This window comes from Balaenoptera physalus (assembly GCF_965194825.1).
Source record: "Balaenoptera physalus genome assembly, chromosome: 6".
Lineage (NCBI taxonomy): Eukaryota > Metazoa > Chordata > Mammalia > Artiodactyla > Balaenopteridae > Balaenoptera > Balaenoptera physalus.
The window spans coordinates 136,251,875-136,392,645 of NC_138885.1; the positions used below are offsets into that span (position 1 = coordinate 136,251,875).

The 140,771-nt window shown below is 48.9% G+C and overlaps 2 protein-coding genes and 2 long non-coding RNA genes across 13 annotated transcripts; 3 read left to right on the top strand and 1 right to left on the bottom strand.

Moving 5' to 3' along the window:
- Window positions 1-2,311: 2,311 nt before the first annotated feature.
- On the top strand, window positions 2,312-67,891 carry TRAF3IP1 (TRAF3 interacting protein 1). 7 transcript variants are annotated; one of them, XM_082466216.1, is made up of 18 exons: window positions 2,313-2,566; window positions 5,986-6,054; window positions 6,480-6,641; window positions 8,434-8,577; window positions 8,685-9,086; window positions 11,490-11,561; window positions 12,624-12,699; window positions 15,657-15,758; window positions 17,270-17,365; window positions 21,981-22,082; window positions 24,616-24,636; window positions 25,608-25,692; window positions 26,133-26,216; window positions 28,914-29,037; window positions 29,255-29,288; window positions 32,094-32,170; window positions 65,008-65,231; window positions 65,707-67,891. In XM_082466216.1, exons 1-18 carry the CDS (start codon window positions 2,444-2,446, stop codon window positions 65,870-65,872), a joined length of 2,163 nt encoding a protein of 720 aa, XP_082322342.1. In that variant the 5' UTR covers window positions 2,313-2,443; the 3' UTR covers window positions 65,873-67,891. The 7 variants fall into 7 exon arrangements, 6 of the variants coding, with proteins under 6 accessions (XP_082322340.1, XP_082322341.1, XP_082322342.1 ...); XR_014265060.1 differs by lacking the exons at window positions 21,981-22,082; window positions 24,616-24,636 and having other exon boundaries at window positions 17,270-17,386; window positions 65,707-66,397; window positions 67,223-67,891; XM_082466211.1 differs by lacking the exons at window positions 21,981-22,082; window positions 24,616-24,636 and having other exon boundaries at window positions 17,270-17,386.
- A 16,844-nt stretch (window positions 67,892-84,735) lies between these two features.
- Window positions 84,736-100,060, top strand: ASB1 (ankyrin repeat and SOCS box containing 1). Of its 3 annotated transcripts, none has more exons than XM_082465660.1 (5): window positions 84,736-84,862; window positions 88,707-88,848; window positions 90,931-91,233; window positions 98,262-98,647; window positions 99,838-100,060. In XM_082465660.1, the coding sequence occupies exons 1-5, from the start codon at window positions 84,823-84,825 to the stop codon at window positions 100,041-100,043; spliced, it is 1,077 nt and encodes a 358-aa protein (XP_082321786.1). In that variant the 5' UTR covers window positions 84,736-84,822; the 3' UTR covers window positions 100,044-100,060. The 3 variants fall into 3 exon arrangements, with proteins under 3 accessions (XP_082321786.1, XP_082321787.1, XP_082321785.1); XM_082465659.1 differs by lacking the exon at window positions 84,736-84,862 and adding an exon at window positions 84,951-86,580 and having other exon boundaries at window positions 88,702-88,848; XM_082465661.1 differs by lacking the exon at window positions 90,931-91,233.
- Window positions 100,061-106,179: 6,119 nt separating this feature from the next.
- LOC309662675 lies at window positions 106,180-108,006 on the bottom strand. Its single transcript, XR_014264883.1, has 2 exons — window positions 107,899-108,006; window positions 106,180-106,435 (listed from the first exon to the last, which is right to left on the bottom strand). It is a non-coding gene; the product is annotated as an uncharacterized lncRNA (long non-coding RNA).
- LOC309662674 lies at window positions 106,493-118,761 on the top strand. Of its 2 annotated transcripts, none has more exons than XR_014264881.1 (3): window positions 106,493-109,892; window positions 111,152-111,423; window positions 112,777-118,761. It is a non-coding gene; the product is annotated as an uncharacterized lncRNA (long non-coding RNA). The 2 variants fall into 2 exon arrangements; XR_014264882.1 differs by having other exon boundaries at window positions 111,562-118,760.
- The last annotated feature ends 22,010 nt before the right edge of the window (window positions 118,762-140,771 follow it).

Sequence of the window (140,771 nt, forward strand, 5' to 3'; positions counted from 1 at the left end):
AATAACCGAGGGCCACCCGGGAGGGAATCTCTCTGAGAGCACGATTCTCCGGGGGCCTTTCTTCCTCATGGACCGTGGAATAGCTCTACACAGGGAGTGTTATCAAATGCCTTCCCTCACAGCTTGTCACCCTCTTAGGCCTCTCTCAACCGCTCAGTAAAGTCTCTTACAGCCAGCCCACCTGCATGGTGAAGTGTGGAAAGAAATGAGGTTGACACTGCTGGAGGGAGATGAGCTCTGGCTGTTCACCTGGCCTCTGGCTAGATAACCAGTGCTCACATGGTCCTGGATGCAGCTAGCAGCAGAGAGGGCTATGGTCCTAGGAGCAGTGAACAACAGTGGATGTTGTGGAAGTTGCTTACTAGAAGGTATGTAGTTCCACAGAAATCCCCAGCACCTAAACAATACTCAGCACCCAGCAGTGATTCAATAAATGCCTGAATGATACTCTGTAGGCTATCTTCACCAAATATATATGAATGCCCATGAAAATGAAAAGTGTACATATACATGAAAAGTGCTTGAAATCAGTAATTACCAGAGAAACGCAAATTAAAACTATAATAAGATACTACTACATACCTATTAGAATGACTAAAATTAAAAAGACTGACACATCAGGTGTTGCCAGGGGATATGGAGCAACTGGGAATCCCATATGTTGCTAGTGGGAATGAAAACTGATGCAGCCACTTTAAAAACAGTATGGTTGTATCTTGTAAAGTTAAGCATATTCTTACCATATAATCCAGCAATCCTATTTCTAGGTATTTATCCAAGAGAAATGAAAACTTATGTTCATACAAAGACTTGTATGTGAATCGTCTTAGTAGTGTTATTCATAAATAATAAGAAACTAAAAGCAACTCAAATATCCATCAACTGTTGAACAGATAACCAAATTGTACTACGGAATACTACTCAGCTGCAAAAAGGAATGACATATGGATGAATCTCAAAACATTATAAAGGAAAGAATTAAACACAAAGGACTATGTACTGTATGATTCCATTTATATGGAACTCTAGGAAAGGCATGGTTATAATGACAGTTGCAGTTGCCTGGGGCTGGGGTGGGGGAGGAGATGGACTGCAAATTAGCAGGAGAAAATGTTTTAGGGTACAGGAACTGTTCTGTATCTTGATTGTGGTGATGGTAGCATAATTGTGTAAAATTACCAAAACGCATCAGGCTGTATGCTTAAAATGGGTGAATTTTATTGAATGTCAATAATAATCAAGGACATTCCTGGTGGTCCAGTGGTAAAGAATCCACCTTCCAATGCAGGGGACATGGGTGCAATCCCTGGTCGGGGAACTAAGATCCCACATGCCGCGGGTCAACTAAGCCTGAGCGCCACTACCGAGCTCTCGCACCTCAATTAGAGAGCCCGCGTGCCACAAACTACAGAGCCCCTGCGCTCTGGAGCCCAGGCCACAACTAGAGAGGAGAAAACCCGCACACACGCCACAACTAGAGAGAAGCCCACGTGCCGCAAGGAGCGCCGCAACGATAGATGCCACGTACCGCCAACGAAGATTCCGCGTGCTGCAACGAAGACCTGAAGTAGCCAAATAAATAAATATTTTAAAAAATCAAATATAAATTTTAAGTTAAAAACCTCCACATCCAGATACATCTTGAGCAAAGAACACATAAAGAATGTAGCACACTGAAAATGGTAAAAATGAATGTAAATAAAAATTATAAAGGTATCCAATAGAAGAACTAAAAACAGACTACAAAGCTTCAAAATTGATAGAAGGATCTGCAGTGAGCCTGTGCGTGGCGGCTGGAAGACAGATGGGACAGAACCACAGACACCTGGTAGAACAACAAGGGAGCGGCTTCATCCTGGTTACAAAGCCCTGAAGCATCGTTTGGTCCTCATCTCCCTGGGAGTTAGGGAGGCTGGCACATATTATCCTTGCTTTATAGGAACAGAAACAGAGCCTCAGAGAAAAGGAGTTACTCTTCCAAGAAGCCATATTAAGTAACAACAGGATAAGGTATGTGTCTTTCGGGAAAACTAAGTCCAGTCCCCCTGAAATGAATCTTGGAAGCTGTGTTGCCGCTATCCAGTCCTCGGGCGGTCTCCTCTAACGCGGGGCGAACAGCTTTTTCCCGAGGCTGCTGAGCGGTGGAGGGGGTCGGCGCTGTCACCGGGCAGGGACGCTGAGGCAGCCCCACCGCAGACGCCGCCCGCGTGCGCGCGCAGCCGGACAGGGGTCGGGGCGCCGCCGCGGGTCCGTTGCTAAGGCCGCGCCGCCCTGGCGACCGAGGGCCGCGGCCCCGCGCACGCGCCTTGGCGGACTCCGGTGCACTGTGGGATGGAAACTCGAGCGGCGCGGCCAGGCCGGACCTGGCGGCGGCGGCGGGGCCGGCGGCGGCCGGGGAGCGGGGCTTAGGCTCGGCGGCCGGCGAGACGCGGGCGGCGCCGCCATGAACGCGGCGGTGGTGAAGCGGACACAGGAGGCTCTGGGGAAGGTGATTCGGAGGCCGCCGCTGACGGAGAAGCTGCTGAACAAGCCCCCGTTCCGCTACCTGCACGACATCATCACGGAGGTGAGCCCCGGGCCGGGGCGGGGGTCGGGGTGCCGGCCGGGGTTCATTGGGGTCGGGGCCGGGGTCCCGGTGCGCTGTCTGGCTGCGGGCCAGGAGTCAGGGCCCTTGTGGGGGTCGGGGGTCACTGCCGGGTTGGGGGTCGGGACCAGGGCTGGCGTCAGGGTCGGACCTCGCGTCGCTGAGCGCGGCCCCTGCCCGAGGAGCCGGGCTTTGGCCGGATTCCGCGGTGCCTCTGCTCTCACCCCTGCGCTCCCCTTCGCGCCATCCCCCTGGGCCCCCTCTTCCGGGGAGACTCCCGGCCCCTTGGGGAGCATTCTTATTTCTTCCCATCCTACCCATGTATCTCTTAGAGCACATCTTCCACTCTATCTGGCAAAGCTGTTTCTGTGATTTTTTTTGCTGCGGTGTCTAGCATGTGGAGAGTGCTTACAAATCCCGGGAGAACGGAATCATTCTTTTTTTTTTTTTTTATAAACCCCCTCTCCCCAAGTTTCCCTCCACCTGCTCCACTGTGGTCACCACATACTGGATGCTTAATCGGTACCTGTGGGTGAATTGATTGAAGGTGGTTTTAGGGGACCTGAAAAGAAGAAGCTATAAAAGAGCAGGTCAGGGACTTCCCTGGTGGCGCAGTGGTTAAGAATCCGCCTGCCAATGCAGGGGACACGGGTTCGAGCCCTGGTCCGGGAAGATCCCACATGCCGCGGAGCAACTAATCCCGTGGCCACAGCTACTGAAGCCCACGCACCTAGAGCCCGTGCTCTGCAACAAGAGAAGCCACCGCAATGAGAAGCCCGCGCACCACAACAAAGAGTAGCCCCCGCACGCAGCAACAAAGACCCAACGAAGCCATAAATAAATAAATAAATAAATTAAAAAAAAAAAAAAAAAAAAAAAGAGCAGGTCAGTATTTGCTGATAAACGGTAGAGCATGTCTTGAGATTGGTTGTCTGTAAACTTTTCCCCACTGGCTGGTGAATTCCTGAGTGACGCGGACAGTAGCTTGTTTGTTGGCATATCCTGGGTACGGTACACAGGTGCACAACAAACATTAATTGTTGAATGGAATCGGTCAAGGCTCGTGTAACTCAGGGTGGCAGCGCCCATTTCCATGGTGCACCTGAGTGCAGTGTTGACCTTGGGAACTCGGGCATGCTCTTGGGGAGTTAGGAGTCAGCTCGAACTTGCAGGTGTCCCGGGGCTCAGGCTCCCACTCTTGCCGCATGTTTGTTCTTAAACTTCACTTCTCACTCTTTCCAGCAGGTGCGGCATCTTACACAAACTTTGCTTTGCTTGTTTTTGCTATCTTACCTTAGCTTACAATGTGTGCCTCTCTCTGTTAAAAACCCTAATCGTGCTTACAGCTCTCTTGAAACCCACCCACATCCCAAGGGCTGCCTTGACTGGCCTCCCCCTCCTCCTAAGCTAGTGCAGCACTTAGACCTGCCCTGGACAGTGTTTGGGGAAGGGACATGGCTGCGTGGAGAGCCTGGTGGGAGCCGGGCCTTGAGCTGCATCACCCCCGCCCTGTGAAGTAGGCAGGTAGCGTCCTCTAACCCAGGAGGGGTCAAGTCACTTAGCCAGGAGGTGAGTGGCCAACTACAGCGGTTGCCGCCCAGCCTCACACTTTCATTTTCTGCGTGATTCCCATCTCCTCACTGAAACAGAGCCAGGAAGGAGGCTGGGGGCCACACCTCGTCCTGTGGGTCTTGGTGTGGCCCTGGGCTCATGGTGGCTGCTGTCCCCACCTCCTGGAAGGTCGGAAGGAGGAGGAAGTTTCGGGCAGGAATCGACTTGGTTGGCCAGGTAGCCAGGGTGTGGGGAAGGAGTTCCATGTTCCTAGTCGGGATCCACTGGTCTGCTTTTCTTCCTCAGGTTTTTCCTAATCTAAGGTCAAAATTAATTTTTCTACCTGTGTAAAGATAAATACGCTAATTGTCACGTACTCAATAAAGATGTTAGGACAATTGACATCTGGAAAGCATTTTCAGATAATATGTGCAGATCCTCGTACGAAAATTCTTCACTGCCCCTGAGTACTGTATTCAAATCTCTGTGTTAGTATTTTAGCTACTGCTAAACCAACTCTGCCTCTTTCATAAATTGAAGCACTGATCCTGCGAAATTCATGTCTCTTGTTGGTTAAAATGATTGCTCACAAGTTTAACTGTCAGCACACTGGAAAAACCTCAAAAGGTTTTTCCTTTTGAGGATGCAAAAGTTCCAGGAATATTAAATGCAGGATACTCTTAATATTCCACCTGTCTTGTCAGGAAAGAAAATAGCACAGCTGTTCAGTAGTTTGAGGAATGAAAGCTAGCTTAATTAATAGCTAGCTAGTTGTAGCTTGGTTTCAGAGAAGGAGCCTAATATTAGTGGGGGACTGTCTTTTTTTTTTTTTTTAAGGTAATAAATACTCTTTATATCTGACCCAGGACACACACATGTAGGCAATATTCATCCTTACTACATACAGTGCAGTCTGATATTTTCTTATCTGTTTTATTTAAAAAATGCTTATCGCTACCCATTACATTGACTTTATAGTGACCTGCCGCATTTTGAAAACCTCTGGTCTGAGAGAAGCCAGGGCCCTGGTGTGTCTGGAGGTGGGGAGGAACGGAAAGCATCACCACCCCCAAAGCCTGACTGAGGGGTAACTGGGAGGTCCAGGTTGACTGAGGAGAGGAAGAGGTGGGGGGAGAGCAAAAGTGATGTGGCACAGAGCAGCCCTCTGTCCCAGGAAGTGAGTGACACGGTGGTGAGGAGAAACCCAGCTGGGAAGTTCCTCTTCTTCCCAAAATCCATGCTCTCCACTGCCCTGAGCCGTCCTCGCAAGAGGCCGTTTCCTGTTTGTGGACCTCTCGGGGCCTCCTCGTGGTAGTGAGGCTAAGTCCGTACTCCTGATGGCTTCGAAGGTCATCCGGTCAGGCCCCTGCTGACTCCCTGGCCTCAGGCTCCTCTTGTCAAACTTCTTCTGGCCCCTTGAACAGGACCTAGTGGGACCTTGTGGGACTGTTTCTTTTGCCTGGCACGTGCTTGCTCAATACCCACTCCCCCAGTTCTTCTCCTGTAAGCTTCTGGTCTTAGTTTAGATATGATTTGCTCTGGGAAGTGTTCCCTGACCCCCCGGGGCCTCCTGCACTTGGACTGGAGTGATCCTGTCCCCCCTTATAGCCCCGCGGGTCCATCGTGTTTACCTGTCGTCACAGCCAGGCTGAGTTCTGTGAGGACCAGGCTGGCTTCTGCCCGGGACGAGGCCTTGCACGTGGCAGATGCTCAGTGCGCGTTGTGTCAGTGGGTGAGTGACATCCTGGGCGTAGACAGATCCAGGCGGCCCTTAGTGTGGGCAGTGGGCGAAGCCAGGGCATGGGCCGTCCCGTGGGGCGCTGACCACGGCCTCGCTTTATCTTTTGCAGGTGATCAGGACGACTGGCTTCATGAAGGGCCTCTACACAGACGCCGAGATGAAGTCCGATAACGTTAAGGTAGGTTTGAGGCGCCGTCCCTGCTCGCCTTCGCGAACAGGGTTTTTGTGAGCGGCGCGCTGTGCTGGCCCCTCGCTCACGGCCGACCTGTGGCTGGCATGCGAGGCCGGTGGCTCTGGGAGTTGCCACGTGCCCTGCCTCGCTTCGTGGTCTTTGCGGCAGCCGCCTAGCACACTAACGTTATCCTGGAGAAATGGAATGAGTGTTCCAGAGGTTAATGCTAGCCCACCACCTAAAACTAAAAGCTTTACCGAGGATTTTATTTTGGTGGTTGTTGTTATAAAGAGTCGGAATTTCTAAATTTGACACATATCTAAAAATAGCTTTTTATCTAAACGGGAACTGTGCCTGTTGGACATACTGAAGATAATGCAAGCTCTTTTTGAAGTATTTTAATATTTGTGTTTTAAATGGAAATCTTTCAGGATAAAGACACCAAAATTAGCTTCCTTCAGAAGGCCATAGACGTGGTGGTCATGGTCTCCGGAGAGCCACTGTTGGCAAAACCGGCTCGGATCGTGGCCGGGCACGAGCCTGAAAGGACCAACGAGCTGCTCCAGAGAATCGGAAAGTGCTGTCTCAACAAGGTAGCGCCGCCCCCGAGCTGGAAGCTGCCGGCACGGGAGGGATGACCAGACGGGGAGGGCAGGCCACCCAATGGAGCCGGAGGCGTTTAAGGAGGGGGTTTTAACCCTGTGCTTGCAATCTGATCCCACCTCTCCTGGAGCCTCAGAGTTGCAGAAGTAGTTTAAAGCTGTATGGTGAAACAGATAAGGCAGTGCTACGCACAGGGTCTACGAGCTGTCAGTATCACATAGGGACTCCGCAGGTACTTTGCTCGTGGGCACGTGGCTGGAGGCTGCGTGCCCAGCCTACTGAGCCCTGCATTCTTTCTCCTTTTGGGCCTCCTTTCAGGGCAGGTGACTGTTTCCAACCGGGTGGCCGGAGCAGCTGCTTTTCTTCGTCTTTGGGGCTTGTGGGACGTCCCTGTTTCTGCCTGCCTTTCCAGCCTCTTGGGTCTGCTTCCCTCCCTCTTTCCCTCCATCCCTCCATCCCTCCCTCTCCCTGGTGGGTGTTTGCAGAGCCGTGCTGCCTTCAAAGAGACTCCGTTTCACTGGTGCAGGGACTGGATTTCCTGGGATCCTCGCCATGGGCTAGAATCTTGCCTTCTCTGGCCTCAGAGTCCAGCCGGGGCCGTGGGAGCAGGTCATCCCCAGGGCCTGCCTTCTTTGTGGGATCTGAGTAGCCCCCAGGGGAGCAGAGTTGGACCTCTATCAAGGGCGTGGCTAATAGAGCCCTTCATGGACCTGATGGGCTGGGGGCTAACCTTCCATGTTACCAAGATGGGAAAGGTGGGTTTCAGCTCACACAGCAGCAGTGGGAGATGGGGAGTGGGATCAGACTGGCCCCCGGGGCCTCAGGATAGCCTCGCCCTGGTGTGCTGGGTCCGAGGCATGGAGATGCAGAGGCTGATCTTCCAGTGCGCTGGCTTCTGTCCCCCGCCCCCACCCCCAGATCCTTCTCGTTGATCATCTTTCCAGAAAGCAAATCTGACTAGTCTTCCTGCTGAATCCCTTGCCCCCAGCTCTGTGCACCGCTCACGAAGCCCCTCTCCTCTGCTCCTTTTCTCTCGTCTCTCGCCTTGTGCCTGCACCCCTGAGGTCTCCTGCCCTGGTCTCACTCCCTCGCTTGTGCTGCTGGTTTCTCTGTGCGGAGCTGCTTCCTGGGAGCCGTGTGGGATTGGCTGCTCTTGCTGGAACCCCCGTCGTGTTCCCCCAGCGCACTGACTTTTGCTTGTTGTACTTGGCCGCCTCGCTGGTGTGCAGCGCGTCCTCGGCCCGGGGTCTAGTGCCTGGCGTGTAGCAGTCACTCAGCGCAGGCTTGCGGAAAGCGGGAGTGTGTGGGCCAAAGGGATTCCTGACCCGAGGTGTTCAGAGGCTCTGGGGGGCGGTCAGGGATGCTGCAGAAGGGATTTTGGCATTTGATGGGGCTCCAGGTAGATCATTCCTTAGGCCCTTTCGGTGCTGGGCCTCTGTGGCCCCGTGAGAAGTGAAGGGTGTCGTAGCGTCGTGTGGTCAGCTTTGGTGTCCTTGAACAGCACACACGTCCACGCTTGGCAGCTCGGGTAGAAGGGACCCAGGGTTCATTTAGCTTGAGCGGACTGTGCTGTTAGCGCAGCGGTGCTGGAGGGGACGGTGAGAGGAGATGCTGTACGTTGTCTGTGGTAACGTTCATTTCCTTTTAATATTTTATCCTCTGAAATCCATTAGGAGACAGAGGTTCCGTTTAATGAGCAATCTTTGACTGTTGACATTCATGTTTATTAAATGTACTAATTTCATCGCAACCTTGCATTTTATTTCCTCACGTGGGGACAAGCTCTCCAGCGACGATGCGGTGAAGAGAGTGTTAGCCGGAGAGAAGGCGGAAACAAAAGGAAGGTCCTCACTGACGTCGAAACCTCAAGAATTGGATAATAAGAACGTGAGGGAGGAAGCGTCCAGGGTCCCTAAAGATAAAGCGGTGAGTGCAAGTCATGTGCGTCTGAAAATGAAGTGATGAGGCTTCTTGTGGTTCAGGTAGACAGTTATAAGTGATATTGTTATCCAGCTTTTTTTTTTTTTTCCTAGGATAGAAGAAACTCTGAAGTAAACGAGAGAAATACAAGTGGAGGTCGAAAACAGAAAGAGGAATTAAAGGAAGAAAACAAACCAAGAGAAAAGGAAAGGGACAGGGAAAAGCCCAAGGAGAATGACCGAGACAGACACAAAGATCCCGAGAGAGACAAGTACCACGAAGGGGAGAGAGAGCGGGCCAAGAACAGGGCCCGGCCGGAGAGGGACAGGGCCAAGGACGCAGAGCGGGAGAGGGAGCCGAAGAACGAGGGTGGAAAGGAGAAGGAGAAGCGGAAGGAGAGGGAGAGAGAGCGCGAGCGAGACAGGGGCCGGGACCGGCAGAGGGCGCGGAACGGGCAGCACGGCGGGGACCCGGACAGGGAGAAGAGCCACGAGCGTGACAGGCCGGAGAAGAAGGCAAGTCCTGTTGGAAAACCTCTGCCTTTAGCTTGGAAAGGGTTCGTGGTGTTCTCCAAAATGCCTTTGGTCTTGGTTGTAGTGTGATTAGGAAACTGGATTTCTTTGTCACCAATGGAAAATTCTGACAGTTGTGGATTCCTAGGAGAACCTTCAAGTGACACTGGGTTTTGCTTCTCCTGTCTGCTGTGTGTGTGTCTTTGGGCGTTCTCCTGGAGACTGGGGCTCAGTGGGTCCCGGGGCTTTGTGAGCAGCGTATCCAGGCAGCCTCAGTGTGTGTGGTCCCCCGGGGTGTGGGCAGGGCTGCGTTTATTAAGGATTAGGGCTACTTTCTAAGTCTCTGAAGCATTAGCAGATGAGTAAAATGAGACCTCAGTTTACTGAATTTTGTTTAATTAAATTTTCAGGTAAATTTAGGATTTTCCAGAAAATTCTTTTGGTTTCAGACACTGTTTTTTAGATGTGCAGGTTATTTCGGACTCGCTGTAGATAGGGTAAGTCTCCTGGCAGGGCTGGCGTTGCAGATGCTGGTTCTTGTGGGGACATCATATAACTGTAAAGTGTCCTGGGCAGGTCCTGGAAATCCTGTGGTCTCCAGCTGCTAGAAAGGAGGAAGCTGAGGTCTGGAAAAGTACAAGGTCTGCTGGGTGAGGCGGCCAGGCGGTGAGGGGCCAGCTTGCTCTTCCCTGCCGAGCCGGCCTCTGGTTTTGTGGCCTTGCATCCCTGGCACCAGGAGGTGAGCGGGCCCCGTGGGACAGACTGTGCGCCAGGCCTGGAAGCTGGTCTGCTCAGTGGTTCTGTTGGCTGTCAGTGTGCTACCTGGGACCCTGGGGTCTCCCAGGGACACCCAGGAGTCAAGTAACCCACCACGGCGTATGTGTCATAAAAGCCTGGTTTCCCATAGGGGTTTTAGAAATAACAAAGACCTTCCCCGTCTTTTGCTTCTTTTTAGAGTCTAAGAAAAGTCTTTTTCACTGAGCCGGTTTTAGTGTGGTGCTCGAACATTCTAGCGCACTTTACTGTGCACGAGGCAGCCCCTGCCTGGGGCACCTTCTCAGCCCTCCAGGCCTTCAGACCCAGTGTCCCACCCGTGATGTTCACTGAGGTTGCTGGCGATGTGACTGGTTTTTTAAGTAGAGAGACAGTTCCAAAGAGAACTTTTATAGGTGGATATATGGGACGTATTGGAGCCACGAGCGAGTGACGGTTTTGTTTAACAGTGTGTGAGACCAGGGTGAACCGACTGCGTTCCTGCTCCCAGCTGGCCCTCGTTGGCCGAAGGCAGGTGTTCAAAGACTTGTCGTGGTGATTTTGCTGGACTGGCCCTTCTGTGTCCGTCTGGGGCTCCTTTGTGGAACAGGGCTCTGGGGGCAGGCTGCTCTCTCCCCCAGGAGTGGTGGGACCCCCAGAGAGCCGAGCCTCGAGGCTTCCGGGAGGGCAGCTCCGGGGAAGAGGAGACTCGGCTCTCACTGGGGCCCTGCCGGGCAGTCTGCAGCCTCCGGTCGAATCCCATGACTTAGAAGAGACGATGGTGAGACATTCTCAGCCTGTGGAACAGCAGGTGTGAAGGCACTCTGAGAAGTCACGGGTGTGTCCCCGTGTGGCGGTGGAGGATGAGTGAGGTCAGAGTGGCCACGTGTGGGTGCTGCCCTCCTCCCGTGTCTGCAGGGAACTGAGCACTCTGGGCTGGGGGACCCCGGGCACAGAGCCCGGCCCGCACAAGAAACTACTTCGGATACGGTCTGCTACCTTCATAATTAAGTTATGAGGACAGTTAATTGTTGGAGTATTCAACAGGCATCCATTGCTTTTCACGGAGGAAAATCTCAGTGATTGTGTCTCTTCTACTCCTTATGTCGAGATATGTGTTTCTGAGAGTTGATTTAAGTGTGAGATTTTTTAAGGTGTTGATTTAACATGCTTACAGTTTTCACGTCATTTTTGTTTTGAGAGTGCTTTCCTGATGTAGCGTCTGAAGACTTTGCTCAAAAAGAACCGCTCCATTGGGAAGTGAGAGTGGTTCCTTCACAGAAGATAGGAGTGGGGCGACTCCCTCGTTTCCAGATTCCCTGTGTGTCCCTGGAACACCTCCAAGGAGTCTGGCCTGGTGTAGGGACCGCGTGGGCCTGGGAGACACTGCCCCCTACAGTCCCCTGCGAGGCCCCGCCTCTGATGCCCTTGGCCTCCTGGTCGGCCCCCGGTGGGCAGAGATCTTGGATGGGCCTTTGGAGATCCAGGCCACACGGCGACCGCAGGGGGTCGGGGCTGGGATGTGACGTGGTGCTCCCATGTGAAGGGTTATCTTGTTGTTGGTCAGTGTTAGAGGAAACATCTCGGCGCGTTTTTAGATGTTACAGACTTGAATAATTCTAGAGTTTGAAAAAAAAAATTTTTTTTTTATAGTCCTCAAGCTCAGGAGAGATGTCTAAAAAGTCGTCAGGTGGATCTTTCAAAGACTCCAAAGCTGAAACAGAGGTAAACTTGAAAACATAATTTTGAGAGACGTAAACCCGTAGCTGTGTTGAAATAGTAGGTGCTGTGTGGTCCTCCCCCCGTCCACGGAGGCACGGGGCGGGGCGTGGCGGAGGCTCACACACAATAGGGCCATATTTATTTTGTTGTAAAAGTACCGATTTAAATGGTTTACTGCCTGTAAAGTAGGTGGGGTGTGTTTATCGTCTGCTTCTCTGCGGTGGACTCTTGGGTCTCCTCGTACCTTTATGCGACAAGTATGATGTACGGTGTACGGAGGGGTAGGGCAGTCATTTGGGAGAGGATGGAGGTGGCACTTCGGAGGAGTCTGGGAGAGGATTAAGTCACGAGGCAGACAGGGACCGGAGGGCCAGCTGGAGGGACCCGTCCAAGCTCTGCCTGGCCCGGTGGGACCCCGCAGTGCATTTCCTGTGGGTGAGGTACAGGCCAGGCCGGACTGTCTTGGGGAGGTTAGACTCACCCCAACTTCATCGTCCAGTTTGCATTTCAGAAAGTGTATCCGGGCAGCCACAGGCAAGATGGACAGGTGTGGAGTGGAGGCTGGGAGGCTAGTTAAGAGGCCCTCGTGGCAGGTTGAGGGAGGGGTCGGGCCAGGGAACTGAGCCAGCGGTGGGAGGGACGGGATGTGCTGTTTTCTCTGATTTGCACTCTGTTTAAACACATCGTGTACGTTTTCACTCTCAGAGTCGTTCACAAATGCATTGAAGTAATTAAGCATGTAGCGATAGAAGTCGAGTCCTCGTAAACTCATCTGACGAGACAGTGATTCTCAAGGTGTGGTCAGTGGACGGCTGACCTTTTTAGGCCTGTACCAAAAAGTGGAATTCTGCATTTAGAGTGAAAGAGCTTTCAGCTTCCTTCTAATTCACACTCTTAGGTCTTAAGTGCTTAGCTGCACTGACTTGGAGTCAGTTCCCCTTTGAACGCGTACGGGTATTGTTGTGTTTCCTATTTGTTCTTCCTTGAGCTTGAATAATAAATCTGCTCATGATGTTGCTCTGTGATGCATCAATTAATTTTTTTTTTCATTCTCTTTTCTTTAAGACTGAGATTTCCACTAGAGCATCCAGGTCAGTGACGACAAAGACATCAAAACGGCGATCCAAAAATTCAGTGGAAGGTACTGCAAAATTTATCATACAATGTAGCTGAAAATACTAGATTCTTTTTTTTTTTAATTTATTTTATTTTTGGCTGTGTTGGGTCTTTGTTGCTGCGCGTGGGCTTTTCTCTAGTTGCGACGAGCGGGGGCTGCTCTTCGTTGTGGTGCACAGGCTTCTTATTGCAGTGGCTTCTCTTGTTGTGGAGCATGGGCTCTAGGTGCACGGGCTTCAGTAGTTGTGGCACGCAGGCTCAGTTGCTCCGCGGCATGTGGGATCCTCCCGGACCAGGGCTCGGGCTCGAACCCGTGTCCCCTGCATTGGCAGGCGGATTCTTAACCACTGTGCCACCAGGGAAACCCAATACTAGATTCTTTGCTTTAATCACAACATCTAGTAGGAAAAAGCGTCTGTGACTAGAAAGCAGATTTGCCTTTGGAAGGAATGAACAAAGACTGTGTGAAAACGATGAAGATACATGGCTTTCACAGCCACACGCCTGTGCATGCCCTTGCACACGTGTGTGAGCTCACGACACCAGGGGCAGAGTACACCTGCGTGATCTGTGTTCCAATCTAAAAGGTGTGACTGAATGTTAATTTTCCAGAAATGTTTATCAGTCATGCGTGTCTCACTGACTCTTCTGAATGGGTAAAGCTGGTTTAGTCCTGATGCAAGATGGACATCAGGCGCGTCCTGCCCTTAGACAGGTGATGTTTATGCATTTAAAGCATAGCAGAAGATGTCACTGGCAGTCGTGCTAAAAGCTGAAGCTGAAGCAAATGGGCCTGGCCTGGGTTTGCCCGAGGATGTGCCTCCTTATGACAGACCAATAAGTAGGGAAAGAATGTCAGTCCAATGCAGGGAAGTACAGTTGGAGGCCGGCAGTGTCGGAGGCTTTCAGTGGAAGCATGAAGTTACTTTGAATGAGCAGTAGTTGGTCCTGAAAAGTCATCCTTTTCCTAAATTGTAAAACTTAAAGAAGTATGGCAAGAATGTAGTAGTTGGAATTTTTCACTGAGAAATTGAACTTAGGTGGTAAGTTCCACTCTTTGACATTGATAAATGCTTTAGTGAACTTTTTTGTGCCAGAAACTTTCTCTCCCTTTTGGGCGATCTCTGTGGGATAGGTTCCCAGGGTATAATTACTGGCACAGAGGGCCATTATGGACATTTAAAGTTTTTAGCTACAGTGGACACTGTCTGTACCCTCTACCCCACACCTTCTCCGGGGATTTGTTTGAAAGGCTTGCTGATTTTGATAGATGGAAAACACTCAGGGTCTGAGTGTTCTTAATTTGCATTAGCTCCCTGTACGTTAAGGACATCCGCCAATTTTTTTTTTTAAGTATTTATTGTTTTATTTTTTTTATTGGGGTATAGTTGTTTTACAATGTTGTGTTGGTTTCTACTGTACAGGGGAGTGGAGTTCCCTGTGCTAACAGCAGGTTCTTATTAGTTATCTATTTTATACATATTAGTGTATGTATGTCAATCTCAATCTCCCAATTCATCCCACCACCACCCCCTGCTGATTTTTAAATAAGTATTTGTTTCTTATATTTTTTTTCCACTTTTTTTATTCTAATTATGTTTGGTTTCTGACTTGCCTAGGTGTTTAATTTTTGTGCACTGGAAGCTAGTAGTCTTTTTTTTTGTAGTTTGTCCAGAGATTTGAGAGATGAAGGTTTGTGTTTTGTCATACGTTTTAATAATTAATCTTTTTGGTTATCTCTTCATTTTAATTCATGGTGTAAAATGAGGCTCTGAATTTATTTTTTCATAATAACTCATCAGGTGTTCCAGGGTCACTTACTAAATAATTGTTCCCTTCCCTCCTGCTCTGTGATCTCCCCACATGCCTTTTGGAGTCTGGAGTCTGGTGTTTCTGTTTTTGTTTTTTCTCTACTATTTTCTGTTTCACTACTAGTTCCCTATCATTTTTCTTTTCAAAGAAGTTTTAAGCCCTTTTATTTGCTATTCTTCCAGATGTATTTTATAATCAGTTCATGAGTCAAAGAATCCCACCTCCCACAAAACAAATGGATCAGGATGTAATTGGACTTGGGTGAAACTCAGGCTTTCGTTATGCTGGGAAGATTGGATACCTCTACTTTCAAGTTAGACAGGGGTCTCCTCCTCTGTCGAGACGTGTGTTGGGTGCTTGGGTGTGTCTGTCAGTCAGGGATTGCTCGAGTGTTTGTTTTGTTTTCAGTTTTTTTGGAAATGGTATCTTTCTTCCCCTCATTAATTTTTAGTGATCATCGTTGGAATATAGAAGCTTTATTGATTTTTGTAAATGTATCTTAAATCTAGCTTGTATTGGATCTTAACCCATAATTGTTCCATTGATGTTTTGATTTTCTAAGCTGATGGTCGTATCATCTGCTTTTCTTTTTTAATAACTCAGGATGTTTGCATCTGAGTTAACCGGTAAGATTGAACTGTAGGGTTCCGTTTATTTGATCTTTAAGAGATTTGGTTATCAGAGAGTTGCCAGCTTTATGACATTAAGGTTTCCTGAGCTGTCGACAAGTTGGTGAACTCTTTCTTCCCTGCCTGCTAGTCGGGCACTGACCTCACCCCGGGTCCTTGCCCAGCAAAGCTGGCACTGCGCCCTATCCTGCTGCCTCGCTTTAGCGGGTAGCATTAGGGAAAGGGTCCAGCACCCAGGAGGTGTGCGAGACAGAGGCCCTCTGTGCTCCCGCCGAGGAGAGAAGCCTTGCCTTTACTAGAGAGGGAGGGCATCACGTTTGTTAGACATACTTAGAATCTTAAGGCCATACTAGAATCCCTATAGGATCCAAAAAACATTCTGCATAAGAATATGATAATTTTTGCTTATTCTTAACTAGTGGAGACTGGCAGAGCAAATCACTTTGAGTTAGTGGGTGCATTTTAATTTCATTTGTTCGATAAATATGCAGCATCACAAATTAAGTTTAATACGTATTTTCATTGTGCAATTTCCTGTTAGGAAGAAGGGATTCTAGAACCAGTGAAAATAGTCTCTCCCCTGAGAAAGAACGTAACTCTTCCAGCAGTAAAGCTGAGAAGGAACACACCGGGAAACAGCTCGGTAAGACTGAGTGAACCCCGGGAGGCTGCGAGGGAGGGTTTGCGACTCGAAACCTTTAGCCGCCTGATGCCTTGCTTCCGTCTGGTCATTAAACAGACGGAGCCCTGTGGGTGGTGCAGAGGAGATGCGCCCTGTTTGCCGCGGGCCCGGGCGCCAGAGCACTGTTCTCGGCCCCGCATGCAGCAGGGGCAGGGGGCCTGTGGGCCCCCTTGTCTGAGCCGCAGGGCTGCCCCCGCCGTGCGCGGATTCCCGTCCGTGACTCCGTCACTGGCCGAAATCGTCCATGTGAGCCTTCCTTTCTTAATTCTGCAGATATCTGTGGAGTACCTGCCCTCGTGGAGAGTACGATCTAGAAGGAGAAGACAGATAATAAAGAGAACTCAGGATGTATACATTCGTGTTCGTTAGCCATGAGTCTTTTGAAGGGAGATGAAGCCGAGAGAGGTGGAGGGGGGGCGTAGGCAGGGAGGGCCCCTGAGGAGGGGGTGTCTGGACGGAGTCCACTAGGGTCACAGAGCACATGACCTGTGGGTGTCCAGGAATGGCCAGAGGCCCCGAGCTGGGGACAGGCCTGCCTGTTTGAGTGACTGGAAGCCGGGTGGTGAGGCTGGAGCAGAGAGAGGGCAAGTGCCAGGAGAAGGGGCTCGTGAGCGGGCAGGCTGGGGGCATGGTAGAGTAGGTGGGAGCGAGGTCCCGGGGGGCCCAGCAGGACAGAGACACGCTCTGGCTTAGGTTTGAGAAGCGCCCCCGTTAAAACTGCAGGGGCGGGAATGAAGGCTGGAGAGCAGGTAGGTGGTGCTGTGGCGTCCAGGTGAGAGGCCGTGACGGCTGGGACCCAAGGTCACTGCTGCGGAGATTGGGGGGGCGGGGTGGGGTAGGCTGCCCTCACGGAAGGGACGACAGCGCGCCGATGGACTGCACGGCGCCTGTTAGAGAGGAATCCCAGGTGGGGTCAGTCGGGGGGTGTCCGGCACCTTCGCGATGTCATTTACTGAAGTGGGGAAGGCTTTGGGAGAAGCTGGTTGGCAGATCGGTTCTAGAGGCCTTAAGTTCAAGATGCCTGTGCTGAAACAAGCAGGTGGAGGTGTTGGGACAGCGGGCGGGTGTGTGGGCCTGGGGTTCAGGGGGAGAGCTGGAGAAGCTGACGTTGAAATGAAAAACGTGGGGGTTCCCAGATTAGCGTGCGGGCCTTCATGCAGTATGGACTCCGGGGAGCGTGGAGCCCAGGATTCGAGGGTCGGAGAGGAGGACACGGCTCTGGCAGAGGAGACAGAGGCCAGCAAGTTGGGGGGGTTGGAGAGCCGGCGCCCTGAAAGCCAGGGGGTTCCGGGAGAGGGAGGGGCTTATCCAGCACTTCTGAGACGGGTCCCCTGGAGGCTGAGGGTTGACCCTTGAGTTGATGGGACAGTTAGTTGGTGACCTTGGCATAAAGCCTTGTAAATCCCGACCAAAGCAACCCAACGCAAAAACCTTTGCAATAGTTTAATCTGTTGTTAACTGTTTTATGTCAGGAAGAAAGGAGGATGATATTTCAGCTAAAATTTTAGACCCCATAGTGTCTGGATTAAATAATGAACCAGATCAGGAAACTACAACTTCAGAAATAGGTAAGAAAAATATATTCTTTAGTTTAAATTCCTCGCCACTTTGGTATGAAATATTTACATCTCACTGTGGTTATCGTTATTCTTTATTTTTCTAACCACTTTAATGTTCATCAGATTTTTTTTTCCCACAGTGTACCGAAGAACAGAAATGACTTGATAGTCTGTTTGCTTTAATTTGCTAAGTTTTATGATAAAGAAGATTAACTCAGCTTTACGTTAACCTTTACATGCTTTATTATGTGTAACATCTTTGCATCTAAGTCAAAATGCTTTCTTTATCTTACTCCTGGAATTTTGAAAAATGTTGTGGATAGTTAGAGAAATTATCTTTCAATTCTCCGGCATGCTCTGCTGTGTTGTGTTGAGAAAATGCTCCACAAGAAATATTTTAAAGTGCTTGCTCGGCGCGGCCGGGGAAAGTGTCCCCGTGGCTCCCCTTTTACACTCGAGGCTGGCGTGTGTGCACCTCCTCACCCTGCTGATGCCGTGTGATTAGACGCATGGATCTGGAATTTCGGTGGGGTGATCCAAGACCGTAACTGTATGTAGTCTTCTGTGATGTTTAACTACATTCTTCAGAAATATGGCAATTCTTGAGTGACATTTGAGGGGAAAAATAGTGTAAATCTTGCCCCCAGGGAAAGATAAAAATTTGTCTAGGCTGAACTTGCCTCGGATCTATCTGGTGTTTTAACATTCTGTAACTGTAGCTAGGATAACAATAAGCCCATCTTTCTGTACTCGCGTTCTCCCTTTACTAGTTTTTGCTTTTCTAAGACGGTTGTGTCTGCAAGCCGTCTGCTCCGTCGCGGGCTCAGCAGTGATGGTCTGTGGTTATTCTGTTCCAAGCAGGTCAGCTCTGTGTGGCTTATCTGGGTCTTGAGCAGTGTGGGAGGACCGAATGACCTAAATTGGGACAGAATGAGTTCTTACGGATGAAAATGCTTTTCTCAGGGGCCACGCACGTTGCAATTCAGCTGCGTCTTGTGATGGTTTATTTCATTTCCGCGGGAGCTTTTCTCAGCCACAGGCGGGTCCTGTGGGGGGCAACACGGGGCAGTCCTGGCACTGCAGGAGAGGGGCGTGGGCGGCGCGAAGCTTGAGGGAGGGCTTGCCCTGCGCAGGCCCTGGGTGGCCCTGGTGGGCACACCTCGCATCCAAACCCAAACCTGCGTACCTGCTGGCCTGGAACGAGCCGCACAGGTGTGCTGTCTGAGCCAGTGCCTCCTCGTGGGTACACGGGTGTGAGAAGACCTGCCTTGAGGGTAAACGAGGTGATGTTCGTGAAGTGGCCGGCTTGTCACCGACGTGTCGTACACCATTGCTTTAGTACCGATCACGTTATGTATAAAGTTTACCGAGAGCCCCGAGTCAGGGTGAGTCAGCGGTGTTCTGAGATGGTATGATGGATTTAAAATAAATTGGGGTAGTTCTTTAGACATATGTTAGACTTTAGGGATCTTTACAGATCTTTATCTGCATGTGTGAAAACAATAAAAGCTCAGTGTTTAAGAAGCACAGAACATCGCAGCAGGCGATTCTCAGTTGCGTGCTTTGCGGAGATTAGAAGGAAGCCTGGTGCCACCTGGTGGCCGCCAGCAGAGTCCTGTGCGCTCCCTGTCCCTGGGTGGTCCCCGTGAGCCTCCCTCCCCGCAGACCCTTCCTCCCTGCACACACCCCGGGTCCCTGTCGTCACAGACGTCGTCCTGCACTGGCAGTCATTTTACTTCCGGAATTCAGGGTTTGCCAGCAGTTGTTAGGGCTCTTTAAGTTCCCAGACTGATTGTGGCTTCCAGATCCAGGCCACTGGGTCTGTCCTCCCGGTCCCCTTCCTCTCCTGGCCAGCGCTTCAAACCAGCGCCTGGCCGTGTCGTGCTGACCGCTCCAGGGCCTGGCCAGCCTGCGTTATTACCATTGGGGTGCCCAGGAGAATGGGTGGGCTTGGTGGTTCTCGTTTGCCTTTGCAGGTGGATTGAAGAATCCAACAAGGAATTTATCCATTTCTTTTCAAAACATGAACGTCTCCTTCCCCTGCTCACATTGTCACGCAGGCTGTCTGAGGAGACTCGCTCCTTCTACAGCTGTTTGATCGTCTTATGTTTTCCCGGAACCTTACACCATCCATGTCTTCAGTTTGCTTGGGTTCGCGCATTTCATTTTGTTTTATTGTTTAGACGTTTTCATTATGAAAAATACAGAAAATACATGGAAAGAATAGAATGATTCGCACCCATGTACCTCTCACGTAGATTCAGTAGTCCTAACATTCTGACATACTTGCTTCATCTGTAGTGACATAGTTTTATGAATATTTCAGAGTATTTAAAAAATATTTTAATACTTTATCTCTAAATAATTCCATTTAAATACTTCAGCATGCACCTCAAAAAAAAAAATGTTCCTACATAGTCGTAAAATTATTGTTGCACCCAACAGACTTGTCATTCCCCAAGAGCTTCTAAAACCCACTCTGCATTCTTATTGTCTCAACGATGTTATTTTTTTGAAAATCAGGATCTAGAACACACTGTATGTTTTTTATTATTCTTTTGGTCTCTTTAACCTCTTTGAATCTGGAATAGCCTCCCTTCCCCCACCTTTCGTTCCAGAACATTGACTTTCTGGAGAGGTGAGGTTGCTTGTCCTGTACGGCGTTCCCTCCTCTGTGTTTGTCTGATTGCTTCCTTGTGGTGTCATTTAACTTATGGCACACACACCCCCCCGCCCCCCCGTATTTCTGTTAGATCTAAAGGCCTGATCAGATTTGGGTTGAAGAGATTGCTTCACCCTCACCCCTACGTAGGTGATGCTGTGCCCTTTACCTTATGTCCTGTCAGGGTGCACTTAATGTCTCTGCATCCCATGATATGATGCTAAGGCCGGTCACTGGGCCAGGCAGATCCGCCCATTTTAAACCCTGGTTATTTGCATTTACCCTCAGATGTAGTCAGCACCTCTGTGCAGCTGAACTTTGCACAGAGGCCTGGCAGAACGGCAAGCTGCTTGTGCAGTGCTGTGGGCTCTGCGCTGCTTGGTGAGTTTCAGGGAGAGTGGCTGGTGCGGACACCGTGGCCCCAGCCGGTGCCCCCAGCTTTGCGCAGGTGATCTTATTGGGGTGAGAACCCCCTCAAGGTGTGGCGCTCCGCCTGCGTCCTTACCTGCGGGGCTCAGTAATTGCCGCTAACTCAGACAGCAGACTGTGCTAATGCACTGATTTTTCTTTTTTTTTTTTTTTTTTTTGCCAATTCATAGTAATTTTAATTTCTTATGGGTGCGTTATTTTTTTAAAAGCTGTTGCTTGGCAAGCTGGTTAACCTGCCCTCTGATTAAGAATCGATTGTAGTATTATTAGTGAATGATAGTCTGTTTCTGTGTTCTTTCTGTTTGTGTGAATTTGGGGTCTAGTAAACCTTACTTAAGAATACCACTAGAAACGTTAAAACAACCATCATAGGCCTCTCAAAAAAGTAAAGAAAGAAAGAGCTTTGAGGAGATAAAATTGTGCAGAGTGTCGTTGGTCTCCTCAAGCTATGGACAGAAATAATGCATTTGTAATTTACTTGCTGTGCTGGTGGGTTTTGTACAATATAGAAAATATTTGATACTTTCAAATAACATATGACAACTTAAAGTTATTGGGGTGTTTTCTTCTAAAATTGATAATCTACAGCTGCCTAGCTTATACTTATTTTTAGATTTGTTTGTTTTAGAACTTAATGGTATTTCTTGTTGGTCCTATGAGATATCATAAATAATTAAGTATAGACTTGAATCAGACTGTTTAAGTCAGCATCGTTTTTGCAGATCAAAAAAAAAATTTCCTCAGAAAATTATATGTTGTCTATTTTATGTAGTTCCACTACATAAAATCAAGCAGTTCTTTGATAGTTAGTGACAGTTTAATTCTGACATAAACTATTTCTTTGAGTACTTTTAAGAAATTATAAGATCGTGTTTCAGGAAAGGGAACATTTTCCTAATTTTATTTTTGTCTCCTGATCCATTTTAGAGGGTGTGTGGGAGGGTCCTTTAGTAACGGGTCAGGTTTCCTCCCTGGGTCCTGCCACAATTCAAAATCTGTTCCCCCAGCACCGCTCCTTTTGTTTTTACTAGGAAAAATGTTTTATTTCTCAGGTATTTGGTGTTTTTTTCTATTTTTATAAACATTCGCACATCAGTCAGTAATCAGGAGGCAAGTATTTGGGAGCTTTTGACACGTCTAGGGCTGTGCACGAGGCCAGAAATATTTTTCCTTTTCCTCCTGCTTTCCTGAAGTTGCAACCTATTTGCAGCTTGTGACTCCCAGGCCTGGCTGTTGTGGGGAGATGAGGGGAGACTGGGAGTGTCGGGTGGTCCTGGAAATGGGGGGCCAGGTGCTTTGGCTGTGGGAGTCTAGGCCTCTGCCTGGGCCACGTGGGCGGGGTCTGCTCACGTCTGGGTGCCCCTTCCCGCTCTCCTGATCCCAGAGCCAGGCCTGGGAGGAGTGTTATAGGTGCGTTTTCTAGAAGCTGCCCTGGATCATCCTTGGGAAGCTTGCGGTGGGGAAGCATAGATAAGTAAGGTGCCGCTGATGACCAGTTCCCTCTTAATAACCCACTAAACTGTCTTACATCAGGAACAAAGGAAGCTAATACTCACTCAGCTAGTGTTTCTGATGCGAATTCATCTAGTCTGCAGCGAGAAAGTGCTGAGCCAGAACCAGCAGTAAAGCAGAAAGGTGAGAAGGGGGCCCCTTGTCAACCACTCCTGTCCCGTGAGGGAGACCCAGCACCCCAGATGTGGCGCTGCTTGTGTGGACGCCTCTCATCCCAAGGCCATGGCTGCAACCACAGGTTCCCTGGGTCTTTGACGCCCCCAGAGAGTCCAGTCCCTTGTTCTCCACACCACCAGGACAGAACGTGGCAAATGGCTCACTTTTGCCTTTTTACAGAAACTAGAAAGCATGTTCTAGTCACTGCCTGATGGCAGCAGACTCTCCTGTGTCCCCAGTGTTCCTTCTGAGATACTGTGGCAGAGCCCGGGGTGTCGGGACGACAGGGACAAGCCTCAGTTGCTGCTGGGGGTCCCAGAGGCCGAGCTGCGTCCCCCAGGTTTCAGGTCCAAAGAGGACTTTCAGCTCAGAGCGCTGTCATGACCGTGACTTTTCTGTCTGTGATGTTCTCTGAGTGTCTTAAGTCCTACCTCAGTGGGGTTCTGCTTTTGGCATAATTTTTCTCAGCAGTAAAAAAAAGTCGTGGTAAAGTCCACGTTCAGCATTTGCTTTTTAAGGCCCTGGAGCTCCTTCGAGCATGGAGGGGTGCACGTGCCCCCTGGCACGTGAGTTGTGCCCCAGTGCTGGGCCTGGTGCAGGGTGTTGGGACCGGGGCAGCAGGGGCATGGCCAGGTGAGGGCAGACGTTTGTCAGTTTGTCCAGTAGAAAATGTTGGTTGAAGGCCTACTGTGTGCTAGGCCCTAAGGCAGTGAGTGCATGAGTGGGCAGAAGCCAGTAGGTGCCCTAAGGGGTGCTGGGGGTGGTCTGGGGGGAGGGACTCTGCACCCTCTGGGGGAGGGTCAGGGAGAGCCTTTGGGCAGGGGCAGGGGTGAGAGCTGGGGCCAGTGGCCACGTCAGGGAGCTTCGCAGCAGGAAGCCGATGGCGTTTTTACGATGAGTGACTGAGCCCTACTCAGATGGCCTCCACGTGGGCAGCGCAGCGCGTGGTCCAGAGGCGAGAGCAGCCTGGGCTGTGGCGTGGCGGGGAGGGGGAGCGGCCGAGTCTCAAGGCGCGCAGACACCTGAGGGCAGGCTCCCCAAGCTCAGGGGGGGCGCGGCCGGCTGTGAGGGTGCGCTCATCTGGGACGAGGGATGAGGGGGACAGAGCGCCTGCACGGGCCGCCTCGGCCCCGGAATCTGGGCAGCAGGTGGAGCCGCAGAGGACCTGGGCATCCGCGAGGACGGGGCGCCCAGGGCCCGGGCCGATCTGTGGGCGGGGCTGCTGTGTGCCCTCACCACCTGGGCATCAGCTCGTGACTCAGCCACCTTTCCGGGACCCACAGCCTGTCCCCAGCGACGCTGAGGGCATGGGCTTTGAAGAGAGTCTGGGGGTGTGGCATCGGGGCCCCGGTGGCCCAGCGGCTCTCAGGCTGGTCTCTCTCCCGCGCACCAGGCGACAGGGCAGCGAGGAGGGCGGCTGCGGCCGCTGCACGTCCTGCCGGGCAGCCCCCGTCACCCCGTCTTCCAGAGGCTCCGTCTGGAGCCACGCTCCCCAGGCCTGTCCTTGCCTTGTCCCTCTGTGGGGCGGGACCTCCGGGAGGCTCTGTGTCCCACGCAGATGGGGTCCTGGAGGGCTTCCGGGTCCCCCCGATGCCCTAAGCAGGGGCCCCCTCCGCCCCTAGAGCCGCCCTCTTTGGGGCAGCGTTTCTGTGGCTCTGATCACAGCGTCCACAGGCCACCTCGAGGTACCCCCGCCGGCGCACAGCTCCGGGGTCTGAGGGGCGCTTGTCTGTCGCGTCTGTGTGTCCCGAGGGTAAGCTGGGCCCATCCCGGGGGGGCGTCTGTCCAGGCCCTACCTGAATCCAGGGAGTTTTGGGTCTTCTGCACATGTGTTTATGCATTTTAAGAGTGTAACACAGAGACCTTCCTGGGTCCACCCACCCCTGCAGTGCTTCACTCGTTGACTGTGGCCGCGTCGGTCACGTTTGTCCCCATAAAGCGGCACTTGAAGAGAAAGGGTCCTGGGGGAAGAGTGCCAAGGCAGGCCCGTGTGGGGCAGAGACACTTTCTTCTTATTTAGGAGCCGATGGAGAAACACTCGCTGCTGAGTTATGTAAGACGGGCTCTTGTTTGCTTCCATCCAGAGCCTTGAAAATGCCCCAAGGTGTGTTCGCCAGTTCACCCCTGGCTCGTCCCACACACATGGAGTCAGTCAATCCGTCCGTGGCTTCGAGGCTCTGTCACCTTCTCCCTCTTCTGTTTCTTTCATTCCTCTCTTTGATGGATACGCTTTCTTCTCATCGCTGCTTCCTGTTTTCATGTATAACATGTCCTGATTCATAGTTTTGTTTGTTCTTTGTCTTTCTCTCTTTGAAAATAAAACAGTGGCAGTAGGAAACTAGAAAAAAGGCTATGAGGAAATGACCATTTTTTTCCCCAGTAGACATCCAAAATTATTAATTATGTATTTTTCGCTAATCCTGTTCTGCTCATTTAATATACTGAGGTTTCCTAACACAGAAGTTGATTTTCTGATGCACCTTTTTTTTTTTTTTTTTAGGTGATTTCCCTAGTGATGCAGGTAAGGAATAGCCTTAAGTAAATCTGTTTGGTATCAGTTGTGTACGTGTGTATAGTTATTAACATGTGCTCTCAGATTTATGTTTTACAAATTGTATTAGTGAAAGTAACTTAAGGAAACATAACTACACCAAGTTAAGATTTAATTTTCATATTTTATGAAAATATGTTTCAAAAGAATACATTTCAGAATTTCTTCCTGAGTGTAAACTGTATTTCCAATAATCAAATTCTGATTTTACTCTCTTCTAATGTATAAAGTCCTTTTACTTTAAATAGTAAGAGTAAATGTAATTGTCTTAATATTCTAGTTTGGGCTTATTATTTACTGCTTAAATATTTATCAAAATGAACAAAACTCTATTCAGATTATAAAAATAATATGGTACAGAGCCAAAGTAAAAAACCTTAAAAATGCAGAAAAATATGAAGAAGAAAATGAAAAGCACTGGCAGTACCCCTGCTCATAACTTGAATGAATGTCCTTCTAGAACCCCACCTATGTTTATGTTAATTATCAGATATGTTACCCTACTCTGTTGATTATACGTACATTAACATGATGAATGTTTTATACGAGGGTCTCACAAACCGCAGTTTCCTGAAGTTTCCTAGTGTCTTGTCACTGTTGTAAATGCTGACGGGTGAGCGTCTTGACACGAGGTTACACGTGTCCGCTTCTTTCCTTAGCTTGTATTTCCTTTAAGTTAAATTGCTGACTTGATTAACCTACCTTTTGAATTCTATTTCTTGAGAAGTTAAACCAGTTTGTATTCCCAGGGTTTGAGTGTGCCCGTTTCCCCAAATCTCCCCCCAAATTTAGATATCAAGTGCCTGTTTTAACTTCATCAAAATGATAGATGAAAAAAAGCTCATTTATATTTGCAGTTGTTTGATTGCTGTCTCTTCACATATTTACCAGTTGTTTGCTTCTTTCTTTGTGAACTGCTGGTTGGCTTGCTGTCCGTCCAGAAGGAGACGTTGGACCTTCTGGCCAGGAGAAGTGTGAGGTGCCGGAGAATTCCGAGCTGCCAGGCGAGCTCCCAGCCGCCGTCAGGTTCGTGTGCTCTGGTTCCCGCCTGGGCAGCTGCCCTGCTCCTCTCCGTACCTTCCACAGCTCATTTAATGCTTGAGCTTAATTGTGAGGAAGTGTGTGTACAGAGAAAGCAAAAACTGTTTAATTTTCTTGTACCTGAGGTGTAACTAACTCACATAGAATGTTTTAGAGATTTAGGGAAATTCGTACTTGAGACTAAATTATGTCATGGTTTGATTCCTGATAGTTATGTTACTACCTTTTGTACCTTAAAATTAACGAGAATGTAAGATTAAAAGATGGATACTTTTAGACTTGTCAGGTTAATGGAACGTTCTTACTGTTCTGCAGACTATGTCCTAACTGGCATATTGATGGTGGCCTGGAAATTAGCATTAACATTAATGTGGGTTTTCATCTGTCCACTTTGAAACGTGCAAGTGTTTTGTATCCCTTTTTAGGAGGATACCTCGGCCCGGGAGCGCAAGGCCCGCACCTCCCCGGGTCAGGCGGCAGGAGAGTGTGGAGGTGCTGACGACAGACAGGTGAGGCCCTGGCATCCGTGTTGGCACCGAGGGGCAGGGCTTCTCTGGCGCTGGTGGGATAGGGATGGGTGAGGATCGTGCGTGTGCTGAGAGGCGGGGGCGGAGCAGGCAGCAGACGGTGCAGGGAGCACTTGCTGTTGAGTAAAAGAGAACCCGGGGTAGACCGTGACCTCAAACCTCGTGCCTGCCACACACTTCAGATAGAAGTGAGGGAAAACACAGGTGTTCATGCTCATACGGTTATGTCTTTACAGTTACGGGGAAAGTGGATTGCCCCCATCTCTAGATAGAGGATTTTCTAAGCATAAAAACAATTAGGGGAAAAATAGGATAAAAAAATTTAAAGGCTTAATTGCACAAAAATTAAAAAACCAAAGGTGGTCAGAAAGTCATGAGCAGTATAAAGACAAGCCTCAGTCAGGGCTTTTATAAATTTTACAAATCTACCTGTGGATCCAGTACAGAAAATCAAAACAAAAAACTAGGAAGATGAAAACAGGCTGGTCGGAGTGGGCTTCAGATGGAACGGGAGGCAGGGCCTGGAGGCGGCGTAGCCGTGTTTTACGTGTGGTTGCCGGGGAAGCGGAGGGATGCGCAACGTCAGGGGAAGTTAGGGGTCTCTGTTTTTAAGATGAGACGGCTCACACATTTTTCTGGTGCGGGGGATGGTCCAGTGGGGAGGCTGGAGATGCCAGCGTTGCGGGGTGGGGAGAGGGGATTGTAGGAACAGAGCCCCTGGGTGGGCCAGGACGTGTGGAGGGAATGGCCTCAGAGAAGGCCGGGAGCTGGCGGGTGGGTGAGTACCCTGGAGGTGAGACCCTGGCTCTTCGTCTTTCTTCTGAGCCAACAGCGAGTCTGGGGGAGGAGGAGCAGGGCTCAGAGGAGAGAGGACGCGGTGGACAGCGTCCTCCACGAGAGGGGCTGGTGAACGGACGAGGGCAGAGGTCCTCATCCGGGGGCCGCCCCAGCCCGGGGCCACGTCTGGGGATGTTTTGTAGCATCGTGACTGGGGAGGAGGTGGAGGTGAGGCCCTTGGCATCTCGTTGGGGCTTGGAGCTGAGGATGCTGCTGAACATCTGTGGAGGGCAGGCAGCCCCAGCCCAGAGGTCTGTGGGGTGCCTCCCGGGCACGTGGGGTGAAGTGATGGGTCAGCATCGCGTGGACGTTGTTCTCCAGCCGGAGTTGGGAAGATGGGTGGGGGTGGTCACAGTGTGGGTGCTTGGATTTGCGGTTAAGCATTTGCTGTCGGTGGCAGTGACAAGGCATCACCCTGGGAGTGTGGCTAAGAGACGGATGTGGGAGAATCCGGGGACCCTAGAGCCCAGGGACTGGGAAGGATCATTTCTCAGCCCTTGAAATCCTCAAGAGTGAAGCCAGGAGCCTGGAGTGCAGGGGTGAGGCCTGGGGTTGGCAGATGGCAGCACTCATAATGGGGTTCAGGGCGAGACTCTGATTCTCGGGGAATCTCTGACAATGCGAGATTCAGAGTTGGGAGATTTTAGGGAGAAAGATCTGGAAGCCTCCATAAGCACAAGGAAAACCTTGACCCTCCCTGGGACCTGGCGGTCGGAGGCCAGAAGGAGGAAGGCCTCGCAGGGCAGGCACGTGGCGGCAGCATTCCGGGATGAGGGTGAGGATGGAGAGAGTTTGCTGAGGGGAAGGATGTCGGGGAGGGTTTCAGGAGTTGGAAGTGGTGGGATGTAGGCCGACGGGGTGTGCAGAGGGCGTGGAAGACCAAGGACGAGACAAGGTCAGTCCTGGTGGGGCAGGACGGGCAGCTGGGAGTGTCTGAGGACCCTGGGGATGGAGCCGAAGGTGTTAGTGGGAAGCGGGTGTTGTGTTGAGAGCTCACACCCAAGTGCAGGGACTCCTTCCGGACCTTCCATCCCACTGAAGGGTGTGTGTGCACGTGTGTGTACGTGTGCTGGAGAGATAGTGGCAGGGGGTGAAGTGTGTTTGTTGAAGCGTGACTGTGTCAGGTTGGTAGGGAAGAAATGAGGGCAGGAGGGGCTGGTGGGGAGCCATGGAGTGTTTGGGTCTGGGGGCTGTGGTCCAAGTGCAGGCGCAGCAGAAGTCGGTGCCTAAGCAGCAGGCAGCTGGTGGTGGTCTGCAGCGGGGTGACAGTAGGAGGGGCAGTTCCAGCGGTGGCCACTGGAGGCAGGAGAGAGCCCTTGGATGGAGGCGGTTACCAGGGAGACCGGGTCAGGAGCCCTTGGACATCGGACTGGTCCAGAATGATGGCAGGCCCTTGGGGAGAGGAGGTGTGTAAGTGAAGGTGCTGGGCGGGGCGTAGGTCAGGGACAGCGCCCAGCAGCCAAATGAGGGGCCTCGAGGAGGCTGCTGTGTTCCCGCGAGAGGCCAAGGAGCGGGGGTCTGGGGCGGCGCTTGCCAGCAGGGCCACCAGTGCCACCCCTGCCCTGAGGTTTGCGACTTGGGAGACTGGGCCTCTCCTGGAGAGGGGCTGCAGGCCCAGGGCTGGTGCGGCAGCGAGCCCGGCTGGGAAGAGGGCATGGCGTGGGGGCGGGGCAGCACGGGGGGGCGGGGCCTGGCGGCTTTCCCCAGACTTCACGTTTGCAGACTGCGTCTCAGCTCTGGCCTCCTCTCAGGGAACCTCAGACACAGTTCCAGACGCTGGGATTGATGAGGACGTGTGACCTGGGGAATGTTTCTGATTTAATCTAATTTCTTTTCATTTAGGACAGGAAGTGGTAAAACCATCTCAAATGTGATCGTGGAGTCACAGAATTCTGACAATGAGGACGACGATCAGTTTGTGGTGGAGGCCGCCCCGCAGCTCTCTGAGGTGTCAGAGCTTGAAATGGTTGGTCAGCCGCAGCGGATGTGTTATAATCACACTCAGACAGCACTGGAATTAATTCTCCCACTTTGAGATTTGTGTAGACAGAATTTTCCTCCAGCGTTTCAGTTAGTTCTCTGCCATCTTTAATTTTGTCACCTCTGCTGAGATGCATGCAAGCATGAGTTTGAGATTCCAACAAATCTGAATCTCCTTTTCTTCTCCTTCCATTCCTGCTCAGGTACAAGCGGTGGAATTAGAAGATGAGAAGCACGGTGAGTCGTGGGGTTGTGTGTGCACACGTGTGTCTGCTCCGTGTGTTTTGAAAGGATCTGGTGAAATGAGCTTTGCCTGCCTGGGTTTGGTCAGGGGTCTGAGTAGCAGTAGATAGGATGCCGTGGGCACGGATGCCTCCTCCGTGTGTGGTTTATTCTGGGAGGCGATGGAAGCTGCTGGGGGGGCGTGGCCAGGACCCCGGAGGGCAGCTGTAGGCAGTTGTGGGGATGACATCACTTCTTTTCTGCACAGTTAGACTGTGGGATTGGATGACCCCTGAAGTCCTTCCCAGGTTGACAGTTCTGTCATATTGTTTTCTTCCCAAGCACAATGTCTTCTTTGATTTCAAACGTTTATAGAAGCAGAGAGAATAGTCTCGTGAACCCCTGACTGTCGTGCAGCTTTTGCGGTGAGCGGTGATCTGGTCTTATCTCAGTCTCCACCGACTGCTTTCAAGTCCTGGAGAGCATCGTTTCTGCCATAAACATGTTCTTTTTAAAAAAGCATAACCATAACTCCATTATTATATATAAAAAAAGCAGTCATTCCTTAATATCATCAAATGCCTATTTTTTTTTCCAGTTGTTTTGTGTGTTTTTTTTCCAGTTTGTGTGAGTCAGAATCCTAATAAGGTCCCTGTGTTTGCATCTGGTGGATCTAACTCTGAATCCTCTCTTAGCCTGTAGGTCCCCTCCCACCCCATCCCCCTTGTAATTTATTTGTTGAAGAGGCTGGTCGGTTGTCCAGCAGAGTTCCTCACAGTTGGGTGCTGCTTGTCACACCCCAGTGTTGTGGGTTTCTTCCATGTTCTTCAGTTCCTGTAAATTAGTTCTAGAGACTTGGTCAGATTCACGTTTTTCGGGCAAGAACACTTGACAGGTGGTGTTGGTTCTTCATCACACCTGCCCGTCTCTGTGCTTGGAGGTCGGTCTCAGTCCGTTGTTTCATGAGGGTTGCAGGGATGGTGACCATTCTCGTACCGCCCCCTTCCCCCTCCAGCATGTTTTAGTTGGCAATCTCCACACTGTGAGGCTTTCCCTCTGCAGGAATTTGCCGCTCCGAGGCCCAGCTTCATGCTTCCCCTCTATTGATCAGTTTTCTTGATAGTGCATTTGTCTTCTGGCACCTTCAGGGGTGACTAATGAGGGCTTTGGTGGTGGTGGTGTTTTTTTTTTTTTTTAATTTTTATTGGAGTAGCTGATTTACAAAAATATGGAACGAATTTGCATGTCATCCTTGCACAAGTGTCATGCTAATCTTCTCTGTATCGTTCCAATTTTAGTATATGTGCTGCCGAAGCAAGCGCTTGATGTCTGTATGATGTCATGGTTTTTAACACACTTGACGTGTTCCATTTCAGTCCATCTCAGTTTTCTCCTTGATGTTCTGTTGTCCAGTGTTTGACCGTGGGGGCCTTTTGACGCGTCCCAGTGGACTTTGTAGCTTCCTTGTTTATGGTAGGACAGATGTTTCAGGCTCGTTTTGTGTATTTCCCACCCAGTGTCTCTAAGGAGCCTGGCTGCAACTTGCTTCTGGGTTGGTCATTGTTTCTGGGGGTTTTCTAATTTTTTTTGTAGGAAAGTATATCCTGAGTTTGTACTGGTATTTCCAACTTAGATTTATGACTGCAGGGTTCTTCCTAAGTTCTTTGATTTTTGCAGGTACATTCCTGTTTCGCGCCCCAATCCTGGCTCCCAGTAGCAGTAGCTGTTTGTTTCTTTACCCTACATTGTACACTCACAGCAATTTAGAGCAACGCCACTGGTGGTTAACAACAACGTGATTACTGGAAACACCTTAGGATCGTTTTTGGCAGATCTGCTTGCCTTTTTATTCTTAGCGTATATCCCATTAGGGATGTACAACCAATTCTTCTCTGTTCGGTTAGGCTTGCCAACATGGTACTGTTATGTTTATTTATTTTATTTATTTATAAAAAATTAAGAAACAAAAGCAAAAAAACCAAAATGAAAAAGTCACCATCACTTCTGTCCTCAAGGAGCAATTAGAAGGGACTCTTTCATGATATTTGCTTCATGGTCCCTCAGAACTGGAAAAAAGGAGGCATTTGCTCCTGTGGGTTTTCTCCGATGTACCTGCAGGGTCTTAGGGCTCTGGTTGCAAGGCATGATGGGAGAAGGTGGACGTGGTGATAAGTGTGTTTGGCCTGCGTAGCTGTAACGGGGGGTGGGGCGGGAACAGGGTCAAGGGGAAGGAGGCAGGTCTGATTTCAGGGTTTCGGATGAACCTCTTCTTCCTCGGGTCTCAGTCCTGCAGAGCACGGACTGTGGTACTGCTCCAGCTTCTGATTCAGTGGAGACACGATTTCAGATATGAGCTGACAGTTCATGATGCTTCAGGGTTTTGATACTGTTACGTTTATAGTTTCATTTTGCTTTCAACTTTTAGACTTTGAAATTTTTGATTTAATTTTGTTTTATTTATATAAAATATTCCCTTATGTAAAATATTCACATGGTTCCAAGGTCAAATGTACCAAACAAGATATATTCAAATGGTTTTTCATATGATATTTACCCCACGAGTAATCCTTTTTAAAAAGAAAAAAAAAAGCTGATGACTTGTCCCAATATAAAAAAAGTATTCGTACTTAGTCTACAATAGGCTGAGAGAATTGCTTTGATCTTTTATCATATAATGATTATCTGAAGCTGTTTCAGTATAGAAAGAGAAAGAATAAGAACTTAGTATTCCTCCTCACCCCCAGCCCCCCACCCCTTTAGAACAGGATAGCTTCTTAGGGCAGAGAATCACTTTAACATAAAACCACTGGTTTTCAACAGGAGGACTTGTCAAAAAAATTTTGGAGACTAAGAAAGATTATGAGAAGTTGCAGCAGTCACCCAGACCTGGAGAGAAGGTAACAAAATGATTTTTGTAAACAGTGGCATTTTAGCAGTCTGTTTCACACATTTACATTTAAAAATTAGAAGCATCTTTCAAATGTTGTGATTATCAGTAATGTCTGTTTACATGTTTACAAGCCTCTTCCCATCCCCCCCACCCTCCAGTTGGGAGGATAGAAGATTTGGGGCTTTTGGGGTGCGACGTTGCTTCCCTGGACCCACATCCAGTCCCGTCCCGGGTGGGGCAGTGGCCTTGCTTGGGAGCTCAGGAGTCAGGGTCCAAGGCCTGTTCTGCTCTGACCCCATGTTGACCCCTTCCTGCCTGGTGCATCCCTTCTCCCTGCGCAGAGCGGACAGGCTGTCCGCATGGCCCTGGCTGATGACGAAGGAAGAGTCGGGGCAAGTTTTCAGGGCTGGCTTTTAAATACACGTGCTATTTGTATCTGGCCTCCAGCCGTCTCCCTTACAGGCGTGTGATGTGGCTTTGTTGGAACCCACGGCCTCGTACCAGCCACTGCCCTTGGGCACGTGACCTGGGGTGAATACCTGCAGGCCGGGTAGTGTGCCTCAAATGCCACGGTGAGGTTTCCGTTATCGCGCCTTAAAAAAATAAGAATCAGTCTTCATTTTGGGGTTTTTTAACAGAAGTTTCTTGGTTAGTTAGCTTTATCAGCAGCCAACAGTTCCAGTAAGTTCTGCATACACACTCCCACAGACACCTTTCTTTCCTTCCAGTTGAATGAACGGTTATTTGTTTTAGATAATTTTGCTTAAAATGTCCTGGTTTGACATGCAGATACGGCCTGCAGGATTCATAGCTACTGAGGAGAGCCGCACGGTAGAGCCCACCGTTAGAGGGAGCCCTTTACAGCAGTAACGGGAGAGTAGCGTAGCCCGAGTTCTGCCGGCAACACCACCGCCAGCTCTTCTGAAAGGAGAAAAACTCTTTCTGCCGTTTATGGTCTATTGCTGTGGAATTTTAATATGTCATAGTCCTTTTCATAGGCCTGAGGACTTGTCCCGGTGTCCCTGGCAGTGTTTCTACAACCCTCTCGGAAACCTCCAGTGTGGGCCTCGGGCTGTTACTGTAGGTAACCTTTGAAGCTTCAGTTGGTTTAAATTTTATAGCTATGTTTTTCTGCAAAGCACACTAGGCCTGTGTTTCAGTTTCCTCTGAAGAGTAAATTTCAGATTAGTAGATCTTCTGACTTCAGAAGATAAAAGGGAAAAAATTCCCTTGTTTGGTGAACATTTGCTGCTTTAAAGAAGTACAGTTAATGAGTGTTCTAAAGTCAGGGGCGATGTGTATTACAGTTGAGTGGGAAAAGTCAGCAAGTTTCTCTGCTTTTTTTTCTTTGGTATGTTATAGACATCAGATTTAAATTTAACTTGTGGGTCTTCTAAAAACATTTTAATTAGATTTTCAAAAATAAGTTAAAATGTATAGGAAAAGTTGAAGTGCTTTCTGTCCTTGCTCTAATCCTGTTCTCACGGGGGCAGCCACTAAGATGCATTTGGTGTGCTCCTTACTTTTATGTGTATCTGCATTGCTTTATGAGCTTGTAACTTTATCCTGTTGTTGATTTGTTGTGCAAGTTGCTTTCTTCAGACAGCGTGATGTTTCTGAGACCCTGCCTGTTTTGATACCGGTAGATCCAGTTTATTCATTTTAATTGATGAATGGTATTCCAGTGTTTGTCAGTAATTAATTCCTTTACTGATGGACGTTTAGGATTCTTCAGCCTTTCGCTGTTGTGAACAGTGCTTCCACGGGCTCCTTTGCGTGTGTCCTGGCACACAAGAGCCAGTGTCTCTCTCCAGCAGTGGTCAGGACGCGTCTTCTGTAAAAGGCCAGGGAGTAAATATTTAAGGCTTCAGAGCTGTGCAGCGTCCGTTGCGACGTCTCATCTCTGCTGACGAGCTTGCAGGCGGCTATAGCATAGATACCAGTAAACAGATGTGTGGCTGCGTTCCAGTGAGACTGTATTCACAACAGCAGAACCAGGCCTGGGCCTGTGATTTGCGACCCCCCTACTTTAGAGGCCGTGCCAGGCCTGGAATTGCTCTGCCAGAGCGCGGGCAGAGCTGCAGTTTCACCAGGTACTGTCAAAGGCTGGACCGATTTGTTCTCCGAATGGAATGAAAGTCTCTGCTGCCACACATCCGTGCAGCCACAGCCAAGATAACGAACATGCCCACTGCCCTCAGAAGTGGCCCTTGGGCATCCCTCCCACCCACTTCTCTCCATGTCCCCCCCGCCCCCCAATCCCCAGCAGCCGCGCATCTGCCTTCTGTCACTTTAGTTTGTGTTCCTAGAACTGTGTATGAATGGACTCATTTGGTATATACTTTTTATTGGGTCTGGCTCCTTTTATCCATCCTGATTATTTTGAGATATCTCCACGTTGCATCCTGTATCAACAGTTCACTTTTTCTTTTACCGCTGAGTAGTAAGTAGTCGGCGGTATGGGTGTACCGCCGTGCGCTTACCCATGTATCAGCCAAGGAACATCTGGGTTGTTTCCAGTTTGGGACTGTTGCAGACAAAGCTGCTGTGAACAAGTCTTTGTGTGAACAAATACTTTCATGCCATTGGGTAAGTACTTAGGAGTGGGACTGCTGGGTCACGTGGTAAATGTATGTTCACCTTCTTAAAACACTGCCAGACTGTCTTCCAGGGTGGTTGCACCACTTTCCGTTCCAACCAGCAGTTGAGTTCCAGTTCCTCCACATCCTCATCAACACTTGGTATGGCCAGTCTTTTTAATTTCTTGTGGTTTTGATTTGCATTTTCTTAGTTGCTAATGATGTTGAACGTCTTTTCTGTGCTTATTTTTCCATTCTAATATCTTCTTTGGTAAAGTGTCCAAATTTTTTTGCCCCTTTTAAAATTAGGCTGGTTGTTTTCTTCCTGTTGAGTTCTGAGAATTCTTCTTATATTCTGGATACGAGACCCTTATCAGACATGATATGCAAATATTTTCATCCAGTCTGTGGCTTGTCTTTTCCTTCTCTTAACAGCGTCTTTCAAAGAGCAACAGTTTAAAATTTTAAAGCAGTCAGATGTAGCGGTTTGCTCTTTTTGTTGGTTGTGCTTTTGGTGTTGTGTCTAAGAAGTCTTGCCTAACCCTCAGTCATAGAGGTTTCTTCATATATTTTCTAGAGGTTTCATAGTTTTAGGTTTTATATTTTGAGTTAATTTTTGTGTAGAATGTGAGGTATATTGAAGTTTATTTATTTATTTTTGCGTATGGTATCCAAATGTTCCAGCATCATTTGTTAAGTTGTCACCCTTAACGAATTTTTTGGCCAATCTGAAGGGTGTACGATTGTATCTTCTTGTTTCTTTAATTTAGTATTAATAGCAACACACATTTGTTGCCTCCCTCTGTGCGAGGGGCTTTTTGTTGATTGCTCTGGCCTCATATCAACTGTCTGGTGTCGGTTCAGCCACAGTCCTGTATGCAGAACTCCTGATGCCAGAAGTATTTGGATTCAGAAGCGTGATGTGGTACATACACTGTATATCCTCTAATCCCTGCTGAGGTCAGAGGTAATCAAATGCATGAACAGTTCCACAACAGCCTGGATTAAGAGTACCACTAAGGGGGTGGGCAGAATGGTAAATATAACCTCACATGAGTTTTTGTGCCAAGTTTATGAAAAAATCTTTCCATTTTCAGCGCTTGTGGGTTTTGGAATTGACACTGTGGTTTCTTCTCATGTGTTGCCTGTTCACATCTTTGCCCGTTTTCTTTAGTGGTGTTTGTCCTTTTGTTATTGGTGTGTGTGTGTGTGTGTGTGTGTGTAAAATGGTTGCATATGTCATATATCCTATAATAATAAATATCATATATGGTATATGTTATGGTTGCATATATTACATGTGTTATGGAATAATCCCTTGTGTCTCATGCTGTAAACATCTTCCCAATCTGTTACTTGTCTAACTTAATGTCTTTTTATATACAGAACTTTTCTATTTTGATATAAAATTTAATCAGCCTTTTTCTTTGTAAGTTGTTTTGCTCTTGCCTTAAAAAAAAAAAACTGTCCTATCCTGGTAATAGAGATGATCTCAGTAGTTTTCTTAAAATAGTTTGTTTTCTTTTTTACATCTAGGTCTCTAATCTGGAGTTTTTGTTTATGTCGCGGGTAGGGATCTGCTTGTTTTCTCCTTGTAAGTGGTGCCGCCCTCTAGTGAACCCAAACCCCTCGTGTGTGGGTGTATTTCTGGGCTCTGGTGTGTTCCTCCTGTTTTAAGTCCTATGTTTTTATGTCTGGGAAAGACGTTCTAATTGTTCCCCTCCACTCCTCCCGCACCCCAGGTTGTCTTGGCTATTATTCTTAAATCTTTCTGGCTTTGTATGAATTTTAGAATCAGTTTGTGTGGTTCCGTTAGAAATCCTATTGTGATTTTGACTGGAATTGTGTTCATCCTTCTTGGTTTTGCTTTGGCTGCTCACCCTTGCTCCATTGCCTTGCCTCCCTGTATAGCAGAACTCCTCGGTGGAATTGGATGTACTCACCAGCTACAGTTCACCCCTTCCCATCCTCTTGTGGATGACTTTTCTGAGTTGCTCTTGTCAAGGTCACCTGCCTTCCTGGTTGGTAAAGCCGCCTCGTGTAATTCTCAGGCCTCATCTTACTGGAATTAGCAGCAGCACCTGATTCAGTGGGGCGCTGCTCCTTGATGTGCCTTCTCCCTCTGGCTCCCAGGACAGCAGCATGCCTCTCTGGTGCTCCTGTTCTGTGCCAGTCACCCCTGCTCCGTGCCGGTCACCCCTGCTTGGTGCCGGTCACCCCTGCTCCATGTTGGTCACCCCTGCTTGGTGCCGGTCACCCCTGCTCCATGTTGGTCACCCCTGCTCCGTGCCCGTCACCCCTGCTCCGTGCCCGTCACCCCTGCTCCGTGCCCGTCACCCCTGCTCCATGCCGGTCACCCCTGCTCCATGTTGGTCACCCCTGCTCCGTGCTGGTCACCCCTGCTCCGTGCCGGTCACCTCTGCTCCGTGCCAGTCACCCCTGCTCTGTGCCGGTCACCTCTCCTCTGTCTCCATTGCTGGTTCCTCCTCCTCTCTCACTTTTCTTAGTATTGGCATCTCTGTGTTGCTAGCTTTTCTGTTCTCTCAAACTGGTCCTTTCTGTTTGTTTTACCAAGTCACTTTCCTAAGTGAGTCTATTCCATTTCCTATTTCGTTTTGAGTTTATTATGGTAGTTAATAATTGAATCAGTTAGGATTAGGCTTACCTGTGGGTGGAGGAAAGATCTGAAGCAATAGTGGCTTAAGTGAGGTGGAAGGTCATGAGTCAGTCTGGAGGTGGTGGTGATCCAGACCCTTCTGCCTCCTCCCCCCATGCGTGACTTCCATTCCTCAGGGCACCTCGTGGGCCACAGTGGCTGTCGGCTCTAGCCTTCACGACTGCGTTCCAGCCAGCAAGAAGGAAAAGGGAAGTAGGAGAAGGGCCCACCTCTTCTCTTTTAGGCTATTTAATGGAAGTGATGCACACTGCTTCTACTTACATTATATTGGCCAGATCTTTGTCACGAAGGGGTCGATGAAGTGACACCTTTATTCCAGGCATCCGTTTGCTTAGCTAGCAATCAGAGGTTCCATTAATACAGACTAGAACTTGCCAAATTTTCTCATTGCCTGGCATGGTCAGAAAATGATGATTTTGCAAGGCACTTGGGTAAGTGGCGGAGGCTTCCTGCCTGGCTAGGGGCCGAGGGTTCTGGAACCAGCACGGCTACCACATGTGGGCTGCACACAGGGCAGGAAGCTTTGCTATAAGAAGGGAGATCAGGCACGGGGGTCAACCAGCAGTCCCTTCCACGGTGCTTCTCTAGGAAGTTGCTTATTTCATGCACATTTTACAGAGTCACGGCAAAAAGATGTTTCAAGATACTTTTATGATTTAAAAAATATATCTATAGTTATAGTTTTCCTTATCTTCCAAAATTTTTGCATCTTTTTTCCTTTGATAAGACTTTGAAAAAGCTATTGAAGGAGACACCCTCTAGCAAAGAATCAACTTTTGGTTTTGTAGATATTCACTTTTATTTTCATTTCATTGATATCTACTCTTTATTCTTCCTCTTAATTTCTTTGGGTGTTTAGTTTTTCTAGCCTCTTGAGTAAAAGACACAACTCATTTATTTTTAGTCTTTATCATTTTAAACAAATATATTTAAGACTGGACATCTCCCTTTAAGCATGCTTTATATCCTTAAGTTTAAAATTTTTTGAATACTAAAAACACATTGAATTTTAATATGAAGTAGTTGGTTGTTATTTCTTCTTTAACATGTGGGCTATTTAGGAGTCTGGTCTTTAGTTTTTAAACATAAAGGTTTTTAAAAAGTTTTGTTTTGTTTTTTTAACAGTATCTAACATAGTTGCATGTTCAAAGAATATGGTCTGTCTGATGTTGATTATTTGGAATTGAGACTTTCTTTGTGGCCTCGTTTGTGGTCAGTTTTTATAAATGTTTCAGAGCGCTTGCAGAGTATGTTTACTTTCTCTTTGGTGTCCACACTTCAGTGCACACTGTTGATTTCACGGAGAGGCGATTGGACGACTGTGTGCAGACCGTATCTGTCGATGATCATTATTGATTTATATGTATTAATCATAATATTAATTGCTGATCTTCTCTCTCTTATTCAAAAATTCCAATAGTAGGTGTTTTTTCTCTGCTCTCACATAACTTGTAGTGTGCCCTTAGTTTCGGTACTTTTTATTTTTTTGGAAGGAGCATTTTTTTCAGTGCTAAGGAAATACATATTTGTAATCTGGGCATCTCTCCAGCCTGTCTTTGAAGTTGTGTTGGAAGAAAAGCCGTTTCTTATTGTGCTAATGGACTTGAGGAATACATTATAGAATAAATATGTGAGTCAGATTGCTTTGAGCATTTTCTTCATCATCCTGACTTACTTGCTCTCTTTTCAAGAGGAAATATAAACTTCGTTAATAGTAAGATATTAGCCCATGCCAAGTATTTTTTTCCTTCAGATTTATGAAGTTTTTGAAAAACAACCAGAAAAGCAGTTTTATTACAGTGTTCCTTATGCTTTAAAAATGCTTGCTTTTTAAGCTTTATAAATGAAGATGCTTTGGAGAATAACCAGCAGTGTCAAAGATGGTTCACTCAGTTTAAAGTTCCATTTAAAGATTTCTCACTCCTAATTTTTCAGTCTCCTTTTATATAGTCTTCTCTCGGGTGTTTTTTCATTTTATATCTGTTCTGTGAATGTTAAAGTTCAGATGCTTTTTCTTTTCATTTAAATTCTTTATTTTGAAATAGACTCAGAGAGTCTATTTCTCTTCGTAGATTTCTTTCTCTTCGTTTATTTAAAGTTTTGGTGATTTTATTACTCTCTTCATCTTCTCGGTCACATAAACCATGTATTGTACTGGGACTGCTAGAGGTCATACATCTCTTCAGATGAGAACCTGAGCATGTGTTGAATTGGACCTGCATGTATGTATTTCACTGCCCCTCTGAAGGAGAGCTGTCATAAGCACCTAAGGTAGCACCCACACGTCTTAGAGGTTATGGATGACTGTCTTAAAGAAGCACTTATTTGGGCATATGAGAACCTCTTGTATCTCGAAATGCCTCTTGATGGATAAACTGATCTTATCACAAACATGTTATATTTTAATTGTAATAAGTAGAATATAGCTAATAGTAATTACCTAAATTCTTATATGAAAGTCAGGGGTTTCGGTCGTATTCTCTTTTACTTTGGTGATCTGAATAGATCATCAAGTTATTTCTTATTTTGGTAGCTAGATGGTGCAATTTCATTACAAATTCCTTAACTCTGTTAGAAAAATGCTATTCCAAATCCCTGCTTAACTGAAATTCTGCGCCTGATAAATACATTCTTAGTTTGGAAGTTCATGGTCCTAGTATTATTGGATGTTCTTTTGCTAAGAATATTGTTCCTCTTTAAATTGCTATGAAAGAAATAAAGGGGGACGTATGCTACGATATTTCTTCACTGGTGAGACTTTAATAGCTAAACTGGGGAACCACTGAAATTGATTGTAATCATGAAGAGTTATAGGGTTTTGTTTTTCTTTCTCTCTTTATTTGGAAATAAGGTGATAGTTTTATGTTCCCAAGTAGTGCAGTGTTTTCCAATACACAGGCTGGGGATTTGGAGTTTTAGATATAAAATTAAAATAGAATTATCAACAGTATCACTTCAAAATACTTACAGATAATATACCATGGATATATTATAGACCACAAAAGTGGTTTAGGAACCATCAAAACATTATATGTATCTGAACTTTGTGACGATAATTATGAGGACATAGGCCTTCTCTGTATATCCTGTGATGTGGTTTGTTACGTGGATCAGGAAACTTTACCTGAAAAAATATATATGTGACTTAACAACTTGGATTATAAGAATTAGCTATAGTCTTATAAACATTTCCACATTGAATGGTCATCATCTTCTCTTTAACATGTTTACTCAGTGAATGATAATGTGACAAATAAATAGTTTACTTTAACTCAAAATGTCAACTTAAAATTCATATCATATTATATCTATACTTTCCTAGATTTTAGTTCTGTCGCGATAACTAATTTTGGCCTCAATTCCAAAGTTCTGTGCTTTGCATAAAAAATATCTTTAGTTTGATTGATTTTGACCGCCTAAGTCTGTAGATGGACATTCAGTTACTAAGTAGTATGGAGCCTGGGGCTTAACTCTACTCACTGTGACACGTTAATGAACGCAGGAGGGGACTGTGCTATGGAAGCCACAGGGTGGACGTCAGTTGGTTAGGGTTAGGATTCAGAGTGAGTTTAGACAAATTGACTGTAGAAAAGTGCAGGGGGTAGTCTGGGGAGCAGAAAGTAGACAAATAAGAGAGATTTCGTCACACGTCACAGAAGCTCCAGCTGCCCCACTCTGGCTCCGTCGACAGGAAGAGACTGTAGGTGCGCTGCCCTGACTGAAGGGTAATTCTCGCTAGTTTTTGGAGGTAGGAAGACTAGAAAATATCCATGAGATGTCATGAAACTGTTCTTTAAGAAAAAAAAAAAAAGAACATTAGAAATCAAGGCTTACAAGGAGTGGCGTAAAAATGATCTAGCTGAGCCACTGCCGGCTCAGCCTGCCTTGGCTGGCCTGCTGGTGCAGGTCTGGCCTGGTCCCCTGAAGCCCGGCACAGAGCAGCCTTGCAGGGCGGGTCCCCAGGTGTCTCTGCTGGTCCAGGTGGACTGCAGGTCCGTGGGTGACGGAGGTGGGAGAGCCACATTCCCCATGCGGCATCTCCTGTAATCTCATCACCTTGCTCAGAGCCCTGCCCGGTACCACTGACGATTTACAGTGGGCCCTCTGCAGCCATGGGGTCTGAATCCACAGATTCAACCAACCTCAGACAGAAGATATTTCGAGAAAAAAAAATTCCAGAAAGTTCCAAAAAGCAAAGCTTAAATTTGCAGTGCTGGCAACTGTTTACATGGCATTTACATTAAATTTACAGCTATTTACATAGCATTTATACTGTATTAGGTGTTATAAATAATCTAGAGGTGATTTAAAGTATACGGGAGAATGTGCCTTGGTTATATGCGAATGCTTTGCCATTTTACATAAGGGACTTAAGCATCTGAAGATTTTGGTGTCTGGGGTCGGGGGTGGTCCTGAACCAATCCCCGGATACTGGGGGAGGACTGCATTGCCGAGGAAGTTGGGGTCCGGGCGTCTACGTACCTTGCCGAGGTCTCACGCCCAAGGCCCGGGGCCCAGCTCTTATTCCACTCCTGGGCAGAGGGTCTTAACGCACTAGGGCCCGTGGGCTGCTTGGGGACACATCTCAGATTCACCAGAAACCGCCCCCCTCCCCCCCACCCCCAGTTTGCAGGGGCAGAACCTGTGCTGTGTGGGTTGGGTGGAGCTGCTCGTTCCTAGAACTGGTTTAATCCTGAAATCCCATATTTCTTTGTCTTCACTTTAAACAAAGACATTTATTTCCTGGTAACTATTCTTAGTTATTTTTGTCCATCCTAAAACATACCCATTTGTGCTTACTGTTTTAAGTGAGAAACATGTTTATTTTATTTTGCTAGTTCCCATCTCTTTATTGTTCCTGTGTGTTTACTTATGACTTGAAAAGCAGCTTCCAGTGAAGCACTGTTGCTGGAGGGACCAGACCTGGATGAATAAATTAGGTTTCCTTGAGTTTTTAATGTAATCTGGGCCAAACGGCCATGGCACAGAGACTGAGATGGAGGAGCCAAGGGCACGGCTCTGTCACTCTCACGGGGTCCAGGTCACAGGGGTATTGTAGAGTCAAGGAAAACTGAAATGCTTGGCATTAAAATACTTTGATTTCCTACTTATAGCAGTGATGCATGTATAATTTTTCATATTGGAACATTATCAAGGTTTTCTGATCAAATCTCTAAAACATTCCTTCTGGCTGAAGACCTCTCCCCACCTGGCGGAACCCTTTAATGACTAATAAAGCCTTTCCATAATCCTTGTTGTCACAGAGGCCAGGACTGATGGCCACTTAGTGAAGGGCTTGTTTTATGTCAGGGTTTTGCTCTACAAAAGCTATAAATTTTAGAGAATATTCTTAAATCCCTTAAAGAAAAAAAGTTCTTAAAGTAGAAATGTGTATTTTTTAGACATTGCTATTTACAAATTATTTACAAATAAATACACTGTATCCTAATACTCTTACATGTGTACTCCATATTATAAACAAGATGTGTTATAAAAGCTTTATTTGTTAGGTTTTGAAACTCAGGAGTAATTTCCGCATATTAATATTTTTGAGACTGATTAGGTTTCCAGGTAGCTTTTAAAAGCTTTATCATACTACAAATAGAGTCACTTGCAGTGAAAAATGATAGACAATTATGTTGTAACAGTAACAACTAAACAAGGCAAAGAAAATACTTTTAAACAATTTTAAAAGCTACTTTTGAAGAAAAGCAGATTTAGAAGCAGGTCAAGCATTGAAAGCTGTGAGGACCACTTCTGAGCACTTTCAGATACTTCAGAGATGACGGATCGGGATGTTTGATGTGAAAAAGGAGCGTGTGTCGTGGTCCTCCTTCCGGGGCCCCTCCCGCTCTGCTCCTCTGGTTAGTCCTGGCTCCACATTCAGCCCTCGAGTGCGTGAAGCCGGCTTAGGTTCTAGGGAAGGAAGGCCTTCTCCGAAGCCCATCCTGGGGTGGCAGCAGTAATCATCGTGTCCCAGAGTTGGTGAGCTTGTGTTATGGGCCAGACCCTGAGCCCCGTGCCTGGATATGTTGCCACAGTTATTTCTCATAGTAATCTTACACTTGGAGAGAAGTTGCACGTACAGTACAAAGAAGTTTCCCCTCTGAGCTCTCTGAGAACGAATCCCTGGTATCACTCCCGGGTACTTTCCTGAATAAGTTCTCTGGACAAGGGCGTTCCCACCGCTGCAGCAGGGCCGCCGTCCCCAGGGCATGAGCACTGCTACGCTGCTGCCCTCGTTCCCGTCCTGGGTGGGAGTAGCCCAGCAGCGAGGCCCTGCTCTTCTCACTGGGCCCTGTCACGGGGCATGTGGTTCAGTCTGTCCCGTTACTGTTAGTGCTGCCTCGGTCTCTGGTGTCCGCCAGGCTTCTCCACTGTCAGGTTACTTTTTGTAATAAATAATACTTTGTGGGGAAGTGCTTTGAAACCACGTAAGTATCCTGTTCTTCACTAACTTTCAGTTTAATTATTTATATCACTATGGGCTCACGGTTTCCAATTTAGTTTTATCGTTATTTTAACGCTCAAATGGCCTCTGATTTGGCCAGTGGGGGCTCCTTCAGACTGGCTTCTGTGTCCTTTCATTCTGCCCCTGTCATTCTTTGAGTTCTTCCTTACTTTCTGGTTCACCAAGATGTTCTAGGCCTTGCCTGTACTTTCCCCGCCTCAGCCCTGGCATGAGCCGTTTCTCCTGGTTCCTTGCAGTGGAGAAGGGTCTTTAGAAACCGAGATCTGCTCACTAGGTGTGCTCACTGCTCTTGAAGTGTTTCTGCTCTCAGGCCCTCTCGCTGGTCAGAGCTAAAGAGAAAAAGTGTGTGAGTGTGTGTGTGTGTGTGTGTGTTCCAGTTTTCTGTTGCTGTATTTGTACTTCTCTTTTCCAACAGTGTGAAACCTGGCTCTCATTATCCTTTGCAGATGAACTTGTACATGAATCCCCCTTGCATGTAACCGGTCCCCGTTGCTGCTGTCACCCCTGGCCTGTGTGGCTGCGCTCTTCACCCACCTTGGGTTCCAGCAGCCCTCGCCGGAACACCAGTGTGACCGCTGCGCTGTGGACGAGCTCCCCGTCACTCCTGGGCTGGCCAGTCTCCCCGCGTGGGTGTCCTCTCTGCAGCCTGCGCTGACTGCTGCTCTCTTCCTCCCTTTCCCCTCCCCACCCTGGGCCCCCGAGGCTTCCCACCCCGTGCAGATGCTTTCCTTGCTCTGCCCACCTCATGGCTTCAGGGCGGAATGGTTCAGTGGGGAAAGGGGCCGGGAAAGGCCACTTCCTGACGTTCCCTCGGAAGGGGATCTCGTAAGGTGAGGACCCGTGCATCTCATTTCCCCCTCCCGTGGCTCGCATAGTGTTGGACATAAGTAAGTGATCGTTACCTGTTGACTAGGTGAATTTCAGAGCTACTGAACAAAAGTTAGAAGAGAAAGAGGGACATGGACGAGAAGGAATGCTAACGTGTGAGGAAGCCCTTGGCAGAGATGAAATAAACAGGAGGGGCAGCAGCCTCGGGAGCCCCACACTAACCACTGGGTGGTGCTTCCAGCCCCTCCAGCAGAGCTCTCCTGGTGCAAAGCCCCGGACGGCCTGACCGCAGGCCGCCGGGTGGTGGGGAGCAGACACAGCCCCCTTGCTCTGCGGTTTTCTGCCACAACTTGGAAGTTTGTGGTTTGAACAGTAATTCAGATTTCCAAGTAAAGTGTGATAGGCATGACGCTTAAGTGGTTTTCTGACCTAGATTAGTGTGATGTTAAACATAAGAGTATGCTTTTTAAGAGGTGCTTTGGTACTTTCACAAAAGCAAGAAGCTTAACCTGCGGTGGGCCTGCACTTAAAAGGGCTTTTATGTTCTGGGTGAAAAGAGAACTCACAATACTGGCAGTATTGTTGGGATTGAGGGGTTTTTTTGTTTGTTTGTTTGTTTTTAACTATTCTATAGGTATACTATAGGGCAAGAAACGATAGGTTCTTTTCAAAGGAACCAAAGTCAGATTTGCTTTTACACTTCTCAGCAGCCCTAAATGCCCAAAGAAAATGGAATAATAATAGTGGTTATAGCATTTGGCAAGAAACAGATTGACCCAAGATTCTTATTATTTAGTCAGGTTGGCGTCTCATATGCAGAAATAATGAAAGGCATACCCAGATAATGCAAGGGCTCAAAAAATATTGCTCTTGGATTCTTCTTGGAAAAAATGATTGCCTAAAATACAGTCTGTCTAGATAACTAAGAGATCAAAAAAAGCAGCCCAAGCCCACCCCTCTGGAAAGGGGAAGGTAGGCCTGGCCAGTGCAGGAGCCACTGGTCAGATGCATTTGGGCACCGGGAAGTGGCTGGTCTGAGCTGAAAAGTGTGCTGTAAGCTTAGCAGACGCAGCGGGTTTAGAAGACGTAGAAGGAAAGAAGACAGAAACCATCTCGTTAGTAATTTTTATATTGACTGCATGTTGAAACAAGATTTTGGACAACGTTAATTAAATTGAAGTTAATTTCACCTATTTCTTTTCCCTTTTTTCACGAAACTAGAAGAAAATGTTAAGTTACATATGTGGCTCACACGTTTGTAGTGGGCATCACTGGTGTGAACAAAATGAATTAAAATTGAGCATTAAAACCAGTTAAGCAAAGAGAATTTGAATGGGCTACAGAATTAAATGTGAAATCCTTAAGACGGCTTTCAAAACATCAGTTTTATAGAAAAATAACACGGTAGCAGGTAGTGGGGTAGAGAGTCAAGGGAGGTCAAGTCGCGTGAACGGCGTCATTTATTCACAGCTTTTCCTTGTCCTTCTTCAGTGTCTCTTGATTACTCACTTCTTAATTTTAATCTAGTCAAATTTCTCAGTCTTATCCCTTATCATTAGTGCTTTCTGTGTCTTCGTTAAGAAATCCTTGTCTCTTCTAAGGCCAGAAAGGTATTTATTCTCTTTAAAAAACTAATGCTTTGTTATGACATTTAAGTCCTTGATCCATGTGGAGATGATTTTCCTGTATTCCTTGAGGTAGAGCTACAATTTTTCCCCCCAGTTTTTCCTCCTTTCCACACTGATCTGTGATGCTGTCTCTGCTGTATATGAAGGCTCTTCCTGGATTCTCTACACGAGAGGCTAGCAAACTTTTCCTGTAAAGGGCCAGGTAGTAAATATTTTTGTCTATGAGAGCCATGCGGCCCGTGCCCAGTACTCAATGTGGCCATTGTAGTGAAAGCAGCCGTAGACAACACGCACATGAACATATCCATAAATAAACTTTTATTTGTGGACACTGAAACGTGAATTTTATAGGACTTAAGTGTGTGTCACAGAGTATTATTCTTTAAATATTTTTTCAAGTGTTTAAGAAAGTGAAGGGTCACCATTCTCAGCTCATGGGCTGCATGAAAAGCAGGCGGTGGGCCAGCCTGTGGGCTGTGGGCTGCACTGTCTCGCTGGCCCTGCCCTGCCCACCGTGCTTCAGTCCCTGTAGCTTTATAATAAAGCTACACATCTGGGAGTTTGGCTATTACTGGCCCTTTCCACCGCCATGTAAACGTTACGACCACCTTCTTGAGTTCAGTGGGCGTGTTCATGCACAAGATTCTGCATTTATTTAGCTTTCTATTTAGCAGGTCCCAGCTGCTCTGGTCTTTCCGTAAATGCTGAGGATCTTCTCTGTAGAGGTTGTGCACATCTCTTGTTAGATTCTGTCTGGGTACTCCAGAGTCCGTTCAGTTATTGTAAGTGCTGTATGTTTAAAAACTGTTTTCTGTTTGTTGCTGGTAGGTAGGAGTGCTGTTGATTCATAACCAGCTTCCTCGATAAACTGATTATCTTCAAAATGCATCTATTGATGCTTTTGTGGTCTATGCTGTAATAGCCACTGGATACTAAGGTAGATGATATTGAGATGCAGACGGGGGGCTCCAGGAGGCTAAGGGACTGGTCAGCACGCAGCGGGGACTCCCACCCAGGCCTTCTGACCCCAGCCCATGCGCCACCTCGAGTCAAGGCGGCTTCACCTCCTCCTTTCCGGTCCTCACGGTTTTCTTTTTAGCGTCTAATTGCTCTGGCTGGGGTAGTAATGAAATAGTAATAGTGAGAGCGAGCAGTCTTGTTTCCTTCCTGATTTTTAATGGACATGCTTCTAGAAGTTACCCCTTCCTGATATTGTTGTAGCAAAAACAAGTTGAGAAAGTACGATTTTTCCCAGTATGGGGCTTTTATCTTGAAAGGGTGTTGATTTTATTAAATGTTCTTTCAGCATTGATTGAGATGATTCTATTGTCTTTTTTTAATTTGATAAATATCATTTATAGCTTTTCTCATTTCTTACATTCCTGGTATAAAACCAGCATTGCTATGATATGCTATCTTTTTTATCCACTGCTAGATTCTAGTTGCTGATTAGTATTTTTCCACTTATATTCGTGGGTGAAATGGGCCCCTGATTTTCTTCCTCATGTCGTCTTTGTCTTGTTTTTGTCCCCAGGTTAAGAATGAATTGGGGAGTGTCCTTTTCTTCTCTCTGGAAGAGACTGTAGATGATGGAATGGTATATTTCCTGACAATTTGGTGGGACTCACCTGTGAAACCATCTGAGTGTGGTGTTTCTTTTGTGGGAAAAATTTAAACTACTGCTTTTATTTTTGTATTAATTATGGGCATATTCAGGCTTCTATTTCTTCCTGAGTCAGTTCTGGTTATTAATTTCTTTTAAACTATCAAGCTTATTGCAAAAAAGCATTTTTTAAAAAATTTATTTATTTTATTATTTTATTTATTTATTTTTCGGCTGCATTGGGTCTTCATTGCTGTGCGCGGGCTTTTCTCTGGTTGCGGCAAGCGGGGGCTACTCTTTGTTGTGGTGCGCGGGCTTCTCATTGCGGTGGCTTCTCTTGTTGCGGAGCACAGGCTCTAGGCATGCAGGCTTCAGTAGTTGTGGCACACGGGCTCAGTAGTTGTGGCTCGTGGGCTCTAGAGCACAGGCTCAGTAGTTGTGGTGCACGGTCCCAGCTGCTCTGCGGCATGTGGGATCTTCCCGGACCAGGGCTCAAACGTGTGCCCTGGCATTGGCAGGCAGACTCCCAACCACTGCGCCACCAGGGAAGCCCACAAAAAAGCTTTTGATAGAACTCTTAAACATCTGCTCTATTTGTAGTTTAGGTTTTTTTTTTTTTAATTAATAATATTACTTATGTGTGCTTTTTCCTTTTTTTTTAAATCAGTTTTTACAGAAATTTGTCTGTCACTCTCTTAAAACCACCAAATTGTGGCTTTGTTGATCTTCACTTTGTATCTTTGATTTTACTTTTTGCTGATATTTCAAGTTTTCTTTATTTCCTTCCTTCTACTCTTTGAGTTTATTCTGTTTTGTTTTGTTTTTTAATTTCTTAAGTTGGACACTTGTTACTAGTTTTTATTTAGCCTTTTAAAAAAACCTTAATATAAACTTGTTTTATGATTATAAGTTATTTTGTTTTAGAAGTCAGTATTCGGGACTTTCCTGGTGGTCCAGTGGTTAAGACTTCGCGATTCCACTGCAAGGGGCACGGGTTCATCCCTGCTCAGGGAACTAAGATCCCGCACAGCACACAGCACAGCCAAAGAAAAAAAAAAGTCAGTGTTCATTCACTCACCAGCCATTTATTGATCACCTGCCATATCCTGGGCACTGTTCTAGGCATCTAATCAGAAATGGATGTTAAATGCTGTCAAATATCTTTTTGGCAACTGTTGAGATGATCATATATTAATAGAATTCCTAATGTTGAGCAGCAGTTCTTACATTCCTAAAATAACCTTTGCTTGGTCATAGACTATTATTTGTCCACTGCAGACCTATATTCAATTTACTTCTATTTTACAATAGAAGTTTGTATCTTTATTCAAGTGAAATTAACCTGGAGTGTTTGTTCGAATGTGTCTGTGTATTGTCATCAGGTGTTATGATCAAGATTATGTTGGTTTTATAAAATTCGTCTTTTTCCTGTGCCCTAGACGGTTTAAGTCAGTGGAGTGATCTGGTTCACAGAGGTTTGATGGAGCCTTGAGGCTGGGTGCCCTTCCTTCCTCTCGGACAGAGGTTGGTCCCCTCGGGGGCTCCTCTCCCCAGGGCTGCTGTCAGAAGCAGGAGCTCACGTCTTATCTGACGACAGCCTGAGAACCAGTAGCTCGGAGCTCACAGGGTTCCCTGGTCCCCAGCTGCTGACGGTCACAGGTTCCCATGCTCTTGCCTGCGGGGCACGTAGGCCCGGGTAGGGGTCCTTCTCCTACACATGGGTCAGCTTGCCCTCCCCCCCACCCCCGGGAAGCCCTGGGAGGGACACTGGGTGCAGCTGCCCTGTGGGGGCTCGGCGGGATCCCGGAGCTGAGGTTTGTCCCCTCTGCGCTCCCTCGGTCTGTCTGTCTGTCTGTAGGAGGCGGGGCGGGGCTGTTGTCAGGGTGTAATTAGCAGCTTGCTTTCCTGCGGGCAAGCCGCCTCCTCCCCTGGGTTGTGCTGCGGGCCACGGTTATCTGCAGGTGGCTTCCGGCCTCTCGGGCCAGGTGGCCAGTGTCAGGACCTGTCACAGAAACGCCCGCTCAAGTCCCCGCTCACATGTCGCCTCTTCAGAGAGGCCCTCCCTGCCTGCCGGCGACACCAGTCCTCCCTCCAGCCCCTCACCCACGAGTGTCCGACCCGACTCTTATCTTCATGGCATCGGTGGCTAACTGGAATTGTAGGATGTGTTTTTGGACTGACTTGAGTGCTGGAGGAGCGAAGAATAATGAGTCCCGGCTTCAGAAGCCCTAATGGTGCCTAATGGTGCCGTCTGTGTCTGCAGGGCACCTGCAGCGCTCTTGCCGCTCTCCTCAGCGCCCTCCGGGGCTCTGGGACCCGAGCGTCCTTTATTTGAGTTTCCTTTGCTCCTCCTAGCCCCATGCTCATCATTAATTCTGTGACATTTATTTTCTGCTGAAGACCTCTGATATCCGGTTACTTCCAGTTACAGGTTTGAGTGTTGGTTTCTTCTCCATTTCACATGCCAACCGTGAAATTCAGTGGGGTCTTAGCCCAGTAACTGCCTTTGGGGGTTAATGGTTAATTTGGGTGTGATTATTTTATCTGGTATTTTTAGAGCCATTAAATATGGTAAGAATTTAGAAGTCTAAATATGAAAAAATAAAACTGGAGCCAGAATGATAAGGACAGATTGGAGCAATAGGTTCAATAGAAAATGATAAATATTTTAGAAAGACATTTAAAGTAGCAAATTCAATTAGTTAATAAAGGGATGGAAAGGAAAAGCAAAATAATTTAATAATCCTAATGGGCATTTCCAGAGATGATAGTGAAAAGAGAAAAATGCTTCCAAAGTATATTTTTAAACTTAGATTCATTTGCTGCCACTGCCTACGTCATGGGAGGTGATTATGAAGTATAAAGCAAGTGAACTTTAGACCCTGTATCCTTTGAAATTTCCTTAAGGTACATCTGCTCAAACAGTCTGTGCGTTAGCCCTGTCCAAAGGGTCTTGTTAAATATTGGTGCTGGGTCTGCCCCAGACCCATAGGTCAGTCTTTGGGCAGGATCCTGGTGTGGGTATGTTTAAAAACTTCCCCAGCTGATTCTGATGCACAGCCAGGAATGAGACGGTGCCTTCAAGCTTCTGCTCCAGGTGGTCGTTGATCCCTGGAGGGATGAGGTAGGAATTGCTTAACCTGCACTTCTGGTTCCTGTGCACAAGGGCTGATCCCATTAAACCCTTAGAAGACCTGGGGTCAATGCTCGGGGAGGAAAGAGCCCGTCCACTCCCTCCATCCCTGGGTGGTAGCAGTGTCCTTCTTGGACCTGGCTCATTTGGGTGGGGGGGCTATGGAGCTATGGACTTGAGGCAGGTCTAAAAGCATCGTCCTAACCAGTAGGGAGCGTGCACTACCTCCTGCCTGGTGGTCTGTGTGCTCCAGTTATAGCTTCTTCCTCTTGCTGACATGCAGGGAGTGGGGCCTGTTCCTCGCTGGTGCGTCTGCCCAGGTTGCTGTGTCAGGAGCAGGCACTGTTTCTTGTTGGCCCCGGCTTGCATGAGCCTAGCCACTCCAAGCTTACTCACTTACCCCGTGGCTCTCCCCCCTTCCCCAAGGTGAGATCATCCTAACAATATTTTACGAGAAATGCCTGCACACACCTTTTTAATCTTTGAGCTCCTGAGAGATCTAAATAACAAATACAGACTTGTAAAGAGATGAGAGGAATGTGAGATGTAATGAAAATGACATAAAAGGATGTTAATAACTTTGATGTCCCTGAAGACTTATTAGTTGATGCTTAAATGTGAATGCTGTAGCCATGGAGATGCCATGGAGATGCCTTGGATGGAAAGCAAGGGCCCTTCCTGGGAATGTCTTCTCAGATTTAAGTTCCTCTGAGTGCTTGATACCAGTTTTCTCCATGTGTTGAGCCTGGCGCTTCTGGTCTGGTCGTCTGAGGGTACCCCCAGAGTCATCCGTCCTCTTTACAAAATGGCCACTGGTTTTCTTGCCTTGATGACAGGACTCAGTAGGAGGCTTGATACTTTTTCAGAATTCTGTTTCCATGGAACTTCCAGGTCAGATGGGGCAGCTTGAGCCCAAGAGTTTATCTTCCTCTCTCCTATTAGTATTTGCTTAATATACCTAGGTGTGCCGATGTTGGCTGCATATATATTTATAGTGCATATGCATATATATATGCATATATATTTATGGTTGTTATAATCTCTTGATGAATTGACCCCTTTATCATTATATATAATGACCTTTTTTGTCTCTTCTTACAGTTCTTGGCTTAAACTCTATTTTGTCTGATACAAGTATAGATACCCCTGCTGTCTTTTGGTTTCTATTTTTGTGGAATATCTTTTTCCATCCCTTCACTTTTAGCCTATGTGTATCTTTAAAGATGAAGTGAGTCTCTTGCAGGCAGCAGGTACTTGAGTCTTGTTTTTTTTTTATCCTTCCAGCCACTCTATGCCTACTTTCTCCCAGTTTTATTGAAATATAATTGACATATAGCACTGTGTACTTTTAAGGTATACGGCATAATGATTTGACTTAAATATATCGTGAAATGATTGCCATAACAAGTTAGCTAACATCCGTCATCTCTTATAGATACAAAAAAGAAGAAATTTTTTCCTTGTGATGAGAACTCTTAGGATCTATTCTCCTAACAACTTTCATATATTACTGTACAGCAGTGTTAGCTATAACCATCGTGTTGTACATCACATTCCCAGTACTTATTTGTCTTATAACTGGAAGTTCGTACCTTTTGACCACCTTCCTCCAATTCCTTCTCCCCTTACCCCCATCATACTGTATTTGTCTTTCTCCGCCTGATGTATTTCCCTTAGCATAATGCCCCAGGGTCTACCTGTGTTGTTGCAAATGGTAGGATTTCTTCCCTTTGTGTGGCTGAATAATATTCCACTGTGTATAACTATCTATCCATCCATCCCACAACTTCTTTATCCATTCATCTGTTGATGGACACTTAGGTTGTTTCCATGTCTTTGCTACTGTGAATAGAGCTACAATAAACATGGGGCTGCAGATGGCTCTTTGACATGGTGCTTTCATTTCTTTCAGATATGTTCCCAGAAGTGGAATTGCTGGGTCCGCTCTATGCTTTTTGCTTGGAGAATTTAATCCATTTACATGTAGGGTAATTACAATAAGTAAGGACTTACTAATGCCATCCTGTTGTTTTCTGATTCCCATGTTCCTTTCTTCTTCTCTTTCTGCCTGCCTTTGTGAATTCATGATTTTCCATAGTGGTATGCCTTGATTCTCTTCTCTTTATCTTTTCTGTATCTACTGTAGGTTTTTGCTTTGCTTTTTTTTTGTTTTTTTTTGCTTTGTTTTTTTCTGAGGCTTACATAAAACATAGATATAACAGTCAATTTTACACTGATAACAGCTTAACTTCAATTGCATACAAAAACTCTACCCTTTTACTCCCCCTTATGTTTTTGATATTGTGATCTACCTCTTTTTATATTGTGTATTTATTAACAAATTATTGTAGCTTTAGTTATTTTTAATACTTTTTTCCTCGAACCTTTATACTAGAGTTAAGTGGTTAATACCTCCATCACATTACAGTACTAGAGTTTTGTTGTTGTTGTTGTTTCGTTTGGCTTTAGCAGAAACGCTAGACGTGGATAAGGCTTTGTGACATTTCTTCTCTGTCTGTGACACTTTAGAAGGCACGATTTACATGGGATTGTCTACAGTTAACAAATATGCTATTTTTGAGACTTTATGGCTTCTTATTTAACGGCCATAAATCTAAGAGTAACTATATGTCATGACATAAGAACTATGAGGTCCCATCTTGAGATTGCTTCCTTCAAAATCAGCATTTTGTTTCAGATGAAATGTTTTAAATTTGGTTAATACTACATTTCAAGAAAAATAATTGCGTTTATACATGCACCTATTTATTTATCTATTTATTTATTTTTAAAGCGAAAGCAGGTTTATTCAGGGAGATACACACTCCATAGGCAGAGTGTGGGCCATCTTGGAAGGCAAGAGGCCAGTATCAGAGTATTTTGAATTTGACAGTATACTTAACTTCACCAGCGTGTTGTATATTTTCATGTTACTAATTAGTGTCCTTTTGTTTCAGCCTGAAGAGCTCCTTTCAGCATTTCTTATAAGGCAGATCTAGTGGTGATGAACTCCCTCAGCTTTTGTTTATCTGAGAAAGTCTTATCTCTCCTTCATTTCTGAAGGACAGCTTTGCTGGATAGAGTATTCTTGGTTGGCAGTTTTTTCCTTCATCTCTTTGAATATTTTATCCCACTCTTTCCTGGCCTGTAAGGTTTCTGCTGACAGATCTGCAGATTGCTTTATGGGGATAGCTGGAAGTTACAAGCTGCTTTTCTCTTGCTGCTTTAAGAGTCTCTTCTTGTCTTTGATTTTTGACAGTTTTATTATCGTCTGTCTTGGAGAAGATCTCCTTAGGTGAAGTTTGTTTGATGAACTGTGAGCTTTGTGAACTTGGATGTCCAAATCTTCTTCCGGATTTGGGAAGTCCTCAGCCATTATTTCTTTAAGTAAACTTTCTGCCCCTTTCTCCCACTTTTCTTCTGGGACTCCAGTAATTTGTAGATTGCTTCTCTTGATGGTGCCCATTGATCATGTAGGCTTTCTTCACTCTTTTTAATTCTTTCTTTTCCCCCCAGACAGGATAATTTTGAAGGTCTTGTCTTCTACTTCACAGATTCTTCTTCTGCTTGAACCATTCTGTTGTTGATGCTCTCATCACATTTTTCATTTCATTGGTTGTGTTATTCAGCTCCAGAATTTCTGTTTCTATCTCTTTGTTAAACTTCTCATTTTTTTTCCTATATTATTTTCCTGATTTGTTGAACTGTCTGTGTTTCCTTGCAGCTCATCAAACTTCCTTAAAATAGCTATTTTGGGTTCTTTATCAGGTAAATTGGAGCTCTCCATGTCTTTGGTATTGGTTACTGGAAGAGTATTGGTGGTGTCATGTTTTCTTGATTTCTCATGTTCCTTGAGTCTTTTTTTTTAAATTTGTTTATCTTATTTATTTATTTTTGGCTGTGTTGGGTCTTTGTTGCTGCACGCAGGCTTTCTCTAGTTGCGGTGAGCGGGGGCTACTCTTTGTTGCGGTGTGCGGGCTTCTCATTGCGGTGGCTTCTCTTGTTGTGGAGCACGGGCTCTAGGCGTGTGGGCTTCAGTAGTTGTGGCATGTGGGCTCAGTAGTTGTGGCTCGCGGGCTCTAGAGCGCAGACTTGGTAGCTGTGGCGCATGGGCTTAGTTGCTCTGCAGCATGTGGGATCTTTCCAGACCAGAGCTCGAACCCACGTCCCCTGCATTGGCAGGTGGATTCTCAACCACTGCGCCACCAGGGAAGCCCCTTGTTCCTTGAGTCTTATGTTGCTGTCTTCACGTTTGAAGTAGCAGCCATCTCCTCCAATCTTTACTAACTGACTTTGGGTGATAAATATTTCCACCAGCCCTGCTAGGGATTCTGAGGCTTTCTCATCTCCTATGCATACGCTCGCTCCATGTTTCTTGCTGTTTCTTGCTCCCTCCTTCAGCAGAATTCCTCAGCTTCTATGCCTTCTCTCCGCCCTGCAGCTCCCGGCTGGGTGATGACAGCCTCCCTCTCTTTTCCCAGGAGTGGAGCTCAAGCTGAAGGTTGTGGTCTCTCCCTCCACAGACTCAGGCTGGCTCTCTGTACGTGCTCAGTAGCCTTCCATCAGCGCTTGCTCTCACCATGCGGGGATCACACACAGGAGTGGCCGCAGGGTGGGAGTGCGTGTGGGTGAGGCACGCTGAGCGCTGGGGGGCACCCATGGGCCAGCTGGGGGTCTGTAAGTGAGGCGTCCCCAGCGGCTCGTAGGCGGACTTGTTGGTGGAGTCTGCAGTGGGGGTAGTAGGATCTGCATCAGTTTAGCTACCTGCCACTCTCCCAGCCACTCCGAGCCCCCCAGGCGTGCAGCTCACGACTCTGGATGGGGCGAGAGAGAAAGGAGCCTCTTTGGCAGCTTCCCGCACAGCTGGGGAAGCGGAGTGCCCACTGCGGCGCTCTCACTGTCCCCCTCGGGAGAAATCACAGGCCGTGGTGGTCTCTCTTGGCCCTAAGCTGTTCCACCTCGGGGAGGAGTGACACCACGGGTGAAGTCAGGCTGTTTCTCTTTCCGTCTCCAGTGCATCCACACTTGGACTGTTTTGCCCTGGTGGTGTGCTGGACCTCTCCGCGGAAACCCGGGTTTGCGCAGAGGCTCCCGTCGTGGGTGATCGCCTAAGACGGCCTTCTCCAAGCGCTCCCTGCCTGCAGAGTCAGCACATCCGCTGCCCTGTGGTGGAGTCCCCAAAGCTTGGTGGCCCCTACTCTGCCGCAGCCGGGAGATGGTCCCCACGTGGAGAGCGGAGCGAGAGCGGGGCGAGAGCGGGCTGGCGGCCCGAGTGTCCCCCTGTCCGGCTCTGAGCCGTCCACTGCCTTCGTCCGTCTCCTGAGCATGGGTGCCCCTGACATTGTGTTCTGTTTTATAGTTGTCCCCTAGTTCGGTTTCAGTTTTGTTATTTGGGCAGAATCTACTTGGTGTAGATTAAAAGAATTGCAGAATCGTAAAAATCTCCAGCTAGAATGAATTTTAGAGATTTAAACAAAGATAAAGAAATACAAAAATAAAGGTTCATGGTTACGAATTCCTAAACTTATTTTTTTCTAAAGCTTTTATTTTATTATATGATTAATAGTGAAATAGAATACACTCTAGGAATGGAAACTCTATTCCCTAGTGGATAAATATATTTTTGTCCATTTTCTTTAATAGTCAGTGTTTCTTCTTCTTTTGGGCTGCCACATCCCGGAAAGAGTCAGTTGTTTCAGTTAAAAAAAAATTCAAGTCAGCTGTTGTAGCATCCTTTAAACTTAGCTTACTTACCTTATATTTAACCAAGAAATTATTCTTGAACCAAATAAAATCACTAGTGTGTTGTGTCTCAGGTAAAATCACTAGTGAGTGGGTTGTCTCTCAAGAATAAATGGCACATATAAAATTCAACGTCCATTATTGCTACAAGCTTGCAGTGAACGAAGGGCAGGAAGGTACCTCTGGCCACAGGAGGAGGAGTACCTGCATCGAGCAGTCTGCATCCTACACAACAGGGAGGGGCTGCAGGTGTTTCCATGGAATTCAGGAACAAGGATGGCTGAGATATTCTGGAGGGTCTAACTGGTGCAAAAAGAAATGAGGTTGAATTCTGGAAAGGAGACAGGGTCACCATCATTTGAAGATGACAACAGTCTGCCAAGTCAATCAACCCCCTAAAAGTTAAAACTATTTAAAAAATTTATAAGGTGGCCAGTGACAAAATAAATACACAGAGGTCAGTATTTTTCCTATATGTCAGCAATAACCAGTTGGAAACGATGTATATCAAGTCCCCCATCCAGAACTGGAAACAAAAATGTAAGTTTCCAAGGCATGTGTGCATTTAATAAGAATTTATAGTAACTGTATTGAGAAGCCACAGAATTTTACCAAGAAATATAAAAGGTCTGGAAAAAGTCGAGAGAGACGTTGTGGTTCTGGATGGGAACTCAGTATTATAGAGATATCACTTCTCTCAAGTTAACTTGTAAGTTTAATGCAATTCCAGTAAATATTCAATGGATGTTTTGGAATTTGGCAGGGAATATTCTAAAGTTTTTCTGAAAGCATAAATATATGAGAATAGCCTTTCATAAAAATGTTTGAAAGGACCAGGTTTAGGCCAGTAATGTCATATTCTTAACTTACTTTCATTACTTTAAGTAGAGAAGGGATCATTTTAGCTGGGGATCTGAGTTTACATTTCCCTGTTGCCTGCTTTGTTAGTGTCAGTATGGTCAATCCTCCATGTGACAAGATGATTTTTAAATTCTTTCCATTTTCAGGTCAGTCCGAAAGGCCAGGCTGAAGGTACGTCTGCTCTGTTCTGTGCACTAACCTTTGACTTCAGCCGCAGTGACCCCACGCCAAGCCTCCGTACTCTTATCTTACACACCAGCCTTCCGAGAGGGTTCCTTGTTCCTTTCCAAGGACATTAATGTTTGTAGAAGTAGCTAACATTTAATGATCTTTTGATTTTTCTCTGCACCAGGTTCTAGGTGGTTCCTTATATGCATTTCTTCTCCTGTAGAAGCTTACCCATCGGATATTCTCAGTCGTAGACAATATAATAATTATAACGACAGCTGACATTGATAGAGCCCTTACTATCCCTAAGGAATTGCATACATCACTTCGTTTAATCCTCACAGTAATTTATGAGATAGGTGTCATCCCCATTTTCTAGGTTAGGAAACTGAGGCACAAGAGTTATCTTGCCCAAGACTATGTAGACAGTCGCACAGGTAGGACATCAGTGAACCTCACACTATATAGCTTCTCATACATACGTTCTAAAAGCTTCCTGCTCGTGTTTATTTCTTATCTGTAGTGGCTGCAGTGAGCAGGTTTTACCAGCTGGGAGGTTTTTTTTAGCAGCATGTCCCTGACTTGGACCGGCGGTTTTCTCTCTGCTGCCAGTGTTCAGTAGTTATACCCGCAGCTGTCAGATTGTAGAAATGCCATCGGAGTCGATGTTCTTGTATATGCACAGAAGTAGAATACTGGCTTGTGAAAAATATTTGACGTAAATTGGTACAACCACTTTGGAAAACTGTGTGACATACGTACCCGTTGACCCAGCAATGCCACTTCTTGTTGCATGCCGTGGAGAATCCTGTGCCTGTGTGTGTTAGGACAAATGTATAAGATTGTTCCGAGTTGCCTTGTTTGTCATGGCCCCAGACCAAGAATCACCCAAGTGTCCACCAGCAGTGGAGTGGTTGGATAAATCATGGTGTATTCATATGATGACATAGCCATTCAGCAATGCAGATGAACAGAACGCATGTGCTCGTAATTACATGGTTGATTCTCAAGTACAGCGTTGAGCAACAGAGGCCAACACATGCAGATACACGTGTGATTCCATTTGTCCCGTGCACATAGGACAGGCACACGGGTCAGCAAACAGCAGAGCCCGTCATGCAGACCCGGGACTCGAACACCAGGGACGGCAGACTGACAGTGACCTTGGGCTTTGGGGACCCTGGCAGGGTTTGCTTTCCTCACCCAGATGATGACTGCAGGTGTCACTTTATCATTTTGTTAAACCGTTCATTTTTATGTCTTAGGTGCTTTTCTGTGTGTGTGTAAAGGTTAAGGTGTTTGATTCCAGACAGTTTTACTGTGCATTCAAGATACTAGTTTGACCCACACTAGAAATGAATGTGTGGTTTACAGAGAAGTTTGGTGATGGAGTATTTCTGGGTGAACAGGACGCTTGGAATCATTATTCTGTGGGTCTCTGCTTTTCTCATGTAACTTGGATGCAGGCATTCCTCGGTTTATAAAGAAAATGAACTTTTGACAGGTTGTATATAAATCGCTTCCTGAAGTCATGGGAGAGTATGTTATTTAAAGCAAATACTCACACTCTTTGATTTTTTACCCCCCTCCGCAATTAATCAGGCCTTTGTTTATCGGGTTGGCTTCACGTAGGGTAGAGCTCTGCTCAGGAGTGTCCGTGACCCCTCAGATCAGCGGCGGAGTGGAGGGCAGTGTCGTACCCCAGATCCCGCTTCTGAGAGACTTCTAGCAGAATCTAAGGGTCAGGCTTTCAAGCATTATTTTAACAATAGTACTTTTTTGCCCTGAAGCATTGCAGTTGAAATTTAAAGAAACAAATCTCGGAGGTCAGCAGTTTTTATGTGTATGACTTATAATAATAAATCATTATAAATTTAAAAATCACTGTAAACACAAATGCCCACAGTTCTGGGGACAAGTATGTGTGTGGTAAATGCAAATAATATTAAGTCCCAGGAGTAACTGTTCACCTGAAAACTCTTGGAAAGTCGCTTTCTCTGAAGCGCGCGCACGAAGTGGCCGGCCAGACGCTGCCAGCTGAGCAAATAGTCTGCAGCCTGCAGCAGGAGGAGGCCCAGCCAGGCGGGAGGGCGGGTGTGCGTGCCCGTGACACACAGCTGCCACCCCTCTGTGTCACCTGTAGCAGCTGATCCCGGGGCAAGCCACACGCAGGAGCTGCAGGCTGTGCCGTGTCGCTCAGAGCGGATCTCCGAGCTCAGCACTGCAGTCTTTCAGTAAAGATTTTTAAGGGCTAATTTCATGGTTTGGGTTATTTATAGAGTGGCGATGGGGAAGGGGATGTGTCAGGAAGGAAGGCAAATGATTTTTCGGTGAAAGAACTTGTCTGCCTGAAGCTGGACGTACAGCTTGTTGGTTGGTGCTGACAGTATGCCAGCGTATTTGTCGGCCTTCCGCCGTGCCTCGAGCTGTGGCGCCTGCACTGAAGCGGGATCTCGCCAGCTGCGCCTGCAGGCCTCGCAGTTTCGTCCTTCATGGTGGAGAAATTTACGAGAATGGTTACCGTTCATCGAGGGCTTACTTTGTGCGAGGCACTGAGCTGCTTATTTTATATTATCCCATTTAATCCGACCTGCAGGGTAAATATTATTACTTCCATTTTATGGTGAGGAAACCGAGGTACAGAGAGGTCACGGCAAGCTCCCGAGGCCGTAAAGTTGGGAGGCGGTGAGGCGGGCTGGGACGGGCTCAGGCCCCGCAGAGCACACGCTCCCGACCGCTCGCGCCTCGCCCACGGGCCCTCCGGTGTTCTAGGTGGTTTTAGGTACTATTTTGGGTCATGATACAGTTTTGTTATTTTTTGCTCTTCCGTTTTCAAAAATTAAGCATATTTCATGTGACTAATTCCTGTGTGGTGAGTATGGTGGTGGATTCTCAAATTCTACCGTACATATTAAAAGTCTGTAAAACAAGGGTTTGTAATGGTTGTGTTTGTCTGGAAAGTTGCTGATACAGCAGTAGAAGCTATGCGTAAATCAGAGGCTGTCGTCAGTGGAGGGTGCTTGTACAGCACATGATCAGTGCTTGACTTATCCACCCTACCTGCCACTTTAATTAAGTGAAAGTTAGAAAAATGCCAGAATTTTGATATTTTGCAGCAATAATAAAAGCCTCTCCCGACTATCATAAACCAAGCCCAAATGTATCTTGTTTAAAATCCTTAGGCTCTTAAAAGTAAAATCATGACTTTTAAGATTAGTGTTCCAAATCCTGCTTGGTTCTGTGCCACAGAAACATGAAGGACTTTGACAGATGACCCCTTACTGTCTTCATCCACGTTGGGACTTTTGCCGATTTTGCAAGACGTCGTGCCTGTTAGTCTCCATCCTAAGTTCTGTGCCCTCAACAGTTTGGTGTTAGAGACAACGTGATGCCAGATACATAGGAATTACTTAATAATCATTATGAGTGGGTTTAAATAGAATTTTAAATGTCTCAACTAAGTCAGTAAGTAGTCAATATAATAAAGACAACACAGTTTTTCCTGGGAAGTCGTTTGTCATTGTATTGATTCATTTTAGTCATTTAGCATTTTAATTTAAAAGCATTTTTATAGCTACTACCTTTTTTCTTTAATTAAACTTATTTTGAGATAACTGTAGATTCAGATGCAGTTGTAAGAAATAATAGAGAGATCCCAGGGACGCCTTACTCAGTTTTTCCCACTGATAACATCTTACAAAACCGAGTGCCGTATGACACCCAGGATGCTGACCTTGATACAGTCAAGATACAACATCTCCATCATCACAAGGGTCCCTCTTGTTGCCCTTGTATAACCACAGTCCACCCTCTACCTTCCACCCCACCCCGTCCTGAACCCCTGGCAACCACTAATCTGTTCTCCATTTTTATAGTTTTATCATTTTAAGGATGTCATATAAATGGAATCATGCAGCATGTAAGTTTTTTTCTTTTTTAATTTTTAAATTTTTATTTATTTATTTTTGGCTGTGTTGGGTCTTCATTGCTGCGCGCAGGCTTTCTCTAGTTGTGGCGAGCAGGGGCTACTCTTCGTTGTGGTGCACGGGCTTCTCATTGCAGTGGCTTCTCTTGTTGCGGAGCACGGTCTCTAGGCGCGCGGGCTTCAGTAGTTGCGGCACACAGGCTCAGTAATTGTGGCTCACGGGCTCTAGAGCACAGGCTCAGTAGTTATGACGCATGGGCTTAGTTGCTCTGCGGCATGTGGGATCTTCCCGGACCAGGGCTCGAACCCGTGTCCCCTGCATTGGCAGGCGGATTCTTAACCACTGCGCCACCAGGGAAGCCTGCAGCATGTAAGTGTTGAGACTGGCTTTTTTCACTCAGCATAACTCTCTCAAGGTCCGTCCAGGTTGTTGTGTGAATCAACAGTTCATTCCTTTTTATTGCCGAGTAGTATTCTATGATACAGATGTAGCACAGTTTATTTAACTACTCACTCCTTGAAGGGCATCTGGGTTGTGTCCAATTTTTGGCTCCTTTGAATACAGCTTCTGTAAACATACCTGTACAGGTTTTTGTGTGAACATGTCTTCTCTTCTCTGGGATCAGTGCCCAGGAGTACAATTGCTGGGTTGTATGGCAGTTGCATGTTTAGCTTTTAAAGAAACTGCCAAATGGTTTTCCAGAGCAGCTGTACCATTTTACGTTCCCACCAGCCGTGAATGAGGGATCCAGTTTCTCTGCAGCCTACCCAGCATTTCGTGTGGTCGCTGTTTTTTGTTTTAAACATTCTGATAGGTGTGGAGTGTTATCTCATTGTGGTTCTAATTTCCATTTCCTTAATCGGTAATGATTTTGAACATCTTTTCACGTGCTCGGTGGCCTTCTGTATATCATCTTTGGTGAAATGTCTGTTCTTTTGTCCATTTTCTAATTTGATTGCTTTTTTTGCTGTTGACTTTTGAGAGTTTTTACATTCTAGGTACTAGTCCTTCACCAGGTCTGTGGTTTGAACATATGTCCTCTCACTCTCTAGGCTGTCTTGCATGCTCTCAACAGGGTCTCTTGCCCAGCGACAGTTTTTAATTCTGATGAAGTCCAGCTTATCAGTTTTTCCTTTAATTGATCATGCTTTCGGTGTCAGGTCAGAACTCTTTGCCTGGCCCTAAATCCCAAGGATTTTCTTCTAGCTTTTTTTCTAGAAGTTTTATAGTTTTCTGTTTTATATTTAAGTCTGTGATCCATTTTGAGTTAATTTTTATACAAGATGTGAGACTTAGATCAAGGTTCATTTTTCCCTGTGGATGTCCAGTTGCTCCAGTGCCTTATGTTGACAGGCTGCGTTTCCTCCACTGGATTGCTTTTGCACCTTCATCAGAAGTCAGTTGGGCATATTTGTGAGGATCTGTTTCTGGGTTCTTGTTCTGTTCCATTGATCTGTGTGTCCGTCCTGCCAGTACCACCCTGTCTTGATTACTGTAGCTATCTGGGAAGTCCTGAAATTGGGTAGCCTGATTCTTCCCTCTTATTTCTTCTTTTTCAAAATGTTTTAGCTATGCCAGTTCCTTTGCCTTTCTATATAAGTTTTAGGATAATCCTGTCCATGTCTACAGAGAATTTGGGATTTTGGTAGGAACTGTATTAAACCTATATATCAATTTGGGGAGAATTGACATCTTTACTATGTTGAATCTAGCAATTGATGAACAGGGTATGGCTCTCTCTTTTTAGATCTCCTTTGATTTATTTCATCCACATTGTGTAGTTTTCAGTATACAAGTTCTATACATATTTGGTGAGATTTACACCTAGTAGTATTTCTTTTTTTTGAGCAATTATAAATGGCATTGTATTTTTAATTTTGGTATCCGTGTGTTCATTGCCAGTAAATAGAAACACGGTTGATTTTTGTATGTTTATCTTGTATCCCGCAACCTTGCAGAATCACTTATTAGTTCTATGAGCTTGGCCTTTTATTTGTAGTCCTGCGTACTTAACACTTTCTATGTGCCAGGAATTATGTTAAGGCTTTCCATGTGTTTGCCAAAGGCCAGGATGTGGTGGGGCTAGGATCTTGACTCATAAATTACTTGTTCACTTCATCTGTTCATTTGGCAGATATTTAAGGAGCACTTATATGGACCAGACACAGGGTTCCTGCCCTCCTGGGGCCTACGGTCTGAAACCGGAATTAGAAGTGACACAAGCGGTTATCTAACTTAATAAAAGAAGTTTAAAAATAAAACAAGACGTTGATTAATTATAACTTAATGCATCTGACTCATAGTGTCAGTGGGTAAAGCAGGGACATTTAGTCAGCCTGTGTGGAGTGGGAGCACCAGGGGGGACTTGCTAAACAGTGTTCATTTCCCCAGGAAAGGTTTCCCGAGCCAAACCGCTTGTTGATTCTTAACACCAGTTTTTGAAATTCAGAGATGTCGGTGGTAAAACCTCATATGAAGGGAATTAAACATTGCTTGTCAAAGAGCCCAAGAACTCCTGGCCAAAACTGAATGAAGCTCCCTGGTCACCTCCATCGTCACCCCTTCGCCTGCTGCTGCATGAGCCCCTCCCCCGCCCACCCTGCACCCTCGATGCCCACCGGGGCCCCAGGCCCCATAACCTCCGCACCAGCCAGCGCAGGCCAGCCCTCCTCGACCTCACCTGCTGCCCCTGCGCTGCCGTTGGCCGCGCCCTCCATCCGCACACCGTACCTCCCTCTCTCCACCAAGCGGTCCTGCTCTCCTCGGCTGGTGGCTGCCCTCCTCTGGCCTGGCAGGCTGGGTTGCAGAGTCGTTTGAGCTGAGAAGGTGGTGCATCAAGGAGTGAGATGCAGGGCCAGGTCGCCTTCCTGCCAGACGGTTTGGGAAGATCATCAGTGGCCCTGCCTGAGCTTTTGTAACACTAACGGCAGTAAGTTTCTGGTCAGTTGGGAAATGAAAATCTTGCCCTACAGAAATGTGCCCCTCGGACAGCCTTCCAGGGACAGGCCCTTACGGGGCGCTGCTGACGTGCTCACACAGGGCTTGGCACCCCGGGGCCACTGCTGGCCTAGCCTCACGGTCACAGGCGTGAAGCAGTGCCCCACAGCCCGGTGGGTCCCGAACCGGCGCTGTCCCCACGCCCATGCCCCTTCCGCCCTTAGCAGGCCCTGTCCTGCCTTAGGAGTAAGGATGTTGCTCTCTCTTCACTCTCCTCCCACTGACCGTAGGAGAAGCTGCTTGTCTTTGAGTCGGCGTGGAAGAAGGAGAAGGACATAGTCTCCAAGGAGATAGAGAAGCTCCGTGGGTCCATCCAGAGCCTGTGCAGGAGCGCGCTGCCCCTGGGCAAGATCATGGACTACCTCCAGGAGGACGTGGACGCCATGCAGAAGGAGCTGCAGCTGTGGCGCAGCGAGAGCCGCCAGCACGCCGAGGCCCTGCAGGCAGAGCGGAGGTGGGGGCCGGGGAGGGGCGGGCCGGCGAGCGGGCCGGGGCGCACGTGTGCCCGCAGCCCAGGGGGAGCGCTCCCGAGAGCCCACGGCCTCTCGACCCTCGCTTTCTTACCTCCTCCCCCGAAGGAAACACGTTGCTTTTTCTTTTTCGTTCATAGCCTAACGTGCATTTCTTTGTAGCAATTAGAAAAGATCTGCAGTCAGTGTTCAAAAACGAGATTTAGACATTAAAACAGACAGCAAACTTTGCAGTTTGGGTACCATATTTTTCATGTATCTTATCGAAATCCCCAAAGCTTTGTGACTGTAATTTGAAAGTATTTTGATTTTTCACTCTAAAAGAGTACGTTTATATTTTTACCCTTTTTCTTTGGATGCAATGACTAATTCACTTTTGTTGTCATCCATTGTTTTAATTAAGAAGCAAATGTAAAATGAGAAAGATATTTATAAGCCACTGGCTTTGTTTTCCGTCAGCATCACAGACTGTGCCGTGGAGCCCTTGAAGGCGGAGCTGGCGGAGCTGGAGCAGCTGGTCAGAGACCAGCAGGACAAGATCTGTGCTGTGAAGGCCAGTATTCTAAAGAATGAAGAGAAAATTCAGAAAATGGTACATAGTATCAATTTGAGTTCCAGAAGGTGAAAGCTCAAACGTTTCAGAGACTGAAGGTGGTCCTCAGTTTGCACGTAAAAAGGAGGCTAGAACATCGTTACTCCTTAAGTTTCAGTTTGAAGACAATGAACAGTTTACAATGTTATCCAACTAATTTTCAGAGCTTTACAGCTGAGGCATATTCAGTGTATGAAAGACCATGTTTTCCTACCTTCCTCCGGCTAGAATACTTGCTAGTTATAAATAGCTCTTGCAAATGCCTGTGTGAAAAGTTTCTTTACAAGCCTGTTCTTTGTATTTCCGCCGTAGGCTGTTCAGTTCTGTGCCAGATTCTCCAGCAGGTAAGTGGTGCTGGCACAGCCAGGGATGCAGGAGTCCGTGATTTCAGACGCTTGAGTCTAGTGACAGGACTTCTGTGAGTCAAGCACTGAGTGAAGGATGGCTGTACTTTTTGATAGGAGCTTCATAAATCCAATGAAGCCTGAAAATGAATGAATTATATTTTTAGCTCATTTCCACTTGAAAAGGGTTAATTTCGGCCCATATCTTTATAAGGTACGCATGAACTTTAATTTTTAACCTCTTTGTAATTGCATACACTTTATGTAATTTTCTTACTGGTCCCTTTTATCTTTTGCTTATATTTCCAGCCCTTAAAGTTCATACATTTAAAAAGATTTGAGTATGGCCTTCATGGACATCGTCTGGACATGAGATTGTCACAGGCTGTATCCTCACTTTCTTCAACACTTTGCCCCTGGGTTTTTGCCACGTGCACAGTTGTGTCACTTGCCTCGTTCTCTCCAGAAGAGGGGCTTGCTCTCCAAGGCATCGGCATCATGCCTTTTCCTTCGCACAGGTGTAAGCACCTGTGCACCTGAGAGACAAGTAGCTTAGGGAAAACTGCAAAAGGAAGACTTAAAAGGATACATGGATTTGCAAAATTTTTTAATGTTAGCCTTTTTTTGGAAATTGTTTTTTTAAAGCAAAAGTTTTTTTTTTTTTAAAACATGGTTTATATTTTGTTTTTCACTACATATAATATTGTAAATACTAAAGTCTTCAATTTGTGTATAAAGGATTTCACTGTTTGGAGACATACTTACGGGTCTTAAGGTCTGGGTCCTGATACTTTTATTTCTAGACACTGTATTTATTATGTAACCCAAGGAGGGCCATCTTAAGTGTTAGAATTTGCCTGAGAAAGTTTTGTTTCTTTAAAAGACTAGCACAAATGGCACCGTTCAGTTTTTCTTAGTGTAATTTCCAAAATAAATCTGTTACAAAGGTAGTTCTATGATTTTCGAAGCTGAGTAAGTTCAAGGTCAGATTATTAAGATCTGCCGTCGTGAAACATTGGTCTTCTTCTCCTTCCTGTAGTTTACCATAAAATTCTGTTTGGCGAGGTTCCACTAAACGCAGCATTGGCGGAGGGGAGGCGTGTCAGTCCCCAGTCCTCCACACGCTCCTAGGCTCTTTTCCACTGACTTGAGTGGCAGCCACCATCCTAAAGGGACCCTGTTTTGCTTCAAGTTAAGGTGTCCACCTTTAATGCATTTGTACATAAGACTAGAGATTTTGTGTTGCAAAAAATTGCATACATTGTATGTGAGTAAAATTTTGTATGAAGTAGTCTCTCAAATTGTATCATAAAATTTATTTTTCTTTTATACATAAATCATTAAAATAATCAGATATTTTTTCCATCAGTGTATGGGTTGTGCAGTTCAGCTCACACCTGGAAGAACGCATGTATAAGCATTTGGAGTGTTTTAGTTTTCAAATGTGTGCGGTTTGTTTTTCTTTGAAGAAAGTTCAGGGAAATTTATATTTTCACTCATTGTGCCACCCCTTTTCTGTATAAATTGAAGTCTTATAAGGCAGGTAAGCATTTATTAGAAATTTTAAGACCATTCAGGAAGTTTTAGAAAGTCTCTGCATGTAGTTATTACTGTATCTTATCACAAATGAATTAAATCCTGTTATTTATTATTTTGATAGAATACACAAATGGGATTATTAAATGTTTTTCTCTGCTTTGGCTTGTAAGTTTTCAAGAAGTACTGGAGTCATACTTCAGAAATTTTAATTTAAGGGACTTCCCTGGCGGTCCAGTGGTTAGGACGCCGCACTTCCACCACAGGGGGCACGGGTTCAATCCCTGGTGGGGGGAACTAAGATCCCGCATGCCGCATGGTACGGCCACAAAAAAAAAAAAAGAAATTTTAATTTAAAAGTTGAGCTGACATATTTATATTTAAAGGAAATGCATAAACCTTTGAAAAAAATAACAAGACTAAAATTCGAGCTTTCTACTTTGATATTCATGCTTATTTTTCTTCTCAATAAGCAACTTAAAAAATGATAACAGGGGGCTTCCCTGGTGGCGCAGTAGTTGAGAGTCTGCCTGCCAATGCAAGGGACACGGGTTCGAGCCCTGGTCTGGGAAGATCCCACATGCTGCGGAGCAGCTAGGCCCATGAGCCACAATTACTGAGCCTGCACGTCTGGAGCCTGTGCTCCGCAACAAGAGAGGCCGCGATAGTGAGAGGCCCGCGCACCACGATGAAGAGTGGCCCCCGCTTGCCACAACTAGAGAGAGCCCTCGCACAGAAACAAAGACCCAACACAGTCATAAATAAATTAAAAAAAAAAAAAACTGGGATCTGTGAAAAGAGATGATGTCATTTAGTGACAATATAAGTGCAGTTTAGGATTGGGGGGTGTCTGGAATTCTCAGTCTGTGACAAGTGCCCCTGAAATATTCCCAGACTTCTTTTCCAAGCTGCCTTGAACTGACCGGGGTGTGTCTTCTGCTGACGTGCGCAGCCCTGGGGCACACGAGCGAGAGGAGAGGTGGCTGGACCTTTACGGCTTGGTGTCACCAGTCACAGGCTTAGGACGACCAGTCTGCTTGAGTTCCCACAAGAATCGGGTTCAGGGTGAGGCTGCACGCAGGACCCTGTGCTCAGGCGACCGCCCTGAAGGACGGGTTTCCGCACAGACCCAGACCCCCTCCCAGCTCCGGGGTCTTCTGCTCGCTCCCAGGGGGGCAGAGGCAGAGCGCCTCGCTCCTCATGCCCTCCCCGCCCCCAGGAGCCCACCGCCCGAGCTGGGAGGAAGCCCCAGGCCCGTCCACCCCCGGGGTGAGCCCTTGCCGTGGCGGGGCTGTGTTCACCTCTATCCTGGGATGCCCTTCACTAGTCACAAGGCCTCATTTTTTCCTAAGAAGTGTTTGGGTGAGTTCAGTTCACACAAGCTCTGCAAGAGGGCAGAAGGGTGCCCCTGGAAGAGTCCCCTTCTGCCGCTTATGTGTGTTTTCATAAAGGGAGTTTGGGAAGGACTTTTTTTTTTTTAATTCAGCGAGAGAAATGACATTTAAATGGCTTTTTAAGCTATAAAGCTAGCGTTTAAGTCCATATTTAGAGCTGAGTTCCAGATTGATTATCAGCTTCTTAAACCAAGCAAGTTGGCCTTTCTGGTGAGAAAATGGGGTTCAGGGACTTCCCTGGCCGTTCAGTGGTTAGGGCCCCGCGCTTGCACTGCCGAGGGCGCGGGTTCAGTCCCCGGTCGGGGAACTAAGATCCCACAAGCTTCGTGGTGCAGACCCCCCACCCTCACCAAAAAAAACCCGAAAACGGGGTTCAGAAGGAAGTCAAGGAAGTCAAGGCCGTAAGTCACGGAGGCTGTGCCGGCCAGCCGAGGCGGAACCAGGGCTTTGTAAGCGAGTGCGGTGGGTGCGCTCGGTGTGCGAGGTTCCCCGGCAGCCCCGCCCTCTGCCCCCCCGCGCCGCCGGCTCAGCACACCCCGCGCGGGGCCGGCGAGTCCGGGCAGCTCGGAGGACGCTCCGCCCGCACCAGTCTTCAGCCACCGCTCGTCGGCTAGTTCACAGCGTCTGTCTTGTTCCTCACTGCACTCTCGGACTTCCCGTTCTGTTCTCGGAAAAGACTCTTAGCGTTGCTGTCGCCGTGACGTAACAAACCAAAAAACACTTAGGTCTGCCGTTTACGATCCCCGTCAAAGCCAGCACTTTGCCGGGTGATGGCGGCCAGCGATCGCGGGCCTCGCTTGCCGGACCCCGGCCTGACCGCCGGGTGCGCGGTGCCTCTTGCGCCCTCCTGTACTTGGGGCGCAGCGCGCACCCCCCGGGAGCGGAGCCATCGCCCCGATCTGCTCAGGACGGTGGCAGCCGTGCCTTTTCTTGAGGCATAATTATTAATACATCCCTTCCGCGCCTGCAGGAGGGTCCTGGTTTGGATAACAAATGACCTGCTCCCTCTCCCTATTTGATACCCAGGAGTGGTGACACATGGCCGTGAAGCGGTGACGGGGCCCCTCTGAGCAGCAGGAGAGCCGTGTGGGCCCCACTGTCGCCACAGCTCTGCCGCAGGTCAGGGGGCGTTCGTGACGCGTCCACACTGCAGACAGGTGACAGGGCCTCTGCTTGCCCGGGACGAGACGTGGACGTGCGTCTTGGATTCACGACTGTGGCAGGGCCTTCCTCAAAGGCTCCCGTCTGAGCTGGCGCTGCCTGAAGGGAATCTCAGGGGACCTGTTGGACGCCCTTCCAGCCGCCTGGATGGAGCCGCAGGGAGTGGGTCTGTGCCGTGTGCAGCTGGCATGACCTTGGCCGGGCAGGACAGAGGCCCCGGAGGACCTCCCCGGGCCGCGGCCAGATGGGACCAGGCTGACCCTGCCTGGAGAGGAGCAGCAGGAGCAGCCCCGGGGCTCCTGGCACCGCCGTCAGGACGCGACGGGCGCGTGGACGGCCCCACCCCGGGCGCTCCGTGCTGAAGCCGGCACAGCGCGACCTCAGGAGGTGCCCGTGGGGGCGAGGCCCGGCTGGTCCGCGTGGACGGCAGGGCTGGGCCATGTTCCCACGGAGCCCGGCGTGACACCCGGTGACAGTGTTACGTGTAAATGTCTGTTTAAAAAAGAAAATGACCGTTAACTGCTCTCACGTATCAGTATTCTTAGTCATTCCACATTTTTGTATGTGGCATAACTATAATTTTAAAAATATGGCTTCCACATTTTTTTTTTAAAGAGATTGGAGTTTATTTATTTATTTATTTATTTATTTATTTATTTATTTATTTACGGCTGTATTGGGTCTTCGTTTCTGTGCGAGGGCTTTCTCCAGTTGCGGCGAGCGGGGGCCACTCTTCATCGCGGTGCGTGGGCCTCTCACTATCGCGGCCTCTCTTGTTGCGGAGCACAGGCTCCAGACGCGCAGGCTCAGTAGTTGTGGCTCACGGGCCCAGTTGCTCCGTGGCATGTGGGATCTTCCCAGACCAGGGCTCGAATCCGTGTCCCCTGCGTTGGCAGGCAGACTCTCAACCACTGCGCCACCAGGGAAGCCCCCCGTTATCATTTTTTAAGTTGCTTATTGAGAAGAAAAATAAGCATGAATATCAAAGTAGAAAGCTCGAATTTTAGTCTTGTTATTTTTTTCAAAAATAACACCCTCCATTCCCCTCCGCTGCTCAAAGTTTGCCGGGAGAGGCCTCGCCTTGCCCTCCTCCAGCCAGGGGTGGATGTCATCGTTCTCTGCTGAATACAAACTGCCTTTCAGGAGGTTTCATCACGGCCCCAGGAAACTGGGGGCGACGGGCAGGCAGCTTCAGGGGGATGTGCCTCTCAGGACAGAGACCGATTGGGACAAGAGCATTTGCTAATTTTTCTATTTCACTTTCAAGTAGACTGAGACCCTTCCAGGGTGTTCCAAAGTTTTCATTTAAACCCCGGGGAAAGTTGTCCTCTGCGATCGCGTGCCTGGCACTGGCTCTCGGGGTTGGCTGTAGCTGCCTTGCGGGTTTCCAGGGCTTGGCACCTTGGTCAGGGCCTGGAATTCCCTCTGTCAGGGAAGCCCCTTCCGCTCTTTTGTTAGAGCTACGGGGAAAAAGAAAGAGCCCTCCTGGCATGGAATTGTTTACAAAGATCTTTCCCTCCCACCTTCTCATATGAGCCTCTCTGGGGCTGGGAGTCAGGCCTTAGCTACCCATTTTACAGATGAGAAAACCGAGGCTGTGATAGCAAGTCTCAGGCCTCTGCCAGGTCTAAGCCCCAGGCATGTTGTCCGGCTGCCTTTGGGGTGAGCAAACCTGGGCTGAGTTGAAGAGCATGAGGCCGGGTCCAGGGCTGCTGGCCTTTGGGCTGAGAACACATCGCTTGCCGGTCCCCGGGGTGGGTTCCTTGTTCTGTCATCTGGGTGAGCACACAGCTAAGAAAGGGCAAGTCAGTGATTTCTAAAAGCCCCTGTTTGTTTTGGCTGGCGCCCCAGCAAGGACGCCTCCCCGCCCGAGTCTGTAGGGTGACGGTCACCCCCTGCCCATCTCAAACTGCACACCTGAGCCAAGACCTTGACACCTGGCCCATCAGCCCGAGGGCCACAGCCACTGGGCTTGTCGGCAGGACCCACCAACCCATCGGGCACAGCAGGTGCAGCACTTTGAGGGGCCCGGGAAAGTGTTGTAACTTTTTATAATAAAACAATTAACTTCTAGATCAGAGTAAATGTTTGAATATATAATATTAATACAACTGCCTTTATAACAATGTGGTTGTAAAATAGAATTTTTAGTATTTTTTGTGAAAGAAGGGCCCACAAAGGCACAAGTGCCACGGACCATCGTGCAGCCTGAGTGCCGCCTGGCCGCTGGGACTCACTCCCGTCCCGTCCCCAGTGTGGCTGGACCCACCTCAAAGGTGACCTCACTCCTCACTTTACCCAGACGCACCCAGGGAGTGGAGCAGAGCTGCATTCTTCCAGTGGGTTTTCCATTTCCAGGGATTATGGTTCTGAAGGAAAGCATCTTTGGGGCAGTTTCAGTACAAACACCGGGATGCATTTAAAAATAGAAGTTGCAAATAGAAGCTCTTAAACCGTGGCTTTTAGGCAGGCATTAAGCTCGTTCGGATGGATGCAAAATCAGAACCTCATATCAGCGCGTGGACGTGCCTCTTGCAGCCCTCAGTGCTGTGGAAGGAAGCTGTCCCCTTAGCAGTGGCTTCTGTGTCCCGCTGCCAGCACAACCCCGCGGGCAGGGCTTGTGGACCAGCCTCCAGCCCTCCACAAGCCTCCCGCCAATCGCCTGTAAAACTGCACACCCATCTCAGTGTTTCCCCTATCTTTACAGCTGCCAAAACAACCATTTGTGGTTTTAAAATAAAACTCTTATTAGACTCCTTAGCAACGGAATGAAAAGGTCACAGTTTATAAAGAGAAGAATTGTCTCTGTGGTGAGTATTCCCCTTGCTGTCCCCCCAGGAGGAGCCTGGCAGGGCCCTGCCTGAGGGGCACCTCCAGACCTCCAGGGCCACATGCCCCAGACACTGGCACCCCGAGGGCCAGAGCACAGGTCGAGGGGTGCACGGTGGTCTGGAGCTGCTCGTACGAGCGATTGTTAAACTTTCCGGAACTCTGCAAGCTGTTGTGTTAAAAAACAAAAGTAATGGATACTGAAAGCGCATCGCTTCTTAATTATTTTATCACTTTCTACTCTCGTGTCTGCCTTTGGGGCTATCTGTATGGTGGAATACTACTGTTGTTGCATCTCTCCCTGAATCCAAATTCAGTTAAGTCCCTTTGGGCCAAGGTTGAAGTATTTACACCATGGAAACTGGCAACTTTGATAGAGTGAGAGTGATAATAAAGTATGCGTATCTGTCGCCATTACATGGTGAATAGCACAAAAAACGGAGGCAATTCATTCCAGTGTTCAAAAATGATTATTCAGTTCAGCAACGTCATCACTCGTGTCACTGCCAAACAAGTGAAGTTCCTCTGCAGGAATTGTTGTATTTCTTTCCTCTAACTTGTTAAAATAAATGAAAATATTAACCGACATTCAGGTCAGAACTACACTTGTTTGTCAGTTACAGCCATAGGTTGACTATGAACACAAGAGTTCAGCAAAAATCCACAAAAGCATTCTGTGAGAATCGATTATGACCTCTGTGGAATTTATAATAGAGTATTGTATATCTTATTGTTTGTAAGTTGTGTGCTACACATATTTATACCACTAATATTTTGAGAATATATTATTATGTACTGTCTCATTGTTCATATTTATAATTAATTCCCTTCCCTCCAGTCAGGGGAGGAGACATCTTCCGTTTGGACCTCTGGTTCTGGCTGGGGGCTGGAGGGCCTTCTGAAAGTTCTGAGTCCCCTTGACTTAGCAGGCTCTGGGGTTACTGAGGTGCTCCCCGGGGTCTGGCATGGTCGGCTGGGGCTCCAGGATGAGAGAAGAGCCAGAGGACTTAGGGGGGCATTGCAGACAGAGCAGAACTGGCCTCATCCACTCAAGGGGTCCTGCCGGTGGCACCCCTCACCTGGGAAGGCAGAGGATGGAAGCGGGGTTCTCGTGTCCTTCTCTGACCACCCAAGGCCCTTCCATTGATCCTGCTTGAGTGGCTGGATCAACACCCAGGGGACCGAAAGGTGGGTGCTGGGGGTTCCTTGTGCTCCGCCCACACAGCTACTGTTACTTTCGTCCCAGTGACATTCATTGTTTTGGTTTCCTGCTTACTTAATTTTTGTTCAGTTAGAAAACAGCTTCAAGAAGGAGATAAACATGACTCATAATCCCATCTTCCAAAGTTAATGATTTATATGCTGGTTTCTGGTATCTGTTTTCCCATCTCTAAATTTTTTTTTTTTACAATTGCATCTATTTTTTATGCATATGCTACACATACACCTCAGCACACATATTTATACTGTTGAGACAATGTGACTTATATTGTTATGCAATGTTGACTTCTTATCTTCAGGAAAGAATTTAGTGTATTTCCCCCTTGTCATTTTGTTCTCTTAACCATCATGTTGATAGCTGAATACTATTTCATTGAATGGAGGGCTTATTTTGGTTCAATTGCAAATATTTTCTCATTCCATAATCGTTTCTTCTTTGGCCTGTTGTCAGATGCATACTTCCCCCTCCCCCATTTTATCTTTTTATTCTTGATTTCTGGTTTGATTGCATCACAGGAGAGAATGGGACCAGCCACACCTTTGAGCTGAGTGGAGGCTGCATATGGCCTAGCATGTAGTCAATTTTGTAAAATGCCATGTAACTTTTTTTCACAATTTATCACTTTATTGGGCTTAACAAACAACATTTTGACATGTCATTATCCCCCCTTTTATTCTTATTGTGGTAAAATAGACATAACATAAAATTCACTATCTTAACCATTTTTAAGTGTATATTCAGTGACATTAAGCACATTCACATTGTTGTGCAACCGTCACCACCATCCATTGCCAGAACTTTTGCATCTTCCCAAATGGAAACTCTGTCCCCATTAAAGACTAACTCCCCATCCCTCCTCCTCCAGCCCCTGGCGACACTCATTTTACTTTCTGTGTCGATGAATCTGACTCTTCCAGGGACCTCATATAAGTGGAGTCATGCAGTATTTGTCTTTTTGTGACTGGCTTCTTTCACTCAGCACAGTGTCTTCAAGGTTCATCCACGTCGTAGCCTGTGTGAGAATTTCATTTCTTTTCAAGGCTGAATAACATTCCGTGCTATGGGTGGACCACGTTTTGTTTACCCACTCACTTGTCAGTGGGTACCTGGGCTGCTTTCACCTTTTGGCTATTGTGAATGCCGCTATGAGTGTGGGTGTGCAAATATCTATCTGCATACTTGCTTTCCATTTTTCTGGATACATACCCAGAATTGGAATTGCTGGATCATATGGTATTTCTCTGTTTAATTTGTTGAGGAACCACCATACTTGCCTACACTTGTTCTTCTCATGTTATTTTGAAAAGAATCTGTACTTTCAAATTGTTGCATACGATGTTGTATCTATATTTGCCCATTCTGTCAAGCTTATTTTGAGTGTGGAAGTAACCCTGCAAACTCACTAAAGGTTGCCCAGAGAGTGAGTCAGTGGGAACCACTCCGCCCTCACCTACTCTGCCTTCTTTTCATGGGGGGCAGGCTGCACGCCCAGTATCCCCGGTGTCCCAGGCCACGACATCACCATCTCTGGGGCTGTTGGCAGCCTTCTCGGGCCCCCTGTCTTTGTAAAAAGTTGTACTCAGAGTGGGACTTAAACTAAACAGACTTCCTCTAGGAAACACATACAATCACACTGCTGCGAAAGTTGCTTTTATGGACATTTCCCTGAGAAATATTTCTCTCTGGAAAAATAAATTCACAGGATGTAATTAAAACCATTATATGTGTATGTTGGCCTGGGCGCTTCTTAAGTGCTTCACCAAATGGGCCACCAAATAAAGAAATGAAGGCCGGCTTTGTTCACATCTAGTAACAATGACCTTTATTAATTGTAACCCAGGACATTCTTCTGTTACTTTATGGATTCAGAAGTAGCCTTTCATCGGGCCCTTGTGCAGGGCATGCACCCTTGGTCCTGACCCCAGTGTGACCAACCACTGCAGGGAAAAGCAGAGCAGGCGGCGCTGTGTCACCTGGATGAAGGTGACCATCTCAGTGTCCACTGACAGTTGAATGGCATGTGTTTTCTGGCTTTCGACCTTTGAGAAAATAAGATAAATTCATGTTGTCTTCAAACATCATAAGTTCTGAGAAGGAAAGTGACCAAAGCAAGGCACTTTGAGCAGCGCGGCTTAGAGGAGCTACGTGCTGTGTTGGCTCCTTTGGCCACCTTCTGGTTCTCCTTTTTCCAGTTCTCTGGGGAACTCCTCCTTCACCCCAGTGCCCTGGTGGAGGACCCAGCCACGGGCTTGCACTGGTCTTTGTGTCGGCACGTGGCCCAGCAGGACAGTCAGAGTACTCTTTGGGATGGACATGTGATGTGGGCTGAGAGGTTTCTCCTGCAGTTACTGAGCGAGGAGCTTGAAGGCCTGTGGTGATGCAACACAGAAGAAACTGTCACAGTGGAGACTGCACATGGAGGAAAGCAAGTCTGGAGGTGGGTGAGACCTAGGGCCAGACTTTGAGCCCCTGGATCCAGCTGTGCCTGAAGACCATCCCACCCTTGACATCCCATTCTGTAGATGTCTTGGTAGGTGTGATGGTTCAATTTTATGGGTCATCTTGGCTAGGTTATTGGTCAAACACCTGTCTGGGTGCTTCTGTGAAGGTATTTTATAAATGGAATTAGCATCTACAATTCACTGACTTTACTTTAAAGAGATTACCCTGGATAATCTGGGTAGGCCTCAGCCAGTTGAAAGCCTTAAGAGCAAAACCAGGTTTCCCTGAGAAAAAGGAATTCTGACTCAAGACTGCAGCATAGAAACCCTGTCTGAGCTTCCAGCTTGCTAGGCTGCCCTACAAATTTGGGGCTCAAGATGACAACACCAGCTCTTGTCTGAGTTTCCAGGCTGCCAGCCTGGATTTCACACTTGCCAGCTTTCTCAATTACATGCGCCAACTCCTTGTTCCCTGGGCAGACCCTAAGGCAAGGGTTTGTGTGCAAGTGATTTATTAAGGCAGCCTGGGGAGGGGGGCGGGGAGTGGCAATGGGGGACATGGAAGAGTGAAAACAGGTGGAATCTGATTTCGGGCCTCAGCTGGATCCCGTGGGGGGCTCTGAGGTATGAAGTACAGTCAGAGTTTGCCCTGCCTCAGGTAAGGGCTGCAACTCCCGGGTCCTTCTCTCTCTCACCTCCCTGCAGTGGTTCCAGGGCACCAAGAGCTTCTGCTACAACAGGCCAATAGATTCTTCTTTCCTTTACTGGTTTGAGTAGAGCCTCTCCTGACAAATCATCAAGTCACTGTGATGTTCAGAGGGAAACTCTGAAACCGAGCAGGACCCTGTGGGGCTCCTGGGCACCGAAGCCTTTCCATGTCCCCTGCTTCTTGTTTGTAGGGACAAGACTCCAGCCTCCATGACCTTCCCTGAGTTCCAGAGGGCAGGTTCAAACAGCTGCTAATCAGGGATGGGAGGGGGCCCAGAGACAAGGCAGGAGCAGCCAAGAAACAATAGAGCAGCCTCGGGCCAGGGTCCTGGTCCCTCCTCAAGCGATACTTATAACAATATATTTGAGCTCTTTACAGAACTAAAACCCCCAACCAATGGAAGATGTCAGCATTCTTCATTCCAGAGCACATCACAGTTTGATAACCTCATCAAGGGACCACCTGAGGCCAGATTAAAGGAACCAGAGAAGCTCATTAGGAGGAGACCACCTGAGGCCAGATGAAAGGAGGCCCTGCACACACCCTAATCCTTACCAGCAACCCCGCCCTTGAACCACTGCTATAAACTCCTCACTAAATCCTCCTGGGTTGGGACACAGTTTCTGAGGGGCATGTGGCCCTCTTTGCCTGGCAAAGCAATAAAGCTGCTCTTTTCTACGTCACCTAAAACTCCAAGATCTGATTCAGCACCAGTGCACAGAGGCCGAGCTTTTGGCAACAACCCCTTAGCTACAGACCACAGCAAAGGCTTTTAATTATCCAGGTGGCCAGACTCTGCTGGTCAATACAGCCTGTGGAGTCCAGGCTCGGAGCAGGGGCTCCTGGGCCAGAGGAAGCTGATCATGGCCGACTGGCTGGCCAGGGCTCTGTCCCCAGAGCATGAATCCAGAGACCCAGGGGGAGGTGGATGCCTGAACTGATGGTCACCTAGGGTCAGGCTGGAGTTTCTGACTCAGTGAGACTGAGGGCTGCCAGGGGCAGAAGCTGAGAGACGGCCGGGCCGAGGAAGTCCATCTGCAGAGAGGGGATGGGCACACGCACAGGACAGGCAGGGAGAGAGACAGGGAGGGTGCTAAAGAGACAGAGAGAGGGAGAGAGAGGGACAGAGAAACACCAAGGTTCAGGGAAACAGTGAGAGACAATGGCAGAGACAGATGGACAGAAAGAGAGATTGTATTACTCAGAATAGCTGCAGCAAAATATATCCCATCTCACATCCTTTCTTTGGACGTGACATTGATGTTCCTCCACAGAGAGATAGGTGGGGTCCATGCTGGCATCTTGAACACGGGCGGACCTTTGTAAATTCTTGGACCAATAGAACGCAGCGGGAATGATGCTCATGGCTTCCGAGTGTCGTAAGACGTGCATCCCCCTCCCTCGCTCCGTCTCTCCTCTTTGTCTCCGCTTCTCTCTGGATGCTCCCAGTGGAATCCGGCCACCACGTTGTGAGGAGCCCTAACCACGTGGGGAGGCCACATGCGGGTGTTCCTTCTGCAGCCCCAGCTAAGCCGCAGCCAACAGCCAGCATCAGCCCGTGTCCCTTCAGATGGCCCACCCCAGCCTCGGAGTCTCCCGGCTGAGACCTCAGCCATGAAGCAGAGCCAAGCCATTCCCACCGTGCCCGGTCCAGGTTCCTGCCGCACAGAAACCATGCGGGATGGCACATGACGACACCTGGTGATTATTGAAGCCACTGCTTTGTCGCCTGGCGACACAAAGAGACACACGCGGCAGGTCAAGGAGAGAAACAGAGCAGAGAGGCTGCCGGGTCCCATGCAGCCAGCCTTCCAAGCTCAGCTTGGCCTGACGCCCTGGCCACCCCGTGTCCCCAGACCAAACCAAAGGCTCCTTGTACTTGAACCAGCTTCTGGGGACGTCTGGTCTGTGTTTGTTTTGCCGCCTGACCGCCTCTCATAGGACACAGTTTTAGCTCACGGGGATGCCCAGGACTGTTCAGCGCCGGACGCGGGGGCAGCGGCCCCATGAAGGCCAGCATCTTCTGTCCCCTCAGCCGGTGCGGGGACGGGGTTGCCCGGGTCTCTCTGGAGTCCCACGCCCTTTTCCCCTCGATTTCCCACACACGGGAGCCAGCGTGGCTCTGTCCAAACCTGGGTCTGATCACCACACTGCTTGGTAAAACCCTGTTGACCTCCTGCGACACAGCACAGGACCCGGCATCACCAGGCCCACAGGGCCCCCCCTCCCGGGCCCCAGAAGGGCCTTTGCCCGGCGGTCCGGTGCCTCAGTTGCGATGCGTCCTCTCTCGTTGTGGTTAACGTCTCGCCCTCCCTGACCCTGCAGACGTCCTCCCGCTCGCCGGCCCCACGCCATCCTTCGTGGCCCTCACTCCGCGGGTGATTTGTGATCCTGGTCCGTGGCGGGGTGTGAGTTTCCTGTGGCTGCCGTGACAAATGGCACACACGCTGGGAGGCTTCAACCAACGGACACGCACTCTTGCTCAGCTTGGAGGGCCGAGGTCTGAAATCAGGGTGTCGGCAGGGCCACGCTGCCTCTGGAGGCTCTCGGGCAGGACCCTTCCTGTCTCTTCCAGCTTCTGGTGGCTCTTAGCTTGTGGCCGCATCCCTCCAGGCTCTGTCTGCTCACGTGGCCTTCTTGCTCTGTGTCTGAGTCTCAAATCTCCCTCTTCCTTTCAAACCCAAAGATCTGTCATTGGATTTAGGGTCACCCTAAATGCAGGATGATGGAGATCGTTTACTTAATTACATCGGCAAAACCCCTCTTCCCAAACAACGTCCCATTCATCGGTTTCAGGGGTTAGGAGGTGGACTTATCTTTTTGGGGAACCACCATTCACCTCACCTACTGGGCCACAGGCTCCATGGTCACCCTGCACTTTGGCTCACCCTGCACCAGGCTCAGTGCCCAGCTGAGGTGGTTGTCACTTCTGGCCGTTTGTTCAATATCAAGTCCCGAGCGAGCTCTTGTGAGGGAATCTAAGTATCTTTGGGGGCAGAAGCAGGTTTCGAGGAAGCTGCACCGCTGCCAGGAGAGATAAGACAGCCCCTCCCGCAGCTGCAGGTCAGGGTGCGAGGAGATGGGGCCCAGAACGCACGGGTGGAGGCTGGCAGGGAGCCCAGGCGCCCAGCTGGTCGGGTGGGGATGCGGGAGGCATTGGCTGAGCTGGGAGGTAGGTCCCCTGGCTGAGAGTGTGGGCGGGGCTCCGGGTGTGTGCAGACATTGGGTTCTAGGTGGGAGGTGGGAGCTGCAGGAGGGGAGGAGTTTGGAGTCTGCATTGTAAAGGGCCCCAGATGCCCAGCGAAGGAACGTTCAGGAGTTCTGGGGACCATTTAGGAGTTTGTCGGTCAGAGCGGTCAGAGCGACAGAGCCTGAGTCGCAGGGCACAGAATCAACCTGGTGGGGCCGGAGGGAGGGAGGGTGAGGCAGGGTGGTTGGGAGCAATCCTGCTGGGGGGCGGGGGAGGGTCCCAGCTCACTCTGGTTTGAAAACTAGGGTCCTGCATTCTGGGACCCCCTCAGTCTGGGGCAGACTGGGCTGGCCTGGGATGGGGGAGTCATTCTCCAAGAATCTGCCCCTTCTGCTCCCTGGGGACTCAGATTCAGGCTTCTCCCACCTCTGGACCCCAACCCCACCCCCAGGGACCAGCAGCGCGGTAGGTGCCCCGGGCCGGTGTTGCGTGGAGGACGGAGCAGGCCATGGCACCGATGCCCATTTTGCTCCGAGGCTCTCTCTGGACCCGGAAGCGAGTGCACTTCCTGAGGAATTTTGTGTCTTTATAATAATCCTACAGACAGGGCTCATCAGCCCCATTTTACAGGAGACCGAGGCCTGGAGGAGCTGCCCCTTGAGCTGGTTGCTGGGCCAGAAGGACGTGGCCCCCGGCTCCTGGCGGACTCCAGGCTCCGCTCCCCTTCGGAGGGTAGGCACCTCGGCTGAAACCAACTCCCCGACGGGGACTCTGAGGGGCCGAGGCAGGGTCTGCAGAGCAGGGCCGGTCAAGTGTTTGCAGGGCAAAGCCTAGAGTGAGGGCTGCCCTCGCTCGTGGTCTCCTGGGTAAACGTGAGGAGTGGCTTCCTCCTTGGAGGCCAAGGGCAGGAGGGGAGGGGAGCAGCAAAGGAGATCTCCGAAAGGGGGTTGAGGCCCGAGGCCCTGAGAGGAGATGCCCCAGACACAGGCCCAGGGGCCCAAGATCAGGAGAGCTGCCCGTTTCCCACCCTGCGGGGTGGCCCTCTGCCGCCCCGTCCTGGGCTGGGCTCCGGGGGTCGACCTGCCGGCAGCAGCAGCGCCCCCAAGTCCGGGGCAGGAGCCCTCCCCCTGCGCAGCTTGGGGCTCTGGCTTCTAGCTGCCCCAGCGCCTGCAGCGTTTCCAGGGGTCCTGGCTCCCTGCAGGGGGGAGGGCACCAGGGGCTGATTAAGAGAGGAGCCCTTGCCCCTTCCCGGACCTCCTGAGCCAGAAAGCTACTGTTGGACATTTTTTGCTATAAACATTATGCTTAATGAGCACCGCTGTAGCAACATCTCTCACGCATCTGATTATTTCCCTAGAATAAACGCTTAGAAGAGCAATTTCTGGTCAAGGATTATGAACATTTTATGCCAAGCTGCCCTCCAGAAAGACTGGTCCAGACTCCAAGGAGGGATCATTTGGGGACATTGGGTGTTTTGTTTTGGGGACACAGATAAGTGGGCTGCTGTGGGGCAGGCCTGAGCTGTCAGATGGCAGCAGGAGGCGACGGGGGATTTTGGGGTAGGAGGAAGTGACGGGGTGGGAAAATGCCAGGGTGCCCCTGGGACTTGGAGGGGGGCAGGGACAGCCCCCTACTCTGCCTGAAGGTGGCACTGGCCCTGTGTCTGTCCAGGACTGGTGCTCCCAGAGCTGTGGCAGCACCAGGGAGTTCCTGTTGGGAGGGGGTCGCGTGATCTGATGAATTCCGTCTGTTCCATTCACTGGCAGCCCTTTGTCGGTGGGTGTTTTGGGCTTAAAGGACCTGGAGGGAAGGTGAGACCTGAGGAGAGCGGCCGCAGGGCGGGACGGTCCTGGGTTTGAGTCCTGACTGGGCCACTGTGTGTTGTGGGCACGGTACCAAGACTCCCTGACCTCAGGGCCCTGAAGAAAACAGGGCGAGCGTTAGTGCTACCTCCAGTACCTGCTGGTGTTGAGAGCATTGACCCATGCCCAGCGGGCAGTTAGGAGGAGGGGTGGGATACCGCTGACCCAGTGGGGCCTCAGGTCTTTCTCGAGAACAGACGGGATCCCCAGGGCAATATCAGAGCCAGGCGCAGGCAGGGAGCGACACGCTGCTCAGGCCACTTAACCTCTGGATGCAAAGCCCCTGATACTGGGACGGGGGACAGTGCAGCTGAAGCTGGCTGGGGCAGGTGTCTCAGCTTGGCTGCATTCGAATCACCTGGGAGCCTCAAAAATCCTGACGCCCAGGCCACATCCTAGATCGCCTGCATCAGGATCTCTGGGGTGGGGTGGCATCAGGCTTGCTTTTTTAAAAAAGATAACTGTGGTAAGATATGCATAATAAACTTTACCATTTTAACCTTCAGGGCACAGTTCTGTAGTGAGTACATTCACACTGTTGTGCAACCAGCCGATCTCCAGAACTTTATCATCCTCGCAAACTGAAACTCCAGGCCCATTAAACAGCTTCCCGCTCCCCCTCCCCCAGCCACCACCGTCTACTTTCTGTCTCTATGACTTTGACTTCTCTAGGAAACTCATGAGTGGAATCAAACAGTATTCGCCTTTTGGTGACTGGCTTCTTTCACTCAGTTTGATGTCCTTAAGGTTCACGCATGCTGTCACATGTGTTAGAATTTCCTTCCCTTTTAAGGCTGAATGATATCCCACCGTATGGGCAGACTACACTGTTTACCCACCCATTCATCGCCGATGGACACCTGGGTGGTCCAGGCTTCTGAGTTTTTCAAGCTCCCAGGTGTCCCCGAGGTGCAGGTCTGGTGGAGGGCCAGTGGGCATGGCAAGCCCCTGGCTCCCTGGAGGGCACATCACTCCTGGCTTTCCTGCCAGTGGTGGTCTCCGCTGTTATCAAGCCCAAACAGAGCTGCAGGAAGCTCCCTTCCCCCAACAGACACCCCTGCAGGGCCTGCTGCCCAGGTGGTGCCACCCACTGCACTTGAGCACTCCTCCTGGGGATGCGAATCCCCTCCGCGTGGCTCCGCCTACGCCAGGCCGGTCCTGTGATTACAACACAGGCCGGGCCCGCGGGTCACACGCACACTTGTTGGGGGGTCTCCAGCCTCACACGCATCGGTCCCCTGCTGGAGCTCCTTTTCTCCACCTGTAAAACTCGGAACCCGCTCTTCACCTGTCCTCAGTGCCCCCTCCCCGCCCGCCTGCTGGAGACTTCCTCCTCCTCCTCCTGCAGAACCCTTCTCCCCACCGGCGGGGAGCGTGGAAGGAGCCTAAGGAACCCATGCTGACAAACCAAAACTCAGTACACATGGTCCGACATTATTTTAATAAGCGAGTGGGCAAGAAAAGTTATTCCTTTGTTCACTAACTTATTCAATAAACGCTTTGTGTCAGGCACTGGGCTATAGTAATTTGATAGACATGATCCCTGACTTCATGGAAGGAACTTCGGGGGGGCATTCATCTAATGCCACAGTAATATATGCCCAGCCGTGCCGTGCCCCTCCAACTGAATATGTTGCAAGGAACAGAGCTGGAAGTCCCCCACCTTCACGTCCACGCTCTCCCGGGGCTGCTCCCGGCCCCCGGCTGAGCGCGCGGGGACACACTGGCGCTGAGCCATCGCTGCCCGCCGCAGGCCTCCTTTAGCCGGCACTCCCAGGGGACGCCCCAGCAGCCCGGCTCGGGTGGGACTCAAACCCCGACCCGAACCTCCCGCGGCCCCACCCACACCCGCCCGGCAGAAGGCCTCGTCCTTTCCGTGGGGGCGGGGACGGGCCCGACCAACCAGAGTTCCCAGAACATGCAAATTAGCTCCGTCCCCTAGGTGAGCGTGTTTTCCCAGACTCCTCTGCTTCTTCTGCGGAGAAACACAGCCCCGGTGGGGCCCGACGGCGCGCGCCCCCGACAGCCCGCACCCCCGAGCACGCGTCTCCGACAGCGCGCGCCCGCCGCCGGCGCTCGTTCGTCCTCACATCGGGAGCGAAGCGGGAGGTGGAGGCCCTGGGCGCCAGAAGCCCCTGAGGGAGGCGCGCGCCCGCCGGAAGCCGCGCCCCCGACGCGGCCCACAGCCCGAGGCGCCGGAAGTGGTCGCGGTCGCGCTGCTTCCGGTCTGCGGGGGGCGCTCCGGGTGGGGGCCGCGGGGGAGGCGGGCAGCCGACGGGCCGAAGGCCGGCACCCATGGCGGAGGGCGGCGGGCGGGCCGGACCTGGGCCCGCAGGTAACGTGCGCGCGGCCGCCGGGCCGCGGGGCGGCGGGGGGCCGGGGCGGCTGCCCGGGCCGGGGCCCTGCGTGTTGGCCTGCGGCCGGCCGGGGCCCACGGAGCCGCGCCCCGCAGCCGGGGGTCGGTCAGCGCGGCTCGCGGGGTGCCCGGCTGCCCGGCTTCGCGAGAGCAGCCCTCGCGCCGACTTCCCCTCCCGTGGAGCTTGCACCGTAACTGCCAGCCGGCTGGCCTCTAGGGCTGGATGGGACCCCAACTGTAAAGGGAGGACGTGGGTCACCCTCCAGCTCTGAGCGCAGCGGTCGGGAGAGCCCCCAGAGGTCAGCCCCCGGGGGGGCGGGTGCCTTCTCTCCAGCCTGGCATCGGCCCCCCTCAACAACCGCCCCCCTCCCCGCACAGGCCAGGGACAGCGATAACGCCACCCCCAGCGAGCTGTCAGTGACACAGCAGGTCCAGGGGCCCTTGCCCACCGGCAGAGGAGGCAGCCGCGCCATAGTTTGGTTTAGGCGGCTAGAAAGGCCCGTGCCCAAAATAGTCATCTGACTGAGGGTCTCCACCTTGAAATATTCCTGCCAAACAAATGTGAATTTGCGGGGAAGTGCGTTTGCCCGCCTTCGGGAGAGGCTTCCTCTTAACCTGCGGGGTCGGGGGTGGGGGGAGGTTCCCTCCTTGTCTGTCGTCTCAGTTTGCCCCGGGCACCAAGTGCTTCTATGTGCTTTGGACTTTACACGCTCATCTGTGTCTCTGGAGAGAGAACCCTCCAAAGAATTTATTAGTTAGTAATAAACTAAGGAGCTTATTACTCTTAAATGTGCCAAAATTTAAGATATAATGTTGATTTGGAGACGGGTGCAAGTAGTGCCTTTCATCCCTCCCTCCCTCCATTCATTCATCCAACAAACGGTTTATTGAGGACCTGCTATTGGCTGGACCTGGCTGGGGCTGGGGATACTGCAGTGAATAAAAATACAAACAAAGCCTCTTCCGTCCTGGGCTTTGGTTGGTATTGACTTTGACCCCAGGGACAGCCAGGACCTTAGGGTCTGGGACATCACTTCATGTGAGAGTGCGGGATGGACTGAGCGGTGTTCACTTGGGGGAAGAGGACTGACAGCTGCTTCCCAGTGTGGAGAAGAGTCCTGTGGCAGGAAGACTGGCTCTGCCTTACACAGAGGCACTCTTGTCAGTATCCAGGCGGTGCTGTTTTACTGTTTAGTGTGGTGTTGCAGGCCTGGGAGTAGAGGGGCCACAGTTAAAGCTGAAGTGCTGTGTCGAGTAATTGTGTTGTCATTGGAGAAGCTGATCAGAAAAATGCAAACTTAAAAGTTATCTTGGAGCTGGAGCTGGGGAAGAGGAGGCTGTGTTGAGCTGGGCAGGGAGTGGGTCAAAAAGAGGCCAGCAAAGGGAGGCCTAGAGGAGAACTTAGCAGAAGTTTGTCATTCTCCTTACACCTTCTGAATCTTACCCCTACTTTGAACTTTTTCAGCCTGTGGAGTGAAACCGGGGGATAACTACAGTGGAGGATAGCTACCGAAGGAGGATTGGCACGGGGCCCAGGGGGTCCTTGATGCCTGCCTGTTGGTCTGCTGCAGGTCTGGCTGTGGCATGAGCTCGAGTGACCCATGCGTTTGTGAACCCTCGCTGCTCTGCCCACCTGCCTGTGGCCTTTGTGTCTTACCTCTGCCATTGAACTATCAAATCCTGGAGTGTAAGGAAACGTACGCATCACCCCTGTTGTCCTGTGGCCCAGCCTTGTATACAGTAGGTACTCAAAAGAGATTTGATTTGAATATGAAAAGCAACTTCAGCATTGGAGAGAGTCCACCTGTGGCAGGGCGTGCTTTAAACTGTGTGTGGTCACACACTAGGACAGCTGGCACGGTGGGGACTTGAATGAAGGCCATCTAAGTTCATGCTCTTTCCTTATGCCCCTGTCTGTGCAGTTATGTTTATAAAGCTCTTAATTATCTAGAGATATTTTGGGCTCCAGTGTGAGGTGAAGAACTCAGTTACAGTTGACCCTTGACAACACAGGGGGTAGGGGTTGCCAAACGCCTGCACAGTCAAAAATCCTCGTGAAACTTTACAGTTGGCCCTCCGTGTTCGAGGTTCTGCATCTAAGAATTCAGCCAACTGTGGATTGTGTAGTGTAGTATGTATTTAGTGAGAAAAATCCATGTGTGAGTGGACCCACATAGTTCAGACCATGCTATTCAAGGGTCAGCTGTAGGTATCTAATTGTACAAATTTGTTGACTACAGTTGACTATTGAACAACTTGGGGGTTGATCTGCATATAACTTATAGTCGGTCCTCTGCATCTGAGGTTCCTAGGCATCTGTGGATTCAACCAACCACAGATCGTGCAGTATTGTGCTATTTACTGTTGAAAATATCTACATATAAGTGACCCCTGCAGATGAAACCTGCGTTGTTCAGTGATCAGCGGTACTTGTTCTGGTCCATTCAGGATGTAATAACAGAATAGACTGGATGGCTTATAAACAACAGAAATTTATTTCTCACAGCTCTGTGGTTGGAAAGTCCAAGACTAAGGCACTGCAGATTTAATGTCTGGTGAGGGCCTGCTTCCTGGTTCCTAGGCGACTGTCTTCTCACTGTGTCCTCACATGGTGGAGGGGATGAGGGAACTCTCCAGGGTCTCTTTTATAAGGGCACTAATCCAATTCATGAGGGCTCCACCCTCATGACCTAAAGGTCCTACCTACTAAAGGTCCTACCTCTTACTAATCACCTTGGGGGTTAGGACTCCCAGCATATTATTTGGCAGGACATTTTGGGGGACACAAACATTCAGTTTATAGCAGCTACTCCTCCCATTCCTCACTGATTTTGTTGCCCATTTCTCACATACCAAGTTTTTTATACTAAGCTCTTTTCTGAGCAGTTGGTTGTTTGATTTATTTATCTTTTTATTCTGATGAGAGATAATTTCTATTATCTAGTAGGATAGATCTCTTCTCATACATACTAAAAAAAACAAAAAGTGATTCTTATTTTTATTTCCAAATAAACTTCTAGAAGATTTTTGTCACATCTCATATAAAAACCCCAAAGAGATTTGTTAAACCTCTTAATTTATTTGGTATCACTTAAAATTTTCTTAGCATTGACGCTCACTCAAGTACATGGTATGGTTTTCACCATTTATTCTAGTCTTTATTGTTTTTCTGTTTTCTATCTTCATTATATAGGGCTGGCTTTCTATTTGTATGCATGTATTTAAAATTTTTCCTTTTTACTACGGTGCAGCTTATATTCAGAAAAGTACCCCCATCTTAGGTTACCGTCAGATGTGTCACTCACGGGGACTCCCGTGTGGCGAGGCCATTGCCCAGATCACATGACAGAGTCATTCAGGTTACAGGCAGCAGTGTTTTTCTGGCTGTTGAGTTTTGCCAAAGTCAGGTGTCCTTTTGTAACGTAGCAGCTGATTATATGGTTTTTATCAATACTAAGACATTCTTGGAATAAATTAGAGTAATTTTATGGTGACTTTTTTGATACATATTTTAAATTTCACTTTGTTAATATTTTATTTAGGATCTTCTCTATCCTTAAGTAGTTTTGGCTTATTATCGCCCACCCCATCAGAGTTTTAAAACCTTGCCAGGTTTGGTGTCAGGAGTGTGCTACCTTCATTAAGGGAAACTTTCTACATTTTTCTGGCTCTGGGAGTTTCTGGAGCAGGGGAATGATGTGTTCTGGAGAGTAGGAGAGCACCAGTGTGGGGGAGAGGCGGGGCTGGCGGCCGAGGGCGGCCCCTCACGGTTGGCGCTGGCACGGCTTCCCTGAGCTGACAGGCGCCCCTCTCTTCAGTGCAGGTCCGAATCTGAAGGAGTGGCTGAGGGAGCAGTTTTGTGACCACCCGCTGGAGCACTGTGAGGACACGAGGCTCCACGATGCAGCCTACGTGGGGGACCTCCAGACCCTCCGGAGCCTGCTGCAGGAGGAGAGCTACCGGAGGTGAGCGCGGCTGCCCGCCTGGGGGCTGCCCGCCCGGGGGCTGCCCAGGGCTTGGCCTGTGGGTCTGCACGAAGCTAAGGCTCGGGAGCTGTGAGGGAGGCACAGCGGTCTCCGATTTGCAGGTGGAGACCCTGAGCGTTTCCACTTTCGGAGGATGGGAAAAGAGGGGACTGCCGGAAGCGTGGTCAGACTTGTAGGCGACACCCTGATGGCGAGGACAGAGAGACCTGAGTTCAAGTCCAGTTCTGTCACTGACCTTTATATTTTCCAGCAACTTCTGGTGCTCTCTGGGCGTCAGCTTCCCTGACGTTACCCTTGACGACAGCGTCATTACTGTCTTCAACAGCGGCCCTGCTCCCTTGCGAGTCTCTCTGGCTCTTTATCCTAAGGCGCGTGCATCAATTCTCCTCCCTTAATTATTACATCGTTATCCCCCTTTGGGTCCGGACTTCCTGATGGACCAAACCTGTACAGCGTTCCTGATGCGCTCTCCTCTGGCTTCTCAGGGCCTCAGTCATCTGCCTCCAGGGCCTGGGGCTCAGCCTCTGGCCAGCTGTCTCCTTACCCAGGGACATGCTCCTTTTGTTGGTAGCGCCCTGCCTGTTGCCTTGCCACATCCTGCAAGCTCCTCCAGACCGGCTCAAGCCCCTCATGGCATCGGAGTCTTGCTGTTACTTTTCCCCACTCGAGACGCCCGGGAGCACAGAGACTCTGCCTGTTCTCTGTGTGTCTAAGATTCGAGTCTCAAGTAGACTTGAAACTCACCTGCAACCAGAAACTCCTTCAGGCTCTTTCTGTGTTTCTGTTTCCCCTTCAGGGCTAGGATGGCAGTGAGTTGATAGAAGAAATGCCTGTGTATTGATACTGAAACTTACACCACTTTTCGTGGACAGTTCCCAAGAGAAGGATTTCTAACAATACAAGAATAGGTTTCTTTCTTCTTTCCCTTCTAATGTCTTAGCATTATTTCATTAGAACAGATATTCGTGTTAAAAATAAAAAAGCTCCAAATAGCCAGAAAGGATCGTCATAAAGAGAAATTAGGTGGATTGCACATGAATATTTAACATGAATGACTCAAGTCCAAAGAAAACCTTAAATTTGCAGATATAACAGTAGAATAAAGTAGGGTTAAGCTACTAAAATAGACCAAGTATGTTCATATTGCTTCTTCAAGTACCGTTTTTCTGTCTTTCACTCGGGTTCGGTGAATCTCTGGTTTCTTGACGATATTTTTCTATTGCTGTGTACTTTGGTGATGAGTTCTTGGAGCGTTGCTTGGCCTCCTTGGCTAGTGGAAGCCGTAAGCAGCTGAGGGAGGAGCCCTGACCTGCTGCATGTCTCTGGGTCACTGCCTTAGTGATCTGTATTCCTCAGCTTCGTTCAGAGCTGCGCTGGGAGCTCGAGGTGAAGAGCCTCAGCTGGTGACGTGATGGGTCCGTGCACCGCATGACCCTGGCATCCCTTGATGGGGAGTAGTGGTCTGAGTGTCACTTGCAATGAGGGCTGAGCCTGGACGGTTTCCCTCTGCTGCTGCTGGCCAGGAGTGTGGTGATTCGTGCAGGCTGTCATTTGTGCTGTGTCAGAGGTAGAGGGACCACAGCGGTCACCTAGCCCCGGTGAGGCTACCGAGGCCCAGAGAGCGGTCCAGCCTCAGGCCTTCACAGGTGGTAGCTGGTGAAGAGGGGCCTCGGGGCCCTGAGCCAGGTCCCGAGCAGATATGCTGTCCTCCATCCTGCGCTGCCTCCCGGGCAGGCCCTTCTCCCCTTTGTGGAGCAAAGAGCTTTGGACCGCAAGTCAGGAAACTGGAGATCTTAGCTCTAGTGCTCAACAGTCTTACCTGCGCCTCGCATTTCCTCATCTGTAGAACTGGGCTCTTAATTTATTGCCTGTCTTGCCTCAGGCGTGGACCCAGCAGGGTGGGTATGTGAAAGCATTTCATGAAGCAGAGCAGCTGGAAGCATCATTAAAGTGAAGGCTGCCCTCCCGCTCCCCGTCTCCGGGTCCCGCCCGAGAGGAGGTGGGGCGGCTGGCCGGTCTCCCAGCGCCCCTCCCAGCCTGGCTCCCTGTGCTCTCTCTCAGCCGCATCAACGAGAAGTCTGTGTGGTGCTGTGGCTGGCTGCCCTGCACGCCACTGCGCATCGCGGCCACCGCAGGCCACGGGAACTGCGTGGACTTCCTGATCCGGAAGGGGGCTGAGGTGGACCTGGTGGACGTGAAGGGACAGACGGCCTTGTACGTGGCCGTGGTGAACGGGCACCTGGAGAGCGCCCAGATCCTTCTGGAAGCCGGCGCCGACCCCAATGGAAGCCGGCACCACCGCAGCACCCCTGTCTACCACGCCTCCCGGGTGGGCAGGGCAGACATCCTGAAGGCCCTCATCAGGTCAGTACCATAGGGGCCGGGCCCCCATTGCCCTGCGATGGCCGCCACGGGGAGCGTGGCCGCGTCGGCGGATTCTCGCAGCCCCATGCTCATTTCTTGTGTTCTGTATTTGCCTTTTCTTTCTCTCTCTCTCCAATTAGACTTGTTAGAGGATTTGTCTGTTTTGTTAGTCTTTCTAAAGAGTTGCTTCTTAGCTTTATCAGTTTTCTTATTTTTTTACTTACTGATTAATTTCTATTTTTATCTTTATTTTTTCCCATTTTCCTTAATTTTACTTAATTTTTTCCCTAACTTTTTGAGTTGCATGCTTATTCATTTTTTTCTTGATTAATAATGTAAACTTTCAATGTAAACTTTCAAGGTTATTAATTTACCTTTGCCTATAGCTTTGGCTGTGTCTGCTAAGCTTGTTCTCATTTTTTGAATCAGTATAATCGAAGTTGATTTCCTCTTTGTTCTTATAGTTATGGAGGAGAAAGTTTTAATAAAAACTTTTGTGAACTTCCAGTTTTATTGTATTGTGCTCAGATAACACAGACCATATAATTTCCATTTTGAAGATTCTTTGGGCTTTTTTAAAATTATTTTTTTAATATCCAGCTACGTTGTTGTGGATACTTGTAACAAAGTATATAACCGCAGGGTTTTATTTGTATAGTACAAGATGACAGCCTCAGTTACGTTATTCAGACTCCCTCTCTCTTTTTTTTTTACATCCTTAACCGTTGGATCTGCCCCACATTCAGAGAAGTCTATTGGTCTGTAATTACTGTTGTGATTTGTCAGTTTCCCCTTGTATTTCTAATGATTTTGCTTTACCATATTTTGATGCTCATTGGGCTCATGAAAGTTCTTGCTTACGGATTGTGCCCTTTATCAAAACAAAAGGAAACCATTGGTTTCATTGAGGGCTCATTTATGTAGCATTCTGTAACTTTTAGTTTTGATCTTAGTGGGTTTAAGTAATTCTTTGTGAGCTCACTTTTACTGTTTGACTGTCTGGGATTTTTTTGTTTTTTTAGGTGATGCAAATGAACTTTTATTTCACACTTCAGGAAGTGGATAGTCTCCGAGAACTGCAAAATGGGGTGAAAAGCAAGAAGCTTTTGTAGGATAAAGGGATTCTTTGTTTTTTAATACAGTTAACATTGTTACCATAGCTGATGTTAGGTCTATTACTGTTGTCTTTCTGTGTCTTAACTGTACCTTTATTTTATATCTTTTTTCCATGATCTGTGTTTTCTTTGCTTTCCCTTTCTGTGGTTTTAGACGGTTTCTGGTCTTATTTTAATTGTACTAACGGTTACCTTTTTAAAAATTTGAGCCAGATTGCATTTTCAGTCTCATGTCTCCAGTGACTTCTTTCTACCAAAGATGCTTCCCTGCCCAGCAGCCCCCGCCACCCGCCCCGGCTCTGGAGGCTGTTTGTTCTGTGGCTGGACTGAGTGCAGTTCAGGTAGCTGGTTGTCGGTGTGGGAAAGTATTACAGGAGAGGTTTACAGCATTGTTACGGGCTGCATTGGGGGTGTTCTGAGGAGCAGGGACCTGGCGTCCCCCTCGCCCAGTGCAGGACATGGTTTTTTAAATTAGGTACTGAGAATATATTTATTATATCAAAAGGATTTATATATTAAATGGCTATGGAATTGACTTTTGGAAAGACAATTGAGGGTGATATGGTGGTTATACTGGAGGGGGATAAAGATGTGATGATGCTTTTTTCCCCTTCTTTTGAAGAATTTCTAGCCTGATAATCTAAACCACCTCAGTCCCGTATCTTTGCATCTTGGAGAATGTAAGTCATTAATTTGGAAATGTTTTTCAGTAGGATCAATCCATGAAATTTCATCTTGGTTCCAGAAATCCCATAGGGCATTTCAGTCAATTCATGATGCACAACTGCTTTGAATTAACTGCAGACTTGACTTTCAGATGTATTTACAGGTGCCCTTCTTGAGGAAACGTTATTAAGACATTTTGCTGCCCCGCTGGAGCACAGGACATTACTTTTACAGTGAGGTACCAAGAGCATATATTATTCTATTGAAAAGTTTTCTGGATTCTAAATTACCAGATAATTGACTTTTGGAAAATGGGGTTAAGCTACTGAACAGATAACACAATCTAAACACAATCTAAACACAACTCCTGCCTTCCCTGTGTCACTGTCCCTCATAAGCAGGGCTCTCTTCTGTCACTGTTGTGATTTGGTGTCCCTCTGCAAGTAACCTCCATTTTGTTACTTCTCATTTTCCTTGATATATATTACTGATGTTTTTTTAAAAAGGTAAGGAGTGGTATTTCTGTATGTGCAAAAGTTATACTGATTTATTGAGTCGTCCTGGTGGTTCCTTGCCAGTGATATTAAAAGCAGTAGGGGAATTTTGGAAAATATTCAGGATTAAAATTAACTGGATCCCATCCAGTATTTTTTTTTTTTTTCATCCAGTATATTTTTATGAGTGGATGAACGACTGTCTTTGCCACAGCTCAGCTAATACCAGATTGTCATATTGCCCAAAATTACAAACATTCTAGAAGACATATCCGTAAGAATAAGGAGGAAAAACAATATCACTGCTTGAAATCTAGTTCTCTTAATTGTTGAGTGTATGAAATGAAATATCGGTTTCTGCTTGGTTTGGTGCGTGTTTTAGAATGTCTCTCTTGTCACTCCTAGGGTATCTTGGAGGACACTGGGTGATAGTTGCATTGTAGTGGCTGATGGTGCTGCACGGCATCAGTGGGAAGCAGGTCGTCACGTGAGCTCATTGGTCTGTGCGCTGTCCTTTCTCTTCCTCAGCTCTGTGCTGCTGACAGGCAGCAGTGTCACTTCTAGGGGGAAGTTCCTTTGGATGCTTGGAATAGTGCTGAAGAGACGGGTGATAAACCATGATTGCTGGCTGTGAGTGTTGGCCAGCTATTTTTATTAAGGCATGGAAAACGGTGCTCTTCCCTCCGCCCTGGACCCCTGCGTGTCAGGCCCCATCGTCATTACTTCCTACGTTTTGTCATTTCCTAATTCAGATGAAATATGTGATGACAACATTTGTGAGGCATTGCAGGACCGTCTGGGGCAATGGAAGCTCAAGTACACAGGTGCTGGCTGTCTGATGTTTACTCACGGTAGAGTTGGGTAACGCCTTTTGGGCAGCAGTCTCACAGAAGTGAGGCTGTGCTCTTCTCATTACATCCTCTCAGGTTGCACATGCTTTCCGTTGGTCCCAATACTGCTGATGTTCACTTTCATCTTTGGATTAAGGTGGTGTCTGCCAGCTTTTTCCATTGTAAAGCTCCTCTTTTTCCCTCTGTAATTAAAAAGTATTTTTGTGGCTAGGTACTTTGGAACCATGTATATATCCTATTCCTCATCAGATTTTTAATTTATTCATTTATTTATGTTAGACTCATGGTTTCCTGTGGAGTTACAATTATTCTAGGCTCTTGTGTACTTTGCCTGATTCATCCCTGGAATTAGTCATTTCTCCAAGGAATCCTGGTTTCTTTTCGTGGCGAATGCTGTTTAAAAGCCGAGATGTGGACACTAGGAGTGCTTATTGCTTATAGGGTGTCACTGTTTTCAGGCTCTCCTACTGGACAGAGCTAAGGTTACTTAAAATGTTTCTGTCTACATTTCTGTATCTGTTATACATTGACAGTTAAAGAGTTCACCCTGATGCCTCTAATCCAATCCAGCACCACAGGGTCCATCCTACTTTTCTCCCTTTCCAAATTTATTATTCTTTTGCAACATTGAGAGACCTGGTTCCCTTACCTTTAACATGTTAGCTTATTTTGCCAATCCCCCGTATTGAACCAGTCTCCTACGCTGCTGCCCCTCCCACACATGCCTCCTCCCCCGCTGTGGGCTCTAGCACCCTTGCAAGGCAGCCTCCTTAGCAGGCACCCTCTTCACTCGGCCAGGACTCCAACAGCTTGAGCAGGCCACCCTCCCTGCTGTAGTCAGCGGCCCCCGCTTAGTGTAAAATGACCCAGTTGGTAGTTTGTGCTTGGCCTGGGAGAACCCTAAATGCCCCATAGAAAGCCATGTATTTGGGCGTCCTTGGGTGCAAGGACGAGGGCAGGTCCCTTGAGGGGATCCTGAAGGCTCTGCCTGTAGAGTCGTTTAGAGACTGGCTCTGGTGGAGAAGGAGGCTTCCGGGTCAGGCGGCCCCTGCATCGGCCTGTGTGAGATGCATCCGCACATCTGGGCTGTCTCTGGGAGTCAGGAGAGGAGGGCTCCTGGCAGCCATGCGGGTCAGCTCGGGGACCGTCGTGAGTGCCCCCACCTCTGGCGGCTGCGCGAGGCTGCCTTGCTGTGCTTCCTGCCCGAGGCCCTTCTCGGTGAATCTGACGCTGGGACTGGTCTGGCTGCTCTGGGCGTTCAGTGTGCCTGAAAAGAAGAGCCACCCTGGCGGGCAGGACATGATGGCACCAACTGGGTACACAGTTGGGTTAAAGTATTTCTTTTTGCTTGGAATTTTTAAGGATTGCTGTTTAATTTTTTTTAAAATTTATTTATTTTTGGCTGTGTTGGGTCTTCGTTTCTGTGCGAGGGCTTTCTCTAGTTGCGGCAAGCGGGGGCCACTCTTCATCGCAGTGCGCGGGCCTCTCATTATCGTGGCCTCTCTTGTTGCGGAGCACAGGCTCCAGACGCGCAGGCTCAGTAATTGTGGCTCACGGGCCTAGTTGCTCCGCGGCATGTGGGATCTTCCCAGACCAGGGCTCGAACCCGTGTCCCCTGCATTAGCAGGCAGATTCTCAACCACTGCGCCACCAGGGAAGCCCCGCTGTTTAATTTTTTACAGTATGTATTTACATGGTTCCAAAGTCAAATCTATAAAACAAAGTATATTAAAAGCAGTCTAGCTTCTATCCTCATCTGCTTCATCCCTGCCCTATAGATAACCATTTAAAAGGTTTTGTGGTTTATCCTTCCATCATTAAAAAATAGGCAGATATGTGTATGTGTCTAGGTGTGTGTCATGTACACATTGGTGTTGCAGCCTCCCCCCCAGGATAAACAGTAGTGTACTTCACGTTCATCGTCCTGCTTTTCTCACTTATCAGGGTGTCCTGGAGGTCACTGCAGGGCAGTCCTTAGCCCTGCTCCTCATTCCTTTTCAGATGGTACAGTGCTCCTTTCTGTGCATGGGCCAGTCCCTCTTGACGAACCTGTGGCTCGTTTCCTGCCTTTGGCTATTACGGGTACTGTTTTAATGAATCGCCTTGTGTATGCATCTTTTCAGAGGTTTGCAAATGTGTCTTGGGACTAGATTCCAGGAGTTGTGATTGGTGAGTCAGAGGGTACATGCATAGGTAAGTTTGCCAGCTATCACCAGATTTCCCTCTACAGGGATTGCTCCATTATGCCTGGCCCCCAGCGATGAATAAGACTTCCTTTTTCTTTAAAGCTCGGTCAATAAGTTTTTGGATTTTTCCCAATCTGATAGGTGAGAAGTGGTGTCTCAGAGTAGTTTTAATTTGCATTTCTGTTACGAGTGAGGCTGAGCATCTTTTCATCTGGTTGAGAGCTGTTGGCACTTGTCTGTATCCATCTCTGGCTCATTTATCTATAGAGCTGTTGATCTTTTCCTTTTAGAAGGTCTTTATATATTAAGGATGTCAACCCTTTGTAACATTTCCCCCAATTTGTCACGTATTGTTTTACTTTACTTATGTTAAAAAAGCTTTGTTTTTATATCTTTTCCTGATCTTCCAAATCAACTTTATAATCAACTTATGTAACTCCAGGGATGTTATTTTTATGTATTTACATTTATAGTCAACTTATTTAGTTCTGGGGAGAGTATTTTCATTTATATAATAAACTTAGGGAAAATGACATCTTAATGATATTGAGTCTTCTTATCTAAGACTATGGTATGTCTTTCTATTTCCTTAGGTCTACTTATGTGACTTGCAGTAGTATTTTATAATTTTCCTCATGCAAATTTTGGACATATACTGTTAAGTTTATGCTTAGATATCTCACTTTAAAATTTATTTTGCTATCAGAAATGAGGTCTTTTTCATTTTATCTTTCAACTTGTTTTTGTTTGTATATAGAAGGCTGTTGGTTTAAAACTTGCTACTTTAATAAATTCTCTCATTGCTTGTTAACTTCATTTTCATTAATTATTTAAGGCTTTCCAGACAGTTATATCCTCTGTAAATAGGGAAAGTTTTACCTCTTCCTTTCCAATTTTAGTCAGCTAATTGCTTTCTCTTGTCTAATTGCACTAGTACTTAAAAAAAAAAAAAAGTCTTTAAAACTAGTGGGCTAGAAAGTGGGACTGTGTGCCTTGTTCCTGGCAGAGCTGCTGCTTGTGTTTCCCTGCTAGGCGAGAGGCTGACTTCTGGGTTGAGGAAATACGTTTTATCATGTTAAAGAAATATCCGTTACTTTCTTTTTTTACTAAGTGTTTTGAAACATGCTTAAGTGTTGAGTTTTGTTATATGCCTTTTTTTTTGCATCTATGGAGATAATCATGGATTTTCCCCTTAGTTCTATGAATATGATGGATTATGTTAATAGAGTTTCTAATTTAAGAACTACCCCTGGAATAACCCCCATGAGGTCATTGTATGTTGCTTTCTTAATGTTTTTAGATTCTCTTTGCTAACATTTTATTGGAGGTTGTTAAGTTGATATTCCTAAGTGCAGTTAGTTGGTAGTTTTTGTTTATGGTATGACCTTTGTCAGGTTTGGAGATTATTGTTTTGTTAATTTCATAAGCTGAATTTGGAAGTTTTCCTTCTTTTTCTTTGCTTTGAAACAGTTAAAATAGCCATGGGATTGTTGGATCTTCAAAGGTTTGGAAGAACTCCCTTACGAGTTGTTTTGCGTGAGTGGATTCCAAGGTTCCTAACTACCGTGGTACCTGCTGGTGGTCACGGGACCACTGTGACTGGGGGCCTCTCCGGTGCTCCTGGAGTTCGGGCCCGTCTCCGCCGGGTGCCGTGGGGATGCGTTGGCTGCGGTTGGCCCGCTGTGAGGTCTCACTGTCCGTGTGTCTACCCTGCAGGTACGGGGCCGACGTCGATGTCAACCACCACCTGACTCCTGACGTCCAGCCCCCTTTCTCCCGGCGGCTCACCTCCTTGGTGGTCTGCCCCCTGTACATCAGCGCCGCCTACCACAACCTCCAGTGCTTCAAGCTGCTCCTGCAGGCTGGGGCAAACCCGGACTTCAACTGCAACGGTCCTGTCAATACGCAGGGCCTCTCCAGGGGCTCCCCCGGCTGCGTCATGGACGCCGTGCTGCGCCACGGCTGCGAGGCGGCCTTCGTCAGCCTGCTTGTGGAGTTCGGGGCCAACCTGAGCCTGGTGCGGTGGGAATCCTCGGGCCCAGAGTCGAGAGGCAGAAGGAAGGTGGACCCTGAGGCCCTGCAGGTCTTTAAAGAGGCCCGAAGTAAGTGGCCTTAGTTGAACTCTGACTGGCAGTCTCTTTAAGGCAATTGAATGGACCAGGTTGTAGCAATTTACAAAAAAAACCGCCTCCAACTACGCACTTGGTCAAAACCTTCAGTGAGGACTAGGAATTTTCTAGAATGGTCTTCCAGATTGGTCTTCTCCTTTTAAATTCCCAGACACTAAGATTTAATACCAAGAAATCTATCAAAGTGCATGTTCTCAGAGTTCCTAGAATTATGTTCTCTTTACCCCTTTGCCCTGCTTTGTGATCCCAGATTCTTTCACTGGTGTGTTTATGGCTTTTAAGTGTTTGCTTTACAACAAATTGCAAGCCCTTCCTTCTCTAGCGCGCCTCACTTCCCCTTCTTCAGTTCCACTCAAATACCATTGTTCTGCATTGTGTGCTAAGGATGATTTTTGTTAGAATAAGGTCTACAGTTTGCTTATTCATGAAGAAGGATTTTGCCAGTGAATTAAGTTGATGGCCAGGGAGTTTGCAGTTGATCCGTGGCTTGGTCCTTGTTGTCGTTCTCTCTCCAGGACTCAGAAGTTGACCCTGTGCGCCCTCTGACCTGCCCACACCCTGCCCCTTTCCCGTCTGGGTCTTGAGGGCATCTGAGTGACCACCTTTTCCCCAGTCCCTTACCTCTCGCAGAACTTTTGTTTGTTGTGTTCTTGTTATTGGCTTTCCTTAAACCAGTCATTAAAACATGCTGCTGTTGAGCCTTCCCCGAAAGAGTTGCTTGCTGGCCAGCTGGGGCCACACTGACGAGTCAGGCTCCCTGTGTTCATGCCTGTGTCACAGGCAGAGACACGGCGAGGCTTTTTTGACCCAGAGCAAAGTTGTCAGCCTGCCCTCCTCCTGTGTTGCTCGGCCCGTCCCCTTCAGACCCCCTTGGAGCTTCTGGGAGGGACCAAGAGCAGAGACTGACAGAGGGCAGAGGGCAGTTTCTCACACCTGCTGGGGCTTGCAGTGGTCAGCTCTGTTTCTCTGTCTAGGGAATTCCACAGAGTTGAGCAGATGACAGGACCTTTCTCACCGGAGCCTGCTCTCCTCCGGAGGTGGGAAGGGGCAGCCAGCATTGGCGCGGTTCCGCTTGTCCTCACAGCCAGCCTTTGGTCTGTAGGGTTAGGAGAGGCATTTAACCTCTCTCCCTCTGTCTCTCCCTTTCTTCCCACGCGTTCCAGGTGTCCCCAGGACCTTGCTGAATCTGTGCCGCGTGGCCGTGAGAAGAGCGCTTGGCAAATACCGACTCCATCTGATTCCCTCGCTGCCTCTGCCAGACCCCATAAAAAAGTTTCTACTTTATGAGCAGAATTCACGAGCAGTGGTTGACTGCAGCGAGGAGGAAGCAATCTGCAGAGCAAGTCGACACCGACTCTTGCCCCTGTGACCGCGTCCTGCGCTGCTGGCGAAGCGGACTCAGCCTTGTTCTCATGGACTGGATTCCATCTCAGGCGCCTGGGGCGTCGGACGGTCCTTAGGTCGGTATCGGCCGAAAGGCTCGTACAAAACTTAATTTTGTTCTTCCTCAGTACCTCTGTTTTGGAAATAAATGAAATGGGCCTTGAAATGTGAGCAAGTTCAGGCTGAGGTTGGAGGCCTGCTAACATCCCCAGTAGGGAGAACTAGCACTTTCCAGAACTGTGCTTCTGCGTTTGCCTCTCAACTTGATAGCTTGATTAACGCGAAATGAAAAGGAGTCTTGGTATAAAAGTACAGAGATGCAGTTCCTGAACTTACTAGTTTGTTTTCCCTGCTCCTGGGGTGGACGTGTGACATTTATCATACGCACCCCCTTTCCTTGCCGCTTCACTGTTCTCTCCTTGTGGCGGAGGCGTCATATTAATTGTCTTCATTCAAGGATGGTTTCCTGGCCACATGGTTTGGCTTTACTGCCTCAGAGTCAATACCTGCATTTGTTCACAGCCTCTTTAGGTAATGCTCAGAGTTCTGCAGCGCTGCACCTGTTCCGATACCTACCTGTGCCTAGCATCACGCCAACAGGTCTCATGAGTTCTCTGCCATTTCACTTTGGGGAGCTTCCAGACAGTTGATTGATTTTAGGAGGCCAACGCTGAAATAGCCAGTAATTGACTGCCTACATTCGGACCAAGGACCGTCCAACAGCATTCACTGCCAGTTCTAAAAGAAGAAGATGCCTGTGGCACTGTTTTCTAGTCCCTGCATGTACCGGAAAGTGGAAACTTGAGTCATCTTCTGGATGGTTCTAAGCTTTCAGTTGCTTTGTGTTCAGTGGACAAAACATCTGGTGTTTGGTTGATTGATCTTCACTTTTTTGGACCTAATGTCTTGGTAGTTGCTCCTAGAACCGTAGAAAGGGGATAGCAGTGAGGTCAGAGGTCTTCCCCTGGCCTGCTGGGGGTGGTGAGAAGTGAGAGGAATGAGCTGGCTTGTCACCTGATGGGCGGCTCGGCTGTGGGCAGGGCTCACTCTCACACGTGGGCTGCGCGGCCAGGTGTGCGGCCATGTCGGCACAGGTGGGCCAGCGGCTGCCTCTCTAGAGCATCCAGGTGCTGCTGTTTCCAGGGAAATCACATCTGGTAATATGAGGCCTCAGGGCCATTGTGTGGATCCATGTTGATTCTGACCTTTAGAAGTGTTTAGAAACGGGCAGATTTCAAATCTGTGTTTGGATTTTCTGCAATAAGAGAAATCTAATTTGTAACAGTCGAACTAATGATAGGGGTTTATTTAATTATTAGCATCATTATGTGTCTTCACCGACCAGACAGGCAGTGTCTGGTCCTTGTCTTCCGTGGCTCGAGGGTGGAATTCTGAACCCCACCTCCTGTGTCACGGATGGACGGTGTGTTGGAAAGCCAGGCTGGCCTGTATATGCACGTATGAGGTCTGAGGGGAGAACAGTCATCGATGATTTGGGGGGGACGACGTAGCCGCTGGAGGCTTCACCTCATTACAAGCGGTGGCTGAGGCGTAAGCGTTGGATGGCTTCTGAGGCCCGAGACCGGGCTGTGTGCTGCCCCTCAGGACGGGGAGCCCGCTTGGCTGGTCGCGTTCAGAGCTGGCAGTCAGGAGAGGCTTCCCGAGAGGAGAGGGGCTGCGGTGGGTGGGTGGCCGATGTGGTCCTTTGCAGCCGGAGCCAAGCGCTGCCGGGCTTCAGCCCAGGCCGGGGATCAGCTGTGTTCCTGTGGCCCTTGTGGTGGGACCACACCACAGCTGGGCTGCGGCTGGGCCAGGAGCTGTGGGGAGCTGGGGCTCTGCCTGCGTTTAGGGAAGGGTTGTATGGAAGCTCGAGCCACCCAGTGGTGGACTGGGCCACTGGAGGGGGCTTCGTGTCGCTGGGAGTGTGTCAGCACTGGCTTGTCGCCTCCTGGGTCGGGCTGAGAGAGGAGTATCAGGAGTGGTTAGCTCCCCTGACTTTTAAGCTCTTGCAGCTGCCCTATGGCTAGGGTTCCCTGCGGGTGAGCCATGCTGCAGGCTCGCAGGCCACTCTGGGTTCGCCCTGCTGGGTGTTTTCTGCAGGGGTCTGTTAGGGACAGAGCCTCCCCAGCCCGGCCCCGGGTAGGAGGGTGGCTCTGTTCTCAGACCTTCTGGAGAGCAGCATCTGGGAATGCTGCCAGTGTGGGGGTCCCAGCCATGCCGGTGCGACCCTGGGGCTGCACCAGCGGAGCGGGCGTCAGCCTCCTTTGCAGGTGAAGTGAGTGCAGGGCTTGTTTCTGGGGGATGGAACCGTTTTTCTGGGGTCTCTCTGGAAGGAGTGGACTGAGTCGCCGCTCACTGTTGGGCCTGGCCCAGAGCTGGCCGGGGAGGCAGTGGGACTGGGGAGAGGTTGAGCCGGCGAGTGGGGCCCCCGAGCATGCTGTGCTCAGGGCCGGTCCGCAGGGGCCAGGGCCTCAGCTCTTCCTTTGCAGAGACAGGTTGGCTTTCTCTTTGTGCAGCCACCCTTTAGAGCTTTGTTCACAATCCCAGCAACTTTGAGGTTCAGGCTCTAGTTTGACATTTCACAGCTGCCAAACCTGAATCTGCACATAACGTAGATCGCTACTTAAGGCCATTCCTGCTTGTTTTGAGTGACGCTTTGCTAAAGCTCCCTTTTTCTTTTGTTGGCAGGGATAGGATACAGAATAGGCAAGAGTAACTGTCTCCATCAGAGCACTTTATAATATCATGTTTCTAAGCCCTGGGGCACCAGTCCCACATGGCCAGGAAACGTGGTGGTACTTGATGAAGCTGCAGCCCCAGAGCCCTCCGCAGGGAGGGGCATGATGGACCCGAGGTCCCCCCAGCCTGGTCCCGGGAGTGTCCTGCTGTTGCCCCTGCTGGGGCGCCTGCCGGCCGCTGAACGGAGTCCTGTGCCTGGGCCTTGGCTGCAGCGGACAGGCGTGGGGGGGGGCGGTGCGGGGTGTGGTGGAGGCCTCGCTGACGCCTCTGAGAACCTCTGAGAGCTCAGCTGTGGCGTCCTGGGTGGCGTTGCTGCGTGTATTTCCAGAGCCCATCAGTGTCATACATACCTGTGCCTTTTCATATTACTTACGCTATTTATGTATTTATTTACTTATTTATGCCCTACCTTGTTCCAGAAAAGGGTTTAAGGCAGTGATGCTTAGTTTCTGATGTTCTCTTTTGACATTTGATAAGTTGTAGTCAACATGCACTTGTTGTTAAACAGGTAGTTTTAAAAAAAGAGAGGACAATTAGTAGTTTCCTGATGTTGAATATGTTTCTGTAATCAGGCCTGAGGGCCATCATTTTAATTTTTTCCTCTTGCTTCCATGAATTGATTCTTCAAATAAAAGGTTCACGCATAAATAGAAAGAGAGGAACATGCAGCCAAGGTCAGGCTGAGCAAAGGAAAATCTGCCCTAGAGAGAAGCGCTCTCCTGTGCTTGCTGCCTCCTGCCTGGCCTTGAGCAGGTCCTGTTCCCAGGGAGGCTGCTCTCTTACACGGGCCGGGTCTGGCCGTGCCTTTCCCACGGAGCTTTTGGCAGGACACGTGAGAGAATGTACGTGAAAGCACTTTGCACTTAAGCCATCCCTGCGACGTGTACACTGCTGTCCTTGTGAGCGTGGTCCCTCTTCTCAGTGGACGATGGTGCTGGGACAGCCTGAGATCTTGGTGGTCGGCTGGGCTTGTGCCCCAGGGGGCAGCAAGAGTCACGGCGCCCACGGCATAGGCCCCCTGTGCAGGTCGGAAGTACAAGGACACATGTTAAATAATATAGGAAGTCAAGTTCATTCAACTTAAAGGGTTGTCTTTTATTCTGAGATTACGTCCTTCCTAATTTGGGTGACAAAATGTCCTCTTATGTAATGAAGGTGATACTAGAGGGCAATATTTTTATTTTAAAATGCTCCTGGTTGCAGAATAAAATGTCGGCTGCCCTTTTGTCGAAGCACAGAATTTCTTTTTGAGTTTGCCTGTCTCTGAAATCCAGTGTCGGGGACCCGCAGTCTCGCTACAGTGTATGTTTACGTGCCGAGGAATTTCTCTTGGAGTCTTGAAACGGCCTGTACGTGGTGGCAGGAGAGCCCAGCGTCGGCTCTGCCTGGTAGTCCAAGAACAAGCTCTGAGGTCACTGTGTGAGCTGTTAGGAAGTGCGCGCTTATGTCCTGCCCACGGCAGAGCAGCGTCCCTGGGGTGATGGGCCTCTGGCCTCCCGAATCCCCTGAGGGACACTCCCGGGAGGTTCGCGTGGCCTCGTCAGCGAGGCTGCCCCTGACCTCAGGCCTGCGCACCTGAGGCACCCCCGAGCGATGGCGACGGTGCTGGTGGTGGGCCTTCTGGCGCCGGGGCCGCCGGCTTCTGCTTGTGCCCCTCTCAGCCGCCTGCCACTCAGCGGCCAGTCCCGAGTGGTCTGGATTCCCCGCCAGCTTGGCTCTCCCTCCTGGAAGTGCCTCATTTGGCCACATGCCCTCTCTCTCCCTCGCTCGCTTATGCCTCACTTCCCTCCATCCCCCGCCCCCAACCTGACTCTCTTGATGTGGAATAAAGTAACTGATGTGCACGCACGAGTGGTTAGTGGGATCACGTGCCAGGAGAACTCCACGGGGGGGACGTGCAGAGTTTGAAGTGCAGTGATGTGTGGAATATATGCTATGAATTCTAGGAAGACAGTCCGATGGAGAAGAGAGGCGTGGGGAAGGGTGACTTCTGTTGCCTTAACTTGTAATTGCTCAGTGTCTGGAATGCACGGGGAGCTTTTCTTTTTAAAGTTGCTTGGATTTCAGATCTCTCCCAAGTGCTGTATGCGTGTGCATACGTGCAGTTTAGTGTGGCATTTGTGAGCAAGGCTCTCCTGTGTGTATAACATCAGTTTGCTGCTGTGATTTAGCCGGCAGTGCCCCTGCTCCGCCCTGCGGTGTTTGCACAGCTCCCGCTGCTTCTGTTTGGTGTCGAGCACGTGAGGTGTGACACGCACTGGGGCCCGTGTGCCTGCACACGGGGAATGCTGACCATCAGCCCTCAGTTTCTCCTTCCTCCTTTGGTAATGACTGTGTGCTTGCCCGCAGCAGCTGGGACCATGACTATTCTTTGCACTTGTGCCTGGTTAAGAGCTTTCAGAAATACAATGGACATCTTTGATATGTTATTGTAACTTCAGTAAATGCTTTATTCCCCTTTAATTCCCCCCAGATGCCTTAATTTTGTGGACTGTTTATCTCATTGGATAGAAGAACTGACCATGTGAAATCTTTGTACATGAACTTCAGGTAGAAGCAGCTGGCTCTCTGGAGAGTTTCTAATGATTCGCAGAGAAGGGCTTATGTAACACAGGAGTTTTAAACTGCGCTCGGGGACCCCGGCGCTCTAGGGAGGCACCCAAAATGCTGCACAGGTTTAAACTGATGGGTGAGCCTGCTTTACGTGGTGGGGTTTCTAGTTTGCAGAGAGTGCGCCCCTAAAAGTGTCCGTAACGCGTGGCTTTCAGTCAGGTGACACCGTCCCTACAGTGCTCTGTCGGGCGGGGAGGTCGTGGAGACTGCGGGCCCCTGTTCTTTGTGACTTAGTTTGAAAGTGGGAGGGTGAAGTGTGAAGCTTTGGGAATGAATGAACTAAATAAAGCATTTATTCATCTCTCAGTGACTCCCCGGCATGTCTCTCTGTTTGCTGTTTTGGATGTTTTCCTTGTTCCTCACACTGATTCCCGCCCCCCTACCCCCTACCCCCATGTGTACACTTCTCCTGCTCTACTGAAAGATGGCCTCACTTTCAGTCTACCTCAAAACCAGCTGCATCTATGTGGCAGAGATTGCTGGTTTTCCTTCATTGTCTCCATCTGTGATAACAGACCCACAGTTCTAGCTGGAGACTTGAATTCTCTGAATAGGTCTTCATTTCCCAGACTTCTTACAGCTCGATGTGGCCGTTTACCATAGCTCCTTCCTGAAATCCCATTGAAGTTACAGGGAATTTTAATTTTTTAAAAAGGCATAAATCCACTAGGATGACTAGAAATAGCAACAAAATTTTGGAACCTCTCAAGAAAATAGATGAATGGTAACTGACTTAGAAATACCGGAGGAGACAACGTTGTAAAAAAGAATTGAGAGCATCTGAGAATCTGATTTTATTGCAAAGCTCCCAGAGGCTCTGGGATTGGCAGTTCCAGGTGCCTCTAGAAGTGGATGTGAAAGAGTGAAAGCAGGAGGGCTGGCTGAAGGCCCGTTTCAGAAGCAGTTACAACTCTCCAGTCCACACAGTTGGGCAGTTGTTCCTGCCCCAGCCCGGCGGGAGACTGAGGGAGGCGAGACATCGGCCTTCAGTATGTAAAATCCTCAGCTCAGGAAACAGGCTGTATCCTCCAGGCAGGAAATAAAGGAGAAAGAGACTTCTTGAGAGATCTCACCAGCCTAAAAGGAAACACCTAAAGATACCAGTACTGAATGTGGCCAAAGAAAATCACACACTTCTAACAGTGGAGTCCAGTAAATAATTCAAGAAAATTCTGAGAATGAAGGCTGTGTTTCCAAATTACAAGGACTGGCCAAGTACTGACCACGGCTGGTGACCAGCCACGGCACATCACTGTGGAATTTCAGAATGCTGGGGAGAAAAGATTCTATAACTTCTGGAGCGGATAAACAGGACACATACAAAGTATCAGGAATCAAAATAGCTTTGGAATCCTCAAATGTCACATTGGGTAACAGAGGAATCGGGACCTTTCAGAATTCTGAAGGAAATGCAAATAAAAGTCATGCTCAAAAGACTTGTAGTTTCTTTAAAAATGTATGTTCCATACACCCTTTCTTAAGAAACTATTAGAGGATGTACTCTTCCAGAACAAAGGGGTAAACCAAGCAAGAAGAAAACCTGGTGTTCAGGAACTGTGGATCCAACACAAAGAGGCGAGGTGACTCCCAGGAGCACGGTGAGAGCCCTGAGGATGACAGCTGTGCGTCAGGCACAGAAGGCACCCCGTCTAAGACTAGGTGTGAGGGGCCGAGGCCCCAGAGGAGACGCCTTAACTATTAGAATGCCTGTTGTCTCTGAACATGTTTACATAGGAGTTGGGATTGATTGATTGACAAGTACCTAGGAAACCAAGGGACATAACTCCAAGGAAAACAAAAGGTTGGGCAAGAAAGAAAAAGTCACCACGGTAATACTAGATGCCTCAGCTGTGATTAGTATTTACACAGTCCTAATAACATGCACCTACTACCATAAACGCTACTGCGGGGATGGAGGGTGGGGAAGTGTGGGTGGGCGAAAGCTAAATAATAAAGAGCAGAATTCATTACAACCAACAGAGGGCAGCAACAAAGCCCAAAGCTGCTTCTTTCTAAGGAAAAAATTGACACATCTCCAGAGAGACTAATCAAGACAAAAAGGACATACAAATCATTTAAAAATTTAAAAGGGCAATTTTATAGGTCATATACAAAGATAAGAGGGTATATTATAAACAACTTTATGATAGTAAATGTGAAAATTTAGAGGAAATGGACACATTCCTAGAAAATAGAATTTACCTAATTTACGGAAGTACTCGGACAGCCGCGGGGGCAGCTACTGCCGGAAAGGAAGTGGCATTTGAGTACTTGACGCGGAAATCTTGGCGCGTCTCCTTTAAGAGGAGGTGAAGCCCCGCCCCACGTGAGAACGCCATTTCTCAGCGCCCGTTGTGATGTACGTCACGACGGTGGAGGGCCAATGAGGGCCCGGGAGGGGGGGCGTTCCTGTGCGTGTGGACGAGGTGGGGGCGGGACTTCCGGGACGGTCCTCCTGGGATCCCGTCGGCTCGGGGGTCGGCCCTCACCCGAAGGACCCGAGAGCTGGGTGGGGCGGTCCTGGAGGATTCTCGGCTGGGGCTCCCTTGGCGGCAGGGCCGCGTGGTCTCCGAGGATGTGGCCTGTGCTTCTCCCAGGAGGAGTGGCCCGGCGCCTGCTGCGTGGAGGTTGGATGTGGGGGAACTTGGCACCTGCGGCCCCGGGGTGGTCGGTGTGGAGTAGAGCGGGAGGCACCGGCCGAGCGGGGCGCTTTTGTAAGCGCGTCTCAGGTCAGGACGCTCCTCGCAGGTCCGTCTGCTTGGGCGCGTCCCCTGAGATGTGTGGCCCAGGCTGGAAAGACGAGTTGCTCCTGGCTGAGCACCGGGGAGCCCCGCGGGCAGAAGCTGCAGTGAGGAGGCGAGTGGGAGAGCCTTCGGCCTCAGCGCTCCCGGCCCCAAAGCAGCTCAGCCGAGAGAAACCCAGCAGAGGCGGGCAGGGTAGGGCCTCGTGGCGAGGCACTGTGGAGTCCACGTGTCAGAGAAGCCCTCAGTGTGCGGGGAGGACGGGTCTCCGCCAGCGCCGGCCTCCTCCGGCACCAGGACGGGGAAGGCCGGCAGGAGCGCCGCAGGCTGGGAGGCCGCTCACCCCGAACAGTACGGCAAGTGGGAGGGAGCCTACGGCCGCCACACCGGGGCAGGTCTGAGTGCAGGTAATCCCCGCCTCTTTCAACGGCGGAGAATCCACGCTGGAGAAGAGCCTTATGAGTGCAGCCACCGTGGGAAGGATGCATTCAGCGAAGGATACACGCTTGTTTGGCACCAGAAGGTTCACAGCAGAAAGGCCTGGGACTTCCCTGGCGGTCCGGTGGTTAAGACTCCGCGCTTCCACTGCAGGGGGCACGGGTTCGATCCCTGGTCGGGGAACTAAGATCCCCGCAAGCCGAAGGGCGCAGCACCGCCCCCGCCCTCCCCCTCCCAAAAAAAGCCTGATAAGTGCAGTAATATCAGAGAACCTTTAGCGACATCTCTAAGCTCAGTTGGCATCAGAAAGTTTATACTAGAGAAAGTCCCTTTGAATGCATGGAATGAAAGCATTTTGCCAAAGGTGTGCTCTGATTTACACTGGAAAGTTCACAGCCCAGGAAAGTGTTAGGAGTGCAGCAAACGTGGGAAAACCTCCTGCCAAAACGTCAAGCTTGTGCTGCATGGAAGTCTGTTGAGTATGCCCAGTGTGAGAAAGCGTTAAGCTGCAGGTCCAGCCTCATTCACGCCTGGCAGGTTCACCCTCGAGGAAGACCTCATGGATGCAGAGATGGGGGAGGCCTTCCACCCGAGAGGCTTCTTCATTCAGCAGCAGAACGTTTGCCGTAGAGAGGCCTATGAGTGCGGCCGATGTGAGAAAACCTTCAGTCAAGGGCCTCACCTCGTAAAGCATCAGGAAGTTCATGCTGGGGAAAGGCCTTAAGCGTGCAGGGAACGTGCTCTCTCCTCGTTCAGCGGAACAGGACGCGCGCCAGAGATGAGCTGCGGGAGCCTCTGTGAGGATGCCCTTGGCTGGAAGTTGAGCTTCATGGGGTCGAACGGGATATTCCTGACGAGTGCTAGGTGTGTGGGGAGATTTCGGGCGCTCTCGCCTGCCCGGGGCCCTTGCCAGAGTTCTCTCGCTGTCAGTGCCCGTGGCAGAAGCCATCTCACCACTCTGCCAGCTGGGAGGGACTCGTCACCTGTGCTCGTTCCAGGCCCTGGAGGGACCCATGAGCAGCCTGGCCTGTTGATGGGCCTCATCTCCTTCCTGACTAGTTAGGGCGTGGGTGTGACCCAGCACTGGCTAGGAGGACCTCAGCTGGGCCCTTTCTGTGGCTCTCAGGGATGGTTTACCTTTTTTCAGGGACATTGTTGGCCTCATGTGACTCGATGGATTTGTCCAGCTTCCAAGTCAGACTTCCAGGGGAACTGCCTGCCTCCCATTATTCTGCTGGGTGTGGAAATAAAGTCCTTGTTACTGAAGCCACCTTGAACCTGGGGATATCGGCTTACTGTGTAGGGTGAGTTGAGAACAGGATTGGGGGGTCTGCCAGCGTTAAGGGGGCGGGTGGGGAAGGGGAGAGAAAATGACAGGGAAGAGCTCTGTCTCATTTTGGCTTAGTTTGTATTGCTGCCCAAGACCTTCAGGGAATGACTGAAGCTTAGTGGGCTTAATCCCATGGCCTGGAAAGCAGGATTATTTTTGGACACAGAGATCACGCTGAGGAGGGGTGGTTGGTGTGACAGCCCAGTGCATCTCAGAGCCGTATGAGTTTGGTCCCTTGTATCCAGGGGGTGTCCCACATTGCCCAGCACTGCTGAGGGGAAGCTTTTTCCCGGCACCTCTCTAGGAGCCTCGTCTCCTGAAGTTAAGAACCCGGTAGGCATGTGTCATCGACCCTAAGACCTACAGGGGCCATGTAGGAGCCATAATTAGTGCAGAAACACTAGGCGTGATAGTAGGGAACAGGGGAGACTGGCAAAGTTAGGGGGCAGTGCGCCCCTTTTAAACACATGTTCACAAGTGTGCTGGTAACTCTGGCTCTGAAAAATGAGAGTGTACAGAAATTCTCCAGGCCTCCAGATGCGTGTCTCTCCAAGCTTACTGTCAGCACATAATCTAAAGGTTCTGTAGTGGTTGCACCTCCTCTAGGGCCGAGAGGTTCACTGGGTTGCCCTGGGCTGCTGGGCCAAGGCTGGTGGGCAGGAAACCACCTGTTGGCGTGCCAGAGAAATTCTCTGGGAAGCTGCTTGCAGGGGGTTCCGTTGAACCTGGTGGGAAGCTGGCGGGAGCAGGATGGACTCCCGGGGAAAGCTGGGAGGCTGCCTGTGGGGAAGTTGAAGTTTCTGGGAAGCCCGTTAGGATACCTGAGGAGCTCAACCAGGAAGCTGCCTGCTGGGTGCCGCTGACACTGCAGCAGGTACGCTCCACCGGTGTCTCGTATGCCAGCCAGGTGCCTAGGGGGTTAGAAAGAAGGGAGGCACTGTGGAACTATGAAGAGAAACCCCCCTCTTCCCAGCATCCCTCCAGCACCCTCTCCTGACCAGCTTAACATCGTCCCAGTTCCAGTATCACAGCTGAGCGGTTGAGCTGGGACTTGGGAAGGCTTGGGGGAGGGGTCTCAGACCCAGCCTCCCCTGCAGTCAAGGGGTCTGGCCTGTGAAGTGACTTGGGTCTGAGAACCGGGTGAGAGGCAGTTCCTAGCCACAGTTGTGACTCAGGTCAGGGTTTTGGCTCTTAGGCCTAAAGGTTTTTTTTTTTTGTCCCCCTGTTTTATAGATCAGTCAGTGCTCTAATTCTTAGGGGCACCGTGTTCAGTGAACCACTGTTAAAGATCCCTGGGGACCAAGGTGTTTTGATTGCGGGTACACATCTGCTGTCTTTCTTGGTGGATGCACCCGCCTTGCCTTTGGTGGTCGATGCCTGCCGTTTGGCCTCTGCTCCCCTGGAATCCCATCGTCTCCATTGAAACCGGGGAGCCCACGTCAGCGGCAGCATCCCCACCATCACGCATGCCGTCAAGGAGAACAGTCGCGAAGCTTTCCGAGGAGGTGAGTGCTCCTCTCACTAATGTGTTTCTCGGAGCCCGAGTGAAAGGAGCCTCTTCTGGGTCTTGCGAAGTCCGTAGTTGGGAGGGAGGTGTGCAGGTCACACGGGATGAATCGAGTCCAACATTCCCCTCTCCCTAGGCCTTTGGATTCCCTCCTCCATGCCAGGGAAGCTCTGGCATCTCAACCTAGCTAAACGTAGGCCATTTTTGAGGATAAGTCTCAGTCAAACAGTCAGGTATGTTGTTTAGAAACACCTCCAGCTGCTCAAGTGAGTGCATTAAATCTGGACTCTAGTCCCTTTACCATCATCCATAAATTTGGCCTGATCTAGTGTTATGTTCCACCCTCCGTGGTCTGACACCCTTAGAATCCACTTCACACGTGTTTCCCGTATTTCTGGTATATATTAGAAAAGACTTGCTCATTTTCTAGGTGGGTAAGCTAGCCTTCCCGGAGCATTGTGTATTCCTGTCCCACTGGAGCATGCTGTGATTTGACCTTAGTCATGTGTCTGGTGGCAACGGGGGTAGTTGTGCTGGGTCTTGAGAATAGGTGTCCCTTTTCAAGGCATCTCCCCTTGGCAAGAGTGTCACCGGATTTTCAAGCAAAGGAAGATGCCACGGACAAACGACCTCTACTGGTGAGGGAGGCTTAGAACAACTTGGGGTTTTAAGATGATCAGTTCCCTGGATCTAACCAGATGTCCCCACTCCCAGTTTCATGCTCCCACCCTTTCTCAGTCAGTGCCTGACTTTCCCTTGAGATACTGGTGAGACTGGATCTAGCTGTTCACAAGCAATACAATGAACTTTTCTGTATGATTTTTAGAAATAACAGCCCTATGACTGCAAGAAAAGAAAGAGGTTCTTTATTGAAGTATTCTGGTTCTGTTACTTGTCCTGAGAGTTAAGTCACCATGACTTGTCATTTTCTCTCTATATGCACTCCAGTGCACTCAAAGCTCTATCCCATACAGTACTTCCTGTAGTCATCTTTACTACCATTTAAAAAAAAAAAAAAAAAAAGTTCAGTAGCCGCAGGCGCTCCAAGTCACTTGCTTCAGTTAGCACTTCATCACAAGCAACCAAAGGCGAAGGCTTCATGACTTCTGTTGCTGGTGCGTGGGGGCATGCCGTGGGTTACCAGCTTCCCGTTTCCCGCTGGCAATGAGCTCAACGCTGCTTAAGCTTGAAATCACAACCGATCAATTCCCAGATCCCACTCTGCAAGTCTGTCTCCTGTGGTCACTCCCAGTACCAGTTCTGTATCAGTCAGGGTCCGGTCCAGCAGACAGTAACCACACAATAATATGAGCAAGGAAGGTTTGAGATAAGGATTATTAACTATTTCCAGGGAGATAAAAGAGCATTTGAAGGAATACCCCAAGGGAGGGTACCCACGGAAGGAACAAGTGTGGAAGGCAAGGAGCCCTCCCTAAGGCTGGGCTGACACCTTGTTGGAGATGGTGGTGGTGTTCTAACTCAACAGACGGCAGAAAAGTTCTCAGGGTTGATCTGGGCCAGAGTTGGTCCGTATGACTGATGGGCAAGAGCTCTGAGCTAGTGGAAGGCGGGACCCTCTATCCCCAGCGCCCCCCCTCCCACACTGGGGTGCCTACGTGATTCACCTGGAAGCTGCCCTGGGGAAGGGAGGTGCTGTCAACTTTGCTTAGAAGCCTGCTGGGTCGTGGCTGGGCTTGCTGGTGAGCTGCTGAGAAGCCCTCCGGGGAGTGCCCTTGAACCCTCTGGAAACTGCTTACAGGGGTGCCACTGAGCTCCCCACCAGGAAGCCACTTCAGGTGCCCTGAAGCTCACTGGGAGGCGAGCTCCTGGGTACACAGCGCCCCAGCCAAGCACCCGGGGAACAAGGAGGAGAAACTTGCTCTTCCAGTGTCCCTCCAGCTCCCTCTACCGACAGAACCTGACATTGCGCCAGCTGCAAGGAAGACGTGGTCTGGACCAGAAGCAGGACAGTGGGAAGTGGTGTCAGGGCTGAGAGGCCACGCGTTTACCACCGGCACAACCGAAGTCGTGTTATGACGCTAGCCCACCCTCGATGGCAAAACCCAGCAAAGACAGCAGGAGAAAAAGAATACTGGTCTGTGTCACATGTGCATGGATGCAAAATGCTAAAGAAATCTCAGAAAACTGGATTTAGCAATATATAAACTATAATGCACTAAGACCATCTTGGGTTTATATTGGTGTCCGCTGGCTCTCCACCGAAATCTGTGCTCTTCTTTCATAGTATGGGGCTGTCACCGTGAAGCACCCAGCTGTGACCAGGTGACCTCATCAGTGGAGTGCTGCCTCCAGGCTAAGGCTTTTAGGAAGAGAGCATGTGGGCCTCCTCCCCGTCTCTTTCCCGGTGGTGGGGTGGTGCGGATGATGACTGGCCCCTTGGGGATGGAGGAGTTACCAGGTGGTGGCGTGTGAAGAGCTTCCTGCCAATCCAGCTTCCATCCTGGGCTAAACAGATGATAAACTTCTCATGTTTTGAGCTAGTGCCCACTTCGGCTTAGGTATGTATTGTGTATGTGTGTGTTTTAGCCTTACCTAGCCATATTTATAAGTTATATAGTTCACTATATTTACAACTTATTAAGGGATAAAAATGATCATGTTAACAGATGAAAAAGTGTTTAATAAAAAACCCCTGGCAACGAGGAGTGGAAGGGAATGTCTTTGTTCTGACACAGGTTATTTATAAAAAACCCACAGCAAGCATTACAACTAACGGTGAAAAATTTAAAGCTTTACTTTTGAGTTGGGTCCACTAAGGCAATTAGCAACCAAACAAACTAAACAAATGATATAAGAATTAGAAAAGTGAAAACAGAACTTATTTGACAATGTAAGTGTAGAAAATCCAAAATTACTTACAGGTACATTTTTAGGTTAATAAGGAAGTTTTTAAAGTTGTTGAATACATAATCAACTATAAAACCAATTGCATTCTGTGCACCAAAACCAGAAAATTAGAAATTAAGACTTAAAAAGGTGCAATTTACAATGGCATAAAAATCAAGTACACAGGAATATGTATAACAAAAGACACGTAAGAAAACTTTGGGAAACATGAGAGAAGAACCAAATAAGGAGGCTATATAAAAGATGTCAAATTTCTGCACATTGACCTGTAGATTTAATGCAATCCTGATAAAGATCCTTACATGTTTCTTTTTGAATTTGAAAAGACAGTTCTAATAATTATATGGCAACGTAAAAGGATGAAGCTGGTCAACAGGTTCTGGAAGAAAAAGGAGATGCTGAGAGATCTTGCTCTACCAGATTTCAAGACTTAGTATAAAGCTAAAGAGAGAGAATGGGGTTATGTACAAGGGGAGACAAATGGCCAGAACAAAGAACCAGAAATAGATCAATGTGTATGTGTTTGTGCTTGATTTATGATGAAACAGACCCTGCAGAACAACGGGAGAAATGGTCTGTTGAATAATAATGTTGGGACAATGGGGATCGATATTCACGCACACACACACGAAAATGGATCTCCACATTTCACCATACTAAAATGTCAATTCCAGGTGCATTTATTGATAGACACGAGAATGGCCACAAAAAAAAAAATGCAGATAAAATAGGGAAATCTTCATGACCTCAGAGTCTTAAAAAAGACACAGAATTCGTAAGCCACAAAGAAAAGATTGATAAATTAATCTGCATTAAAATGAAGAAGTTCTGTTCATCAAAAGACACTATATAAAGTGAATGAAAGACAAATCACTTAAGTGGGAGAAGATATTTGGGATGAGACAAAGGTCTTACATCTAGAATAAGTAAATAATTTTCTACAAATCAATAAAAAAAGACTGATAACCAAATAGAAAAGACCTGAACAGGAACTTCATAAAAGAGGAAATCCAAATGGCCAACAGACACATGAAAAGTGTTCCACTTCAGTAGTAATCAGGGAAATGCAAGTGAAAACCACAGTGGGAATCCAGTACATAACAGATGGGCAAAAAGTCAGGAGTCGTCACTATTGGTGGAAATGTAAAATGGCCCTAGCACTTTGGAAAACAGTGCGGTAGTTTCTTAAAAAGTTAAACATACACCTACCATAGGACCCAGCGATTCCACTCCTAGGGATTTACCCCAAAGAAATGAAAACATTTGTCCATACAAAGACTTGTATACAAATATTCATATTTATTCATAACAGTCCCAAACTGGAAAAATCTCAGTATCTATCAAGGAGAGGAGCTAAACTGTGGTACACCCATATAGTGGAGTACTGCCCAGCACGGAAAGGAACGGACTAGTGATACTGCGACAACATGAACCGTGAAAACGTGCTCGGCGACAGAAGCCAGACACAAAAGGCCACATGTTGTATGAGTCCCTTTATATAAAATTTTAGAAAATGCAAACTATGGTGACAGAAAGCCGCCCCGCCTTGCCTGGCGTGGGGCGGTGGAGAGGTGCAGGAGAGAGGGGTCACCAAGGAGCTTGTGGCTATGTTCACTGCCTGGAGTGTGGTGATGGGGTGCACGTGTGTCAGGTGTATCCATCTGTGCACTTTAAATGTGTGCAGTTTACTGTTAAGTCGGTTTATCTCTCAGTAGAGCTGTGAAACCAAACCCCTTGTATTCAGTCAGCAAGAAGAAAAATAAAGCCACACAATCCCGTGCCTTCGGCATGATTGGAAAACTGAGAGTAGTACAAACTGCCGATTACTTTTAAGTAAAACCCTACAAGTTTCCAGTGAACCTATTTCTCAAGTTCTGACTGCTGCCCCTGGTGGGTGTTCTGGCTTGTGGGGGGTCGGGGGGGTTCCAAGTCCTCCACTTCTAGCTCCATCTGCCGTCCCCTCCCCACCGTGGCCGAGGAGAGAGGCCGCCTCCACTGGGCACGGTTCTCCTGGGTGTGCAGACGTTCCACTCCCTGTATCTCCACCTGTGGCCTCCCCGCCTCCCCCTTGCTGTTTGTGCCCCTGCCCTTCTCGGGCCTCTGCGTGCCACAGTCTCTTGATGCTGGCCACACCCTGACACCTTCAGATGGTCCATGCAGGTCCCTGAAACGCCCTTGGCCCCCTAGGATGAGGGCTCCGTCGCGCGTGGGGCGGAGGTGTGGCCTGGCAGACTCTGGAAGCCTGCGGGGGTGTGTTCGGGGCACCGGGACGGGACTGGTGTCCCAGGAGGAGGGAAGTGGCTTTTCGAGAGTGTGCAGTCATGAGATTCTGTGGGTTCAGAATGGCTGGGGTGCTGGGGCAGAGGAGCGGAGACTGAAGCGGGATGGAGCACGAGAGAGCGTGCCGTGGAGATGAGTTTAGATTTTAGCCTGCAGACCGATGTTTCTCGGCGTGTGCCTTTGGGGGCCCCTCCAAGAACCACCAAAGAGGGCTGGCAAATTCATAAAGAAAACCAGTGAACCGGCATTGATTGCATTCCTTTCACACGTTTGAAGTGTGTGTCAGATTATGGTCTTCACAGGAGTCCTGGTCTTAACGATCATATCCTGAAGGTTTCACAGGGCTGCAAAGCAAGGCTTGTGTTAGCTCCCGGGGGCTACCATCCGGGCAACAGAGTACAGTTTATCTGGGCTTCGTATTTTCATGTAACTTACCAATTATTGTTTATGCTTAAGTTTTCAGTTAAAAATTCTTTCTATTGTGTTGTGATAGCCAGAATAATGGCTCTCCCAAAGTGTCCGTGCTCTAATCCCTGAAACCTGTGAATATGTTACCTAGTAGGGCAGAAAGAACTTTGCCGATGGCATTAAATTAAGGATCTTGCCATGGGGAGGTTATCCTGGATTTTGTCCTTATAAGAGGGAGGCAGGAGGGTCAAGGCGGAGCTGTAATGACAAAGCAGAGGCTGGGGTGATGCACCCATGAGCCGCCTCAAGAAGCTGCAAAAGACGAGGCAGGGTGTCTGGCCCTCTTGCCTGGGAGAACTCAAAGGGGTTAACTCAGAGCTTCTTTATCAAATATTTTTAGTTGATACATGATGGGATGTGGAAGAATCTCTGTCCCAAGGACATGTCATCGAATAGTTTGCTTTCGACTTGGATTTAGCCTTGATGTGCGGACTGTGAGTCAGCCAGAGGCGTGTACTCAGAACATGTTTGAAGAGGGACAATTGGAACTTCTGGTCCTGTTTATTATTGAAAATTTATGCTCCAGGAGGATGCGAGATGTGCTGAAAAAGGTATGTGGGGACCCGTGCTGACGGCAAGTGGTGAGGAGGGCGCTGCTGCATGGGTGGGGGTCCACACTCCCTCCACGGCGGCTTTGTTTGGAGCGGGCAGCCGGCCCTGACGTTGGCCAGGAACTGCAGTGAGCACGTCTGCTGTGTGCTGCAGGCGGGCGCGCAAGGCTGTGTCCTGCACATCGATGTACACGAAGGTCCAGGGCAAGGTGCTCGTGGGTGTAAACACATGTACTGATGACACGAGTAAAGCCTATTCCGTGGTTTCAAGTGGCTTATCCTTGGGCCGAGGACAGAGGGCAAATGATTTAACGGCCTTTTTTACATGCATCGGGGACGTGACCCCACTGTGAGCGTCGGGGCATGGCGGCCCCAGCATGAGGACACTGGCTTTGACCCTCCTGGTCGGAGAAGGCCCTGGGCTCAGCCTGGCTTCCACCACAAGCACTGAGGCTCAGGGAGGAGGGGGCGTGGCCCGCCGTGGTCACGCCCCCCCCACGTGGCGGCGGGGACTGAGCCAGGGTCTCAGCTCTGCACGTCTGTTTGCGCCTGGATGTCGGTCGCAGTGCCTTCCCGGCCAAAGAAGAGGCTGTTCTTTGGGGAAGTAAGTTGCAGTAGCAACTGGTGTTTTCTGGGGAAACCAGTGCCCTTTGTTCTGAAGGGGCCGCCCATTCATTTGCTGTGTATCCTTGGCCCCTCGTACAGGGCCTGGCTTCCGGTAGGTGCCTCATAAATACTGGTGAATGATGTATTTCAGCAAAAGTGAAATCATTTTGTGGATTGAAATAGCTTCCGGAGAGCCCCTCGCTGAGACCCTGATGTGCAGGCTGTCTGGCCCCGGGTGACTGTGCACCAGTGGGTCCCCCGAGGCTCCCTCTCCCCCCGGGTCTCCTATCTGGGGTGTCTGGCTTCACCGCCAGCAGCCTTGGGGAGGGGGCTTGGAAAGTGTGCATCTATGGTTTTGAAATCCAAATGTGATATGCATACTATTTCAGAAGGAGCGTGAGCCAAGCTGTGGTGGGCTGTGGGTTCGAGGGCGGCTCTAGGGCACCAAGGGGCCCAGGACATGGGAGAGCTCGAGTTTCACGGTCTGTAAAACCCAAGCGGGGGACTAACCTGGTGGCGCAGTGGTTGAGAATCTGCCTGCCAATGCAGGGGACACAGGTTCAAGCCCTGGTCTGGGAAGATCCCACGTGCTGCAGAGCAGCTAAGCCCATGCGCCAAACTACTGAGCCTGCGCTCTAGAGCTCGCACACCACAACTACTGAGCCCACGTGACACAACTACTGAAGCCCGTGAGCCCTAGAGCCCATGCTCTGCAACAAGAGAAGCCACCACAATGAGAAGCCCACGCACCGCAACGAAGAGTAGCCCCCACTCGCCGCAACTAGAGAAAGCCCACGTGCAGCAAGGAAGACCTAACGCAGCCAAAAATAAATAAATATATTAAAAAAAAGAAAAAAAACCCATATGGAATTCCAGGTGTGCGAGATAAAACCACACTTAACGTGCATGTAACGGCCAGGGTGGGCGACTTGAGGACAGACCTCGAAAAGCCTGGTGGACCAGCGTTGCCAATTTCAGCTTGCTCCCACCTCCCCCATCCGTTGCTATGGCAATGCAGGGAAGGCCCCCAGCCCCATGCCCGGCACATGGCAGGGGTTCAGAGAACGTTGTGGAAGGGAAGAATCTGCTAAACAGGGCTTGGGTGGGTGCACATTGACCCCTTGCATCACCTCCTGCCCCGCTTCTCCCCTTCCGTCTTCCCCGTGTCCACCCCTGGCGGCTCCAGCATCAGCTGGGAGAGCATCCCGCCTCCTGTCTGCTCTGCTCCATCCTCCCCCACAGCTGGAAGGAGCTTTCCCGAATGTGGCTCCGCCTCCCACCTGCCCATGTAAATTTCGTCATCTCCAGCTCTGATGTGGCCCCACTGCCCCCACCCCCACCCCCTGGTCACATGGAGCCGCTTCGTTTCCCCCTCCACCCCCCATGTGCCATGCTCCTTCTCACAAGCTGTGCTGGAAACCTCTTGGGGCTGCCCCCGCCCCGAGATGCCACGTCTGCTGGGAAGCCTTCCCTTCCCTCCCAGCTAAACGCTGCCCCCTGTGCTCCCCAAGGCCTGTGACCTCACCCCTGAACATTTGTCTTAAGGGTCTGAGTACAGGCTTTGGTCTTCACGTCTGCGCCGTGAATGTGTGTAGATCAGGGCTGGGGGCATGTGCTCAGGGGGTCTGCATTATACAACCCCCCACCCCAGCTGGCCTCTGCAGGGCGGTAGCTCTAAAGCTTTTCGTTTCTTCTGTAGGGTCCCTGGGAGCAGATAAGTTTTACCCTTATGAATTAAAACTTAACCCTCAAACTTCCTCATCTATGGAAATGGGACGTTTCTGAAGAAGGACTTTATTTATTGTTTAATACGTGCCGACACGAGATGGTGGGTCCCTTGTCAGGTTCTTGCTGAGAGAGGATGAGGTTCCAGGAGAGCTGTTTTTCTGTCCTATAGATGCTGATGATTTAAGGCCTATAGGGTTGCCAGGCGATACAGGATGCCCTGTTAAATTTGAATTTCAGATAAACAGCAACTAATTTTTAGTATAACTACATCCCATGTAATATTTAAATTTAACTGGACACCCCATATTTTTATTTGCTAGATCTGGCAATTCTATTTGGAATAAACTTGGGGATAAAATTAAAGTTTTTATGAGTATGTAATTCTGTCCGTGGGAAATCTGACCTATAAATAGGGATGGTGAGTATTTTGAGAAGCAAACAAAGTAATCAGAGAGACATTGTTTTTTATTTATGAAACCTGAATAAAACTCTTCTAAATTAGCTTCAAAAAAATTAAAAAAGTATCAGCTGTTTCCCAGGTGCTCACCATCCACGCCTCTGATAATGATAACCATTGAAAAGGCCTGAAAAAACGTGACTATTTAACAGAATATCTTCCTAAAGCCTGATGTATTGTATTTACCTATATTTTTACCTTTTGTTGTTCAGTTTTCCCTCCTGATGTTCCAAGATCCTTCTTTTACCATTTCCTTTCCATTTCAAGATCTTCCTTTAGTCATTCTTTAGGGCAGGTCTGCTGGTGACAGATTCTCTTAGTTTTCCTTCATCTGAGACTGTCTTGGTTCCTCCTTCATTTCTGAAAGGTATTTTCACTGGCACTTTTGTTCAGCACCTGACAAATATCATCCCACTTCCTGTGGCCTCCGTGGTTGCTGATGAGAAATCGTGTCCTTGAAGTCATTTTTCTCATTTAGGTAACATGTTCTCTCTTGCTGCCTTCAAGATTTTTCTTTGTCCTTAGTTTTCAGAAGTTTCATCATGATGTGTTTTGGTGCAGAGTTCTTTGGGTTTATCCTTTTTGGTCCTTGTTTAGCTTCTTGAATCTGTAGGCTTGTTGTTTTTTGCCAAATTTGGGAAAATTTCAGCGATTGTCTCTTTGAGGATTTGTCAGTCCCCCCTTCTTTCCAGGTCTCTGATGACATGAATGTTGCTTCTTTCGTTATAGTCCCACAGGCCCCTCAGGCTCTGTTATTATTATTTTTTTTAGTATTTTTTCCCTCTTGTTAAGATTGGTAATTTCTGTTGTTCTCCCAGTTCACCAGTTATTTCCTCTGCCTTCTCTATTCTGCTGTGGAGCCATCCAGTGGTTTAAAAAAAACCCTCAAAACTTTGGTTATTATACTATTCAGTTCTAAAATTTCCATTTGTTTCTTCTTCATATCTTCTGTTTATTTGCTGAGGTGTCCATTTTTTCACTTATTTCCAGTGTATTTATAGTTCCTTGTTTAAGCATGGTTATGATGACTGCTTTAAAATCCTCGTCAGATAATTCCAGCACATGTGTCATCTTGGCGTTGGCATCTGTTGACTATCTTTTCTCATTCAAGTTGAGATTTCCTTGGTATGACTCGTGATTTTCAGTTGTATCCCAGACATTTTAGGTATTCAGGATTTTATTTAAATCTGTTTTAGCAGGCAACCTCTACCACCTTGTCACTGGGAGAAGGGAGTGTGGCCTTGTTACTGTCAGGTGGGGTGGAAATCCGGGTTCCCCTCTTGGCCTGTGTTGACACTGTGGGGGATGGAGAGAATGCCCCCCCGGAACCACAGGGGTGTGGGGTGGCAGGGTGGTTACCTTGCTACCACTGGGCAGTGGTGAAAGTCTTGGCTCTGCACTAGACCTCCGCTGACACCGGAGGAGGAGGGGGAGGAGGTCTAGTGCAGAGGATGTGTATGCAGGATGTGTTTGTGCTGATTTCCTTTAGACTAAGTCTATATCATAGCTCATCAGCCATCTCAGGGGAAGCCCTAAACCCAGGGTCGCCTTGTCACTGATACTTAAAAGCACCTTAGATTTCAAGCATTATCTTAATCTTCATAGAAAATGAAATGAAAAACAAAAGCAATAGCTTTACAGAGCCAGGATGTCAAGCAGAGACTGCTGGGGGCTGGTCACAGTGTCTGAGCCCTGTATGGTCTTCATGTTGAAGGAGATGAACACACCTGCCCTAAAGCGAGTCTTCCTGTGGACAGAGAACCTTCAGGAAGGGCTTTGGGGCTGTGCGTCTGGGGCCAACTGGGACTCCAGTCTTGGGAAGGTCATCTACGCTCTGGGTCCTGCTTTCCTCATTTGTAAATCAAGAGGAGGGGCTGTCTCTGGTGAACGACTCTTAAGCACCTTTGGCGTTCCCCATTCTTGTCTGTGATGGCAAAAATCAAAGTTATGGAAGGCTCACAGAAGTGGGGAAATTGAATTTACTCTGGCGATTAGAACATGGGGAGTTTGGGAGATTGGATCCAGTTTTCATGAGTAACGGAACAGCATGAAATCGTGGGGATCAGCACTTCACAGGGTCCCTGCACATGTCTGGTTTGACTCTAGAAACAATTAGCATTTTTCCCCAAAGACCCTTAAAATCTAAATCGGCATGTCATCCAGCTGTGACACTGGCCTGTCATGGGGCATCTTGGGGATGGGAGGTGGCCTGGGTAGGGCTTGTACCTGGCCTTCTGGGCTGGGCCCTGACTCTGTCCTGCACAGGTGCAGAGAAGATGCAGCGTTCCCAAGGGGTTTCACAGACCCAGAGCCGGTGCCCAGCAGTCAGAGCCTCTCGGGCAACTCTCTCCTCTTTCTAACATGACAAAAGTCCGGGAAAGAAAGTGCCTCACTGATGGAAGAAGAAAGTGCAAATTGGTGTTTGGACGGAAGGAGGGTTTTCAGATACTTTGGGCAGAGGAGCCTTTGCATCCTTTCTCCTAAATGAGAAAGTTAAGAAACAAAGAGCCATCGTGGGAAGCAGGAGTGAGTGCTGCCCTGATGAAGGAGACGGGGCGCTGAGGAGGGCCAGTCACCCACCTGTCCCGGGGTGGGGGATGTGCGGGGACGGGCCCAAGGCCGCCCGGATTCCCAGGGCGGCTGTGCTGTCGCAGCCAGAGCTGGTCTATTTGGGGTGTTTGTGATCACAATGCTTCACTGAATTCAGCAGGTACATTGTACCTAGTGCAGAGCTGCAGCTTCTAGAGCCCCAGGGACATTCGGCCCCCAGGGCACCTGTCCTCTGCTGGAGGAGCTCTGAGAAGGCACTATGCAGGCTTTGCCTTCTGGCAAGAAAAAAGAGTTTCTCAGTAATCAATCCCCCCCCTACCCCAGTTCATAAGAGCCTCTCCAGCGTTGAAGCACTCTGGCAGGGGAGCGAGGTGTGGGGAGGGGAGGGGCTTGGTGGACAGGCCAAGCAGAGTTGGGCCCGTGTGCAAAGAAAAACCCTGAAGAATGGCAGCCTTAGCTCCATCGCCCACTCCGTTTAACTCAGACCTCTGCCAGGGTTCCAGCAAGTTGAAGGGGGTTTTTATCCTGAGTTTTATTGTTCAGATGTTGGTCCTTTAATATGTAATTTGGCCTGATGTAGGGCTGAGAAAATGCATTGTCTTATTTCACCCTTGACATTTTTATTGCAGGGAATTTTCAAATCTGGGGGAAAGACTGTTCAGGCTGCTTCCTTGGGAAGTATTTAAAGGGAGACAGGTCAGCTACTGAATGCAGGGAAGAAGGAGAACAGTGGGGGAAAAGAGAGGAAAGAAAGGAATTTAAGAGTGAGGAACCCCTATCACAGCATTTTACTTCTCTGCTTGTTCTTAGTAGCATAATTTTCCAGGTAAGATGTACTTTCCTGAGAGGCTTTTTCCTCCACTAATCAGACGTGAACTGACCCTGCTGTTTCTTCAGTGGGAGGGAACTGTCCCCAGCTCTGTGACCTCGGCCGTTTCGCCTCAGTTCCCTGGGCCTGTGTCTCTTCTTGAGCACGTGTGTTGTCCACAGCTTAGGCTTCTGTCAGAGGTTAAATGAACCCGAACAAGGGACGCTGAGGAAAGGAGCACTGTTTGATCAGGCATGCATCAGAGCCGTGTGTGTGTGTGTGTGCGTGTGTGCGTGTGGTGCACGTGTGTGTGAGAGCGCTCCCCACAGGAAGCTGCACTTTGCAGAAATCTGATGTTAGGGAGGAGTTTGTTAGGAGAGGAGTGTGAAATAAAACTCATATTTTCTGGCAAGACAAGAAGCATTTAAACATAAAAAATCCTCTCTGCCTTTTGGCCTCGCTGCTCCCCCGCTGTGCTCTGCGTGTCTGCCTTATGCATGGACCAGACCTCCTCCCTTGGCAGGAATACCCACTCGGCCTCAGCGAGCATTCTCCCAGCGTCAACAAGACAGCTCCTTAAAAGATAACACTCCGTCTTGATCTTATGGGGTCAGATGACCCACCAGGATGACACTTAGATCTGGATTATGTAAACTGTCAACGATAACGTCATTCGAAGTACAGCCCTCTGTCTCAAAAAACTTATGTAACTGTGCCTTGACTTCCAGCGGCTGGAACAGTTCTCTGAGTTTTTTGAGATGCTCTTCCCAGGTTATAATTCTCAAATTTGGCTCAAATAAAAATTTCCAGTTCTTTCTTAGATCGGCTGATTAATTCTTCGTCAACCAGGGGCTGGTCTGAGCACGGAGGGAGCGGGGAGCTTGTGCAGAGGCCCGGGCTGGAAGGGCGCCCAGCGACCTCGTTCCTCCCTCCTTCCAGCCTTGCTGCATGCCTCCCCTCAGCCCCTCCAGCTGCAGGTGGAGACCATGGAGCACTTGCTGGGCCAGGGTGGCACTCTGATCCTCATCCCAAGAGCCTTGAGAAGCCACTTAATGGCTGAAGCAGGGAAGTCACAAGGGGCCTTGTGTTTTGAAAAGAGCACACTGGCTGTGGGAGCCAGCCTTGGCGTCCAGGGCAGGACGATTTGGCTCTTTCCCGAGGCCAGCTTTGATCCTGGCGGCCTGGACTGCCGTGGTGGTTGGCGGCATGGTGGTGGAGGATGGAGAGAAGTGAGCAGGTCTCAGGATTGCTAAGGAGGCAGGAGCTTCTGATCTTGGTGGCTGATTGGATAATGACGAGGAAGAGGAAGGTGCCCCCTAGATTTCTGCTGTATGCAGCCAGGTTGAGTCTTGTTATTCACTTGAGTTGGAAGCAACCAGACGAGGCTGGGCCTTGGAAATAACAAATTTGAGGTACCTTTGAGACGTTCCAGTGAAAAATGTGGGCTAGGTTACTTGGAAGTATGGATACGGAGCTCAGCTGAAGCCTGGCCCTGCTTTTTCACCCTTTCTTGTATCCACACCAGTTACCATGCGGCATTCCAGTTCCTCCCTTGAAGGCAGAGTAGACTTTCCCAACCCTTGACGGGAGGCTCAGGTCTCTTTGATTTAACACCCCCTCCAATCCTTCTCAACCCCTCATCCTCCCCCAGCTACACCCACCTTACCCTTCTCCTCCCATGCATGGTTCAGCTCCTCCAAGTTTGCTGCCCCTCTCTGAGGCTCTTCAAATACAGTTCCTGAAGGACAGCTCCTTGGGCGTATAGTTCCTTTCCATCTTTGGATCCATGAGACTTAAGAGAAAGTTATCTGCTTCCTATACCTAACATGCAATGGTCAGATAGGCATAAGATCACCCACCACTGTAGATATTCCTCTTTTTTTTAAAAAAATAAATTTATTTATTTTACTTATTTTTATTTTTGGCTGTGTGATGTCTTCATTGCTGTGCATGGGCTTGCTTTAGTTGCGGCGAGCGGGCTTCTCATAGAGGTGGCTTCTCTTGTCGCGGAGTGCGGGCTCTAGGCACGCGGGCTTCAGTAGTTGTGGCATGTGGGCTCAGTAGTTGTGGCTCACGGGCTCTAGAGCGCAGGCTCAGTAGTTGTGGCGCACGGGCTTAGTCGCTCCGCAGCATGTGGGATCTTCCCAGACCAGGGCTCGAACCCGTGTCCCCTTCATTGGCAGGCAGATTCTTGACCACTGTGCCACCAGGGAAGCCCTGATATTTCTCTTTAAAAATGGGGAAATGGGAGGCACAAAGGAGTCCCTGGTCCATAGCAATTCTAACATCCAGGTGGACACAAGTTGCAGTTCCTTGATTAGGTTTCAAGGCCTGGAAATGATTCTTCATAGTGTTTGGCCTCTTGATTCCACCCTCTGAGTCATCCTTCCTTTTTTGTGAAGGATAATGCGTGTTTGCGGTGGAGTGGTTTTCACGGCCTTATACCTGCCAGTAGAATTTTTGGGGTCAAACTGGCTCCTTTAATTTAGGGCTACCTCTGTCCCTTTCAGTTTAGGCTGGCAGTGCTTTTTCTAATTTAATTGTGTTCAGTTTAGGCCGGCAGTGTTTTTTCTAATTTAATTGTGGGTTACATGTGAATCTCATTGGGGTTTATGCCATTAGACAGAAGCTACATTCACAAATCTCTTCTAGATAAGCCTCTAAGCTTTGTTGCTCTTCATTCTTTGGGTTTAGTTTGCTGTTCTTTGTTAATTTCTTGAAATGGAGACTTTGATAATTGATTTTTAGCCTTTCTTTTCTTTTATGTGCACTTAAAGTTATAAAATTTCCCTCTGAGTATGGCTTTAGCTTTAGTCGCATAAATTTTGTTTTTATATTTTCATTTGCATTAATTTCAAAATATTTCTAATTTCCATTATTAATTCTTTTTGATTCATAGGTTATTTAAAAGAGTATTTGGAATTTAAAAATTTTCCCCAGTGGTAGCTTAATTCCATTCTAGTCAGAAAACAGAGAATATGATCTGTATGTTTTTAATTCTTTGAAATTGGTGAGATTTCAACATGTTGATCAAATCTTCTGTATATTTATTGATATTTTTGGCTTCTTCTTCTATCCATTCTATCCATAGATGTTTGTTAAAATAATCCATTTTGATTGCAGTTGCATCTATTTTTACTTCTATTTGTGTAGGTATTTGCTTTATATATTTTAAGCCTATATTATTAGATGCATGAAAGTTGGAATTGTCATGTCTCCTTGGTGGATTGACCCTTTTATTATTATAAAATATCTCTTTATTGATGCTTATTGCTTTTGAATTTAATTTGATAGAAGTATAACATCACTGATGTTCCTTTGGTTAGTGTTTGCATGGTATATCTTTTTAAAAAATGCTTTTACTTTCATGTTCTCTGTATCCTTATATTTTAGGTATGTCTCTTATAACTGTCATAGAGTTGAACTTTGTATTTTTTTTTTTTTAAAGGAAGGCTAGTGCTCTTTATTCTTTAGAAGATTAACACTGGGGAGAAACATTTCTAACCTGACTGTATAAATGACATGTTGTCGCCGTAGTTTCTCTCATTTTGTTTTCACCCAGAAACATCCATCCAAATGCAAGTCTGACCATGTCTCTTCTTTTTTTTTTTTTCTTTTATTTATTTATTTATTTATTTATGGCTGTGTTGGGTCTTCGTTTCTGTGCGAGGGCTTCCTCTAGTTGCAGCGAGCGGGGGCCACTCTTCATCGCAGTGCACGGGCCTCTCACTATCGCGGCCTCTCTTGTTGCGGAGCACAGGCTCCAGACGCGCAGGGTCAGTAATTGTGGCTCACGGACCCAGTTGCTCCGCGGCATGTGGGATCTTCCCAGACCAGGGCTCGAACCCATGTCCCCTGCATTGGCAGGCAGATTCTCAACCACTGTGCCACCAAGGAAGCCCTGAACTTTGTATTTTTATCCAATCTGATAATTTGTCTTTTAATTGATATATTTAAATTTACATTGTAATTACTGATATATTTGGGCTTAAATCTACCTACCACCTTGTTATTTTTCCTTTGTTCGCGTGTCAAATATTCCTTATTCCAAATTTCTCTCAAATGATTTTCTGTATTTTTCATCTACATATTTCTCTCTGTATTTAACTTCCTACTGACTTGTCTTTTAATTCTCTAATTCTCTCTTCAGCTGTGTATGATCTGCTTTTAAAGTCATATACAGTTGAAGAGTACCGGTTTGAACTGCACAGGTCCACTTACACACTAATTTTTTTTCACTAAATATTTATAATAGTACTACGTGATCTGTGGTTGGTTGACTCCATGGATGTGGAACCATGGATATGGAGGGCTGACTGTAGAGTTACCTAAGTGTTTATTTAGCCTGATGAATTGTCACACACACACACCTATATCTATATCTATCTCTATATGCAAATAGTTACCACCCATATCAGGACATTTAAAGTGCTTAACACCCCAAACTCTCCCTTATGTCCCTTGCATTTGATATTTCCCTCAAAGACAGCCAATTTTTTGAACTCTGTCATCATGTCATAGTTTCATCTATTTATGCATTTCCTATAAATGGATCCCATAGTATGTACTGTTTTGTATCTGACATGTTTACTCAACATTGTGTCTGAGATACATCATGCTTTTTTGTGTAGTAATAGTTTGTTTTTTTAAAAATTGCTATGTAGCAATTCATTTTATGAATATACTACATTTTATTTATTCTACTGTTGATGGACGCTTGAATTTGTTCACAATATTATTCTCTTGTGACTTTTCTCTCTTGGTCCCATGTCCAGTGTGTCTAGTAATTTTTGAATGAATGTTGGACATGTTGATCATAAATTGTTGTGGCTCTGAATGATGTTATCTTCCTCCAGAGAGAGTTTACTTTTGCTTATGACAGGCAATTAAATTCGGGGCAGACTAGTTTAATACAATCAGGTAGTAAGCTGATTTGATGCAATTTTCGGTTTTTGTAAAGTGCAGTATGTTGCTGCATCATCCTTACTCACGGGTGACGCTCCTCAGTGCCTCCTGAACTCTAGTTACTCCACAGCACGGTGAGAGTGCCCAAAGCCCTGCTTGGCTTTTCAGACTCTCAACTTTTGTTTTCTCCAGGGCTGGTCAGCCTCTGGGGTACTGTTTGCAAATTAGCAGTCACTTTGGGGAGATAAGTGATGCAGTGTTGGGCTCACTTCTGAGCATTTCCGTGGTCTCCTGAGTCCTCAGGTTTTGGCTGACTTGGTAGCCTTGAACCTCAGGGGTTTTTTTTCCCCTTATCCCTGTAAGACTGATGAAACTCTGTTTAACTTCTCTCACTCGTAGTACCCGGTTTCTGCTTGACTTTTTTTTTTTTTCATGAGGCAGAAAATATTTCATGTTAGGCAACAGTTCCTTCAGATGCAAGAAGCACATTGTGAAACGATACTTATAAATGAAACGCAACCATTTAATCTTACTACTCTATAATGAATTCCTCACACTAGAGTAATTCGCTGTAAAAATAAATACACGTTTTCCAAATGCTTTCTCTGCTCTAGGCAGGTCTAAAATGGATTTATAATCAGAGAGCCTCTGTCTTGCCTGTTCTGATCAACAAAGCCATCTAATTTTTTGTTCAAATGACCTGTGGAACTTCTGGGTACCAATCCTTTGAAGATTCAAAGTAGGCTCTCCGGTTTTTCATCAGGGAGCTGCACTTTAAAGAAGGGAAAAAAACACTCTCAGAAACCACTGTGGAAATCAGAAAGTGCACAGAACACTTGGCACTGGGCAGGATCTGGTACTGGGATGCGGTGTCTTCCCTAAGCGCTGCTCTATGTTCAGGTGATGTGTCTGTGCCTGCTCTCCCCTCAAGGCCACTGAATACACATACGTGTCACAGGGCAGGGGAGAGACAGAGAGACTTCAGCTATAGCAGTCAAGGGTACCTGTCAGGAGGCCAATAAACAGAACCTGGGAAAAACTCATCTAAAAGCAACATGCAGTTTTTGGTCTCAGGGGTCTTCAGTACTGTTCAGGGGTGGACTGTTGCTTTCTTCTGGAGGATTCATCTGAATGAGCCCTGGTAGTGTTCCTTGACAGGGAAGTGCTCTGGCATTCTGCAGGAGATAAAGCTTTGTCATGTGGCTCCGTTCTGGACATTACACAGTGTCAGGTGTCTCTGGTTCTGGCCACTAATGCCAATATAAATGTCCCAGACACTGTGACAACCGAAAGCACCCCCCCCCCCACCATTTCCAAACACCTGGTTCTCTGACAGGTGGTCCCCGTCTGTCAGATGAACCATGCCGGATCCTTGCACGCCCATTGACCCTGGGGGAGCTAACAGTACCATTAACCTGGGAAACTAAGTGCTGGGTTAAGAGTTCAGCTAAGTTGCTCCACGGTATTACTGCGTCAGGGTCCATTTTGTTTGGCCGAGCAGCCCCCGTGGGCCTTAAACTGACATTGGCTCCTTCATGCAAGCACTGCTGTGTGGAGCAGCCCGCAGAGTCAGATGCAGATGTAAGCTCCTGAAAGGATCCCTCAACGGCCCTTGTGAACAAGTGTCTACCTGCCTCCCAGCGCCTTCCCCGTGGTGCCCCTTAGGTAAGACCCCCATGGAGCTCACCAAAACCCCATTTTGGTGTGAAGTGAAAAATCCGGCCTTAGTCTGGGAACCTCAAAGCATTCCAGCCACAGACCCCAATAAAGAAAGGCTTGTGCCCAGGTCCTGCCTTGGCCTCCCCACGTGGCCCCTCCAGGCATGCAGGTACTTCCTCCAGGACCTGTGAGTCATAAACTTCTCTATCTCAATTTCTCTTGTGGTGTTTTGCTCACCATCTGGCCCCCTGGGGGTTTACTTAGCAAATGTGAATGTAACAAAATCATAACATGTTTGGTAACTGTGGGACAGGAGAGGTCAGAAATATGTCCCTGAAGACTGTGTTTTGAAAGTTCTCTGCTCTGTATGAAATAAGGCAGGACAGTGCCTCAAAAGCAGCTTGTTCTCTCAGAGAGGTTTGTGCGTTCTTGTTTTGAACATTGTGCCTGGGAGATCCTAAATTAAGATGGAGAAGGCTGTGGGGACATCTGTGGGTATTAACATCACCTCTTTATGATAACGGAGACAGTGAAAAAGAATCAGGCCAGACTTGGCTGGGCAGCTCAACAGGAACCTGATGTTCTACCAGCAGCGTTATTGAGTCTGAAAGACGCGGAGGGCAGGAAGGTCATCTTGATACATTGTCAGGGAGTTGTCTTGTTGGGAGTCGCAGGATAAGATGCATCTCTTGATCCTGCTACTGCTTCCTGGGCCGGCCTCATGCGCACATTTTTGGAGGGAGTTTTGTCTGAGAGCAGCTGGGTGGAGCCAAGGTGATTGGCAACAAAAATGATTCCATTGATCAAGTCCTCAGGGTCACAAGGTCCGGGAACTTCGACGTAGGTTGGGGATGAAGCCAAGCTTTTTCTTGACTCTTTATTTGTGGAGGCTTCCGTGGGGTCACTGAGATGAAGGGGTGTGCTCGAAGACTGCGCCCATGGGTGAGGATCTGCTGGGAGACGGGGAATCTCCATCCACCGGCCTCTGGTCGTCACAATCCCTGGTGGGACTAATGTCCTGGCGCATGACCCAGGTGGGCTCTCTGGGCTCGTCGTGGGTATAAGGCGAACGTATGGCCCTGGTTTTCACCTCCTCGATGGCCAGCGAGATGGCATCCCTCTTCTCCTTGCCGTACCGCTGCACTGCCTCGCCGCCAGCAGCCCCCTGCGGCCCCCTTGGCGCCTGCGGCCGCGGGCTGTCCGGGCAGCCCCCGCCCGGGGTGGGGGCGCGCTCCACGTCCTGCTCGGCCTTGGGCGTGTCGTCGGCCGCCTTGTCGAGGCTCTGCGAGCTCATGCTCTGCTTGACCTCGGCCACGACCTGGTCGATGCCCTCCTCCTGCTCGTGGCTGTCCATGCGCGGGTAGGGCGTGAACTCGGCCTCCTTCTCGGGCTGTCGGACTCGCCGTGGGAGCGCTTGGCTTCTGCTTGACTTCTAACCCTCTTAAATCCATGCTGCTTAGGAATTTCCAAATACCTGGAGGGTGGAAGCAGCGCTTAATGTCAGGCTCATCTCAGTCAGTTTTCTTCTTCTTGGGATCGTTGTGTTTTATCCAGCTCTCCTGGTTATTTCGGCAGCGAGTCTGGTCTGATACAACCTATTCTGTCATGCCAGAAGCAGATTGATGAAATAATTCCAGACCACTTGTTGTAGTAGCAGCTTGCGTTTTATCAGATGGTTTTAAAATTAGATTTTCATTGTTGTCCTGTGAAGTAGTAGAGTGATTGTCCCTGCTTTACAGATGGGGGACACGGAGGCTTAAAGGGGTAAAGTGGTTGATGGAGTTTCCATAGCTAGCACGTGGTGGACCGTCTTCTTTAAGCTTTACGCAACACTGAAAGCCACTTGCACTGTACCTGACACCATCTAACGGAGTCCAAACTGTGCTCAGGGATCAGGAAACAGCAGTAACTGAAGAAGAGGACCTGGTGGATGGTGGTTCAGTCGCTGAGTTAAAAAGAAGGCACTCACTGAAACATGAGTGAAACGCTCTGTAAGCAAACACCACGCGGCTGCAGTTATTTCACTCTCAGTGACTGGGAAGTCCTGGCAGCAAATTAACCTGCTCCGCGTGCAGTGAGCGAGTTCCTCACCACCTCCTCTGAGCGGAGGTGCTGAGAAGCAGGGCTACCGACGCCAGCCCTCGTTGAACAGAAGTTCGGGGACCGTGGGGTGCCCTCTGGGGGTGGGCTGCTTTGGGAATGCCTCTTCAGATGCCATGGGCAGCACCGTGGGGAGAGAGGGTGGGCAGACTGACTTCACGGGCTGAATGCCACGTGGGACACCTTTCCTGAGAGAAGCGCCAGCACCTCCCCACAGGTGACGGAGTTGAGGCCCTGGGAGGTTGTGGCACCTGAGACACGGAGCCTGGGCCCTTCTCCTGTGCCTGGCTCCCTCGTGGGAAGGACAGCAAAGGGGAAGGATCGCCTTCATTGTCACTGTGCCTCCGAGGGGAAGTGGCCCTCCTTAGGTGGCTGTTCCCATGTGGCGTGAGGAACAGTCTGGAGGACCCGGAAGCTGACACGGACTGGCCCCCGGGGAGTGTTTGGGGAAAGCACGGGAGAATGGCGGATGGCTCGTGTCTGGTGTGACCGCCCGGTGGAACCCAGGCTCCTCTGACGTCTCCCGAGTTTGCTGAGTGTGGGACAGTCATCTCAGGACAGGTGGCATCAGGCCCCCTGGTCGCCGCACCTCACCTGGAGATCCCTCAACTCCGGGCTTCCTGAATCTGTGTGCGATCCCCCAGGAACCCCTCCCTCAGCCCCCTGGGCGTGTGGTCCCGAGGCCACCAGGGGTCCTGTGAGGGAGGCTGGGCTGGCCTGTCCCTCTTGGACACTCACTCTTCACACCCCTCTGGCGAGCACTCGCTCCCGGCCCGGGCGCCAGGAAGCTCTGTTTCCCGTGTCGGTCCAGGGGCCACACTTCCCAGCTTCACTGGAGGTTCCCGGAGCCCCTCAGGAGCCGACCACACCTCCTGCCTCAGACCCCGGCCTCCTGGGAAGGGTGTGCCACGCTCCAGGTTCTTTCAACCCCTCCAGGTACCCTTCCTCCCCGGTGCTGTGCCCTTTTAGATAGAGATGTGGCATCGACATCCATTTCCTCAAGTTACTTCTCGTTATGGACTGCATTGTCTGCCCCCAGATTCGTATGTTGGGGCTCTGACCACCAGTGTGACTGTATTTGGGAGGTGGCGGCTCTAGGAAGGTGATCAAGGCCCAATGAGGTCGTCAGGACGCGGCCCGAATCCGCTAGGACTGCTGTTCCTGTCAGAAGGGGAGGAGATGCCAGAGACCTCTCTCTGCACACAGAAGAAAGGCCGTCGGAACCCAGGCAGCAGGTGACCTTCTCTGTGCCGGGAGGAGAGGCCTCAGCAGAAACCACCCCTGATGGCACCTTGATCTTGGCTTTCTGGCCTCAGAACAGTGAGAAATCAGTTTCTGTGGTTGAAGCCACCCCTCCTGTGGCGCTTGATTACAGCAGCCCGAGCTGACTAGCACGCCTCTCATTTATCACTGACGGAGCCCGAAAGTAGAACTCCTCCTCCCGACCTGTACGGGGGAGGCTTTCGTGGTTTCTCACATGCGTTCTTTATCTCATGAAGCACATCAAGTCCACTGACTACAACATCTCCCAGGGTGGGCGGAGTGAAGCAGAGCTTCCGCTGTCACACCTGCACGCGCACACCACACACACACACACCCCTCGTCCCCCGTACGCCACGTCCCACACTCGCACACGTGTCCTACCCCACGTATGTATTCCCTCAGCTGTGGCTTGGTGTGTGTGTTTGGGATGCGGTTATGATTCCTGACTGGGAATCAGGTTCCACGCTTGGAATCCCAGGTGCGGGGACTGGACAGCGGGGAAGGCTTGGTTGCGGGCACCGCCGCCACCACCTGGACTTGGTCACTCGCCTTTCTCAGTGTGGGAAGCGCTCACCGCTGCAGGCCTTGGCAGAGCTGAGGGAGACGATTCCTTCCCGGGCCGGGGCTGTTTGTCCTTCCTTTGTTCAGTACTGTGCTGGGTTGAGTTGCACCCGCCAAAGGGTGTGTTGAAGTCTTACCCCCGGGACCTGTGAACGCGGCCTCAGTCAGAAGTAGGGTCTTTGTAGATGGAAATCAGTTAGGATGAGGGCACACTGGAGTGGGGAGGCCCTGAAGCCAACGACGGGGGCCCTTCAGGGAAGAAGGAGCGGGAGGTTTGGGTGAAGACACTCGGAGGAGACTCAGAGGGGAGGAGAGCGGCGAGGACGCAGGCAGAGGCTGGCTCGGTGCCGCTGCAGGAGACGCCGAGGCTGCTGGAAGCCTGGGACCCCGGGGAGAGGCCTGGAGCGGACTCCCTGCAGGGCCTCCGGAAGGAGCCAGCTCTGAGATGCTGTGATTTTGGACTTCTGGCCTCCTGACCGGTGAGAGAATACATTTCCGTTGTTTTAAGCCGCCAGTCTTTGGTCATTGTCCTGGCAGCTCCAGGAAATGCAGTCCCATAAACATCTCCTGAGCCCCGGCTAAGAAGCAGCCACTGTTCCAGGTGCTGGGCGAATAGGCCGGACCGGGTCCTGCCCTCCTGGGACTTCCAGCTGGTGACTCGAAAAGAGGTAACGAGGTGACACATGGAAGCGGTTGTCCCGTGGGCCCCAGAGGAGGGGCTCTACCAGGTGACACGGGGACTCTGGCTAGTGGCTGGTGTGTCCTGGAGCCTGTGGACCTCAAGAGGAGAGGGTTTGTCCAGAACGATCTGGACCTGTGGGGGTGGGGAGGGCAGGCAGATGGTGGTGAAAGGGCATGGTTCAAGGTTCAAGTTTAATGATAACATCCTGGGCAAGGTCTGAACCAGCCTTCCAGTGGCATGGGCTCCCAGGTGCCCCTGAGGGGCCCCCAGCCTTGCCTCCCGGACCTGCGCCCTGCATTGTGCCTCGACCCACACATTCCGGCGTCTTTCCAAAAGTTGCTTCTAATTAGCCTCCTTTCTGGCCTCTGAGGCCGCAGGCCTGAGGTGGCGTCCACATTCCCTTAACGTGTTTAGAGTTTATTCCAAAGCAGGGAGGCCGCCCTTGCCCTTTGATCAGACTTTGAGCGTGTGATTGCCTTCTGGCAGTCTTCAGTTTCACTGACTCCTCCTCCTTCCCGTCTGCCCCCTCCCCGTGGTCCCTGCCCCCCACCCGGGTCCCACACCCTCACAAAGGCCAGGACGGAGGGAGGGAGGGAGGGAGGGCTGAGATTGGGCCCACGTGGCTCGTGTCACAGGCCTCACTGGGCCCTGGTGACCGTGCGAAGTTACTCATCATTTTCAAGAGAACATTAATTTCCCCTCGCACTGACTCCCCCTTGGCAAGGCCTGTACCCCAGAGGCAGCTTTTAGAACTATTCTGCTTCCCCTCGAAGGAAAAATGCACCAATGGCCAACAGCATTTTATAGCCCGACTTTGGAAGCGGAATTCTCTGCCCCGGGGTTGCCGCCCATTTGAGCGTCCAGACCTCCTCCCCGGCTGCTCGGGATGGATGGGTGGGTGGATGGATGGATGGATGGGAATCGTGTAGGTGCTGAGCACAGGGCCTCTGCTCCTCCGTGGTACCAGGAGGCCTGGGGATCAGGCAGGAACAAAGGAAGGAATGACGGGTGGATGGGGAAGAATGAAACTTCCCTTCGAAGTGTTGACCCTGGCTTTGGGGCTGAGCGGCTGGGCGGCGGCCGATTTGAAGCCACTCCACCATGTTCTCACACCTGATGCTGTGCTTTGAAGTTCCCCAGTGTCTCAAACCCTCGCGCTGCCCCTGCAGGTTTACAAAAATGTACTGTCCTGTGGGTGCGAATCGGAAGAGATGTGTGGGCGGCTTGCGGAGCTGTGCTCTCTGGACAGTGGCAGGCGGGCCGGTTGAACCCTCCAGAGAAAGAATGACCCGCGGGAGGGCGCCTGCCCAGCGGCTGTCTTGGGTCATGGCCTCAAACGAGCGGCCAGGAGGTGGAAGGTCCTCTCTCGGGTTCTCCTGACTCCATGGTGGCTGGTCCCCTGCCCTGCTCCCAGGCCCCGTGTCTGAGCCCCGGCCTACCTCACCTACAGTACACTTGCGCTCTCTTTCTTTGGGGTGGGATTTCCCCTGAATTTTCTTTTTTTAACTTTTTATTTTATATTGGAGTATAGTTGATTAACAGTGTAGTGACAGCTTCAGGTGCGCCGCAGAGTGAGTCAGTTACACGTGTACACGCGTCTGTTCTTCTTTCCCGAATTTTCTGCTTCCTCCTCCCTCCGCAGCCACTGGCCCGACTATTCGTGGCTGGACAGGCCTCAGTGGGTCCCAGGCTCTGCTCTGGGCTCCGGGCATGTGGCGGGGCCCTCAGGCTGGTAGGGACCCTGAGATGGGAAGCGTGCCCCCATGTCTGGTGTCCATGTGGTCCATTCTCCCTCAGGGCTGGCAGCTGGCAGACGAGAGCCCCTTGGGTCTGTCAGCCTGTCCTGCGCTTACACCTCGCCTGGATGAGGCCTCATCTTGTGTCTGTCATGGGGAAGAGGGGCCGCCCTCACCCCCAGAACCCCCCACCCCACCCCGCCACCAGCCGCTTCAGGCCTCCCTGTGGAACCTGCGGGGCCAGGGCACAAGTCAAGGGCACTTTGGGCCACTAGCCACGAGCCCACCAGAGCGGAGGAGGTCCCACCTCCCTGAGCTCTTAGACCCCCGGGGCCCTTCCCACCATCCCTCCCCCATCGCTGAGCTGCCCACTTGAAGATCCTTGACTCATCCTGGCATCTTTATTCATCTGTACCTCTTGGAAGTTGGCTTTCTGTGGGGAAGTGTGAGTCACTCTATTTGATAAGACAAAAGTGGCTTTGAAGAAACGCAAGTAGCTGAATATAAAAAATTGAACATGACCTAAGTGCTCCTGGAGCTGTGGTTCTCAACTGCAGGGTACAATGGCCATGGCAGGAGGCGGTTCTGGTGACCACACCTAGGGGGCCGCATCCAGTGGGCAGGGGCCAGGGCTCTGTTCAGCGTCCTGCAGTGTACAAGACAGCCCCCCAGCGTAGATTGACACGGCCCCAAACGTCAGTAGCGTCGCTGTTGGGAAGCCTGGTCTGGAGCAAGGTGCTTTGGCTCTTGTGGGAGGTGTTTGCTTTCCTTCTCGGTTTCTCTCTCCAGGGCAGGCTGAAGCCGCCAGGGTCTCACCGGTTGGGACTGCACGCCCACGCTAGGGAGGGCACAAGCCTTTTTGGGCCCCGCCACGCCCCCATGCTGACCCTCCACAGAGACGCTCGGACGGGCTTCAGAGCCCTCCTCCAGGGAGCAGGACTTTTGGAGGCACAGGGGGTGGAGTCCTTGAGTTCTCTTTTCTCTTTGGAATTGTTCCGCTCTCGAGGAGCCCCGAGCTGCCGGCGTGGATCATGGGTGGACAGGCCTGGCCTTCCACTCCCCTCCCCTGGCTCCCAGAAGGGCCTGGGACAGACCACCTGGGGGAGATCCACTCTCGGCTTACGTGTTAACCACGTTTACTAGCTTCTGTATCTGATGCTTTGATATCTGGGGATTGCTGACCCGGGAGAGGTCCCCCACCGCCAGGTCAGCCAGTTCCTAGAGACAGCGAGCTACTCGCTTGTGAGCACAGCTTGACCTGCAGACCCCCAGCCCGCCTGCCTTATCTGGGCTGCTACACTGCTGAGACACGAGCCCCTTCCCCTCCCTGACTGGCCCAGGGTCAGGCATCAGACAACTAGGGGCAGCCCCTACAGACCCGCTAAAATTATCCACACCAGCCAATCCTGGCCTGGTCAGCCCCCTTACCCTGTCCTGCCCCTTCCTTCCCTCGGGAACCCCCACGAAGACGTTCCGGCAGTTCCCTCGCTCATGCTGTCTGCCTGTGACCGGCCTTGGTGTTTTCTCCTGTGGCCCCATGTGGCATGGTGTCCCCTGCCCCCATTCTCTTGGGAACGGTGAGTAATAAACTATCTTTTCAGTGGCACTTGTCTCCTGACCTGTTGGCCTCACCTTACCTGAGTAAAGCCAAAATCCCGGGTACATTTTAATGCAGCTTAGGGAGGGGTGTTCTCCTGTGCCATCTTGCTCTTCTCCGGAGGTTACCTGTGCCTCTGTCTTCTCTCCCCCCACCCTCCTTCCCTCCCTCCCCCCTTTCTTCCTTCCATCATCATGGAATCCACACATCAGCAACTTACACTGAGTACCTCTGGGCACTGTGCCAGGTCCTGGATGCTGTAGAAAACGAGATTGGCCAGGTCCTCCCCTCACGGAGCTTCCATTCTAGGCCCCCCAGTGTCCCTGTGGACTCCGGCCACCTCACAGCAGACCTCAGAGGGCTAGTGGGCACTGCGTGCCTACGTGACTGGCCTCCGCTACTCAGCCCCCAGAGCAAGACTGGCATTCGCTGTGGAACACAGTGTTGGCATAAACTATCTGGTCACCTGGTACAAGCTCGAGTCGTCCTGCCCCGTACTCACCTGCTGCTTCTGAAACCTTTTCTTCAGTCCTTGCAGCCTGGGGTGTTTCAAGATTTAGCATCCTCTCTCAGCCTGCCTCTAAAAGTTCAGATTCATTTCGTACCCCCTGGACCCTATTTGCTGTCTTAATTCTAGAGTTTTGGAAACTGATCACCTTTCTGATGGTAAGGCTGTCCTCTTGTTTTGTACACAAGCCAATGGGTGGTTGGAGGAACCACTTACTGGGCTCACCCAAGACCCTGGACCCTTTCTCTTTCCCACAGAAGAGACCTCATGCCCTCCAGCTACCCATGGCCCAAGACCCCCCTCTCCTCATTATTACTCTTGAATCCCTTTAGAACACCTGTGCCTTACATGTCTGGGTTGTTCTCCCATTCTTTTTTTTTGTTTTTAAATATTTATTTACTTATTTATTTTTGGCTGAGTTGGGTCTTTGTTGCTATGCGGGCTTTCTCTAGTTGCGGCGAGCGGGGGCTACTCTTTATTGCGGTGAGAGGGCTTCTCATTGCGGTGGCTTCTCTTGTTGTGGAGCACGGGCTCTAGGCACGCGGGCTTCAGTAGTTGTGGCATGCAGGCTCAGTAGTTGTGGCTCGCGGGCTCTAGAGCACAGGCTCAGTAGTTGTGGCGCACGGGCTTAGTTGCTCCGTGGCATGTGGAATCTTCCCGGACCAGGGCTCAAACCCATGTCTCCTGCATTGGCAGGCGGATTCTTAACCACTGCGCCACCAGGGAAGCCCCTAAATATATTTAGAATTGCATCACACGGTGTTATAATTTTGTTTCAAACATCAAATATAATTTACAAAACTCAAGTGGAGAAGGAAAGCCTATTGTAATTCTCCATATCTTTTTCTTATATGTGTTTTCCTTCCTTTCTGACATTCCACATTTCCTTCTTTTACTGTTTCCTTTCTGTTTAGAGACTTTTCTTAGTCATTCCTTAGGGCAGGTCTGCTGGTGACAAATTCTCTTAATTTTCATTCATCTGAGAATGTCTTGATTTCACCTTCATTTCTGGATGATACTTCCCCTGGGTATAGCATTCTGGACACAGTTTTTTTTTTTTTTTTTTGACACTTGAGAAATATTGTGCTACTTTTTTCTGGACTCCTTGGTTTCTTATGAGAAATCTGCTGTCACTCCAGTTGTTTTTCCTGTATGGTAAGATGTTTTTCTCTGGCTGCTTTCAAGATCTCTTTTTTTGTCTTGAGTTTTGAGTTTTCAGACATTTAATGATGATGTGTCTTGGCACAGATTTCTTTGGTTTTTCCTGTTTGGTGTTTGCTCAGCTTCTTGAATCTAGAGGTTTATGTCTTTTGCCAAATTGATGAAGTTTTCAACCATTATATACATAACTATTTTTCAGCCTCTTCCTCTCTCTCCTCTCTTCCTGGACTCTGATGATGTGAACGTATGATCTCTTGTTATATTCCCACAGGTCCCTGAGACTCTTAATTATTTTTTTCAGAACATTTTCTCTCAGTATTCAGTTTGGGTGATGTCTGTTGTTCTGTCTCCTGGTTCACTGAGTCTTTCCTCTGTCCTCTCCATTCTGCTGTTGAGCTTCTCAACTAAGCTTTATATTTCAGTTATTAAATGTTTTAGTTCTTAAATTTCCATTAAAAATATATTCTATTTCTGGGCTTCCCTGGCGGCACAGTGGTTGAGAGTTTGCCTGCCAATGCAGGGGACATGGGTTTGAGCCCTGGTCTGGGAAGATCCCACATGCCGCGGAGCAACTAGGCCCGTGAGCCACAACTACTGAGCCTGCACATCTGGAGCCTGTGCTCCGCAACAAGAGAGGCCGTGATAGTGAGAGGCCCGCGCACTGCGATGAAGAGTGGCCCCCACTTGCCGCAACTGGAGAAAGCCCTCGCACAGAAACGAAGACCCAACACAGCCATAAATAAATAATAAATAAATAATAAATAAATTTAAAAAAAATTTGTTTCTTTAAAAAAATATATATATTCTATTTCTTAGTTGAGACTTTCTTTACTGAGGCTTTCAAATTTATCATTTGTT

Excerpts from the sequence above, each read along its gene's own strand:
- TRAF3IP1 (XM_082466216.1), top strand. The coding sequence starts at position 2,444 with ATGAACGCGGCGGTGGTGAAGCGGACACAGGAGGCTCTGGGGAAGGTG. Across the intron at positions 15,759-17,269 it reads ACACACCGGGAAACAGCTCG|GAAGAAAGGAGGATGATATT; the intron begins GTAAGACTGAGT and ends GTTTTATGTCAG. Across the intron at positions 17,366-21,980 it reads AACTACAACTTCAGAAATAG|GAACAAAGGAAGCTAATACT; the intron begins GTAAGAAAAATA and ends GTCTTACATCAG.
- ASB1 (XM_082465659.1), top strand. The coding sequence starts at position 86,468 with ATGAGCTCGAGTGACCCATGCGTTTGTGAACCCTCGCTGCTCTGCCCA. Across the intron at positions 88,849-90,930 it reads CAGGAGGAGAGCTACCGGAG|CCGCATCAACGAGAAGTCTG; the intron begins GTGAGCGCGGCT and ends GCTCTCTCTCAG. Across the intron at positions 98,648-99,837 it reads GGTCTTTAAAGAGGCCCGAA|GTGTCCCCAGGACCTTGCTG; the intron begins GTAAGTGGCCTT and ends CACGCGTTCCAG.